A 144,179-nucleotide genomic window follows, 5' to 3' on the forward strand; every position below is an offset into this window, starting at 1 on the left:
CATAGCAGAGAACTGTAGATAGTTGAGATTTGTTCTCAAAATCAGAAGTTTCATCAAGTATTATAACTACAAATGAAATTGAGTTAATTTAATTTTTTTATTTCTTCTTTCTCTACATCAGTAATAGCTTTTATGGTATCATTTTGAATCAATTGAGAAGTTCCTGGAAACACTGTGGAAGAATTTAGATGGTTTTCTAAAAGTAAACCATGTTTTTTAACACATTCAAAAATTCTAAAAAATTTCCATTGTTCAAAGAACTATCTGATTCTTCATGGCCCCATAGAGGGAGCTCCTGGTTAGCTAGAAGACAAATAGCGTCAATGATTCGTATTAATACATCTCTATTTTTCTTTACCCCTTCGTTGTATTTATTGGTATCAGTTCTTCGTTGATCATCAAGTAAAGTATCAATTCACTTGAATAATTTCAAGGGAAAAATTGTTCCGGGGCCGGATATCGATCTCAGGACCCTTTGCTTGTTTTACACTATACATTTCCAAGTGCTATTATCATTAAATAAGTAATTTAAATTGTTCACCTGCACTGGCACACAGCTATGAACCCAAATACAATCTGAACACAGTAAATTCACTCACACAACCAGTAAATACACATGTCAAACACAATATTTTATAAGGCTACAATTGACAAGTTGAGCTGCCTGTATACAGGACAACCTGCTTGAGAGAAGCAAGTATCTCCACCACTCCACCATGCGTGCGCAGAGAATTATAGCAGTAACTCTCTTAACCGAGAATGTTCTTTTGTACGGGCTGGACAAAGACCAGACCTCATTCCACTTCGTCAGGCAGAGCATACATTATAAAACGAAAGCCGTTCTGGGGATGATGTGCACATTCAACCAGCCGGCATTTAAAATATTTAAATAGTAATAAATTGAAATTAGTCTTGAACTATATACATCAACTTCCAATGAGATTACCACGCATTTAAATTGTGATAAATTGAAATTATTGTTGCATTACATAAAACAACTTAAAATGAGATTACCAACTTTACAGGGTGTCCAGTGCACACCTTGAACACCCGCTATATACGCCCCTGACAAACACCTGTATTCTTTGTAAGAATCCAATAGTTTTATAAAACTTTCTCTATTTTCATTACCTTCTGACACCATTACTCTCTTCAATACAAATACAACAGATGGTATGTTCAACGTGAGCTTGCTAAATAAAGAATGAAGCTATTTTGTCATTTGGTTTGCCCAACCACACTACAGACTATACAATTAGTTGGGCGATGTAGTGGGGGAATCAGAGGTTGGATGGTTTTACCCAGGGGAGTGAAACTGATTGAGAAGTTTCCGATAGCAAGACATTGGAGGCCACTGTTTTGTTGCCCGATCACCAGAAACGCAAAACATTTCAGTGGAATTTTCTGATTGGATGCTAGTGGGAAACACCGTTGTATACGAGATATATGAGATATATCTCGTAGGCAACAGAAAGCCACACAGAACAATGAAATACCCGCCATATTTCTTTTGAGACGAGAGTCTGATAACTATTTAATGAGTCATTTGTATGTTTATGTTATTTCATTAAGAAAATAAGTGAAAATTTCATCAGAACAACTAATATTTTATTTATACTTGTTCTGTTGAAATTTTTACTTATTAGCTTAATTAAATAACGTAAACACACAAAAATAATAACATTCAGCTTTAACAATCTTTATAATTTGATCAACAAAACCAACAATATCGCGCTCAAATTTTCAAATGTTAAGCTTCACAGCCAAATCACCAGGAGTGCACCATTTCTTCTCTGCTTCTCTGTCGTAACATGCACCATGCATTTCTATTATTTTGTTGTTCTGTGGTTTTACCTGTCTGACCGTCGGTGTGGTCGCACAAGCCTACATATTGCACAATCTGTTGGATTGGTTGGGTAGTTGGCCTAACAAGTTGCAGAGTGTAGCCACCTTTATTCTGCATCCTGTTCCCTTATCTCCTTCAAGGAATCTATTGCTTTTGGAGGGGAAGGAGTCTTATTCTGCTTTCTGCGCCTATATCTCCTTCAAGGAATATACTACTATTGGAGGGGAAGGAGCCTTATTCTGCTTCCTATTCCCTTATCTCCTTCAGCTTTGAAAAGATACAGTTGAACTCTGAAACTTGAAATATACTGTTTTATAAATATTCTAAAAGGAGAACTCATTCACTCCACGAATACTGCTGCCAGGAACACGTTATTAGAAATAATTTTGGTTCATCTGATTTCTATGTACCTTTCTTCAATGGTTAATATTAAACATTCTATATTTTTCCAGTTCTCCATATTAAGTAAAATGCTTTATAGTAAATTCACATCATTTACTGTAATTGATCGACCTCAAGGATAATAAGTACGATTATAATCTCCTTTCTACATTGTCTCTCTATTCAATGGAGTTAAAATGATAGTAGAGGACTATAAGATGAATATTTTGAGTAGGGAATGTTTGAAGACTCTGCAAGATCCGTAAATTTCAGGTGAAACATATTGTAACCTGTGTGAGGGAGGTTCCTATAAGTTGTTGTTTTATCATTTAATAATGTGCCATTTTACAGCATACAAAGCAAGCAGTACATTGCCGCAAATTTTCCCAAACCTTTCAGTTCCCTGGTATCTGTTGCACGATGAGGCAGGCAGTTAGGATCCTAGTAACGAATTCATCCTCTATGTCGAGTGAAGTTTAGTGAACCAATGAATTGACATGTACCTACTCCGAGGGAAAAATTCGACAAAGCAATTATGGTAATCTGGTCATATTTAATGTGAATTAATTGAAAGAGACGAAAGAATGATGTCTTCTCATTGGGAATATCTTTTTTAAGTACTTCCACTGCTGTCACAGAATTAGCAATAGTATTTTCTGTTTTTAAATATTTGGACAAAAGGCTAATTTTTTATAACTTACCTTGTATCAGCCTAAAGAGTCCTTTGCTTTATATGGCACTGTACATATTGTGTAGTCTGAAACCATAATTTACAAATGGAAATAATATTTTGATTATTGAAATTGATAAAGTAAAAAAACAAGTATTATTCAAAAACTTAATGGTAGGCAATGTAGGCTATAATAGTTATTTATGGTACTTGTGAGGTAAGTGCATCTTTATTGCGTGAGTGGAAAGATCACGCTCACAAGTACCATACGTAATTTCATCTATGACCATAACGAAAAATTATGTTTTATAAAAGAAAATATATTGAAAATAAGTCCTCATATAATCACATATCATGGCATGGATTTTAGAATCGATACGTGTACTAGGTAGATTATGATGTATGAGGCCATGATTAGTGAAGGATGTGTCTAAGGCTAAATGGATAAATAACAAATTATAATTAATTATATAATTTTAATATATATTTTTTCATTTTAAACGTGTATTTTCGTCTTTTTGAAGTTTCAAGGATTATTTAGAAGTGTTCATGGGACTAATGTGATTAAAATAATTTCACATTTTACTTCTGTAAACTTAAGAGGAATATTAAAACGTAATTAATCATCGTGTCTGTTTAGCTCAGTTGACTACCGCGTGTTGTTATAAAATCCTATAAACGCAACTTCGTAGGTTCAAGTCTCCTCGCCTCCCAAAAGCTAAATTATTACAAATTAAAAAAAAAAATACATATTAGATATGAATGCAATGCACAAATTACGACGTAGTTGATAGAGAAAAGAGAAGGAGATTGAGTGTATGTATATTTAAGAAATGGTAATAAAGAAGTAGAGGTAGTGACATCTAGTAACTAATATATTAACTTCTTGAGTAATAGTTGAATGGAAAAGTATATGTGTGTGCCCGGGAACTAGGAAAATACTAATGAACTGTGAGATAAAGTTCAAACTGTGAGGTAAAGTCTTTATCTCACGAGTGGAATAAAGTAATGTTGAATAAAAGCATCCTTTACAAACGCAAAAGTATCTAGTAAAGACATGTTTTTCGTTATGGTCATGGATAAACAATTTTAAATAATATTACTGAAATTTTCCAACGAAAATAATGAAATTCTGTCATTACCAAATTATAGTTCAACACACAGAGTATAAAAATTGGATACTGGTACATTCCTTTCTTTGTAAAATTAATATTTAGCTGTGTAACAAAGAGTAACTGTCATTAGAAAATGATGACTAAGTCGATGCATTGTTGCTTGTTCGATTAGCTTATATTTAATTTTTTTAAATATGTATTTCCATGCCACTTTCGTAATCAGCTGCCATAATAGAAACTTTTCAACTCTGTACTTCTGAACACTTTTACATTAGTGAAAACAAACTATTGTTGCAAAATGCTCTTGCTGTTACCCAGAAGATGGTCACTGATGTTTTCAGTTATTACAATTACTGCAGGAACTTAATGTTTTCTGCATTAAATTCAGTCTGAAAAAGAAGTATAACCTGTCTGAAGAATCATTGCAGACGGCAGGTAGAGTAAGCTTGGACATAAACATGCACTCGATACTGCATTACGTCACCCTGTTTTGACGTACTATGCATAGCCCTGCCGTAAAGAAATGCCTCAGTTCAGTTCGTTCAGTCTGCTAGTCGGTATTGGAAGTGTGTATGTACACAAGAGTGAATGGAAACTCCGCTGAGACACTCGTCACGCGAAGTCTTACACTCGCAAAGCAGAAATATTATATACAATGTACTAAAATTTTGTAAAGAAGAGAAAAAGAAAGGTCTGATCATTCTATTAACGAACGCTGTGAAAAGAACAGCAATGGCGGTGGGGAAGATTGAAAGAACAATACATACTATAGCTAAGGAGGTGAGGAAGCAAAGCGCATTGGAGGACAATTTTCAACTCCTGATGAAAGCCGCCCACATCCAAAGAAAATTGTACTTGATGATTTTGAAAAAATGTGTCATCCGCAGAACATTTTTGGAGTTTTATGGGAAGAGAAAATAAATTCCGACCCTACGCAAACTTCTGAATGCTGTTAAGAAAAGATACAGTTTAATGATGGAAATGATACATTCTGGAGGCTGTCAGTTTTGAAACAAATTACCGCACAATCAATAAACGAAATCAGCAAAGAAGTCTCGATAAAATGCTGCCAATATGTTAAACTTATCGAGGACGAATATTGGCGTCGTGACGTGTTAATGGAAGAGGAAATAAAAAGGGTAGTAATAAACATAGGCATTGTGTGTAGTGACGAAGAGTGTGATGAAGATGAGATGGATTATGATAGGCCAGGTGGCAGCACAGATACAGCAGTTCAACTGATAGTGCAAATGAAATTGAGACCTCTGCGTCGGGGATACAGCTACTTCTGGAATAAAGTACGGATATATATCATGACAGAAAAAGTAAATTCAACTATGGTATTGGTAATTGTATTTGATTACATTCATAACAGCTGTTGATGTTTTTATTGTCAGACTGTACCAACATTTCTCCAGCTGACTCGCCACGCATCGAGACTGAGTGGATCGCATTCGCGACACACGAGCGCCCTCATCTGAAAACTGCAATGTTTCGTCAGACGGGTTATAATACTGGTAACACACAACAATAGCTTGTACTTTTGCTTTACACAAAACAGGTCATAATAACCAATAAATTATAAAAGGGGTAATGTAAATTATTCACCCTTAAATATTTATAGGAATCAGACTGGAATCTTAAGGAACATGATACAAGGTTAATATTCAAATAAACATTTCAGATAGGCCTATTAAATTAACTGTAATAAAATTTGGTATGTCTAAGTTGGATGTAATTGTGTTCACAAACAATAGTTGCAAGTGGAACAACAAATTAGTCAGAATTGTAATTATATTATCATACGTCATTAACATGCTTCAGTTAACAATTCCGAACATTGGTTAAAACTTCATTATTCAAATTCACCTTTTTCTGATATTATTATTTTTCTCAATTACATCTTTGTCTCAAAAATATCACAGATGTCCGCAAAAAAAATATGGCCCCTGTTATTGCAGATTCAAGAATTAAGAACAAACACGGACAATATTTATATAAAAAAACACACATCTACAACAGACTTACTTGATCACTGCAGGGTGCAAGCAAGTGAACAGTGATAGAATTGCCTTTACAGCGTGAGAAGAAAAAGATATATTATTGCACTCTGACTAAATCAAGGAAAAAAGTCTGTTTATATGGATCTATACAGTCTTGTCATTACAAAAATTTTCTGTATTTCTTCAATACAATGATCACATATCTCTTTTCTGCTCTATTCCAACATACTGTACTATGTATATGACTCTAAAAATATACAGGATCATCCATTTGGGAAGACATAAAATAAAAATGCTGAGAATTGTTGCTACTTATTTTTTCAGAAATTTGTAACTACACTTTATAAGGATGGCAGTTTTAATCACATTAGTCATCAACGTGCTCATCTTTACAGACACAAAATAATTCATAACTAATTCCTCCCTCCCATGTGTGATGTAACATGTCAGGGAATAATTATTTAAAAAATTGAGACAATATTTTCTTTGAAATCATCAATATCCATAGGTCGCTGTGCACAGACATTGTTCTTCACAAAATTCCAAAGAACTTAGATGGTGTCAGGTCTGGAATCCACATAATTGGCCCACCATGACTGCACCACTTGATGTAAATATTATTGAGAAAATCACGAACTTCTTTTGCCCAGCGAGGTTGTGCGCCATTCTGTCTGAATACCATGCCAAAGTTTTTCTGTTGCAGTTATGGTATGGGAAGTAAATTTGATTTGTTTCAGGAGATCCACATTGTGTAATGTCTGAACACATTGCATTCAGTAGGCATAGAGTTTCAGGTAATGTTCACAAGTTGTGTATGGCAGAGCCATTTCTGTGGACAGTCGTCTGAGATTCTTCTTGTGGCTTGCTGTCATAGTAGTGCTAACAGCAGCTTCAGTTTCGAGGACATGCCATCAATGTGACGCATATTAACAGATCACTTCCTTCAAACGTGTGATAACATTATCAACTTGTGATGTGGAGCTCTCCTAACTCCATACTCACGGCAAAAATGACTAAATAATGTTACACCTTTATATTTTGCAAACCACAACACACAATTTGACTTATTACTTGCAGTAAACGCCAGTTTATTCCATTGTTGCTGCAGTAAACGACGGTTTATTCAATTGTTGCTAAGTGACAATCTGATTTTATCTGCTCGTAAAAAAAATAAATTATACAGAACGCCTGTGTTGTAACTAAAATATCTTTTGTATCACTCCTGGTATAATTTTATAGCAATTTTATTTTATGTCTTCTCAAACAAATCAGATGTTATATTGAAACATAGATTTTCATGTAGTATTAGCGCCAAATAGAAGACGAATTTTTCTCAGTATATTAGATTCACAATCTTACTCCGTACAGAGTTAGTACAACGAATCAAATTAATGTAATTATGTGATCCATTAGATTTTACTCTATAATAAAACAGAAAATTATCTGTTGTTGGTATCCTTCCAACTTTGCACATCACAAGTTAGATGTCTAGATAACAGCAAAATGAGTACAGATTATCCAAAGATTTTGTCTGAATTAACCAGAAAATAATACAGCAGATGTAGTTAAGTATAAATTAATAGCATCACCAAGTGTAAAAACACTGAACACCAATAACGTTTATGTATGATTAAAATAACAAAGTCAATACTGTAATAATAATAATAATAATAATAATAATAATAATAATAATAATAATATCATCATTCTTATGGTAAGATCAGTTTCCCTTTTAAGGGGACTGGGTAGTCTGAACATATAGCTATTTTGTATAAGTGAAATAAGTGAAGAAATTTTGTTATTACTCTTAAGCTTTTGAATCTATCAATTTACAATTTTTACAGCACACATACAATATTTTCAGGTATACTTTCGTTCTTAGATTATCTTTCTAACTCATATACTTGATTTTATAAACAAAATTTAAACCTGAAAAATATTAATTAAATTTAAGTTAAAACATGGGTATTTTAGGAACATATTTCTCAGAAACTACTGGGGCTAGGGGGCTGAAATTTTGCATACTCCTATTTAATATGGTAGTGAAGATGCATGGCCATTTTTATACATTCGTTCATAGTGTTCTGCCCAAGGGCAGGTTTTTCACTGTAAACTTATCATTCTCTAGTCTTTCCTATTTTCTGCCTTCCTCTTTGTCTCTGCATATGATCCATATATCTTAATGTCATTTATCATCTGATATCTTCTTCTGCCCTGAATTCTCTCCCATTCACCATTCCTTCCAGTGTATCCTACAGTAGGCAGTTTCTTCTCAACCTATGACCCAGCCAATTCCTTTTTCTCTTCCTGATAAGTTTCAGCATCATTCTTTCTTCATCCACTCTTTCCAACACAGCTTCATTTCTTACTCTGTCTGTCCATTTCACCTGCTCCATCCTTCTCCATATCCACCTTTCAAATGCTTCTAGTCTCTTCACTTCGTTGTAATGTCCATGTTTCTGCCCCATACAATGCTACCCTCCACACAAAGTACTTCACTAGTGTCTGCCTTAGTTTTAGTTCTTTCTCCAGAGGTCCACAGAAGATGCTTCTTTTTCTATTAAAAATTTCCTTTACCATTGCTATTCTCCTTTTGACTTCTTGGCAGCAGCTCATGTTACTGCTTATAGTACATCCAAGTATTTGAAGCTATCCACATGCTCTACTGCCTGATTTAGAATTCGCAAGTTTACCTTCTTTACTTTTCTTCCTATGACCATGGTCTTCGTCTTGTTGGCATTTATCTTCATTCCATACTGCTCACAGCTGTCATCTCCTCTTCTGCTAACAACGCCATATCATCAACAAATCTTACACACTTTATTCTTCTTCCTCCTACTATCACACCTCCCATGTTCTGAAAACAGTTTTTCACTAAACTCTCTAAGTAAATATTGAACAGGATAGGTGATAAAGAGCATCCTTGTTGTACTCCTCTCCCTATTTCACTTCCTAACCTTTGATTCGTTTCATATAAAGGTTACTGAACAGCCTCCTCTGCAATCTACGCCAATTTTCTTTAGGATTCCCATCAGTTTACTCCAATCCACTCTGTGAAAGGCCCTTTCTAAATCCACAAATATTATATACACATCTTTATTCTTCTCTAGGTATCTTTCGCGGATTGTTTACAGCAGTCCAATTGCATCTCTCGTACCTTTTCCGTTCCTGAAGCCAAATTGCTCTTCTTCCAACTGTTCTTCCATCTTAGAATATAAACGTCGATTCAGTATTTGCAGAAGAATCTTCGCTGAGTGCGATATCAGGCTGATAGTCCTGAACTTGTTACATTTCTTTGCATTATTTTTCTTCGATATTGGAAGCAACACTGTCCTTGTGAAATCTCCAGGCCAGTCATCTTGCTCATATATATCGTTACATAATGACAGAATTTCCTTCTTGTCTTTACCCAAGCACTTCACTAATTCAATGGGGATTCTATCAACTCCTGTTGCTTTCCCATTCTTAATTTCCTTAAACGCTAGTTCAACTTCTTCCCTTAAAATAGAAATTCCTTTTTCGTCTTCTATAGCCAAGTCATCTGAATGATTCCGTCTCCTGTAACTCTTCTACATATTTCGTCCATCTGTTCAGTATTCCTGGTCTGTCTGTTATTTCATTTCCGATTTCGTCCTCTATCAACCACATGGACTTGATTTTCTTATCAAAATATATTATGAATTCTACAGCCAGAAAAGTATAAAAAAAAATATGAACATTTTTAAATATTCTTTTCAGCATCTCAAAACCAAAATATACCTGCAAATAATGTGTTGTTGTTTTCTAATTCCAAGCATTTGACAATAAAAGTCATTTGGCCTCTTGCACTCCAATATTTTTCAAAGATATGCAAATAATGTGTATATGCTGTAAAAAAATTGTAAATAGATATATTTAAAAGTTGAAGAGTAATAGCAAAATTTTTTCACTCATATACAACAGCCATACGCTCAGACTACCCAGTCCTCTTAAGTATACTTTTAGAAACACAGCTTCAGTAGTACTAAATCAATAGGCTACAATGAAGTACTAAAATTCAATCACATGCAGTGCGCAGGCCTTTTCAAAATTATTATTATTATCATTATCTGATTTAAAAATGCTACTATGTCTTTTTTAGTGATTCTATATGTTAACCTATTATTACCGGTTCCTGTTTCATTTTCTTAAATCTCTCATCAGTCATCAATAATTCAGCAGTGCTCAACTTACTGTATAACATAGACAATTTTATTTTCTACTGCATCTAAACATTCTTAACTTAACATGAAAAACTGAATGTAGTGAGATATGTGATCACTGATCATACTTCGTAATACTATTATCATAGGATCATCTTACTGTCAAAACATTAACACAGGCATAATTCTTTAGCAACTGTTCAGTTGAGTACAATGAAGCTGTTCATTTTCGTATAAAATATACACTGTTCCAGGGAATTAATTTAAAAGAGGTGATGTCGATATATGAAATGATAATTAAATTAAAATTAAAATCTAATTTTTGCATCAGACTTCAAATAAAATGATCATTATTATTCCCGATGTATTTTGAGTAAAATAAATGAAAATTCAGAAATTAACGTAAGTATGAAACAAATCAGAAAGAATATTTGTTTTCTATTACATCATATTATTTTTGATATTCTTAGAAATATTACAAATATCATAAGCAATCATAATTTAGAACTTATTTACACTGAACAAAAATAATATAACAGTAACATTTTATTCCACACTGTCATGTAATTATCACAATACTGTAGTTTCTCCAAGTACAAAGCAATCAGATAATCTTTCGGCCAGTGAAGCATGGGAGCTGATGCAGCGTGATTGCATCTGGCTCTCAGAATTTTTCCTTCCTAACACTCCGCTTCATTTTACGTATATTATGTAAAGCATGCAAAAAAAAATTATAATTCATTGCATAATGAGAACCTGTAAGAGACCATTACACTCACTTTTACCTATAATATGTAAAGCATGCAAACAATCATAATTTACTGTATAATGAGAACTAACCTGTGTTATAAGAGTTGCTAAAAGTGGTGGCCATCTTGATTCACACATATCTGGCATCTTGTGATGAAATTTGCATTAATACACAAAAGTTCTTGTTCAGTAATTCTGGTAATTTCTCTCCTTATATTGTCTTTCAGTTCATCGATGGTGTGTGGGTTACTTCTACAGACTCGGTTTTTCAGGTATCCCCACAAATAATAATCACAAGATAAAATCTGGAAACATGCGGCCCATAAACGTTTGGAAATAATTCTGTCATTAAAAACCTCCCTTATACCTTTCAAAGAATCCTCAGCAGTCTGAGCTGTGGTGAAATCTTGTTGAAAATACCTGTATTCTCTCTCATCATCTGACAACAATGGGAAGAAATTTGAGAGTATTTGTGTGTGATACTTCTCTGCATTTATTTTGTCTCAAAAAATATGAGCCCTAGTATTCTTCTGGCAGTGACAGCACACCATACACAGATTTTTGCATCATGTAAGGGAACTTCGTGAATTCTGTGGGAGGTTGCCCAAGCTCCAGTATCTGTTGTTTTGTGTACAGGCATAATGGTATAAATAAACCATGCCTCAGCAGAGAAAATAATTAACTCTGGATCAACCATACCGTCGCCAATATTCTGTAAAGCCCAATTACAGAAATTCACTCTACTTACGTTGTTACATAGCCGTAATTCCTGTATTACATTTTCACCTGGTACTGTTTCAGTTGAACAGTTTAGTTGCTGTGTGGGCTGATCCTTTTGAAATGCCTACTTCTTGAAACAGGCGACATAGAAATTTCATTGGAGAGCATTCTAAAGATGTCTCAATTTCATCAACTTTTTCTTCTGTTAAAGCTGTTCTTTTTCGCCTATGAATTCTAGCATTTAGTAAACCAGTTTCTCTTAATCTAAAAACCAGTTGTCTAACTGTATCTCTGTTTTAGAACTTGAACGCCAACAAGAAATTTCCTACAGACCTCTCAACACAATTCTGTTTTCACATAAGGGTGCTAATTTGAACTTTTCGCAAGCGCGCGCGCACGCACGCACGCACGCGCGCGCGCGCGCGCGCACACACACACACACACACACACACACACACACACACACACACACACACACACACACACACACACACACACCCCCGCAATTACACCAACAGTAATGTCTACACATTGAAATTACACTGAAAAAACATACAGAAACTATACAAACTAACAGTAACGGCTACACTCTGTGAAACAAACCATGCAACAGCAGCACTCGGTCTCAACTGATCGCACAAACAGCCATGTGAATCCATTAATGTGACCGAGTCACGTCAGCTCCCACACTCCACCAGTCTAAAGATAATCTGACCACTCTGTACAACTAGTTCACGTTTTCAATTTTACACTATAACAAACATTGACAAAATATTGTGATGCCACAATAATAACAGTAGTAGTAGTAGTAGTAGTAGTAGTAGTAGTAGTAGTAGTAGTAGTAATAATAATAACAATAATTATCATCATCACCACCACCATCTCAGAAATGCATATTTCAAGCATCCCTGATAACGAAAAAATATATTTCAGCATAGTATACTGATATTTCTCTGTATGTCAGTTCCTGCATCTGTGTAAAATTTTATGTGCTAAACAATTGGATGGATTTTGTTTTTACTTGTATTCAATATTTACGAAGTCATTCACTCAAAAAGTATGCATATGAAATAGAAGTGTTCTTGGCAAAATAAGATTTGATTTGAAAAATGAGCTCACTGATTTTTTTCCTTATGTGAGAAATAAAGCCAGATAAAACAAAGTAAGTTATACATTTCCAGAGAAATTATTTATTTGAAACAGAGAAGTGTTTGGCTACTTGTCAACGTAGGGCCTACTAAATACAGACTACTTCAATAAAACAGACTTGCTTTACGGACTTATCCATCGAACATCACACCTCTCATCTCATTTGACGGAGGAGGGAGACATGATTAAAAGAGACCAAGGAAAGGTACAGTACGAATTTTTATTGACTTACATGTATTTGTCATTCATTGTGATACGAGTATAATGAGCCTGTTGTTGAATAGTTCTGACAGTAAGCTGACTTTCAATCTACTCACTATAAAGTTATTGATCACTAGCACAGCAATCGCTTCTAATTCAAATATGCGAGGAAAATAAGACAAAACTTACAAATTGTAAGTTAAATATTTAAGCCTTAAAAAAACTTACAGTGACTAAAATCAACCAATATTTTAAGATTCCACAATTTATCTAAGTCTAAAAAATACTTTCCAACTTTGAGACAATGCACTTGACTATAAGATGTTAAAAAGCCAGTTTTGAAATTAAATTGTACAGATTCTTTGATAAAAACATGACACACCACCCCATGCCTTCATTTACAAAAATGCAATTTAAGGAAATACTCTAAACTTCATCAACACGTAACTATAATCCCTACTCTGAAATTATTGTCAGATATCAGTCTGATAAGTATAACAAAATATTGACGTTGGTTAATATTTACGCAATATTTAGTCTCTACCACAAATATTTCTCCATGTGCATAGCAATACTGTGTAAAAATATTTATAAATGAAGAACACTTAAAATACAGGGTTTTCTTATGAGATCTTACAAAAGGCATTTTACAATTAAATTCTAGAGAAAATGTAACTAAACAAAGTCATTTAATTTATTTTGGTTATTACATTACGGTTTTAGATTCCTAATCATTCTCTTCCTAAAATAATATTAACAAAGAATTACTTTTATTTTTATTCGACTACTTTCAATAATTCTACTCAAGTTTCTATAATTATTCTCATATTATCTTTGCATTGTTTTATTTCATTTACTAAATTAAACTATGTCACAGAATAATACTACAGAGCTTATTACATAGGTACTGTAATACTGGAACCAGAAACTGGTATACCACATAATACGTAATGATAAATACCATTCATTGCAGTACTGATACTCTGATGAAATAAATTTTGCTTATGCTGTAGTTTGATAAATTTGTCACTGCATTATGATGAATAAATTTTCTCAAATTTCCCTTAAAATACATTAAAGAAGATTTTAATTTGAAATTGCAATTCTCAATATGCCCCAATTCGTAAAATGTCAGTAAATTAAATTAAATTAAATTTAAAATACTATGAAATTAACACAACTACAATGCTCACTTTTTCCATAAGATTAACGGCACTGTGGTGCATTTATAAGTACACTGGACACTGAAATATCTTGGCCCTTGCAGTCAGAAAAAACATCTTAACACAAATAAATCCAGACCTCAGCTTTACTGATTTACACAATACAAGACTTGATTTACTTCAAGATAAGCTTCTCTGAAAAGTTACTCTAAAGAATTGACTTCCTCATGATGGGACTTGGTAATTATAGTCCCACAACTGGCACAATAGTAACAAATTTCAGAGGTGTATGGCAGCTGTTTAACACCTTTTGCCAATGCATTGCCGCAAGTTGGCACACACAGGCATAGTTATTGCACAAGATGACTAGTTCGCTGAAATTGCAAGGACACTTTGTGGTTCTCATACTTTCACCTTAACTTCGTTCACTAATTTCTTCTACATGGAATTAAAAGATATTCTTGCAGAATACCTTCTTAAAGGGGAGACGGATTAAAATATTTTACCACTCAGTCCTACTACAAATGTAAACATTATTTACGAACTTTAACCTTTTCTTCTAAATACCTACAGTCAGAACTGTACCACCAAATAATGATGCACTAACACTGTGGCACTGCCCAATAATGAACAATGAAAATGATTGTCACAGACGAGTTCCTTCCTGAGATGTTAAAATTCAGTGCTGCAATACGAGATTAAGCCCAGAAGGAAAAAAAAAACTAAAGTTAGGTTCAGTAATTACAGGATTCAGTGAAGCCAGTCTATGTTCATCTCTTATACTGGTACTTCTCCAAAATACAAGTTACATCATACAGGTATACTCTTTTAAAATTCTTAATACCGTATTTACCCGTGTAATAGATGCATTCCAATTTTTTGCGTTAAAATTTAAAAAAAATTCCCCGCATAATAGACACATAGAGGAATATGAATCTGTGACAAATGATAGCAGTGATGCTGAACCTGACAGTGAATGAGGTAAGGCTGATGTTAATAATAACAATAAAGTGTCTTGTCTTATTGTAGCTGCATTCATTGTTATAAGTTCAACTGTTTATACAACTGCTGCTAACTATCGATGGTCTTAAGTGTGACACAATCAATATATAAATTAGTCACGGTCCATATATTGTTAAGTATTCTATCAAATTATTTCAGCATTCAAGCTGGCTCACCTTTAACACGTGTTCTTTTCTCGCATAAAGAATGCACCCCAGTTTTTTGTTATAAAAATCGAAAAAAAAAGTGCGTGTATTATGCAGGTAAATACGGTAGTTATTTATAATACAAGTGTTAAAAAAAACATTTGATTTTGTGAGCAGGGACAATTGCAAAACCACACCACAGGCAAACAAAATAATATGATTTTTAACATGTGTTGTACACTATTTTTAGACAACCGTTCGTCCATGCTGATATAGAGACAATTCAGATTTCTCCACTGTTGTAGTCCACTTCGTAGTAACAGTAAAACTTAATCACGTTAAAAGAAGCTAATGTTGTAGCTCAGTGCTTGAGTATTCGACTGCAGAAGGAGAGATCCCTCGTCCAGACCTGGGTGTCTCCTACTTTTTTTTAATTACATTTAATTTTTAATTGTTTCATATAATTGTCAATAAAATAGCTATTGAAGCAATTTATTTAATTTGTGTATGTTTCTTAACCAAAAGGAGTCAATTTTAAAAATATGTCTGCCATTCTTTCAGCTATTTACTGATCAGTTTTGATTGATCCTGTATAATACCTGATGGGGAAACAACAGACAATCGGTGCAAATAATTGAAAGTCAGTGTTAAAAACACTTTTCGTACTAGTGTTAAAAGTACTTCCACGGTATGGCGCATCCTCAGGTTGTGGATAGAGGAGACGGCCTCCAGATATAGAGGGTAGCTACGAATATATTGAATAAGCAGTTGTGGACAGCCGATAAGGGGTGGTCCTTCAGCTTGGGGGTTGGGCGAAGGGCTAACAACCCATCACCGTAAAAACAAATTGTTGCGAAACCTCAATATAAGCCTCGGAATGGGACTGATTCTTTGACACAATCATAGCAAAGGAATAAGGTTATGAGATTTGGTACTTGGAATGTTACAAGTCTATATAAAACAGGAGGGGTAACATTAGTAGCAAAAGAACTAGCTAGATATAGAATAGACTTTGTGAGAGTGCAGAAGGTTAGGTTAGATGGGAATGCCAAATTGCCAATAGGAGATTACTTACTGTACTATGGAGGAGGAAACAATAATCACCAATTAGGAACAGGATTCTTTATTCATAAAAGAATAGAATCAGCAGTAAAAAACGTCGAATTTAACAGTGACACGTTATCACAGTTTAGTATATACAGTTGCGAAGCTCAATACTTACTAAATATGCATAGACAGTTGAAATATGCATCCATAGATAGTTGCTAGCCACCAGGATCGCTACTATCACCTCATCACAGACTCTTTCCTTAGCAGACGATAAAATGTATTGTACTTTTGATATCGTGTTCTTTTAAAAAATTAACACCTTCCTTCCACTATTGAAATACGAAATACATAAGGTTTATATATTATTTTCATAAAGTATATATTATATTTTATAAACTCACCTTCCTGGATCTTTTGGAAGGATAACTCTGACCTCTTTTTCTTAGAATTTATAGTGCAACAAACGTCTCCTTGTCCCATATTATTACTCAAATTATTGTATTTTAGCCATTTACAGTTATTACAACCGATAACGAACATTTCACAGTTTACACAACTTTTCACAACAATGCGAAATACGGCACAGTTAATGCCTTTTCGATCTAGACCAGGCCGTAATATATGTTCGGGTTTTCTATTTCAGTGTATGGAGCTCAGTGAATTATTATATTATAACTCTATTGCGTATCATAGCTATGTTTTATTTAGTGTAATGTGTCCATAAGTTCCCTTTACTTCTTGTTGCATAATATGTTGCAGAAATAATTACAAAACTGTGTTATTTTAATGTGAAGAGAATTTTACATGTTAAGATAATCTTTTCGCATCAACATTTTAAGTTTAGAATGGAAGCTATTTTGAGGTTTAATAAAAAACAATTTATATTGTGATTTTAATATAGCACATCAACCTTCCTTGATAAAGACAGAAAATTTATCATACCACTCTTATGAAATTAGTGTACGTACGATTGTTACTTCATCTCTTAGGTAGTAGATAAATACAATAATTCAGTACTCAATTGTAGTATTAAAATACAGACAAATTGAATGTGCGGAGTATCATACATAACATTATGCTTAATTATAATGTATAATTGCGAATTTAGGAATATAAGATATAGTAAATATAACCTATAATATTTTCATATGAATGGCAGGGCATTGGAGACCACTAAAAATTAGACAGAAAGGGGGTAACTGGGACAGTAAACATAACCTATAATATCAACATATCTAAATATTCGTGCGGTGCAACTGAAAATTATTGAATCGTGCATAAATGAATGTACAATAATTTCGCAATATTTAATCGAAATAAAGGGAGGTAGGTCTATTACACATATGAACAACGTAATTTTCACACCAAAAATAATATTACACCTTAACTCGCAAGGAATTATGTCTGAAATGTCTCCTAATCATTGTTTTAAATTTTATTAATGTAATTACACTACATTTTAGAGAAATATATGTTACTTTTTATGCATTCCAATTAATTTATATGGTTGAAACGCCGCCCTTCGTGATCGGGTTAAGCAAGTCACATGGTCTGCCTTAAGATATGTATTAGATCACGATGGCAGTGACATAGTCTATTGTTCCTAGTACACACAGCACTCCAAGCAGCTAGCAACTATCGCGAGAAATGCAAAAAATCACCCCAAGCTTCGCGACTGTATATACTAGACTGTGATGTTAACAAATTACTTAAGTGTAGACGGTGCGATATCATAGTTATAAATCCTCACATTACTACAGAAGAGAAAGACAATACAAAATAGCTTCTATGAGGAATTGGAACACACTTTTCCCAGGGGAAAACATTGGGTCAGCTCCACAGCCTAGCTGGAGATAGGGACAAATACAAGAAGTGAGTCCGAGGCAATCCCCTAACACTGCGATAGCGACACAATTAGAGAAGAAGGAAAAGGAACACACTTTTGATGAGTTACCTAGATATCACATAAAAATTTTATTTGGAGATTTCAATGCTAAAGTAGAACGGGAGGATATTTTTAAACCAACTATTGGAAAAGAGAGCCTACATGTGACTAGTAATGATAATGGCATTAGGTTAGTTAACTTTGCCACATCAAAAAATTTAATTGTAAAAAGCATAACATTCCCCCATAAGGATATACATGAATATACCTGGACCTCTCCAGATGGATTGACACGCAACCAAATAGATCACATCTTGATAGCTAAACGAAGACATACTAGTACAACAGATATTCGATCCTTCAGAGGGGCAGACTGTGATTCTGACCATAATTTGATAATTGGAGAATTAAGAGAAATACTATTAGTAGCCAAGCGAGTAGAGCAACAAGTTAATATTAGGAGATTCAATATTCCAAAATTAAAAGATGAGGAAATTAAGCAACATTATCAAATCGAAATTTCAAATAGGTTTGCACTTTAGAAAGTTCCGACGAAAATGAGGAGGAATTAGATATTAATAGCGTGTAGGAAAGTGTAAGAGATAACAAAATCGCAGCTGAGCAGAGCATAGGCTATTATGGAAGTAAGAAAAAGAAACGTGGTTTGATGATTGTTTGCATGGTAGTTGAAAGAAGGAAACAGGCAAAATTCAAATTCGTGCAGGATCCAGTCCAGGAGAATAGAAATAATTATTTCAATGAAAGATGGAAAGCAAGTCATATACTTAGGAAAAAAAAAAGAGAGATTCCTTGAAGGAAAAACTTTGTGAGGTAGAAACAAATAGTAATAATAAAAACATTAGAGATTTATATAAGGGTATAAAAGGATTTAAGAAAGGATATAAGGCAAGGATAAACGTGATCAAGGATGACAATGGTGACTTGCTTGCAGACTCTCATTCCATCCTGAATAGATGGAAAAACTATTTTGGACAACTACTAAATATGCACAGGCCAAATAGAAAAGATCTGGATGATATTCAAATACCAAATGCTGAGCTATTTATACCCAAACCCACACATTGTGAAGTCAAAATTGTGATGGAAAATCTGAAAAAGTATAAGTCTCCAGGTATCGATCAAATTCCAGCAGAACTAATACAAGAGGTTGGAAACGCATTATCTAGTGAAATTTTTAAGCTTATACATGTTATTTGAGAAAAAGAAATTGTACCCAACCAATTGTACTTATCTTTAAGAAGGGGGGGAAAGACTAACTGTAGTAACTTTCGATGAATATCACTTTTGTTGACGTCGTACAAAATTCTGTCCAATATTCTATTGAGAAGATTAACTCCATATGTAGATTAAATTATTTGGGATCATCAGTGCGGTTTTAGGCGTAATAGATCGACTACTGATCAGATTTTTTGTACTCAACAGGTATTGGAGAAAAAATCGGAGTGTAAGGGCACAGTATAATACTTATTCATAGAGTTCAAAAAGGCATATGATTCGGTTAAGAGAGAAGCTTTATATAATATTCTTATTGAATTTGGTATTCCTAAGAAACTAATTCGATTAATTAAAATGTGTCTCAGTGAAACATACAGCAGAGTCCGTATAGGCCAGTTTTTGTCTGATGCTTTTCCAATTCACTGCGAGCTAAAGCAAGGAGATGCACCATCACTTTTACTTTTTAACTTCGCTCTAGAATATGCCATTAGGAAAGTCCAGGAAAACAGGGAGGGTTTGGAATTGAATGGGTTACATCAGCTGCTTGTTTAAATGGATGACGTGAATATGTTAGGAGAAAACTCACAAACGATTAATGAAAACACGGGAATTTTACTTGAAACAAGTAAGGTTTGGAAGTAAACCCCGAAAAAAAAAAAAAGTATATGATTATATGTCTTGTGACCAGAACATAATACAAAATGCAAATATAAAAATTGGAAATTTATCCTTTGAAAAGTTGGAAAAATTCAAATACCTTGGAGCAACAGTAATAAAGATAAATGATATTCGAGAGGAAATTAAACGCAGAATAAACATGGGAAATGTCTGTTATTATTCAGTTGAGAAGCTTTTATCATCCAGTCTACTCTCGAAATAGCTGAAAGTTAGAATTTATAAAACAGTTATATTACCGGTTGTTCTGTACGGTTGTGAAACTTGGACTAGCACTTTAAGAGACGAATAGAGGTTAAGAGTGTTTGAGAATAAAATGCTTAGGAAAGTATTTGGGGATAAGAGGAATGAAGTTAAAGGAGAATGGAGAAAGTTACACAATGCAGAATTGCACACATTATATTCTTCACCTAACATAATGAGGACAATTAAATCCATATGTTTGAGATCAGCAAGGCATGTAGTACATATGAGTGAATCTAGAAATGTATATAAAGTGTTAGTTGGAAGACCTGAAGGGAAAAGCCCTTTGGGGAGGCCAAGACGTAGATGGGAGGATAATATTAAAATAGATTTGAGGGAGATTGGATATGATGATAAGGATTGGATTAATCTTGCTCAGGATAGGGAGTGATGGCGGGCTTATGTGAGGGCGGCAATGAACCTTCGGGTTCCTTAAAAGCCACTTGTAAATTAAAAGTACTTTTTGCACACTACTATAGTCAATTTTAACATACTTGCCTAATGCCAAAAAACCTACTTTCAGAAATAGTAGTCTAAAAAATGTATTTTCATACAACTTTGTAAACAAATTAAGGTTTATTCAACGATGCTTGCACACTTAAATGCCATTGACCTGGGCCGGGATCAAACCCGCAACCTCGAGCACAAAAGGCCAACACTATACCGACTATGCTACCCAGGCCGACCTCTGTAAACATAAACAGTAAGTAACTACTGGGAAATCAACTTAACTGATTATCGATTTCAAATTAGTAAATAGGTACATGAACAAATTATAATTCATTAATGTAATTGAGAACAATGTAGGTAACTTTCGTAAATAAACTGAACTAAAGTTCGATTTTTCAATACAGTAGTTCTTAGCCTTATTTGTTGCCCGCAACACTTAGATTTTCAAAATCTGTTCTCTCATCCACTTTGGGGGAGGGGGCGGGGGAGGGAACAAACAAATGTTATATTTTTATTTAAGCAAATACTTTCCTTACATTAGGTATACCTGGGATATTAAGAGATAATTTCCTTTTTATCCAATGGCTGGTAAGTGACCCATATGACACATTGAAGTTGTAGTTCTTTTACTGCCATAAACATTACCTTCAGTGTATCATAGAAGACAAATACATAACACAGCATCATGATGATTAATGGAACAATGGTCAAATGTTAATAGGGGAAAATGGGAGTACTGCGTGGAAACCTACCAAGAAGCACTGTCTTTATCTACCATAAATTCCACTTGAATGAGTCGGGATTTGAATCTGGGTTACCTACGTGGAAAGCTGACACACTAACTTTTCGGCTAATGGTGTACCCATAAAGGAGAAAATTCGCAAAACACAATATTAGCTAGCGCATATGACAGCCAAGGCTTCAAATTATGAGCAGCTTATAAAAGTGCATAGATATTAGGTCAAAAATTTGCTAGAATAAAAATACTAATACTAATAATAATAATGATAATGTTAATAATAATAATAATAATAATAATAATAATAATAATAATAATAATAAATAAATAAATAATTAAATTCATTACATTATAAAACACTTGTTCCCCTTCAATAAAAGAACAATATATTTTCAATACTCAATTGCTCTTGTTTTTAATTACTTTAATTATATGTGGCTCTATTTTGACATGAAACATCTATATCCAACCCATGAGAAGAGAAAAATTGTAATATTTTCACACAAAAGGTTTTCCTAACCTTGATATCGCACAGGTACCATAGAAGAGAACTGTAAGATTAGCTTCGTGCCTTGTGGTTTTCTACACAGCATATCTTGCTTCATTTTCTATTTAATATTCCTCAAGGTTTTCTACATGATTCGTCTTGTCCATTATCTAATCTCTGGATAGGCTGTACTCTTCCTGCCTGTGATAGTATTTATTTGATCCTTAAATCTATCCTTACCTAACCTAAAAATTACATACCAAGAATAAAGACATTTCACGTAATCCAAGGAATTTTACAAATCTGATGTCATTGTTTTTAAAGAGGTAGGCCTGTGTAAATCCCATTGACAATAAAGACTTCCAAATTTGTTCTCGCACGAAATCTAAATAAATATAAATCAATACTAGGCTTTTTTGAGGCTGTCACAAGTTAAAACGACGATTTCTAAATTTAAAAAGAAGTTTCATTGTGCACTATTATCTTATACGATTTAAAAATCTCTCTCCCTAGATAAAGTGCGAATATTCAAGGCTAAAAACTACTGTTTTAATAATGTATGCAAGGTGATAATGGAAGTTACGAATTTTAATAAAAACAGGATTTAATAGTAATACAAAAATAAGCTGTATAGTAACGAAAAATTACACCAAGCAACATCACAAAGTTGGCCACACACTGCAGTCATTTGGGTTGATTTCCATTTATGGAGTGCACGATGGGACATTTGTGCCTAAGTGATTCAGTAGCAGTCTACTTCTTTATATAGGAGGAGGAGGAGGAGGAGGAGGAGGAAGAGGAGGAGGAGGAGGAAAAAGAAGAAACGAAAACTATACAAAATGCGGGTGTAAAGGTCTAAATAAACAGAAGGAGACTAAGTTAAATTATGCAACTTCGGTAGCTACTAATAAGGTCACTGTAACAATACAAAAATCAATTTCATTGTAAATCTTAGTTTTAGCAGTAGTGGTACTGGAAGTACGGTAATACTTTACAACTGCTACTAAAATAATAATAATAATAATAATAATAATAATAATAATAATAATAATAAACTACATCCTTAGCAAAAGCTCCACATCACCTAACATCAAAGGTATGGTAACTAATAATATAATACTTTAATCCATCACTCTTTCTCAGGAATGTATGCACTTTCTGTTCAATGCAAGAAAATAGATGCATTACTAATAAATAATACAATAACAACTTACAAATATGGCTTAAAATGAACATAAATAATGTGTTACACAAGCACTTAAACTGATGAAAGCATCTGTCAAACTAATATGCTTATCTTGAACTCATCCCAGTCATCAAGACTACCATTTTCTTTTCTTTTTTTTTTTTTTTCATTTCAGGTTAGTTCTCACAAAGGAAACAATCCATAAATAAGATTATCATCCGCATGTATGTCTGTTAATTTCCAAATTATTTTCATATTATAATTTTATTATGTATAGATCTAATTCCAGTCAAAGGTTCGAACTCAGAAAATATATTTGAGGCCATTGTAGCAAACATGTTGCAAGAGGTTTTCAAGCCAACTGAGAACAAGTTTAGTTTATTCATTTATTTATTTTTAATTTAGAGTAATCAGATTAAAATTGACCAAGATTTAATGAGAAATAAGAAAAATTGAAATAAGTAATAGTGATTAAATTATTTCACATCATCGAAATGGATCGAAACTTTTGAAACATCTGTATTTTATTTCTACTAACATACTATAAAAAATGCAAGTACTCTTATTTTAATACATTATTATATACGTTCTTCGAATAGAAGAACTTCGACGAAGAGATTATGAAGATTCATTCCTAGCCTTTTTGAAATGAATGTAACATGCTACTGCCACATCTCCCGATACAAGGATATACACGTAATTTATCATGCCATGCCAACAATACCCAATTTGTCCTCTGCTACCTGTTGCCTTCAGTGTCTAAATAATCAATTGATGAGCAAAACATTGTGATACAAATGACACAATGACCTGTGGTTAAAGTTCTTAAGATAATGGATGTCAGCAGCAGATGTAATTAATATTTTATGGTGATAATATTTAACGAGGTTGATGAGTTTATCATCAAATAGATTCAACAAAATAATGTAATATTCTATTTGTTGGCTTCTTGAAAATTATTACTATTAATTTTCAAATTTTGAAGGAAGGACTAAATTAATGCTGGACATTTTAAGGATGTGACATAATGCAGACACACTGTGGACAAATTCGTAAATTCAAGGTAAGCAATTGTTGACAAGGTAACAACAAAAGAAAATGTCTTGTGCCATAACGTATAAATGAGAATCTCTACTTTACAATTTGCTTATAAAATTTAACATTACATTATTCCATTCTATAGCATTACAATAAACTGAAAAATAGTTTACTGTAACTTTTTTATTATTTTAAAAGTTGTTACTTCAGCAACGTTATTTTCGGAACATTTTTATATTTGGAGAATGTACATGTATTTAAAGATTGTGTCTCGTCTTAGTACAATGAATTATTGTAAAATCCCTAAGGATCAATACCTGCAGCAAAGGAAATTATGAAAATATATTTCGACAGTCAAGTATGTCACAAAATCGAACACAGTTTCAAAGTAAACACTCAAGCTATTAACTTCCATGAACAACAAACCAACATATTTTTCTAATCAAGTGAAGTATTGTTCTGCAATACATAGAAAAAGAATTTCCATAATACTCCGTTATTTGCTAGATTAATCTATCAAATCACAACAGCAGAAAAAAAAAGTTCTCAAAATAATGGGGCTTTAGGACCATAAAACGCGTTTTTATAACTCTGTAAGATCATCATATTCCAATTCCATCCACGATATTATTACACAAACAAGAATGCATTTGATTTCTGCTCATCTCTTAAAACCAGTATGCACAAAGAACCAATCTAACAAAACCTGTCGCAAAGACCAATTTCCCAGAAGGACTGCATTAATTCAATGTGAGAAATTACTTATTTTCCAAAGGTTACTTCACACAGAAAATGTAAAACAAGAAACTACGTATGAAAATTTTTGTTTCAGTAAACAACTAAAAACCATTTTCACAAGCACATTCTGGAAAAAAGAAGAGAAAAAAAGATGCTAAAGGCCAACTGGTAAAAGTGATTCCACGAAGTAACAAATTTCTATACCACACCCTGCACCCAGTTCACACTACTTGCTGCCTGAAGCAGCTTCTGTGGAGAGTTGTGAGGCGATACTTGGTGAATTTTGCTGTAACTGCTGAACCTCCAAATCGGGGAACAGTCTTGTCAGAACAAAGTATGCCACATCATAATTGGTCCAGTATGCCGTATGTGAAGTGAGTGCTGATAAGTAACTGCCTCCAAGGTTTGTCTCCCTTAGAACATAGTCCAGTCGTTGGTGTTGACCTACAAAAAGAGAGAGAAGTAGCACTATAATTTATTTCACCACTTTACACAGCAGACAACAAGAAAAGACCTCTGACAATTACCTGCAATGCTGCCAAATGAGAGCTAAGTACCTACTGTAAATCACTTCAATTAAGAAATAAGACTTTTGAGTGCAGCACTGTGTCCTGGAATTTAACATTTTCAAGATATCTGACTTGATGACGGAACCTATATGCAGTTCCGAAATGCTAGAAATGTTAAGTTTTAGGATATGGTGGTATACTCAAAAGTCTATTCCTGATAATATTCACCATGGAAGCTTAAAAAGACTCTATGGAGAGGAAACACACAGTATTATTAGACAATTTTGAACAGCTTCTTTTGAAAATAGAGAAGTTATTAAGCTCTCTAACTTTCCTTTTTAGATGCCGTCATACAAACACAATGCCAAAATTCTTACAATTACCAGTACATCATCATCATCATCATCATTTATAGACCAAGTATTAGACCCTAGTGGATCCATTACAGTTTCCTGCCAATGCTCATACAAATATAAAATTGTTTGCTGCACACACAATCTACAGACGTACTCCATGAAAGTTGGAAGCTCAGTTACATTTACACGAAAATGTAAGGCAAAATTGTGTGTATTATTTGCAATGCACCTATAAGTGTTGTCAAAAAAGAGTATCATACAATGCATGAAGAAATATTTTCTCACTTTGAGGGTAAATTAAGAGAAGAAATTCAAAAATAACTTGTAAAGGCAGCAATGTATGTTTATAAAAATGAACCAAGGTGGTGAGTTGGCAGTGAAAGCCAGGTATGAAATCAGCTGCTTACTGGCGAAACATTCCAAATCTTTCAACGTTTAAGGAATGCATGATAAAAGCAGCTGAAAATATGTCCCCAAAATGTGAAATTATTCCAAGATACTTCGTTGTCAAGAAATACAGTAGCAGAAAGAATAACTAAGATAGCTGAATAACTACAGGGTGTATCTTCAACATTTCAATGGTTTTCAATAGCATTTGACGAAAGTAACGATATTCAAGAAGTGGCACAACTGCTCTGTTTCTTCGAGCCTGAATTGACAGTTTGAAAGTAACTTAAGTTTTTTTTTTTTTAAATTGATTCCCATACATGAAAAAATTTGTGATGCTAGATAGGGAATTCTAAAAAAATACAAATGTCCTCTCCAGAGACTCGTGGCTGTGACTACTAATGGCACTCCAACAATGACAGGCAAAAGATTTGTAACAATATCAGAAAAAAAGCCAAAAGACGAGTACCCAGACAAACCAAAACTGGAAATTTTCCAATTCATCAGCAGCATCTTTATTCCAAATTTCTGAAAAAGGATGATGTGCTCAAGACAGTGTGCAAAATTGTGAACTTCATCCGATCCAGAGGGCTTAACCACTGCCATGCCAGTTTGTTTTCCTTCCTCAGGATTTGGCCAGTGAATGTGAAGGGCTACCATACTACATGACGGTCTGCTGGTTGTCTTGCTACAATGTACTGAAGAGATTTTATTTAAATAATTTCGAAGGAAAATTGTTCCAGGGCAGGTTTTATTTACTTTTGGAAGAAATAATATTGTACTTAGAAACGAAAGGTGAGGTTGTATCCCTTCTAAAGGATATGTGATGTGTACAAGATCTGGCCTTCTTAGTAAATAAAGGCCACTACTTAAACAATCTAAACATCAGACTACAAAGGAGAGACCAGTTAATAGTTCATAATATTCGATATACTTGCTAGTTTTCAAAAAAAGTTGATTGTGTGGGCAAAATAATTTGAAAGATCTGGCTTACTTTTCAACATGTAAACAATTAAAAAATCAGAATCAGGACTATAGATTTTCAAAATATTGTGAGAGAATATAAAAGATAAAAGGAGAATTTGACTTTACAGATCCCATTTCTTACAATGTTGTGTTCCCATTTCCATACAAATGGAACTAACTGATCTACAGAATGATTCAATTTTAAAAGAGAAATACCGAAAAGTTGGAATCCCAGAAATCTACTCATATTTAGGACAAAAATATCCAGAAATGAGAAAGTTTGCCGCACAAAACCTGTGTTACTTTGGGAGTACTATTTATGCAAATAGCTGTTTTCACATACGAAAAGTAACAAAACAGCCCACAGATCAAGGCTAACCGACACCAATCTTTCTTCCCTAATGAAGATTTTTACTCCAAATTTCACAAAGCTGGTTGCAAACAAGTGGAGGCAAGTGTCTGGCAAAAAATCTTAAAATATTACCTACTGTTCAGCAATGTTTCTCTTTAAAATACTGCATTTTTGTAAACTTTTTTTAGGTTTTGTCCTGTTGTATTTTGAAAAATTTTATCCAACTTGATGTTCCTAATTCATGGTGTTGTTTTATCAGACTTTTATTGCCATTACAGGAGAGAAATTTATGTTCTCTGTCCTCTAGGTTTAATCATATTTTTGGCAGTCCAACCATATTGTATTGCTGTTCTGTTTCTTAGAAGAGCCAAAAAAAAGCTATCCATCTTTGCAACTGGTTGATTATCGCACTTGTACGACCTCTGATCTGGCATCGTCCATTCCAAAATATCTAATGCATATAATTAGTGTTACCAAGAGCTCTAAACTCGCCCATAGTTGCCAAAGTTCAAACTGGCACTTGTCAAGCTATTTCTAAATATAGCCAACAGAAGAGGGAAATATTTTCCGAAACTTCTTCTGATGAACAAACAACTGAACCACAGAGCAAACGATCACGGCGGGATAATAAAGGAAATGTAGAAAAATGTTTCAGAAAAGTATATTTTGAAATTCTGGATAATTTGTCAATCAAATTGAACCTAGAGAAGTTAAAATTTCTTGAATTAATAAAACCGAATCATGACAAAGAGTTTCCAGAAATTGCTTTTTCATTACGAAATCAGTTTATGAAAAGCACTTCAATTTTCCTCGTTTAAGAAGCGAGTTGAGTGTGTGTTATTGCAAGGAAGACTTGAAAAATAAAAATGCGAGTGAACTTTTGTGTTACAATAAAAGCAATCAAGATTGACAGTGCACTATTTGAACTTACAAAATTATGTGAACTGATTGTTACAATTCCTGCAAGTCGTGCTTTGGTTGAACATTCTTTTTCAGCACTGAAAAGAATAAAAACCTATATCAGAAATTCTCAAGCTGAAGATAGACTATCCAGATTATCATTATTCTCTACAGAGAAGACATGATTGGAAACCATTCATAGTAATGAGGACTTCTATGTCCAGGATGATTTTGCTGCTAAAGACAGGAGAATTGCTTTGGTCTTCAAATATATTTATGTGAGTTCGCTGCTATCAGTTTTGTACTATACGTATAAAAATATTTATTATTGCTTCCCTCACATAAAATTGCACTGCACGCCACTGACCAAGTTCTCTTAGCACTTTAATGAAGTGGGTTTTCATGCCATTGAAGCCCACATTTCTCAAAGAACAGAAGAGCTTTTCTCACGAGTGGGAAATTCCTTCCTCATATAATATGGTTGAATATGCTGCCTTATCATGTTCTTCTAAAATGCACTGAGTGATGTCTTAGGGCTGGGTCGTGGTCTTTGCTTCCCTGGAGTATGTACCACTTTAGACTGTGTATTAAGATCAAATGGTCATTCTTATTTTGTCATGCTTTTAATGGTTGCTCTTCCCACCTTCAAAGCGTCACAAACTCTACCACTTTCGCAACAGAAAGAAGCCGTCCTCCACTGTCTTGTTTCTTCTCAAAAGATTCACATAACCTGTATATAAATTCTCGACTTTAGCTCTTAAAAGAGCCGATTTTTTTTTTCGATTCTTACGAACCACTCGCCATATTACTATAAAAACAATACGGCTTACAGACACCATAAATAGCTCAAACATAAAACAACAAACCAACTTCACCTGTACTGACACAAAGAACTGACCCACGTGCTTTGCATAAAACGGAAGTGGCAACATTGTGCTAGATGCAGCAGATACACATGGTGGTTGGTTATAGCAGACAAATTTCATTTCCGGTGCGTGCGTCTCTCCCAGTATTGCAAACTGCGACTGAATTCTTCTGTGCATATTAGAACTCAAGTCTTGCAGTAGCAAAACACGGTAATTAAAAACATTACATGAAACCGAACCAGAGAGTTTTAAAGTTAAAATTTAGCAGAGTAGTTTCATTCATAGTAGAATTTCGAGATTCTGTTCAAAACTTCAAAATGTCATAAGATGGCAATACTGGTTTCTCTCCTTCTCATTCTCATTCCCTTACAGAGCCGGAGACCAAACGGTTGTACTATAAAGTGAGGTAGTAGCAAATGACTTGACAAGAGTATGCTGCGTCTACATTGACTGAGACCCAAAATGCTTTAGATATGAAATGCTGAAATAAACATTCAGTGGCAAGAAAATTACTCCTTCTTTAAAATAAATCAAATTTAATTAAAGGAATACAGTATTCTATTTCTACTCGAAGAATTTATTTTTGGGCTATTTAGGCTTCAGGGAGAAAAGAGAGAAAACATAGCAATTAAAATTTCGCTGGTTCACGACCTTCCATTTTTAATAATATTAACTTGTGTAAATGTACAAAGTGCACAAAATTATGACATGGACTAACGATTTTGAAGTGAAATGCTCAGCATTGAAAACCAACCAGCCTCTCATTTGAAGTAAATCGCAACAATTTTTATATTTAATTTACATATTTCCCAGATGGTATCTAGGGATCTATAGTCGGTAGCAAAATCCGATTCCGTAAGCCACCTATAATGGCTGGAGAGATCACCATGCTAACCACCCTGTACTCGCTGGATGATCATTCACCTCTGCTGAGGCATGTGGATGTGAGGCCAGCAGTTGGCTGGTATGCGTTGGCCTTCTATGGGCTGTCACACACAGGATGATGATTATTATTATTATTACTATTGTTACTATTATTAGCGCACGCATACTCACATACACGCACCAATATGCATGCACACGCACGCACATACATACTATGCCATTATTTTCTCTTATTTACTAAGAAAACAAAAATGATAAAATAAAAACTTCCACTAGGTTTTACCTAGATCAACAATGTCCAGATTGATGTGCCAAGCCACTGAACTTGATATATGCAACCAATAAATCGAAGTGGAGAGGGCCTCGAGAAAGGGAGCATCCTCCAATGTCTTGTGCTCAGGGACGAACTATTAAGAAACCTTGGGATAGTAAATATAGGCTAGGTCTATATTAAGACAGGCAGATCAATGAGCAACTTACGTTAAACACATCTTCACCTTCATTGCATGACTTTTGTGCCCAGGCAATTTCCTTACTGTAAATTGTTCTACATGTAATTATTTATGATTATATTTCAAATATTCCAATTTGTTCATCGTTCTGTTTTTGAAAAGCAAATATATATATATATATATATACCATAGTACAGTAAGAATTTAATTACGATGGCAGAAGTAGTAGTAGTAGTAGTAGTAGTAGTAGTAGTAGTAGTAGTAGTAGTAGTAGTAGTAGTAGTACCGATAGTAGTGGTGGTGGTGGTGGTGGTGGTGGTGGTGGTGGTGGTGGTGGTGGTGGTGGTGGCGGCAGGGGCAGTGGCAGTGGCAGTGGCTATGGTGATGGTGATGGTGGTAGTGGTAGTGGTGATGGTAGTGGCAGTAGCAGTAGTGTTGGTAGTAGCAGTAGCAGCAGGAGCAGGAGTGGTGGTGGCAGCAGCAGCAGTAGTAGTAGTAGTAGTAGTAGTAGTAGTAGCAGCAGCAGCAGCAGTAGTAGTAGTAGTAGTAGTAGTAGTAGTAGTAGTAGTAGTAGTAGTAGTAGTAGTAGTAGTAGTAGTAGTGATTCAACATAAAACCTGTATTACTAGAAATTACAATTTTGGATTTTATACACGCTTTGAATGTTGAAAGTAAGTGAAGAGTTGGTATTTTTTTCCTTGGATGTTCACAAAATGTCTCTGTATATTAAACTTCGATAATTCCAGAAAGAATTTGGAATAAATCAGACACCATATACTATATTTCCCCCTTCTGAACAACAAAAGAACAGCTTCTCCCATCCCTCATGAAATACATTATTTTGTTTTTTATTTCATTTTATTTTGTTTACATTGCTTGCGCTTAGCCATGGTAATCACTCTGCTACTAGAGTATGAATAAAGTGTAGTAATGACACATGACCAGGAGATGGGTTCAATTACGTCATTGCTTACGTAACCCTCCCATCCATTCCATGAGTCACTACATCTCATTCGACACACTTCTGAAGATCACTAATCTACATTATTAGTGTATATGCTCAGTAATCTTAACAGATCCACAATTTTATTCTGACTTACCAGCTGGCAGAGAATCAAACTGTGGTGACTCTGCTCCATCTGACTCATCTTGTGGTTTCCAATTTCCTCTCATCAAGCCCCAAATACTCCAGCCTGTTGTCAAATGACATTACAAGTAAAAATCTGATTATATTTTAAATTCTACTATGTATAAATCTAATCAGTAATCAGAGTTACAGAATCCTACACTTCGAGTCTTTCAATGTTTCTTAAAATGATCTTTCAGTGCTCAGAGTGCAGCATTTGGTGAAGGTTCATAAAAAATGTTTGTGCAAGGAAACTAGTGAAGCCCATTTTTTGCCAAAGCATCTGAGTCTTAATTACCTTTTCACATCACTATGTCCAGAAACCAACATAAGCAGAATTTTATTACTCTTTGGTAATTAGCTCAGGATGTTCCTATACTTTTCCATCGAACTGGAATGACCCTAAACAAATAGGGCACTTAAATAAGACGTATATTAAATAGCAAATGTAGATATTCACATATCCATATAATATCCTCAAATGTTCCAAGTTCCAAGGACAAGATAAAATTGCGTAAATCATTATTTAAAAAATACTACTGTGATAAATGGAAGACATTAGAGATTTTAGTGGTGATATTCATCAACCTTGGTTAAAAATGTAGTACCGGTAACCAAAAGTTGTGAACTACAGTTAAAAAGTAACCAGTTAAAATGTGTGTCCAATGCCTACTCACTTCACTTGTGAGAAGTTCCACATATTGCGGATAGATGGCAGGATTGTGACTCATTTTCAACTTGCACACCATTTGGGAGGCCACACTATGCAAGATGTGTATCTGTGGAGATTTATGTCGTGTACTAGGATGAATATATATGTGTAAGTATTCGTGTAAGTGTAATGTCAGGAATGATGAGGATGATGAAGAAAGGGAAAAGGAGAAACCAGCACATAGCCTACTCCTGTCGAATAGCACCAAGGGGATCGCCAGGCTTAACATCTCCATCCAACAGCCGAATCACTAACAGTGACAGCACTACGGAGAGGTTTGGAATTTAACCCAAGCATATTGGTGCACAATCTAGTGATTAGAAGTTGTACACTGCCACCTCTCCTAGTCCCAAGGTACAAATTTTACATGAAAATTTGACCCCGCCAGGAATCGAACCCAAGTCAGCTAGTCTGAAGGCAGATGTGCTATCACAAAGCTCCCATACCTCTGCAAAGATGATAGTCAACATCTAAAAACGATTACGCTTACTCTGTTCTATATCGAAATGAATGTATCCTATATTTTCACGTTACATTTGTTTGTTTTTGGGGCTGTTATGTTTGTGTGTTGCATTTCATTGTTTTTCAGGGCTGTTAGATTAAAATCTTACAGAAAGGAAATTAAAAAGCGAAAATGTTTATTCATTCTTGGATATAGAACAGAGTAAGCGTAATCGTTTTTAGATGTTGACTATCATCTTTGCAGAGGTATGGGAGCTTTGTGGTAGCACACTTGTAACACTTGTATAATCACTGAACAAGTAAAAACTGCTTTACTGTGTTAATATTATGGTAAATTACCTGGCTGACTAGTTTCGACGTGGTGTGCATCATTCTCCGAAGTCTAGTAAGTTCCAGCACTATCTTCTGGTTTCCTGTTGTGTTTTCATGATTGTGTCGAAAAGGATGTGTGTTTTGAAATTCAGTTGAGTGTTCAAGATGTTTTGTGGGTGTGTTTTTGTGTGTTTGTAAACTTAATATTGTTCTAGAGTGTCAAGTTCCTGGTTTTTTGACTGGATGTGTAGTATTTTCATGTCAGTGTCTTTATTGCTGTAGTTATGATTGGGGTTTGTGATGTGTTCTGCGTCTGTTTGTGAAAATGTTTATATCCCAATGTGAGTCTGAAGTACTAATAGACAATTACAAGACTTAAATATGTTATATTAAAAAAAATGGAATACCAATAAATGAAAAGGATGAAGAAAATTAGTAGTAGTACAATCCTAGGCCCTAATAATACCAAGGGACTGTACAATGTCCTAAGATCCATCCATAATTTCTCTTCGTTCAGCCTGAGATATAGCAAAGAGATAGTCCATTATTCCCTCTTAAAATACTCAAAATATCAGTTGCACAGAAACTTAATGTAAGCAGTCTATTCATAGGAGAAACGGAACTGTTTTTGGGTTATTCCAAGTGATCTATTTGTTGCAGCAGAAATGACATGGTAGATTTTGATAAAAGAAATCCCTCCCAAAATTTTCTGTCACCTAATTCCTAGTAAGAATTCTTTCTTTCCACAAATGAACCTTCACGCTCACCATCATCAAGTAATCCAAGTATGTACAATAATAATCGTCTTCGAAATAATCAGCTGTGGATCCGGCCGCCATTTTTTCTACTAGGCCTACTAATCACTGGTCACCTCCTTTAACCCGTTGCTTACGAGATTATACAAGCCGGCGCATAGCGCTTGAAATACGGGTCTGAAGTGGTTCCCTCGTAATGCCAATTCCGCCGCTCGGTGCGCTGTTCTATACTAAATATTCATAGCAGAACACTTAAATGACATTGACATTTGGGACATTTAAAGGACTCACCACTGCTTATTAAATGCTTCGTACAATATTTTATGGACAATAGATGTAATTTCCAAACTTCTACGTCTTAATTATATTACAATAAAAGGCTGTCATTCTTGTTATTAAAAGATATTACATATTATAAACTAAGGTACTACCTTTCTGTTGTTCAATTCATACACCGTACCTTTTCGGAAATAATGAAAGAAACTTAATATATTTTACATGAACAGTGTAGTCTACACTTTTCACGTATTCATTTATTATTATTATTATTATTATTATTATTATTATTCCAACGAATTAAGGTACTGTATTATCTTTCATTTCCCTGACTTCATAATTTCATTATTTGTAAGTAGGTCTAACTTATCCCTTTCTTTTTTAAAAATATATTGATGTTGAAGTGTTATGATTTTTACTAAAGCAAACAGCAATCACAATACATGATTAGTACAAATGTGCGATTTTTCTTGCACAACTTGCAGTAGTGAAATAAATATCTAATAGGCCTGCTGATTAACCTGTTACTTACAAATGGCTTTTATGGGACCCGCAGGTTCATTACCGCCCTCACATAAGCCCGCCACCATCGGTCCCTATCCTGTGCAAGATTAATCCAGTAGTGGGTAGTAATAGCAAATGCTATGATATTTTAGTGTGTGTAAACAGCTTTTAAATTAGGAGTTAGAATTAAATTAATTAGGAAGTTAGACTGCAATATATGTGATTAAAAATGGTTTTCGAATTTGACCATTTCCCAAAACATAAACAAATATCTCAGGAATCTCAGGGACAATATTTTTTAAAATTTGCCGATCACAGGCACATGGGCATCTGCTCTCCCCGATCCTCATTTCATTTTTAGTAATGTCTGAATCTCGCTCCCCTGAGCTGTTTTCTGTCGTCACTCATGACATGTCAATTTAATGAAAACATAAAGTAAAATTTTCGATACACCATGCAGTGATAATTGTACTTTATCACAACGAATAATTGTAGTAATTATTATTTATTTATTTATTTATTTATTACTCGTAATGTCGTAATAATGTTTGATTTGGCTTGGAGGATGAGGGGAGTACGTTACACTAAACTCGGCATGCTCAACATTAAAATCGCATTGCTGAGTATGTTGTATCCTAAATAATGCAAATCGTATTATGTGTAAATATTTAGCAGTAATAATTAACCATTGTCACGGAATATTTCGCCACTATAAATGATGATGATAAATCATACTCTTTTCCTCGAATAACGCTACTGATTGCCTTAAGGCAAGACAAGCTAAGAACTATATTAATTTGATTTTGATGATGATGATAATAATGATAATGATAATAATAATAATAATAATAATAATAATAATAATAATAATAATGTCTGAAAGTAGCAGAAACCGGTAGTTCACTTTCAGCAATTATAACAAATTAGAGGGAACGAAATCTGAAGGAAAAACACGGAACTGAAAACAATCAACTTGCCAAAGTAAATGAACCATATGTACAATGTAGTTTGGAAGCAAAATTTTAATTCAACAAATTCAGACTTTCGGGAAACAAAATTGTAAATTCCATTAAATGACGCTGAAAATCTGCATATTGATATTTAACAAGTCATCAATAAATCTCAAATAAGACTGTAATAAGCTTGGCATATTTATAATTTTCGTACTCGATCAATAATGCACAATTAATCAAACTATTTTCACGATACACAATGCTTAGTAATGGAACTATTCATCATTTCTTAGTACAGCGAGGCGAACCTAGCAGCAGAAATTGTCATGACTCTCAGAGACCTACTCTCGATCGTGCTATGCGCCAGCTTGTATAATCTCGTAAGCAACGCTTTAACCACTTGAATATGGCCAGATGGAAATTACCAATGTTTAACATCCTGTTTAAATCCTAACCAAGGTCAATGCACAATAAAATGTTTAACCAGGGATTAGGTGACAATTTTAACACGTGGTTATACTAACCGATGCTAATGCATATGTTCATAAGTGTGAATTTAATTCACAAAAGACAGAGTCAGCTGTTCCTCCTACTTTGAAGTCTTTAGTAAATCATACGAGACTTCCTAAAGGAAATGGTAGAAGCCAGCAAGTCTATTATGAGCTCATCAAAATAATACTTTTGTCGAGTACTAAAGGCAAAATATCAGAGGTATGCAATCATAATCTTGTATTTAAGATATCTTCACAATTGATACCACTATCATATTTATGAGAATTACAAAAAAAAAAAAAAACAGATCATACAAGACCAATGGCTCAGACCCCTGATTTTGGTACACTGCACACATTCACTATCCACACTTCCATATTTTAAAAGAAGACGAAGATGGTGGTCGCCACTGTTATGATAGTTAAAGTCATCTTCATTGTCTTTGTATTTGTCACCACCACCATCAACGATCACTACTAACACAACCATAAGTTGCAGGCACTCAAAGATTCTTATTAAATAATTCAACAGAAACACAGAAACCAATAACCTGCTTAAACTAAGTAGAAAACAGCTTTCTTGTTTAACAGGGCACTGTATCTCATTAGGACGCTTCTGCAAGATGAAAAAGCATAAAAGCATCTAACCCTACTTGCGTCAGATGCCAATTGACTGCTGCTCACATACTATTGACTGTGATCTATTGCTCAACAAAGAGCTCATGCATTTGGAAAATACTTCCTAATGTTAGAAGAGCTCTCAAATGCTCCAATTGACAGCTTTGTTCAGTTCATCACGGACACTGGACTTGACTAACTGAATGGGGATTTCGGTTGGGAGTGTAATAGATCTCGGTCATAGCACATCAGGGTTATTAGAACTTCCCCTTTCACTTTAATGCCACCATTACTGTTACTGCAACTTTCACCAACACTGCAGTTACCACTACTATCATCATCACAACTACTATCATCACTGGAAATGAGCTCAACTTAATAAGTGTCACGTAAAATCTGTCAATTAAAGACCACCACAAAAAGTCTGAATTTAAAAATAGAAATCACTATTAAAAAATTGGTAATAAAACACTCATTCCACTACAGGCTTCCTCAGTATTAATAAATTCAGTTGCACCCTAGATCAGCGTTTTTCAATCTTTCTGAATATGTGGCAAATTAAAGGCGTAATTTTAAATCCCACAGCACACTCATATAATCTCAACCTATGGTTCCCAACAGGGGGAAATTTTGATGGTTCCAGAAGGGAATGAGGACAATAAAATACAAATAAATCAGATAAATGTATATTAATTAATATATAAAATAAAATATTTTCAATTTCAAATGCATTATTTTTGAGTCAATATAGGGGACAATCACAGTGTGATGAATGCTGAAAGAGTGCATTATGAAAAAAAGTTGAAAAGCACTGAAACAAAATACACATTACTTACAAAGAACTAACACATTTTTTTGTATTTCTATTTGAAGTTTATGACAGAAATGTAAAATTTGATGACAGAAAATTATTACAATGCAGTATTAGGCTTACTGTAATAATTATGTTATTATTCATGTTTTCTAATTTCCTGTTTAGGATATATGAAAAAAATACATTATAACATGTTTTGCCGAGATATTTATGTACGATAGTTTAAAGACAAGTGAAATACAATATTTTTTAAGGATGGTACAATTTTCTATCCTTACTGATCTGGCAATCTTAGCTGCACATCTGTCATTCTCTTCTCTCCCGTTCGCACACCTACACTGTGTTTAATTAATGTAGACTTGTTGGGTTAGCTAAAGTTAACTCTTGTGAACTCACTTGTTTATTTACTACTCTTTTGACATATTTTTTTCAATTTTTGCTACAACGACAAATACTATTTTCAATTTTTCTTGCAGCACACAGGCGGATCATTTGCAGCACAGTAGTGTGTCATGCCACATCGGTTGCAAATGGCTGCTCTAGATCATGGTGTGTCAGTGCCATAGACGGAGTTATGGGGGAGCATGGAGGGCTACTGCCCACCCCAAACTTGGCCAAACTCTTTTTTTTTTTCTTCTATTAACGTTAGAAAATATTGAATTCAAAAGATTATGATTAAGTTTCTGTGCTTCAGATCATGTGTCTGGACTATAATATTTATTATAAATTTCTGAATGTATAAGAATTTCTATACCTCATTTGAGGAATGGAAGCACTGTAATGTTTTTTGTAACAGCCTGTACTGATGTATTAGAACTCTGCAGGTGTTCAAGCAGCCACTTGGAGAAATGTGAATAATACTACTGGGTTCAAAAAGTTCCCGGAATTTTACTACCATTTTTCGTATTAATATATAACAAGGGATATTATACATTTGTTTTGTTGGTAACATTCATGATGTCATTTCCTTAAAGTTTGTTGATAATGGCAATTGTTGGTTTTGAGTTGTAGGCAATTGTTTATCATAGTGTTTTGTTTGTTCGTTGCATTTTGTAATTATGTCCACAGGGCAACGTACAAACATCAAGTTCTGTGGTTTGTTACACAAAACTCCTGCAGAGACATTAAGATTGTTGGAAGAAGCATATGGCGAAGCAGCAATGAAAAAAACTCAAGTGTATGCCTGGCATAAACGCTTTTCTGGTGGCCACGATAGCATCAAAGATTACGTACGCAGCGGCCGACCAACAACTGCAAATGAAGCAATCGCTCAGCGTGTGCGTAATGTTGTGAGGGACGACCGACGTAAAACCATAAAAAAGAGATAGCAGCAGAGGTCGGAATATCAGTCGGAAGTGTACACAATGTTCTTCACAAGCATCTCAACATGCATTATGTGTCTCAGAAGTTAGTTCCGAAAATGTTGTCGGCAGAACAGAAAGAAACAAGAATGACTCTTGCTGGGGACATGATCAGTATGGCTGATGAAGATGGTGATTTCTTAAACAAAATTATTGCTAGTGATGAAACTTGGTGCTACTTGTACGACCCAGTCCCTAAACGACAGTCATCTGAGTGGAAATCGAAAACATCTCCTCGGAAGCAAAAATTTCCTAGGGACACTTCCAAAGGCAAAGTTATGTTGGAAGTTTTCTTCGACTCTCAGGGTCTCATCCACCATGAGTTCATTCCAGAAGGTCGTACTGTAACGAAAGAATTGTATGTAGAAATCCTCCGTTGCCTCCGGGACGCAGTGAGAAGGAAACATCCAGAAAAGTGGGTACAAAACATCTGGTTCCTTATGCTCATCGCGCAATTATTGTAAAGAATTTTCTTGCCGGGCACAACATAACTGCTTTGGATCATCCACCATACTCTCCTGATCTCTCACCACCTGATTACTTTCTGTTTCCCAGTCTGAAAAGTCATCTGAAAGGACGGAGATTCAATGCTGAAGAGGTTATCACAAACGCGACAAGAGCACTAAGACGGGTTTCACAAAATGGCTTCCAGGCCTGCTTCCAGGAACTCTACACACGTTGGCAAAAGTGTGTTGTTGCGGAAGGCAACTATTTTGAAGGGAATGCTGTAGAATAGTGTTTAAGGTACGTTGTTTCTATGATACTAGCAAATTCCGGGAACTTTTTGAACCTAGTATGTATACTGCACAACAATGCAGAAAAAAGAAAAGTGATACTGGTATAATGTGTAAACTTAAAGGCGAGATTAAATAAAATAATTAGAATTTACATTTCATACGATATCTTGCTTTTTTAAATAAACAGATAACGTAAATGTAAAATTGGTCCACCGCTGTGGAGTAACGGTTAGTACGTCTGGCCATGAAACGAGTGGGCTCAGGTTCAAATCCTGGTTGGAACAAGTTACTTGTTGGGGTTTTTCCTCAACCAATTGAAGCAGATGTTGAGTAATTTTCTGTGTAGGACCTCGGACTCATTTTGCCATCATTAATTCATATATCACCCATACAATAACCCAAGTTAATTCACGGAGAGGCGTGCTGTACTTGTACAAGAGCACGGCTGTTCGGCTACTCAATCATTCACAGAATAGCAGTGGTAAGCACAATAAGCCCCAGGCTGCAGTGCAAGCCTTTGGGTCCCTCTTCCATACAAGAGAAAAAAAAAAAAAGTAAAATTGTCTGTATATTTTGTTACAATTTTACTTTATTTTACAATACCTTTATTAAATGATCACATTCCAATATATTGTACCAACGGTGGGAGGAGATAAATGATGTCCTCCATAATCTTGTTATATTGGGATTCTATGGTTTTGCTTAGCCCCCCCCCCCCCCCCGAGGAAATGGTTCTCTCTCCACTTATGGTCAGTGCGCATGACTATGGTCCTGATGACGTCAGATCCAGTCTACCATGTATCTGTTCTTGAACACGTGTGTTGTGATTTTTGTTTCTTTATTTCGGGTTTAGTGTGTATTACTCCTTAAAATAACTCTCTCTCTCTCTCTCTCTCTCTCGCTCCCTTTCTCTTTTTTTATCCCTACTTTCATTTTTATGACCTATCTTAGGACTTCACAATATTACAGTCACAAACAATTATTGTGAAGTTCAAAGAAGATTTATAGCAGTGACACAAACGAATCTTATTTCTGTGTCGATTTTACAACAAGCAAATTTTTCTTCATTAACTATCGACAGCAAGTGGGTGAAAGGTTTGCAGAAAGGCTGTAAACATCTCTACATCTCTATTATTATAAAGGCCTATTTTAGAGGTCTGTCTTGTAAAAGACCTGTATGTTTTTTACCAAACTAAATCACTGTGAAAGGTTTACTAGAATGCATTAGTAGGCTATACATTAATAAACCTGAATTGTTGATATTGTTGATTAGATCTTACTACTTAATACAGTGTAAGATAGTTGCCAGATACTGCTGGCGTGATGTCATGCACAAAGAAGGACGCATTTTGAGCAAGTATACGACACACCATTATACTCACATCACACTAGATGGAGAAAAGTGTCACGTGAATATAAAAAACATTCGGCCTATGTTCATTTGCATACTATGACAGGCCAAATTATTTCCTTAGCCTTCGTTACATACTCTTGCTGAAAATGTGGTAAATATCTTTTAGACATTTCTACTTATTGTGTTGGTGTGGTGTAATGAACCTAAGCATTGCACAATGCGACACATGGATTTTCATTTTTCACAGCTGAGCAGCTATGCTTTCCACATGATAAAACATGCCATTTTCGTACTTATTTTGAATATTTTATTGTCGAAAATAAGATAATGGAATTTCATTACCAATGAATATGCGTAAAAAAAATCGCGTTTAACGCAAAAAGAAAAAAGGAGCAAAATTCGAGACAAATTACGATCGTAAATTGTGTCTACAAAACAAGTCTCATTCATACCTACTCAAATTTGCATAAAGTTGTGAAAAAATCATTCCCAAAAATCGAGTGTCCCTAGTTATAAACAAATCTCTATTGCCTTGCTAGCACAAATATGAGTGTCCAGAAAGTAATGCAACGCATTTTTCTTCCTTGATTCAGGTTTGATGGATAAAGATGATATTTTTAGCATCTTTTGCAAGTATTCCCAATACAGGATATAGAGTAGTAATAAACGTCCAAAATGGAAGCTGTGTGTGAGTTGTTCGAAAAAGATAGCAGTAACTGTGTTTTTGGCAAAAAAAAATTGGCGGGAGGAGGGATCAATCACAAATACTCACAGGCACTTAACAAGCGTAAATGAAACAATGACAAATCATTCACCAGTTTGGATATTCAAACGTCTGTTTGATGGATCCTTTCAAGCCTAACCAAAGAGCATGAGGAAAAACATCTGCTTGGAACTGATTGCTCGTTACGAAATACAGAGTGACAGTTTCTTGTCCATTGTTAAGAACAATGAGACATAAATTCATGGATTCATCGCTGCAGGCCCAAGACGAAAAGACAATCCATGAAGTGGCATTACACGACCTCTCTTCAGAACAATAATTTAAACGAGTTCTTTCAGCCAGCATTGCATACCAAAGAGGCCATTACAAGACTAAACTGTATTGCCTCATACACCTTATTGGTACAGATCTGGCTTCTTCTGAATACCATTCTTTTCAGTTTCTTGAAAGTTGCAATCTATGGAAAGAATTTAAGGATCACGATAAAATCAAATCAATACCATAGCAAAGATATGGTTGAAACAGAAATATGTAGAATGGCACTGCAAAAGAATACAGACCCTCAAATTTTGGTGGTATAAAGCCAAAGATTTAGAAGGCAATTCCTGAAAAATAGGTTCAGGTAGGCAAAGTTTCATGTACCAATGTGACATATCTGAATATTAAAAAAAAAATGTATGTGTGTGTGTGTGTGTGTGCGTGTGTGTGTGTGTGTGTGTGTGTGTGTGTGTGTGTGTGTGTGTGTGTATGTATATATATATATATATATATATATATATATATTTCTGCCTATCCCTCATACATAGGACGGAAGTGAATATCAAATACAATTTTTCGGTCATCTTTCAATCACATCAAATTTGATCAACAATGCAAAATATATTGGAAGGTACCGTAATCAGTTCTTCATGCTACCACGGAAACAGAGACTAGGAAGGGTTTTCACGACTGTACCCAGATATAACTAACCTACCTTTGCTCGGAGTATTGCTAGGAGAGTCACTCTCTAGTTCATCTAGACCTTCTCGACGTTTTGTTGTGGCTGCTGTTGTATTAGTGGCACTGGAGGCTATTTCAGGCAGCAATGGTTCCAGAGGCATGTCACTGTAATCTACATGAGTAACAGCATTGTAAGCCTGTATCTGCAAAGGGGCAATGCGACTGTAGTCTCGTAGCAAGAGAGGTTCCATTCTGTAAGAAATAAATATACTTCAGCTTGCTTATCTTTTACTTCTTGCTACATGTGTCTGGTTATTATTACCTGATTATACAATATCCACAGAAAGATATGTACGGCCGTGAATCTCATAAAATATGGCATACTGAGACATTGCCAGGTAACTGTCATATCATTTCTACTCTTACACATCAGAGGACAATGATACATCAGCAGAGTAATCTTACATTGAAAGCAGACAATACAATGATCTGTTGTATTTTTTTTTGCAACATTAATCTGTTAAATAACGTAGAGTTCTGTTCTATGTCACAAACTAAATGTGACAATGACCACTAGTATTACTTCCTTTCCAGGGGAAACCATACTTTGGATTTTTCATCCAACAAATCCACCTCACACAGATTTGAACCTGCGATATGTGATTCAGGGACAAGCATGGAAACTACTCAACCATCAAGGACAATTTATTTCTGCTGATCAACATTTACAACAAGTAAATTATCTGTTTTGCACTTTCTTGTATCAAGAAAGAAATTATGTATAATGGAGTACAATGGAAGCAAATTATGAAGCATTTTTTACTAAATGAACCTTGACAGAGATGTCTCTCCAATGTTCTAGAAATCTTTATTGATTCTAATCAGGGACATATGCACCACTTTTACAGCCAGGGCTAGATTCTTAATAGCACTCACGGTGGTTGATTCATAAGTAATGACGCTACCATATGTGGAGGATTCCTTCCGCACTTTTGCAGTTAGTACTGCGTAATGATGTACTTACTGAATTCACAATTCATGTTCCAAATGACGTCCTTGTGATTTCTGGCAAGCTGCACATCTCCTGAAGACAGGTGCAGCAACTCGCTGCAGTTCGTTCTCCGAAATGCTCAAATTTCGTGCCAGATATTTTGTTTTAGATCAAGTGAATGTGGGTTATTCACGTAAACTTTACTTTTCAGTATGCCCCTTAAATAAAAATTGCAGGAATTTAATTAAATCTGGCGATTGAGCTGGCCACGATTTACCACCCTGTCCTCAAACACTTCCTGATGTAGTCCAGGTAAATAGAGATAATTACTTCAATGGAAGATGGAAAGCAAGCACTTAGGAACAAAAAGAGAGATTACTTGAAGGGAAACCTGAATGAGGTAGAAACAAATAGGAAGAATAAAAACATTACAGACTTATATAAGGGAGTCGGCTTGGGTGATGCAGTCGGTAAAGTTCCAGCCTGTACCCAAAATTGCAGGTTCAATCCCGGCCAAGGCTGATGGCATTTAAGTGTGTGACAGGCTATGTCAGTAGATTTACTGACATGTAAAAAAATTCTTGCAGGGCAAAATTCCAGCACACCAGCGACGCTGATATAACCTTGGGAGTTGCAAGCATTGTTAAATTAAACATAATTAAATAAATTTACATAAGGGCATAAACGAATTTAAGAAAGGATATCAGACAAGGATAAACATGATCAAGGATCAGAATGGTGACTTGCTTGCAGACTTTCATTCCATCCTGAACAGATGGAAAAACTATTTTGGGCAACTACTAAACATACATAGGCCAAATAGAAATGACTGGGACGAAAATCAAATACAAACTGCTAAGCCATTCACACCTGAACCCACACTTTCTGAAGTCGAAATGCTATAGAAAAGCTGAAAAAGTACAAGTCCCCAGGTATTGATCAAATTCCAGCAAAATTAATAAAAGAGAGTGGAAATGCATTATCTAGTGAAATTTATAAGCTTGGGAAAAGGAAATTGTACTAGAACAATGCAAGGAGTCCATAATTGTACCTATCTTTAAGGGGGAAAGATTCAATGTAGTAACTTTCGTGGAATATCACTGTTATTAATACTGTACAAAATTTTGTCCAATATCCTTTTGAGAAGATGAACTCCGTATGTTGATGAAATTATTGGGGATCATCAATGTGGTTTTAGGCGCAATAAATCGACTACTGATCAGTTTTGTATTTTACAGATATTGGAGAAAAAATGGGTGTATAAGGGCACAGTACATCACGTATTCATAGATTTCAAAAAGGCATATGACTCGATGAAGAGAGAAGTTTTATATAATATTCTCATTTAATTTGGTATTCCCAAGAAACTAATTCGATTAATTAAAATGTGTCTTAGTGAAACAGACGGCAGAGTCCATATAGTTAGTTACTATCTGACACAATACACGATGATTAATGGAGCAATGGCAGAATGCCAAAAAAAAAAAAAACCACACACACACACACACACACAGAGAGAGAGAGAGAGAGAGAGAGAGAGAGAGAGAGAGAGATACAAAAAAAAAAAAAAGACAATGCCTTCTTTAAAACAGATATCCAGTGCTATTGGACAATGGGGAAGATGCCTACAAATGGTTGTGCGGGAAACTGGCAGTCACATAGAGCATCACTTTTAATTTTGCTTCTTTGAAAGATCATTGCTGTTGTTGTTTCAATGCCTTGCATCTAGCAATGAAGCCATTAGCATTTGTGCTCTCCAATACTTTTGGGCGAGTGTCTTCTGCAGATAGTGCATTGCAGGTCTCCTAGTGGCTCTCGTTCATCTCCTCTTTTGAAAGATCATTAACCCTCAATTGGCATCTATGGGTCAATATAGACCCATATTGCTTGATATCGTAATGTACACTTAAAAAGTGATACCAGTTGAGGGTTAGTTATTAATTTTACCACATTGTCTTCAAACACTAGATTTTTCGCATCATTGTGTATTGACCTCTATAAGATTTTAATTGAGCTTCAAAAAAAAAAAAAAACATAATAAAAAGTTCTGCTCATCTTTAAAGTCTACTCTTTCCAACAGTATATTTATTATAAATTAATGTTATGTGTTTCCGAAAACAGAGTATTTCTAATTTTGTGCCTTTTTCTTGGCCCACTGTGTATACAAAACAATACATTCCAGCCCACTGCTGGATAGACAGCAATGACAAGGCTGATATCTTGGTAAAGAAAAAGAACAAAATCATACAAAAAAACTACACAAAAGTTTTTTGTTGTATCAATTAAAAGTGTTATAATTAGGAATGTCAGCATTAATATCCTATGAAAATAATAAACAGAAATGGAAATTCAAAACTGACTGTGATTATCAACAACTCTAACTTTATTCCTGATTTACTGCGCAAATCGTCTGCTACTATTTTTAGATTTGTTAATGGCCAAGAAGGGGGAAAGGAACTGGCCATCCTACCCCATTATCTTCTGGCCTAGTTGCCTCATAAGTAGTGCCTTGTTGGTATCACTTGTGAGGTTCAGACCTGTCTTTGGACAGTTGATTAAACAACAATGGCCGAGACTGTCTGGCCAGTTACCTTCAAGAAGTGGTTTACTACGATCACCATAGTGAATGTTATATTCTGAGGAGAAAAATTTAGACATGGAATACCTCAGATCTTGACAAACCTTGTAGATTCATCATCCAGATATTGTTATTAAATATAGGATGCATGGAGACTAATTATGACTCCTAAATTGTAAATATATACAGAGTGTGAGCGATATAAACTGCCAAAATGAAATAGACAGTACATATCGGTCTTCTGAACAAAATATCTAGTGATGAAAGAGTAATGGAACGGAGAAAAATTCTCTCCGGCGCCGGGATTTGTGAAATTGAAGTATTTCTTATATTTTTATTTTTAATTTGTAAAACATCATGTTTTTAAGACTGATACTAGCCTAACATTTATTTACATTTCAACTGAACGTGAGTGCTATTGCCAATGACCTTGCACCAACACATATCAATATACAATAGAGGCACAACAGGGTAACAAACAACTGCTTTAGCATGCGTATTGGGCAAAGTAAATAATGATTGTCTATTCTCACTTTCAAAAAAGTTACTCGCAAAACTCATTTTTTTCCGGGAAAACCTTGACAGTTACAGAAAAACATTATTCGACTTTTTTCTTCAGTTTTTATGCTGTACCATCAGCACTTTTTTTTTTTTGGCAGTTCATATCATTTACATCCTGTATATGATGAAATTTCTTAGATTCAATGGACATTAATATGTAGCAAAGGATGCTTTCATTATTATTAGAATATAATCATACATACAGCCATTTTACTACATATACAATGTTATATTAAGCAACAGTTGGCTCCAAAATGTTGAGCAGTTGTCAGACTGAACTGACATGTCATCCATATAGAGGTAGATTATTTTCGTAATATCTCTGGCTGCCATTATGGGCAAGCTGGATGAAAGTCTTGTGTCTGGCACACTGATTCTTCTGTTCCCCTTTCAAACCTTCATCCAGAATCATCAATCACTGCTCAAGCTACCAGTGACTCTGGACTTCACGTAACTGCCCACAGAGGACCCAGCACACTTTTTGAAATATTTCTAAATTAGTGATCTTATATACCTATCTACATGTTAATTCTTGCCCATTGTGCAACTCAAACCAAGAAATGGATTTGGAACACCTCAAAATCTGTGCTTCATCGGCTGGTCATGATAATATCTTTGAAAAATATTGGAGTGCAAGAGGTCAAATGACTTTATTGTCAAACGCCTGGCATTAGAAAACAACAACAACGTGTTAATTCTTTACATATTTTAATAGGTATAAACACGTTTAATCTCCTGAATATAGCAAATCATTATTAAAATAATTTTTTTATTGTCTTAATTAAGCATATAGAAACACCGCATGCAGCAGAAACATTCATACACTTTTTGAAAGGAACAGTGAAGCCGTTCTCCTCACGTTCCCTCTTCATAAATGTTATGACCAGACATCGGGTTTTAAGGCAAATGCCTATTTTGTTGCTTTAGGAGAAAGGAAAAATAATTATTAATATTTATGTTTCTTGAAAACTGAAAGCTATTCATAGAGTTTGATAGTGCCCTAAAATGATTGTTAGAGCCTAAATTGTTAATATTCGGCTTAAAATACCTAAATCAATGTAAAGTTTCGTTATTTCACTATTAACTCACATGCTCATACATGTAAGCAATATTAAAGGTCAGTTTTTCATGGATTAACACTATCAGGAAATGCAACAATGTATGGAACGTTGTATTTTCGTCAAATAGAATTTCAACAACAATGCTGTATAACAGTTAGTTTGAATGTCTATTAGCTGTTCCTCTTCCCCTTTCCTTATTTGTGTTGAGAAGTTTTAAGTGGTAGACGTTATCCTGTGCAGTTTAATTCCAAAAAATAAAAGTGCAAAATCTATATTGATCCAGCAATGGCTAACAGAATTTCCACAATTCACTTTCGATGGAAACATAATATTCTGCGAGATTTCTAGCAAACCAGCGTGAACAATAATTTAAATATATTTTAATGAGTAGGCATATTATAATATTTATACATTGATGGTGTGCATGGAATGCAATTGAAAATCCGGTTTTAAGAGTGTTATTACAAAAATACTGCAAACAAAATATCCCCTCTGAATTTAACCTAAGAAAAAATTATTTAGACAGAATGTATAATGAAACTCCAGCATCCATTCGGGAGAATATAGGTGATTCTTACATACATCTGTAGATGAAACCTCAGACTCTATGAACAGGTATACAGCAAGTATAATAGTAGGGAAACTTCACCCTGATGAACCTTCGATTCCACGCCTTGTATGAGTTGGAACTTTCGAAAGTGAATAGCCAAACAATTGCTTATTTTATAAACATAGGTCTACAGTCATTATACACTGGCAATACAGATGATTCTAAAGTTCTGTCCTTTTGTACTGATGCTGCTCCATACATGGTTACTGCAGCTCCACTTCTTAAAACTTTTTATCCCAACATAATTCATGTAACCTGTTTAGCTCATGCCCTTCACAGGGTATCTGGAACAATCAGGAACGAATTCCCTCCTGTCAATTCGTTCATTTCCAATATGAAAAAATGTTTTTGTAAAGTCACATCCAGGATTTCAATATTCAGAGAGAAATATGGTGAAGAATTGGTAGAATGGAGAAAAATTCTCTCCGGCACCAGGACTTGAACCCAGGTCTTCAGCTCTATGTGCTGATGCTTTATCCACTAAGCCACACCAGACTCTAGTTCCAATGTCGGATTCAATCCTCCTCAGTTTAGGTTCTACGTCTCTGTTCCCCTTTGGTGGCCTACCCTCATGTACTGTGTCACAGAATATGTGAAGTGGCACAATGTCCAACACTATACTATGTACAGAGGTGCACTCATTACGAGGGACTAAGTGGCAGTGGTCTGACAGAACAAGGTGCCGTCTTGAATCACAAAGAGATTCCTTACGCTTATCACATTACTATGATGTACAGATGATATTTCCATGCAGGAATTATGCATTACCATATGGTGAAGAATGGTAGAATGGAGAAAAATTCTCTCCAACCACTTAGTCACTCGTAATGAGTGCACCTCTGTACATAGTGTTGGACACTGTGCCACTGTCACATATTCTGTGACACAATACAGGAGACCACCAAAGGGGAACAGAGAGGTACAACTTAAATTGAGAAGGTTCAATTCAGCATCGGAACTAGAATCCGGTGTGGCTTAGTGGATAAAGCGTCAGCATGTAGAGCTGAAAACCTGGGTTCGAGTCACGGTGCTGGAGAGAATTTTTCTCCATTCTACCCATTTTTCACCATATGGTAATGCAGAATTCCTGCACAGATATATCATCTGTACTTCGGTACACCATAGTAATAATCAGAGAGAAATGCCCAGATATTCCACTCCCACCTCAGCCTGTTGTTACACGATGGGGAACATGGATTCAATCAGTGGTGTATTATTTTATGTATTTTAAAAAAGTGATCACAGATATTGAAGAATTACCTGAATCCAATACTGCAGCATGTGTGAAAGCAGTGAAAGTGTATCTGTATGACCTGTTGGTGAAAAAAGATATTGCCTACATAACATCGAACTTTTCATTCATGCCTGAACAATAAGAACGTAAAAAACAACCTCTTTGTAGTCAAACAGTAATAGTAAAAGATGCCCAGGTGAATATATATTATGCTTTAGGTGAAATTGGGAAAAAAAAGTTAAAAGTAAGTGGGACAATGTAGTAAATAAAATTGTTGAAAAAAGTATCAAGAGTGATACTGGGGGAAAATGTAAATGTTCCAGTAGGTATTGATGTTTTTACTATAGCTAATTAAAAATTTGCTCCTCTCACATCTGTTTCAGTAGAAAGAAGTTTTTCTGCTTTCAAAATGATTCTCATTGACAAAAGGCAAAGATTAACTGTGAAGAATTTAGAAAAAATTCTGATGATGTACTGGAAAAATTATGAAAAAGAGCATGGAACTGAATTTCAATAACTTAAAAAGTGTAATAATTATTTAATTTTTTTCAATATATTAAATTTATGCAGCTATGTTTATATAATATACAGTTGTCTGCCTCCATTTCTTAAGTATACTTTTTTGTGCCGTGTTTTGTATATTTTACTGTATAATTTCAGTGAAATAAATAGGTTTCAAGCTTTGATCATATGTGCCTAAAATGCCTAGTTTTACTAAAATAGAGTCTCATTTATTTAATTTTGAACTTATTTTAAGCACCTAAAACTGCAATTTTTAGTGCCTAAAACTCCGTTGTCTAGTTACGACATTGGCAATAACTTTTCTATAAATTTTCGATTGTGTAGGAGTTATGTTTCTTAAAAAAATACTCCATACTACCCTATTTATACTAATATACTAAGACTAACATAAAAATATATGTTTACTAAGATAATTTATGAAGATTCTTCACATATGGATGGATGCTGCAGTAAAAGAGTGGCTTGGAATGGATGCAGATAGACTTCTTTTCGTAATGTAAGCTGACGGACTGAATACTGAGCATCTTGGCCGGCACAACACACTTCCCTTTCTAGGATCGCTTGCTCACCTAACAAAACCCAAAGATGTTATGGAAATACGTAATCAACCTCTAATAGCCAATATTTCGCACCTGTAAGCAACAGGATCAGATGGGTGAAACACATTGTAGAAGTTGTTGCACAGGGAAGGTGGCAAGATGGTCTCCACATGGCCAGGTGCCTGAGGGTCTCGCAATCGAAGGGCCAGGAATACTGATAATGGAGAGCCCATACAGAATAAATTGTCAATCTGAAAAGTCAAAACATAATTTCAGCTCTGCAATGCACAATGAAAAGATTTTCAGTTCTTGTACATGCATATCCTATAACAAAAATTTCTGCTTTCCATCTGTAATAGAAAATGTTTGCCATTATCATTGCCGCTGCCACTGCCACTGCCACCACCACTACCGAATTTACCATTTTACAAAGTGTCCCTTCTTTGACGTAATCATTTGGCTTCATTTTACCTTCACTTAGCTTGGCTTTTCGAGGCCAGAACCATGCACTTACCTCTTCCTTTGTCTCATTGTGCACTCTATATGCTATGATTGTCCAAGTCTGACAGGTGGACTGAGTGACATTCGTGAATCTGATGCTGACAGATGGATCATCCTGCCTGTCTTGACAGAGCTAGGGCCCATCCTCAGACCATCTCAGATGAGTGGTGTGATAAGCTCCGGAGCATAGAGACGTAAGTTGTCCTTGTATCAGCATCAGAATCCATACTACCTTCAAGACTTCACCTCAGCCTATTTTTAACCACTGCAAATGATAGATGCAATGAAGGGTAGAAGGAGAGTGCTGGTGGAATGACATAGGGAAACGGAAATAAGATGATAAAAAACCCTCTGCAACATGTTTTGTCCACCACGACCTGGCCAGTGATGGAAGCCATGACACTTGAATGGAAGACCAGCGCACTATACAATTTCCGGGCTAAGAATATGTTGTACTGTAAACAAAGCTGCAAAAGGTATCCATCCGCGAGCTGCTGTGATTGGGCAGAATTGTGGCACTATTCTACCCGCCATGTGGCTGTCACTTTTACCTGTATATAACTGTCACTGCTCAATCGAGGTCACGTTCTTACGAGAAAATCGGAAAAATGACGACTAAAGTAAGTAAATATGAATGCAATCCAGATTCAATGTCATGAACAGGCCTGTTAAGAGCATCAGAGGCCTACTAATAAGTATAAAATACATGAAATAACTATTTTAACTGCCTAGACAAGGCGCGGACTCCTTCCAGGAAACTCCCCTCTTCCTCTTCACCACTGCTGCTGCTGCACTCAACTGGGTTGATAACAAACCGGTCAACAATGGTGTCGCACAGGCCATCCAATTTCTAGAATATCTTCTCCTCTCCTTCCACGTGGCATATGAACGACCGCCACATATCCGGTGTTACCAACTTTAAGCCTTCATTTAGTAAGGTCCTGACTTCATTAAGTTTAAAAGATTTATTATTTAGGGCAATATACCCTTTCACTTTGCTCCCAACGGCTTCTATAGGATTAAATACACAGTGACAAGGAGGGAGTCTTAACACTGTATGACATGCCTGTTCTGCCATAGAATCCACAACATATTTGTCGAACTTCTTGTTAATGTTAACTGTCTTTATCTGTTCTATCAGTTCGTCCTTCACCATGTCCATGCTGTATCCTATTCTTTTCGCATCCATCCACTCGATCATAACTTTTTTCAGCCATTGCTTAGTGAGAACGAGATCCAACTTTACACTATGGTAGGAGGCATTGTTCATAATAATTACACTGTTAGGTGCAAGCGGACAAAATTCCTTTAAACCAATTTATGAAGACGTCGCCAGTCAGCTTTTCATGATAGTCCACTGTTTCCTTTGATTCCATAATGAACTCCCCACCTTCCACAAAACCATCTTCACTTCCTATGTGAAGTAAAATGAGATGCCTACCTTTCCCAGTTGGATTTTTCAACCCGGTAGTCAGCCCTAACAAAAACGCCTGCTTTTTTGTTTTTATGGTAGAATCTACCCACACTTTAGAAACAGCATGACCTTTATTGACACATGTCTTGTCAAGAAAATATAACTTACGTCCCTCTCGCATATATTCTCGTATTTTCTTCAAATACTTTCTATGCCACAATAATATATCTTCACGGTCAACAATAATGTTCTTTGTGTTTCTCTGTACAAACTCAAACCCGATGTCCCACAGAATATTGTGAAGATTTGTCTTCTTGAAGTTCAGCAAGTCGGGATTACTATTTATAAAAGTCATTACTTTATTTATTGTAGGTGGCTCGTTCATTTCAAAAAGGTGATGCACTTTACGACTCACTGCACTTCTTACAAACTCGTCACACTGCACTTCTGTCACAGGCTTTTTGCGTTTACACGTTTTGCAAAGTTAATGCTTGGTGAAGAATGCAAAGTTAATGCTTGGTGAAGAAACACCAATGTCGTCAAATTTACTATATCCTGAATACTTAATGTTAGATACTTTTCACAGAATTCACTGAACACATTTAGAACAATTTGCTTTTTGCCACTTCTCAACTGTTTGCCTTTCCGATGCTTAACATATTCTATGTGAGCAGCCATCTTGCAAAACTGAAATTTAAATTTCCGCTCTTCTCCTTCCTTCCAAAGCATTTTCTGCGCATGCGCTACATACCATAATTGTAATATGTTAAAAAATTATGAATTTGTGACATGTTTTCATAATTATATAATTAAACAATGTTAAAAATTGTTTTAGAAAACGACTGTTATGATTGTATTGAAGTGATAAGTTGATTTTGCGAAATACACGGCGAACTACATTTTCACCCACGTCAAGTAGCACAAAAGTTGTAAGGTTTCATCAGTCAGTGGGATTTTATTCATACACGTGCTTTTGTTTACATGACAACATATTCTAAGCCCGGAATTAGAATAGCACTTGAGCCACAGATACAGACAGCAAAAGCCATTCAGTTAAAATATCTACTTTCCCCCCCACCACCACTAACTTGTCAGTGCCTCTTAGACCTTTTAGGTAATGGTATATTCTGTATATACCCATCCTAACAAGTGAAGTGAAAACAGAATGAAAAGTTTTGAAGAGGAAGTTTTAATTACCTTAGATTCTTTGAAAGACACTGTTTCCATCTTCCGTGCTATTGCAATAGACTACATCAAAGAATGGTGCCTTGAACAATTCAACATAAGTAGGAAAATGGAACAGATTCGGCGTACTTCTTTCTCATGGGAGAAAATCTCACAATGTGCTCAAGAAATTAAGGTTATGTTTTCAGGCTTGTGCATGCAGGAAAAAAATACTCTGAGATGAATAATATTATATTAAAACATATGCATCTGAAACCAAAGTAATGGAATGGAACAGTACTAATTGTAAAGTGGTGGACAGATAAAAGTTTTCACCCATTTTAAGAAGGAACATACACATTATAGTGATAAGGAGTTGCTTATAAGCTTCTTTCTTACTCTTCCTGGACCTAATACTTCAATAGATCTAAATTTATTGTTATTTATTAAAGGAAGGTGATGACAGGTGATTAAAAAAGGTAGTCTATCAGAATATAATGAACAGATTAACAAAAGTCTTTCGCATAGGAATGTGGCCATCCCATTGCCAGTAGTCTTAGCCACTGCAATCAGTCTCCCAACCCAAAAATGTCAAATGATCTGTGCCCAAGGAGTCCATAGTACATGGGAGATGTGTCGTAAATGGTGCTCTGGGATACATGGTGACCTTTCAGTGCAAGTAGCCTTACCTCAGTAAGCAAGGCTCTGCTTTCACGAACACTCACACATACACTCATCCTAGTAGTACACAACATAACTCTCCACACAGATACACATAATGCATAGAATGGCCTGTTGAAGTGGTGTGCAACTTGCAAATGGATCACAGTCCTGCCATCTATCCGCAATATGTGAAACCCGAATTACGAAAGTGAAGTGAGGGGGGTCTCCCCCTCCCCCTCCCCCTCTCCTACTCTCAAAAATGATATCACATAACAGATGAAGATCTTTGACCTGATGACAAGACAAAATTAATCTAGATACAGAACAAGTTAATAGCCTGCTATGACGTTACAGTCCAAATTGAGCCTTGGCCTCCTCTATAAGTCGCCTCCAATACAATCTCTAGCCTTTGCTTTCCATACCAGTATCCCCAGTAGTCTGAAGATATCCTGTCACACTTCATCCTTCGATCTCTTCTTGGGTTTTCCAACCTTCCTTTTACTATTTGTTGAGATAGGACTTTCTTCTGGATTCCTTCTTCCTCCATTCTTACATGTCCTGTCCATCTTTATATAAGTTGTATATCTCTGTATTATACCTTATCCTCCATTCCCTCTCATTCTGAACTGAGCCATAAATCCGTCTTAAGATCCTCCTCTTGACTAGTCCATGCAGTGCTCCAGGTTTATACAGAGATCTAACAATCCAAGTTCCAATATTCATATCTGTTTGTCTCAGCTGCAGTCATTACCAGTTTGTCCTTCCTATTATCCAAAAATTAGTTTGAGGTTTCGAGACAATGGCTTTTTTATGGTGTGAGGTTATCAACCTTCAAGCCCAACTCCCAACCTGGAGGACTAAGTCTCTACATTTATGCACGCTAGAGACAGGATGGTTTGGTAATACCACAGTCTAGTATATACAGTCACGAAGCTCAATATGTAGGGAATATCCATCCATACATAGCTGCTAACGACTAGGATCGCTACTATCGCTTCATCATAGACAACGCAAAATAGTACCGGCACAGTCTATTGTTCCTAGTACCCTCACAACTTAAGCTTCATGACTGTATATACTAGACTGTGGTAATACCTCCAGCCACTGGTATCCATTTTAGTCGCTTTTTACGGTATGCATGAGCTACAATGGGAATATTCTTCAACCTGGTCACTACACAGGGTAGGTTAATAGCCTAATCCATAATATTTATGGTGAAACTACAATCTAGATTATTAATACTTACTTGAAATCGAAGACAAGAATTCTCTGGTGACAAATACTCTTGTCGTGGTGTTTCTGGAAGTGATGAATCTTCACCACTGACAGTTGATCGTGAGGTGGTGCCAGCCTTCACAAAAGATAGCATTTACATGTGAAAGTACCAAACTTAAGCACTAACGTAATAGTTACTTACTTACTTACTTACAAATGGCTTTTAAGGAACCCGAAGGTTCATTGCCGCCCTCACATAAGCCCGCCAACGGTCCCTATCCTGTGCAAGATTAATCCAGTCTCTATCATCATACCCCACCTCCCTCAAATCCATTTTAATATTATCCTCCCATCTACGTCTCGGCCTCCCTAAAGGTCTTTTTCCCTCCGGCCTCCCAACTAACACTCTATATGCATTTCTGGATTCGCCCATACGTGCTACATGCCCTGCCCATCTCAAATGTCTGGATTTAATGTTCCTAATTATGTCAGGTGAAGAATACAGTGCGTGCAGTTCTGTGTTGTGTAACTTTCTCCATTCTCCTGTAACTTCATCCCGCTTAGCAACGTAATAGTTACAGCACAAAATTACTAAGAATTCAAATCACATAAACATTAATACAGAAATATTACAATAATATTATCATAACTCTGCTCTTATTTCATACCTGCCATGTTTCAGGCTTCCATCCAGTCACAATGTCGTACACAATAACACAGCCTAAGGAATGAGCTATCACAGACACCTTTCCGCCATTGGACGTGAAATACGGATTTCGCTGTGTGAACATGGTGTAAAGTCGATTTAATTCTTCTGACAGCCCACGCTGAACCTGCAGAAAGATAATAGTTTATTTTTAAGTACGCCGCCACTACCACCACAACTTTTATTATTACAGTATCATTATTTGATTTTTGTAATGTTTTATTGTTTGTAATTTATCAATTAAACTATATCATAGGTGTATATATTATCGAAAAAAAGACTTATTTATAGGGTTCACTATTATCTGCGGTTTTGCATATCCACAGTAGGTTTAGGAACATATCTCCAGTGATATGGGAGAATTAGCTACTAAATGTCAGTGACGAAACAAGTAAAATAGTGTACATTTATTTCAACTCAACAATAGGATTTTATTCTTCCAACAATAATTCCTTTCTACAATTCACCTTAAACGCTCTCGTCAACAATAGGATTTTCACTCAACACAGTATTCGTTATAGCACTCCACTGATGGCAATGACAATTTACTTGAACTATTACGAACAACAATGAACTGTTAATCTTAACTAATATTTACAAAGCACTATTTACAAATCAGAACTATCAGTTCTCAGTTCACAGTTCTTCTAGCTCAGTCACTCGAGTTCACAGTATCTCGAACCACAGACCTTCAGAGACAGTTCACTGTACTCGAACTCAGGTCCCTCCAACTGCGGTCCACTGCACTCGAACTCAGGCCTTCGGATGCTGACACAGTTGCGGACGCACACTCGACTCGAACTCCGGTATACAAGACTGGCTTGCTTGCTCTGGCTTACTCCCTGACTGAATAAACTGAAACTGCCTCGCGTTCACTTGCGCGCGTAATTTATACTCACACCACAGTTTCTGGAAAGTACGACTTCTCGAATTATCTGGCTATCTCCACTTCGGACGGACTTCTCTAGAAGATTCGGGAGGGTCCGTCCCCCTTTACTCCGTAAGTAGCAGCTGCGCGCGCACTCTCCCCTCGTCGCGTTGACGTAATACACCCCCCCCTCTCTTCTCTCCGCCGCGCGCCGTCCGTCAGTACTCCGCGCGATCTGCTCTCTTGCGGGACACTGGTCGTGAGTTCGAATCTCACGTCGCTGTCACAATAGAATAATTTAGTAAGAGAAAATTAAACACATGAGCAATTCCTACTTCTTCTCCCGAACTGCAGTTTGGGTATAATTCCCGTTCTGTAACTACATAAGAACTGCTCAGTCCTTCTCCGATGTTGTTGTTCTATATCTCTATGCCACAGAGATTATAGTGAAGAATCTTCAAAGGTATGCTATCGTCCTAAAAATAAGCTGTCTCCATTTTTCTTGATATTTATAGGCTTCATCTGATATCATTTCTTCTATATCCCATCAGTTCCTCAGTTCTTCACCTCGCATATGATCTCTCAGGGTGATGTCTGATATGAGTTGTATAAATCTCATTTGTGACGAATTTCTTTTTTTTTTTTATAATTTTTGCGCAATGTCCAACATTCACTCTCATATAGCCTACTAGAGCTGGTTTCGCTATTATTTTATGGAAACTCAGTTGGATTTCCTTTCCCAATTGTTTTCAAAATTTCTTTGTAATATCCCATTTACTCTGTTATATTTGATCAAGTTTTTCTGGAGATCCATTTGATAAATAATTAATAAAATATGGCTTCTTAAATAAACAAAGTCAGTAACTTGTCCTATCACTTTATTGTTGATGTATATTTTTGCTCTTACAAGATGTTTGCCACATAATGCCATTGATTTAGTTTTTTTTCTTCTGAGATCTTCATGTTATATGTCTGCAAAATATTCTGCAATTTAAAAATTGACTTTTGTATATCAATTTCACTTTCTGCCATAAGAAATATTTTTTGTTCTTGTACTAGAGGAATTTTTAGGATATAGGTAATATATTTGTAGAGTAAGTCACATTTTCGCAACACTTTTGAGACTTACAGTATATAAGTATTAGTTTATGTTTCAGAATGGCAAAAACAGCATCAAAATTCAAAGCAGAACAGAGGGAAAGACTTAAGGAATTAGGAGGTTATGCAGACTTTAAAGAGAAAACAAAATGAAAAGCAAAAATTGAGGCTAAAAAGAAAGAAAATTAATTTGACAATAGATTGACAGGATCTTCTATAAAAAAAAAGAAGAGAAATGAAATGAAGAGGTATAGAGAAATAAAGAAAATATTACCTAGTTTCAACTTCAGGCAATAGTTCTGAACTTCACTTTAAAAAATATTCACATCAAGAAGCGCTTGTGGCAAAGCATTTCTAAAGCCAAAAGAGGTTTTTCTCAAATTCTCAATAAGCAGAAACTAATAATAAAGAAACTAGCTAATGAATATTCATCAGAGATCAAAGCTGTCCTGCCAAAAAATCAGAAAGTAATAAAAAAAGGCAGAGGAAACAAATGAAAATGTTACGATGAAATTTTGAAAACAATCACGAAAATATATCCCTGACTTAAATATTACAAGACTGTTGTAATATATGCCTACTAATTAGACAGTAGTGCACAGCATTTTATGCAGAAGTATTCATTATGTTTGAGCATAATATTCATACAGTTTCAGTGGCACTTCTCAACAAGGCATGGAAAGGGGACCATCACCCTCAACAAGATATGAAATCATACTTAAGTTAAAAGGTAAGCATGAAAATCATTAGACCACCAAGAACATTACTGGTAGAGCATTCTCCCCTCTCAGAACATTTTTGTGTTTGTTGCAGAATGAATTCTATGTCAACAGTAATTCATCTTCATGGATGTATTAACCCACTGTATCTTGTTAATAATATCAAGACTGGAGACTTAATCCAGATATATGGGTGTTTAGGGTAAGATCTTGATCTCTATCTTTGACAATTATTTTTTTTATTTTAGTCATTAATATTCATGTTGATTTAAACAAATAACACGCACTAAATTCAGCAAATTCTCTTAAGAGGAAACTTTTCAAAATAACTATAACGTAATACAGTGAAACCTCTCATTTATGGACATTGAAGGGATGTAACAATCTGTCCGCATCTGGGAGGTGTCCTTTATTGGGAGGGGGGCTCCCCAATTTAACAGTAAATTTATAATATGCATTATGTATCCCTTCACGCTTTAAATGAAATGTATTACTGTAGTTTAATTCTACATACAGTCTACTGTACTACAGTAAATTCTTTGCAACTCTGAACTACAGTAAACAAGACCGAAAAAGAAAAATACAATACTGTGCTCTGCAATTTTATTCTAGGTCTACAGTTATGCAGTACTACAATTTACAGTTTTCAACTTAACCTTTATGTTCAGGTGCCATGTCTCTCGAAACAGAACAACCGATTGAAGTAAAGAGAATAATCCCACTAACCCAATCATGTGTCGAATACAATTTCACGATCGCGGAAACCTTAGACCCATCAGACAGGTTAAATTTTGTGACTGTTTATCCATCCGCTACCAGCTGGGTGGCTGGACTAGTGGTAGCCTACAAGACCCTTATTGTTTTATTTCATGTTAAGGAATTTCTGTACAGTTCTCAAGACTAAATTTTCCATTTTTGTAACACATTAGGTCTTGAAAACCAAGTTCTGTCCGCAGTCAGGAGGTAAAGCAAGCTTTTACGACCATGAAACAGCTGTCCGTGTCCGTGTCTGAGAGTGTCCGTAAACGAGAGTTAAATTTATCATTATTTCTGTATTATTTCAGTTGGGACATAAAAATCTGTCCGTATTTGAGGAGTGTTCGTATATTGGGAGTGTCCGTAAGGAAAGGTTTCACTGTAGATGTTAACAATCATAATTAATTGCCATTTCAGAAGATAAGGGTGTAACATTTTGAGCATGAAACCAACAACAAAGCATGGAGGAAAATAAAATTTTTCAATGAAAAAAAGTTACAAATATTTCTTCTGCAAGAAACGTACACTCATCTTGTTTTAACATATCAAAGAACCTTTACTGGGGCAATATCTGGAATATGGAAAGACTGTTAATAGTGATATATTCTGTTAATTATAATGACAAACTGAAACTCACTATTGTCATGTACGATCACATTCTACTTTCCAAACTTATTTCTAAGTAACTATCATGTTTATGATCCCCTTCAAAACTTCTGCAGCAAGGACAATGCATTGTTTCAGAAGCAATGAATTCAAATATGTCGCACACATTTAGCTTTATAAATAAACACATTTTTCTCAAATGTAATTATGAAGCATTTCAAACATTGAGAAAAGTATGTCGAAAAAGAGGATAACTATGTTGAAAAATAATTAGACTGTGTCAGTATAATTTATATTTTTGTAATAAAATTGCCTTTACTCTTTTATTTCTCTTATACAAAACAATCACTTAAGTTACCCAGACAGTACACAGAAAACAATCCCATCATAAAAATCTGCTAAACTAACACAACAAACCTCACACCCGTAGAGAGGACTGGTGTAGTACATGATGTCCATAGCACTGGAGTTCAGAAGATGACGCAATCCCCGCAGCTTGTGAGGTGTAATGGCCTCCACAATGTCTGCAACAAATGTAAGTCTTAAACAATTACAAATGATGTGTACTTTCAGCAAACTGATATCAGAGGATGAAACTAAACAATTTGCAAAATTTAAAATTCTATGAGTGCAGCTTTCTAATCCTCAGAGAATGTAACCCCAAAAGAAAAAATCAAGAGTTGTTAAATCTGGAGACTTGGCCAGCCATTCTACTGCTCTACATCGACCATTCCAATGTCCAGGGAACTGTTCGTGCAGTCTGCTGCAACATTTCTGTGGGTAACCTACCAGAATGAAGAATGATATCAATTCTTTCCTCTTTCGATAATGTCATCACGAAAATCAAGCAATTTGTTATAGGAAAGCTTCAAATAATCACAATAATGCATTGAAACTGTCACAGGTTAACCAAACAGTAAAGCAGGAAAAGTTAATTATCAAAATTCCATAAAAGCTCTTGGTAGGATGAAGAGAAAATTGAGAATGTGGAACATTTAAAGAACCATATCATTGAAGCCTGTGCTAAAGTCATCCAGGAAACATTACAAAATATGCCTCAACGTGCATAGCAAGCTGGCCGGTCAGCAGGCTAAGAGCCATGAAACCTGTTCTGCTCTATACTGTTGTTGTTTTCTAATGCCAGGTGTTTGACAATAAAGTCATTTGACCTCTTGCACTCCAATATTTTTCAAAGATATTATCATGGTCAGCCACTGAAGCACAGATATTGAGGTGTTCCGAATCCATTTCTTGGTTTGAGTTGCACAATGGGCAGTTAGGGGACTGATATATTACAATTCTACGCAGGTGTTTGGCCAAACAATCATGACCTGTTGCCAATCTAAATGCAGCTGCAGACGATTTTCGTGGTAAATCGGGAATTAACTGTGGATTATGATGCAGAGAGTTCCATTTTTTCCCTTGAGATTGTGTTATCAAATTTTGTTTGTTGAAATCTAAGTATGTAGATTTAATAAATCTTTTCACAGAGTAATACATAGATTTAGTAACAGGTCTGTAAGTAGCGGTGCTGCCCTTCCTTGCTAGTGCATCCGCATTCTCGTTTCCCAGGATTCCATAATGGGACACATTGGAATACAATTCTTTTATTGAGTGATATTAATTGAGAGGGAATTTTAGTTATTTCTGCTGTTTGAGATGAAGGTGTGTGTCTAGAGACTATTGATAGAATAGCTGCTTTGCAGTCTGACAATATAACTGCATTCTTAAATTTATTGATGTAGCATAGAAGATTCCTGAGACTTTCACTTATTACAATGATTTCTCCATCAAAACTTGTTGTTCCATATCCAAGAGATCTTTTTTTTTTTTTTATCCAATGCCACCAGGTTGTCTTTTCGACATTTCTGGTCTTCTCTCCTGGCCACGGCTTAGTTGTAACCCACTTCTGAGGTTGGGGTGCCTGGAAGGCAGAGTTACATTACCCCGATGATGTGATAGGATGATTATGATAATGTGGTGCCAGGAGAGGTCTTAAATCTAAACTTAACCTAAATTCCAGACCATGGACGAACACAGGAATAATCCCCTTTAAGGAAAAATTCCTGTGCTCTAACTGGGAATCGAACCCGAGACCTCATGAACTATAGCCAGAAGCTCTGACCACTAGACCATGAGGCTGGTCTATCCAAGAGATCTATAAAGTGAGAAGAGACAGCACGTAACACCTGCACCGGCATCTTGTTCTCTGGAGATCAAGGATCCGTCGGTGTATAAATGAAGCCAGTTTTGTGGATGGTACCTAATATTAATTGTCTCTAAAGACAATTGTTTCATTATTTCAGTGTTTACTTCTGATTTCAGTATTTCTTCTGTTAAATTTAGATTGTATTCTATATTTAATAGAGTTAAAGGGTTTGGTTTAATTTGTAAGTTTTCTTTTACATTCGGGATATCGATTTTCTGTTTTAATTCTTGAACCATGGATATGAAACTTTGAGTTTTCAATCTACAGAGAGGACTGTATGAATGCCAATTGTTTCCTGGTAATCTGATAAGTTTTTCATATTGAATCAGTGCTTTTTCTTCTATTGTAATTTTGATGCTGTTAATATTAGTGAGGAATCTCATAGAATCTATTGGAGTTGTTTTGATTCCACCAGTAATGAGCCTGAGAGCTTGGTTTTGAACATATTCTATTTCGTTTATGAAAGGTGAAGTAATTAAAATTTTTCCGCAGTATGTCAGCACTGGCTGTATAAACATTTTGTATGTAATGTTCAAAGTATTCCTAGAGCATCCCCATTTCTTTCCTGCTAGTCTTTTTAGACGGGAGAATCTTTTACGAGCTTTTTCAGAAATGAATTTCAAATGGTTGCTCCATGTTAACTTACTATCGAAAATAACTCCAAGATATTTGGATTCATAAGTCCTAGGAAGGTGTTGGCCATTGTATTGGATATTGAATTCTCTTTCTTTTTTACCAAGTGAAAATATTTGGTAGTTACTTTTGCTTAAATTAAGTGTCACCAAATTTGATGTATTCCATTCATGTAGTTGATTTAGAGCTTTAAGAGCAGAATTTTGAATTTTGTCTCTATGTCTGTAAGATCCGGAAGTCCACAAAACTATATCATCAACTATATCACCTATACTGTTCACCCAGTAGAACTTGTATGTTACCGTAAAATGGGGTAACTTTGCACCATCTATGAAAAACTTTTTATATAGGTCTAGGGGTGTTCACCTGGACCAAATTTATCTGTTCATCACTTCCACCAATAGACGGTATATGTGTACAGTATTTTTCCACTGTTTGTGGTCATAGAATTTGTTTATGGCACTTCTATACCTTAACAACAGAACGTGTGCATAATTTGATTGAAATATAGATCAAATTAATTACCTTTCTTCACAGATGGTGTGCACAATCTCAAGATAAGTTATATGTGTATCTGTTCCTTATTCATCCATTTAGACTTTCTAGTTTTGTTTGTGCAGCTGTTTTGTCGGCAAATGGTGTTACAGAATAATTTTCTAATCGAGATGAATTTGAGGCTAAATTGGAGTTACTTTGCACTATTTTAAATTTTAATTGCATTATTTTCATTTGAGGACCTTCCATGAAGTTTAAAAACGCTTACTATAATTCACACTTTGTATTATAGCTAAATTACTTGAATTTGTTTTTCTTTTTATTACATAGGCCTACAAGGAATTCCCTTGTTGCCAGTCTGAACCCGATGGAAAGTCATTATGAGCCAAAATTTATCACTTTGTCGGTCGTACCAAAGAATTAATACAATATATGTAGGATAATATTCAATTTTTACTGAAGGATTTTTTACCTCTTGACCGTTGTACATCCGCTTATATCATACCTAGTACTTTTTAATATGACTTGAGAAATTATATCTCACAAATTCAGAACATATTAATTATATTAATTCTTATTTTATATAATTACAGAATACAGATACAATATAAACTCGCAATAAGCCATTTTTTAACATAAAAGCTAATATTCTGCGGGAAGTATAGGCCTACAGGTATTTTAGAAATTAAGAGATTGTTCTTTCCACAACGGGTAACATACTACATTAGCAATGTGATTATGCAGCTAGAATTTCGCAATAACACATTTTAGGACATGAACAACAATATTTTGAGAGACATATTTTAGATTTAATATAGTGTTATTTTCAGTCGTATTATGTACTCGTACATTCACATAATCTACTACATTAGGAACATGACAAAATTATCATTGAATTGCTTTTTGATATGTGTAAAACTTTTTTTTTTTCCACTTCTATAAAATATAGTTGAGAATGTTTTTAGTTAATGTCTGCTACTTTGAGCAACTGTCCTTGAGCATCATTTTAATATGGTCATTACAAATGCTAGTCGCACTGAAATTTCAATTGCTTAAAATCGAAAGGAATGTTCGTGGGTATCATAGCAATATGTGGGATAAAAACATCTTGTCCTTTCCTTTTTCCCGTTAATATTGCCACTTTTACTATGTTTCGCACAAGTTTTTCACACCAATTCTTGTTTCATTGCATAATTTTGGTGGGTCAATATTTCGCAATAGTACTATTGGTGATTCAATATAAAGTACTAAAATAATTATGTGGTAGCAATCCTTGTAGTATCAAAGAATTCAAGATTTCAGTTGAATAAAACACAGCCTGCTCACTATCTACAACTGCATTGAGAAATTAATAATACGGTCCTGGACTGCGTAAAGATACTTATTGCATGAATTGTCTAGATTTTGGCCTTCATGATGTATCAACACTGTTATTTAATTTCGTGTTATAATTTCCATGGCCTCATGAAAGTCGATGTTGAATACAACAGACAATAACTATAGAAGATTGCATTTTAATATTACACATGAATGTTTGATCGTACTTATTTTTATTTTTTATTTTTTAATTAATTTAACGTCCATTTGCATAATTTTAATATAGCCTATGTTTTTCTCCTGGTTATGAAGGTTAAATGTGCAAACTTTGGCACATATCAGTCAAAGCATGTAGATTTGTATAGAGAACATACACACATACATAAATACATACATACCCACATTCACTTTTATATATTAAGACTAGCTGAAACTAACGCCGGGGTTGTCCTTTTTGCTTCTTCTTTTTTTTTAATTAAACTGGTTGTTAGACTTTTCGGAAATCTCAGAAACTCAATTAAAGACAACTAAAACGAATTGTCTTTTCTAAGATTTCCTCATCCATAAAGTTGAAATCTTTACATAGTATCATTTACATGAATAATTAATGAACTTCTTAGCCAAATGCCTGAAAGGATTAACTCAGTTTAAAACAACTGTAGGTCAGGAAGTGAAAGAAAACATTTCATCACGTGCCATACGTTCAAATGTTTTTAAATTTGTGTGTGTGTGATATATGTGTGTGTGTGTGTGTGTGTTTGTTTATTTATTTATTTATTTATTTTGGCGTAGTTAAGGCTGTCAGATCTTCTCTTTCACATCACCAGAAATACAAATAATATAATAGAAAAATTAAACTATAAACAAAATAAAACCAAATGAAAATATATACAGGCTACAGCCAGACAAACTTTAAATGAGTTAGCATTGCTTAGATTTTCATTCTCCATTCTCCAGGAAGTACTCTGGCCTCTCCTACAGCTCTCATCCAATCTTTCTTGTCCACAACACACCTCCAGCATTGCCTCGAAGTTCAGCAAAACAAAACCGCACCCCTCGGCCCACTTAACATTAACTCAGTGTTCTACAGATCTTATATTTTATCTCTGCCGGTCAATGACTGTTCAATTTCAAATGGCTTATCTTAATCGTGGGAGTCAGCGTGTTAAAATCATTACCTTTTTGCCATCTCCTTTCCTCCTCACCGCAAATGTGACGTTGCACAGAAGCAGAGATCTGTACATTGATCTATGCTGTGCTGACTTACATTTCACGTAACTTCATGTCTATGTATGCCAGGGGCGTATTTTGTGGGCTACCGGCGGTAGCCCAAGGAAATTACAAAAGAAAAAGTTTATAATATAACATAATGTAATAATTTTGTATTATTAGTTTTACCATAATAATTAAAATTAAAGTAATTGTTAGATATATTTTGTGTAATAATAGGGTCAGCGGTAGCCCAAACCCTTTAACCAGTATACGCCCCTGATGTATTCTTTCACTTAAATTTCAGAGACAGCTAACGATGAACAGGAAATTCCCCTGTTCCCAGTCTGAATGCATTGGGGTGTCATTGTGAGTCAAAATTTCTCTCTGTATCGGTCGTATCAAAGAATCAATATATACATATATAATTTAATTTATATTGTAAGATTTTTTTTACTCCTTGATCACTGTACGCCCACTTATATAATACCCAGTTTTTTTTAATTATGACTTGAGAAATTGTATCTCACAAATTCAGAACATATTATTAATTATATTATTTTATACACATAATACAGATACAATATAAACTCGCAATAAGTCATTTTTTAACATAAAGACTAATATTCTGAGAGACGTATGCCAGTACTTTAGAAATCAAGAGGTTGTTCTTTCCACAACGCATAACATACTACATTGGTAAGGTGGTTATACTGATAGAATTTCGCAGTAATAAATTTTCGGACATGAATAATAATATGTATATCCCTAGATCATATATAAAACAGATTGACCAAGCTTATATTAAATTTAGACGCAACTGGAAAATAACGGACGCTATGCGTCGCTAGTGTCGAGAAATGAGCTTGCAATAACAAACACTAGATGGCAGAGTACCTGAACAGTACATAGAGTAATACGACTGTGGGATGACTTTTTTACGTCATGCCACCTCCAAATTTCTTTCTCATTGTAATGTGAGGTTATGTTACAATAAGACTTTGATGTGTCGCTAAATTGTAGTATACAGAAGCTTGTTTTACCCAAATTCATCAACACACATAGATGACATTTTGGTACATGGCTGATATAATGTTGTTTGCGTTCAATATATAATCTGTCATCATTTGATGTACGAAATCTAATTGTTTTTAATTTTCAGTATACAATACCTCCCTAGCAACAATTATCACAAAATACTAAAAAGATCAGATTTGTCTGCGTTTGTTGAATGCACATCATGATGCTCACGAAAAGGCACTAATTTATTTTGTGTGAACAAGATTATAATTTTTGAATATGAAGGAAAAGCAGGTATCCCTCTTCTGAAATTTATCCGAAAGGGGAAGAATTACAACTCCCTCCTCCCAAACTTGTTTCCTCTTTTCTAGGCCTATATGTTTTCATTTTACAGGTGTATTATATGATGCGATATGGAAGCAGATAAATAATAACTGTACGTTTCTCGTCCACATTAAATTCAACGTGTTCATAACGTAGACCTGATATATTGCTTCATGTAGGCTACACAGCTGGCAATGTTCTTTTTACGAATAAGCGGTCGTACTAATCATTTTCTTTTCATCTGAACTATTGCTAGAATATGTGTTTGTGTTTTTATTTGCTCTGTATGTTGTTAAATAACTACTGAACATCGTCTTTGGTTAACAAATTGTTCTTGTATTCATTTTATATCAGTCTTACGGTATTGAATTATGTCCATAACGCGGGTGAGATATTATCAGGCTGGAAAATTCGCTCTGAATGCATTTTTTTTTACACAATTTTCTAATTTTCAGCAGATTTACAATACCCTGTGCGGTTTCTCTGCCAATGCAGAGTTAATTGCAATATACGGTAATTCTGTTATTTTCCTGACACTTTTATATCCGTTCTCAAACGTACTGATTTAGATTCTTTACCCTACTGTAGGTATTTTGCTCTCTACAAATCATCGTTAGTCAAATGAAATAGCCTATAATAGTTGTTTGCAACGAATTAGTAGACAACCTCAATCCCTCCTGACCGCCTCCCTTACGAATTTCTTTCTCACTTTAATCAAATTTACTTTATACTGGTCCTTAAATTACTGAAATTAGTGCTGAGGTAGTTAGGTGATTTCTGAAGTGAAAATCGTTCAATTTATAAGGGTGAAATCAAAAATAACTTTTGTAGCCTTTCCTTGTCCTTAATTGGAAATTTGAGTAACTTCATATGACAATATTTCTTCCTTCTTCTACAGTTAACATAATCGCAGATGGGCATTTCTAAATGAAGTTTGTTACACAGAAACCTTTGAGACAATATTGACACTTGAAGTTCTTTATATAGTTCATCTATAAGAGTTAAATTAGCGCTGAGGTAGTTTCCTTCATACTCAGCTTATTCACCTTACATACATGAGTCTGTAACAGGTTAGGTTTGGTCAGTGCTGTCATGGTAATTTTTTTCTTGGCCATACACCCCACCCCTTGTTTTCTCCCTTGAAATATATTTTACTCTCCTCTCTCTATTTCTCCAATTGTCATTTAATTATTTTTTTTAATATTAAAGAAGAAGTAAAGAAATTGTTTTGCTTTACAATTTAATTGTACAAGTTTGATTTAAAGAATACACCATGTAGCACCACCATAGATGCACACTTGTCTCGATGAATCTTGGAGTGTATATTTGCAGCACTTCTTGTTTTTCAACCATTATTTTATATAATTCTGGATTCCAGTGCTGAAGAGGTGGATAATTTTTGTTTATGAACATCAAAATAGGTACCGGTAGGTACAGTAGGAACAGGAAGAGATGATCTAAGATCTGTATAGATCTCCACGTACAAAACTTAGGCACCCATATGCCGTATGGCTCCTTACAGACAAAATTTTCATTTCCCCATACGATTAATTAAAAAAAATTGTAGGTTCCATACGATATATGGCCTCGTGTGGCCTCCATGACAGCACTGGGGTCAGTTAGTTTAGGCACTTTTACACCTTGCATATACAATCAAATGCATCTCCACAAAAAAATTCCTTATAAATTGAACGGTTTTCACTTCAGAAATCACAGGAACCGCTTCACCCAGGTAAGTAGTTAGCAGTTAATCATTTCAAAGCTCTTGTTATATTATGAAATTGCATCACACAATGCTACCAAAATAAATGTTCCCAGTGTTAAAATTACAGAGTGTAAATTTCGCTTAGGACAGTTTTTGCTCTGGAAAATTAAAAGAAACAAACAGTATATCAAACCAGCAGCTGAGACACAAAGCACCTGAAATTCGAAAGTGGTTAAAAATTTTTATATTTCGTTCTTTCTTATTTACCAGCAACAGAAGTACCGATATCAGATTTTTTGCAGAGCTAATATCAGAGGCCCCTCCTATTAGAGAATGTTTTGAATATTATTATATTCTGGAAAACTACATTGGCACATCAACCTCTCCTCCCCCCGCCTGAATTCTGGGCTGAAGCACGAAAATTTCGAAATGTACAAACTACAGATGCGGCAGAATATTACCACAATGGTCTTCAGCAAGAATTTTGTAAGACATTTCCAAATATCTTCATGGTCATTATATGTATTAAAATAAAACATATACTACATGTGAAGTACCTACTAAAAATGAGAGAAATAGAAATGGGAAGGACAATAAAAAAAAGTGGAATGGACAAACACTAAGAAACTATTCATCTTGAATCAGTATGAACAATAGGACACTTTTTTTTGGTGTTAGTGGTATAGAATATGAAATTAAGTTGCATCAATAAGTTTTTCGAGTTTAGCATTACTTTAACCTTCAGACTACCAAGCGGGGTCAGAAGAGACCCCGACGCAAAATTTTTAATTATTTTCATGTGAAAATGGTATCTGTGCACATTGATACTTCTTGTTATTGTCAGACTTGTTTATCGCGTCATGTCTGTTGTGTTGGTTACGTAAGTGTTCCATCCCTAAGAGAATAATATTTATTTTTATTCAGTGGGGTCTCTGTTGACCCCTCTTGGTAGTTTGTGTTGTACAAAACTTTTGTCACTAGTTTATTTTCTTTGCCCATTGTTGTTGTTGATAAGCCTTTCAGGTATCTCAAATTGTTTGTACATTGTTGTTGGGAATCTGTCTACACTTTTAGTTCAGTAGATTACTGGTTTAGATTGAGTTGTACACGATTACTCTTCTTGATACATAAAAATGTCAGGAAGGAAAATGTATAAATCCATGGCGCTACAGCCCTTTGCAGGGCCAAGACCGACCAGCCGGCTGCTGGCCTCACGTCCACATGCCGAAGCAGAGGTGGACGATCATCCACCAGAATGAAGGTATTGTGTGGTTAGCAAGATGATCCCCCTAGCGTTATAGCTGGTTTGCGAAACCGGATTTTCGCTACCCATCGTAGCTCCCGAAGTGCATAACATTGCTCTGTGGGCACCGGTCCCATACACTGGCCGAAATTTTATGAGATAATTTCTTCCCCATGAGGACTCGAACCAGCGCGCATTCCTTAACTTGAGTCGTAGGCAGGATGCCTTAGACCACGACGCCACGGCGTGGGAGAGGAAAATATATGACATACATAAGCAGGAACATGTTGGTGAAGTGACTCATATGATACAGAGCGAGAGTGAGAGTGAAAATGAAGAAGTAGTTGTACTTCTTCATTTTCACTCTGTCAGAATTAGAAGAGACAAATGGAAGAGGTTGAAGAAGTAGCAGATGAAATAGAAAATAGTGATACTGATGTTGATGTTGGTGCAGATGAAAATGATGATATGGAGATTGAGGAAAATTATACGAGTAAAAATGGTCTGTCTTGGTCTAAAACTCCACCAAAAATCACACGACGAACAGTTCAAAATATTGTTAGAGTGCCTTCGGTGCTTACATGTGCATCTCAGAGACTTCAGACAATGAATGATGTTTTCAAGATATAGTTTGGTGATAGTATTTGAAAAATTATTGTAGACTGTACTAATAAAAAGGCACAGGCTTTTCATGAAAAATGGAATACAAAAAAAATCCAGAAAAACAGAGACAATGGCTGCCAACAGATGTCGATGAAATGCATGCATTTTTGATAACCATGAGTGTTTTGACAGCTAACGTGGAGTCTTAGAGTTTTTATGAACTACAGAGCCCATGTACAAAAGAGACATATTTCTTGCTGCAATATCTCGAACTCTATTTCAGCATTTATTGACATTCATCAGATTTGATGACACTAGTACAGGAGATGAAAAGAGACGGAATGATAAACTGGCTGCTATCAGAGATGTCTTCAGTTTGTTTGTCGACCACTGTAAGTCCACCTACTGTAAGATGTGTATTAGAATTGTAGCTGAACAACTTGTTTCTTTCCGAGGATGCTGCCCTTTCATTGTTTATATGAAATCAAAAGCTGCTAAGTATGAAATGAAAATTTGGGTCCTGGTTGATGTAGAAACAAGTTACGCAATAAACTTACAGGTGTACACTGGAAAAGAAGGGGCTGCTCCTGAAAAAATCAATGTCAAAGAGTAGTGTTTGATCTAACCAGCTGCCTACAAGGAGGGTACGGCATTACGACAGATATTCTTTCTTACATCTATTCCACTTGCAAGTGAACTTTACGAGAAATATTTGACACTGTGTGGAACAATGAGAAAGAATAGGCATGGAATACCCAAGGTATTGTTGCCTAGCCCTAAAATGGGGTGTCGATACTATGGACAAAAAACATACATATATTCGTTGTCCTATGTCTCCATATGGGGAGCATAGGGCCACAACAGAAAAGCGCCATTCTGACCTATTTGCGGGCAAGGCCTTCACTTCTCTCCAGTTCTTCCCTAGATTTTGAGCTTCTTCTTGAACAGACCGCTGCCACGTTATCCTGGGCCTTCCTGTTTTCTTACTCCCCTGAGCATTCCATTCGAGTGGTTCTGTAGCAATGTTCCCTTCTGGGCGTCTCAGGGTGTGTCCAATCCAGCGCCATTTTCTTCTTTTTATCTCCAGATGAATGGACTTCTGTTGCATCTTCTTCCAAAGTAATGTATTGAAAGTGACGTTCGGCCACCATACCCCCAATATGTTTTGTAAACAACGATTCACAAATGTTTGCAGTTCATGAGTGAGGCATTTTGTCACTTTCCATGTCTCACTGCCAGAGAGAAGAACTGATTTTACATTGCTCTCAAACAAGCGCAGTCTATGGACAAAATGGTAAATGAATATTCTGTGAAAACCACAAGACGATGATCTTGTGTCTTATTCCTGAACATTGTCGACATTGGGTGTCTCAATGCTTATGTAATATGGAAGGCAAAGAATACACATCTTCAGTCAAGTTCTACACACAGAATAATGTACTTTCTGCTCCAATTTGGGAAGGAGCCGATCATTCCGAAAACGAAACGACGACTTCAGCAAAACACAGGATTTCACAAACCAGCAATAACTGCAATGAGATATCTTGTTCCTGAGCGAGAGCCTATGGGAAGAGAAGATAGTGAACCTCTAATCAAGCTATATGAAAAGCTGATGTCAGTTGTGCCCTAGAAAACTGTCAGGAATGCTAGTGAATCCTGTGAAATGTGTAAAAACAATGCATGTGCAAAAGCCATATCAAGAAAATAACCAAAACATTGTGTCTGTCATGCAGTGAAACTGTGAAGTGGACTTCAGATGTGAAGTTTGTTACATAAATTTCTTCTGTTCAGTTGTACACCCTATTTATTTTTCGTGAATATTTTTGCTCTTATTGTCAAAAATATACCTGCCCCAAATTAGTTTGAACTTTTAATTTGAACTCAAGATAGAAATTGTGAAAAACTTGAATGCATGAATTCGAAATATGAAAAAAATACTAGAGAAGAAAATTTCAGTTAGGTTAAGGTAAAATTGGACTTCTATTGTTTCCGAACTCATTGTTTAAATATGTTGTATTTTCAAAATGCACTATATTAATAATTTTCTTTTAAGTATTTTATTACAAATTGTTTTCATTGTTCTTTATAAAGCAATTTCTTCTCGGGGTCTTGGCTGACCCCGCTTGGTAGTTGGTGTTGGTCTTAGAGCTTGGTAGTCTGAAGGTTAAGTATTTATTGTCCCCCTGTTGGAAAGATGGAATTACTTTGTTTGAAACTTGATGAAATTTTATTGTACCTTAACTCAATTTATTAAGGTACAATAAAATTCAAAATAATAACTGCAGGCCATTTTAAAATAAATCTGTTGGGTGTAAATTATTTCTTAATTTATTAGGACCATAAAGGTATTGTTACAAGCGATAGATTGAATCATTTTTATCTTAATAATTTAATGTAGGATGATTATTTCGGGAATTGTTATGCTCTAAATTGTGAGGATATTTTAATACTTTTTTAAAATATAAATTTGGAATATGTTTCCAGTTAGTAAAGAGTAATTCAGAGAGACAGAGGTCTCAAGCATATTTATTGACACATGCCGGAATTATTAAATATGAAAAAAAGAATTCTTGCACTAACATACTGTTTATAAAGTAACCAAATCTTAAGAAATACAGTATATGTACTGGTATTCTATATAAAGGCATAGGAGTGAATATAAATCTGTTTTAAGGAATTCCTATTTAATATTCCTGCTATAGGAACATGACAAAATAAATACAACGCAGCATGGAAGCTAATTCAACTCTTTTTATCGAGTATTGTTGATGAGATGTGTTATGAAGGTAGACCGAATCATTCAATATAAATGTATAAATAGGACGAATAATAATAGATTAATTTCAGTGTATGTAGTATCAAAACTGAAAGCGGTAACTAGTCTATGAATGATGTCTTAACAAGTATAAATAAAATGGACTCTTGACAAGAGACACACATTTGGCTTCAGTAATAACTAGGACTTCAAGGAATTTATGGTAGCTCACCTATCAGGCAAAACTCTGAATAGTCAGCATTGTCGAACTATAGAAGCGCGATTAAAAAGTATTTTTTTCCCCACCCATTACATATGATTGCTTTTTTCAAGTCCCGGTAATAACATTATTAAATTAATTATCCCACATATTTGGGTGGTGCCTTTCTTTGTTTCTGACATAATTTATGAGAGTTTCTCTTTTACACTTCAATAGAGAAATACAACTTTCAGTGGACAATGAACGTGTAACTCTAATGGAACTCTAAGAACCACAGCATTAATGTTTTCTTCTTTTCTTTCATGCCCTTTAGTTTTTGTTGCAGATAATATCATGCTATTGGATAATTATACATGCACCTTTCTAATAAAATTGGCATATATTTCACTGGTCTCAGAAGTAAAATTAAATGTATAATAGCTTCTCGGTGCAAAATATTTACTGAAAATTATTGTAGGATTTGACTAGAAATGTCACTTCTCAGGCAAGGTTATTCGTGGATGACTGTATAATATACAGAAAAAATTAGTGATAAATCTTATATCACCGCCTTGCAAAACTAGCTTGACGTTATTGAAAACTGGACTACAACAAATAAAATTAAAATCAATGTGAGCAAAAGTAAATCAATATGTATCCTTCTGTAAAACACAAAATTAAATTCGTCTCATATACCAATTAAATGGATCACCAGTGTCACAAGTAAACACTTAGGTACTGTATATATTTTAGTAACAAACTGGTTGAAATAAGTCACTAATATTACAAGGATAGCCTGGAAAACACTACATTTCTTTATGCGTATTCTTAAGAAAGCTAACCGAAAGTCAAAAGAATTAATGTACATAACCCATGTTCGGTCCACTGCTGTGGAGTAATGGTAGGCACATCTGACCGTGAAATGAGTGGGCCCGGGTTCAAATCCTGATTGGGGCAAGTTACCTGGTTGAGGTTTTTCCGAGGTTATCCCCAATTGTAAGGCGAATGTCATGTAATCTATGGCGAATCCTCAACCTCATCTTGCCAAATATCATTTCACTATCATCAATTCCATCGAGGCTAAATAACCTAGTAGTTGATACAACATCGTTAAATAATCAATTTAAAAAAAGACGTCAGATAAGCAGAGGAAGTTACAAAAGCTTGTAGTGGCGAAGAATTTAAAGCGTCTGTGTTGTTAAAAAAAGGGAAGTAGTACAAATGGCAGAAAAAGTGGATAGCTTATATTGATGTATTTGTTACGTGACATTACACAGGAGATATCACCACATATAGTTGTAAACAACCGTGGATATTTTAAATCTGAAAGTGTACTTTAGTGTAATTTTTTTTATTGGGTTATTTTACGACGCTGTATCAACATCTAAATTATTTAGCGTCTGAATGATATGAAGGTGATAATGCCGGTGAAATGAGTCCGGGGTCCAGCACCGAAAGTTACCCAGCATTTGCTCGTATTGGGTTGAGGGAAAACCCCGGAAAAAACTTCAACCAGGTAACTTGCCCCGACCAGGATTCGAACCCGGGCCACCTGGTTTCGCAGTCAGACGCGCTGACCATTACTCCACAGGTGTGGACACTTTAGTGTAATCAAGTGTTGCTTTGTATAATAAGAACTGTAGACACAGTGTATACGGTAAATCTCTATATGCATTTGAAAAGATTAGTAATCAACTTGACAGAAATGTTCGTGTGTCACAATATAATTTGTAATATTTTATTTGTTAATGGCACTGTTATTTTTATTAAAGTATGCGATTTAGCAGTTACATGTACTTCACAAATGTCTTAATTGTTTCAAAAACAATTAAATGCATTTATGACATTTGGCACAATAATATGAACATTTTCCATTTTGGTAATAAATTAAGTGGCAAGAAAATGTTCATGTGTCACACCATATAATATTTAATATTTTTTACATTATTAATTATTCCTTTTCATTATGGTTTTCTGTTTATATTTCGGAATGCTTACGTTAAAAAACAGTGATGTGTCTTTCATGAACTCCTAAGTATTTGATTAAGTATCCTGTGAAGATCATAGTTACTTCGAAAATGTTACGTGTGTGACTATGGAATGACCCATCAGTATTGTTAGTATTGTTACAAATTACAAAACCTGAAACTGTTAGAATGGGATCAGGAGTAGTGACAAAAAATGTAATGTTGTAGGCCTACATCAACATGACTATTTTAATCCAGTTTCTAATAGTTTTTAAGGTTTGAAGGCCTTTTGAGGTAAACAGTATTGAACATGTGAGGGAAGGGCTATTTCTTGGTAATGGATTAGACCTGTATATTTTATAATATTATTAACTATATATTGTTAAAGTACCTAGTAAATATCGTAATATGTATATTATATAATACTGTAAACGAGACAATATCACAGGCTGCAAACTAGATTATTCTTGTTTTTGTATAATTATACGAACATGTCTGAAATAAACAAGACTACCATTGGTTAGGTTAGGATAGGATTACTTATATATTGTAATCAGGCTATATGCACAAATTTTCCAATATACTACTATCATAACTAAATAGGTAATGTTAACATTAATTTTCATAAGTTTTTGTGGTGCAAATTAAAATGATTCAAAGTAAAGTATAACAAAACTCCGACAACATTATAATTATGAACGTCAAATTCTCTTATTTTATTTATTTTTCAGTGTTTAGTCCCTTATTTCCCATTCTTCTTTGGATTTATCATTAGTGAAATATCAATTAACGGATAAATTATGTTATACACTCAGTTGATAATATAAATAATATTCACGACAAATATATAAAAACAGAAGAGATAACGAATCATAATTTAGCCCACCGATAACTTTATAACATGGTCTAAAAATTCTAGGTAGATTGGCTTTTCGCGAGACTCTGCATTGTATTCTATTCAATACAAAGGCGTACTTTATCTTATCTCTCCGCTTCGCCCACGTGACAACTATAATTAGAACTCCCTCGTTCCGAACTTGCCTAGGTCATATAGGCCAATAATATTTATCCATGGTCATCAATTGTCGACAGTACATACCGTTGCTTACGAGAATATCTCGTAAGCAAGAAATAATCGATTTAGACCGACCAGACCGGTTCAGAGTTCGTGTCTCGTGATGGTGTTGGTCATTGTGCCATCTGTTGACGATTATTGAACTACATCAAGCCGGCCTCGACTGCAAACCCTAAAGCCTATATAAAAGAGCTATCTGTTAGTATATATGATCTAGGGTATATCTTAGAATTAATATAACTTAGTGTTATTTTCAGTGGGCTTACGTACAGTCACATACTACATTAGAAACATGACAAAAGTATCATTGAAGTGCTTTTTGATATGTGTAAAATGTTTTTTTTTTTTCATTCCTTTCTATAAAATATAGTTGAGAATGTGAAAATCATGCAGTTTTTAAGTTAATGTCTGCAACTCTGAGCGACTGTCCTTGAGCTTCATTTTAATAAATGGCCATTACAAATGCTAGTCACATTGAAATTGCAGTTGCTTAAAATCGAAAGGCATTTTAGTGAGTATCATAGAAATACATGGGATAAAAACATCTTCTCCTTTCGTTTTGACAGCTAATGTTGTTACTTCTATTACATCTTTCATGAGTTTTTCTCACCAATTCTCGTTCCATCATAATTTTGGTGGGTCAATATTTTTCGCAGTAGTACTATTGGTGATTCAATATTAAGTATTCAATTATGTAATAGCAATACTTGTGCTTTCAAAAAATTCAGTTGGATAAACACACCCTGCTCACTATGTACAACTATCGAGAAATTCATAATATGGTCCTGGACTGCGTAAATATACTTACTGTATTAATTGTCTTCTAGATTTTAGCCTTCATGATGTATCAACAATGTAATTTAATTTCGTGTTACAATTTCCATGGCCTCGTGAAAGTCGATGTTGAATACAACAGACAATAATAAAGAACAATTAAGGGGCTTTGAACAAAAAGCAGGTAAGTGACGGAAACCTAGTTTTGAGGAAATTACAGTTAAAGTTCTATATGCAATGGAATATTATACACTAGTTTGGTGAAATGATGCCCATATAGCAGCACTGCACAGTGTGATCACTTACCTGATTTTATCCCAAAGAAACATCCTTTTTTAATAATGTCACTTACCTGCTTTTTGTTCTGAGCCCCTCAATTGACTGTAGAAGATTTTGCATTTTAATATTATACATGAATATTTGATCTATTTATTTTTATTTTTTATATTTTTAATTAATTTAACTTCCATTTGCACAATTTTAATGTAGCCTATGTTCTTCTCCTGGTTATGAAGATAAAATGTGCAAACTTTGGCACATATCGGTCAAGGCATGTAGATTTGTAGAGAGAACATACCCACATACATACATATATACCCATATTCAATTTTATATATTAAGATTAAAGTCATACATGGTCTCTCACTGCCAAACTTGGTAACAATCTCCAAATATGCCAAAGGAAAATGTTGAGAAGGATAATAGGCTTATCACTGAGGAACAAAGTTCCAAATGAAATGTTCCAAGAGATGTCAGCAATTGTTTCGGCTTGGACAGGTACCAGAGAATAAAAACAAACAGTATTGTCAACAAGGTAGTGACAAAATCATTCAAATCCTGCAAATGAACTGAAAGGGAGGATATTATGGAATATGAATGGGAGGATGTAATTGGGAGAGTAAATCCACCCAAGAAAGTATCAAGAAAGGGCTTGCTTATATTCCATTCTAGAACTTGACACAAAATAATACGTATAATTTTTTACAGTTATTCACGTGCTGTTATCTAGACTTGTCATTCGAAAGAACTGAAAATATTTTTGAAACATTTTAGAAGAATGTGATCACTTATATTGAAATTTTGTGTAGTTTTTTCAAATAGTTTTGTCCGTGTTACTATTTATAGCAGTTTTTGAAATTGTCTCTCCAGTTTTTCTGTTCCTGATAAATTATATTTTCATTGTTTAACACGTATATGGTGTAATGTAACATCAGCAATGGGAAACTTTGCACCACCCCTCTTAAAACTCTGGCAGTGCAAAGTAATCCCCAACTATGGGTAACTTTGCACCAATTTTTGGCAATTATAAATTTCAAAAGACATTTATTTTCGAAGATATGACTGGTTAAATACATTCCTGCATATTCCTAGAACATATAAAGCAAATGCCCGTCTCAAAATTAGACATTTAAAGACTACATACAAGCTGAAAACAAATTTTTAACTAGAAAATGGTGCAAAGTTACCCCATCTTATGGTATAAGATTTAATTTAATTTCAAAGAATTTTATTTCACAAAGAAGCATTGTTCTTAATAATGGCTACATACATTTTTTACCACGGATTCAAAAAACACTGTAACAGTGACATAAAATGCAGTATGCAATTTGTAACTTCTTACCTCCATCAAGTTTGAGTGATGATCGCCATTCAACTGGGAAGAATTCTGCACGATTTTCTGATGAAGAAAAGTATTTCTGTTTGAGCCATGCTACACAATCACGAAACCTGTCGGTATAAAAAAAATACACTGCATATTCAAGGAACTATTTTTTTTTCAATTTGAAATACTTTCCCCGAGTTTCATAACATGTATGGTATAATGAATGTGTCCAGATAAATTCACAACAATATTCTACTTGCTTCTAATAAAACAAATAAAGATATGATATATAATTTAGTAAAATTACTTTATATAATGTACGTTAAACAATGTGTTACATAAACGTAACGGTTGTATAATATTTTTTAAAAGTATCAGCATTTACGTACACTTATTTTATTGTTAATATATTTCATTTAATTGATATGGAGTTAACTGTGAACTTGAAAATTTAGACCAACTAGAATAAACACAGAAATTACATACGCAGAGGTATTGCGGATGATTCGACCTGTATCCATCTTCTGACCAATGCCATGGATCACGAACACAAGATGTGTGATGTCTACTGGACGATCAGTCTGGGTGGCATGCAATTTATACCCTCGACACAGACGGTATCCAGTAGCTGTTAACATTTGTATACAAATTATAAAAAAGTAATTTATATGTTGGCACATGCCAAAGAAAATAATCATTCAGATATTTCTGTAATCAACATTATTTATTTGTTATTTACTAATGACTTACCGAAAGTAGTAAAATATTCCAAATGTCTGATGTATGTTTATGATTTGAAACTATATAAAGTAATTACTAATAAAATTATGTTAATTTACTACAAGATGATCTACATAATATATACAAATGGAGTTTAGGCAATAAGTTATTTAATATTAATAAATATTTTATTCTTAGCTTTAAATAATAATCCGTGGCGCTACAGCCCATGAGGGGCCAAGTTAACATGTTAAAAACAATATTGGGAACACACTGCAAAATGAATGGGGAAATATTGACAAGAAAATACTCAGAAATTCAGGTGTTTATTTCACTTGTAACTTCATTTAAATTGCACATTAATGACAGTAAATTAATCTTGCAGGAATTTACAGTTTATATTTAGAAATTCTTAAAAGTTCAGAAATACGAATACAATGATTATCCTTTTCAATTATTTGGTAAGATCCAAATTGGAATTTGCTTCAGATGTTTGGTCACACGTGTATAAGTTTCATATAAATAATACTCAAAAGATTCAGAAGAAGTTTATGAGTATTTTTAAAAAATATGGAATAACGCCTTTAGCTAACAATGTAAGTTGTATGTCCATATTAAATGAGTTTAACTCAATATAATTGTAAGAAAATAGCACAATTAACTTCACGCATGCGCACGCGCGCATGCGCACGCGCACGCACACGCACACGCACACGCACACGCACACACACACACACACACACACACACACACACACACACACACACACACACACAAGATATATTACTTAAAAAGAAAAACTTTATGCCCTCAAAATTGCTGGATTCATGGAGAGAAAAATCCAAAAAGGATAGCTACCCTTGAAAATAGGGGTACCCAGTGGTAACAGCACTTAAATTAATTGTAGATCAACAATATTTTAATCTTTATTTATTTATTTCTTATATATATATATATATATATATATATATATATATATTTGGCAGCTATCCGTGACAGGAATAATTTATTTTATATATACAGTACTGTACAAATGATTATTTACAATTAACAAGGAATGTCTTAATACATTAATGGCTATATCTTGAAATTCCAAAAGATCAAAATGGAAACGATGAAAGAAATTTGTACAAAATCTGGAGATAAGTGCCCTTTGCACCAAAGAGCAAGTAAATTTATCACAACCATTGTCCACGGATGTGACAGTTAATCAATGGATGCGACTAAATGCTAATTTTAATAAATTTTAAATTTATTTGAAATTATGGAATATTATAGAGGTAGATTTATAAACAAACAAACAAACAAACAAACAGAGAGCTTAAATAATTATAACATCTGTATTCTAGTACCATCCAAATGAGCAAATCTCGTGTTTGGGAGCAGTTCAGCATTACCATTATTACAACCAATTATTTAGTGTTGCTCTTACTATTATTATTATTATTATTATTATTATTATTATTATTATTATTATTATTATTATAACTAAGGCTTAAAACATAAAATTTACATATATTAATGGTATAATAAAAACATATTATTTACAGCAAGAAATATTTTAAAAGAATCACACAAAATAAATGATACAATATATACCTAATTATTTTTTTTTAATTTGTCATTGACGAATTTTGTTAGTTCAGGTTTTTATAATAAAATAATTGATAACAATAGTTATTAGAGGCCATGTATTGTGGGTCCCTATCACCACGGCATGGCGCATCCTCAGGTTGCGGATAGAGGAGACAGCCTCCAGATATGGAGGGTAGCTGCGAATATATTGAATAAGCAGTCGTGGACAGCCGATAAGGGGTGGTCCTCCAGCTTGGAGGTTGGGCGAAGGGCTAACAACCCATCACCGTAAAAAACAGCTTGTTACGAATCCCTACAATAAGCCTCGGAATAGGACTGATTCTCTGGCACGACCACAGCAAAGGAATAAGGTTTTGAGATTTGGCACTTGGAACGTAACTAGTCTTTATAGAACAGGAGGGGTAACATTAGTAGCAAAAGAACTAGCTAGATATAGAATAGACTTCGTGGGAGTACAAGAGGTTAGGTTAGATGGGAATGGCATATCACAAATAGGAGATTACTTGTTGTATTATGGGGTAGGAAACAATAATCACCAATTAGGAACAGGATTCTTTGTTCATAAAAGAATAAAATCAGCAGTAAAAAAGGTCGAATTTATCAGTGACAGGTTATCATATTTAGTACTTAAGGGTAGATGGTGCGACATCATAGTTATAAATGCTCACGCCCCTACAGAAGAGAAAGACGACCATATAAAGGATAGCTTCTATGAGAAATTGGAAAATACTTTTGATCAGTTCCCTAGATATCACATGAAAATTTTATTGGGGGATTTCAACGCTAAAGTAGGACGAGAGGATATTTTTAGACCAACTATTGGAAAAGAGAGCCTACACGCAATTAGTAGTGACAATGGAGTTAGATTAGTCAACTTTGCCACATCGAAAAATTTAATTGTCAAAAGTACAACATTCCCCCATAAGGATATACATAAATATACTTGGACTTCTCCACATGGATTGACACACAACCAAATAGATCACATCTTCATAGATAAACGGAGACATAGTAGTATAGTAGATATTCGAACTTTCAGGGGTGCAGACTATAATTCTGACCATTATTTGGTGATTGGAGAATTAAGAGAAAAATTATCAGTAGCCAAGCGAGTAGAGTAACAAGTTAATATTACTAAATTCAATATTTTGAAATTAAAGGACGAGGAAGCTAAGCAAAATTATCAGGTCGAAATTTCGAATAGGTTTGCCACTTTAGAAAGTTCCGACGAAGTTGAGAAAGAATTAGATGTTAATAGCGTGTGGGAAAATATCAGAGGTAGTATCAAAATTGCAGCTGAGCAGAGCATAGGTTACTATGAAACTAAGAAAAAGAAACCGTGGTTTGATGAAGATTGTTGCATGGTAGTAGAAAGAAGGAAACAGGCAAAATTGAAATTCTTACAGGATCAAGTTGAGGAGAAGAGAGATAATTATTTCAATGAAAGACGGGAAGCAAGTCGTACACTTAGGAATAAAAAGAGAGGTTACTTGAAGGAAAAACTGAATGAGGTAGAAACAAATAGTAAGAATAAAAACATTCGAGATTTATATAAGGGTATAAAGGAATTCAAGAACGGATATCAGCCAAGGGTACACGTGATCAAGGATGAGAATGGTGACTTGCTTGCAGACTCTCCATCAATCCTAAACAGATGGAAAAACTATTTTGTGCAACTACTAAATGTACATAGGCCAAATAGAAATGATCGGGACGAAATTGAAATACAAACTGCTGAGCCATTTATACCTGCACCCACGCTTTCAGAAGTCGAAATTGCAATAGAAAATCTGAAAAAGTACAAATCTCCAGGTATCGATCAAATTCCAGCAGAATTAATACAAGAGGGTGGAAGGGCATTATATAGCGAAATTTATAAACTTATACTTGCTATTTGGGAAAAGGAAATTGTACCAGAACAATGGAAGGAGTCCATAATTGTACCTATTTTTAAAAAGGGGGACAAAACCAACTGCGGTAACTTTCGAGGAATATCACTTTTGTTGACGTCGTACACAATTTTGTTCAATATTCTTTTGAGAAGATTAACTCCATACGTAGATGAAATTATTGGGGATCATCAGTGCGGTTTTCGGCATAATAGATCGACTATTGATTAGATTTTTTGTATTCGACAGATAATGGAGAAAAAATGGGAGTATAAGGGTACAGTACATCAGTTATTCATAGATTTCAAAAAGGCATATGACTCGGTTAAGAGGGAAGTATTATATGACATTCTTATTGAATTTGGTATTCCCAAGAAACTAGTTCGATTAATTAAAATGTGTCTCAGTGAAACATACAGCAGAGTCCGTATAGGTCAGTTTCTATCTGATGCTTTTCCAATTCACTGCGGGCTAAAGCAGGGAGATGCACTATCACCTTTACTTTTTAACTTCGCTCTAGAATATGCCATTAGGAAAGTTCAGGATAACAGGCAGGGTTTGGAATTGAACGGGTTACATCAGCTTCTTGTCTATGCGGATAACGTGAATATGTTAGGAGAAAATACACAAACGATTAGGGAAAACACGGAAATTTTACTTGTAGCAAGTAAAGCGATCGGTTTGGAAGTAAATCCCGAAAAGACAAAATATATGATTATGTCTCGTGACCAGAATATTGTACGAAATGGAAATATAAAAATTGGAGAGTTATCCTTCGAAGAGGTGGAAAAATTCAAATATCTTGGAGCAACAGTAACAAATATATATGACACTCGGAAGGAAATTAAACGCAGAATAAATATGGGAAATGCGTGTTATTATTCGGTTGAGAAGCTCTTATCATCCAGTCTGCTGTCCAAAAATCTGAAAGTTAGAATTTATAAAACAGTTATATTACCGGTTGTTCTGTATGGTTGTGAAACTTGGACTCTCACTCTGAGAGAGGGACATAGGTTAAGGATGTTTGAGAATAAGGTTCTTAGGAAAATATTTGGGGCTAGGCGGGATGAAGTTACAGGAGAATGGAGAAAGTTACACAACACAGAACTGCAAGCATTGTATTCTTCACCTGACATAATTAGGAACATTAAATCCAGACGTTTGAGATGGGCAGGGCATGTAGCACGTATGGGCGAATCCAGAAATGCATATAGAGTGTTAGTTGGGAGACCGGAGGGAAAAAGACCTTTAGGGAGGCCGAGACGTAGATGGGAGGATAATATTAAAATGGATTTGAGGGAGGTGGGGTATGATGATAGAGACTGGATTAATCTTGCACAGGATAGGGACCGCTGGCGGGATTATGTGAGGGCGACAATGAACCTTCGGGTTCCTTAAAAGCCATTTGTAAGTAAGTAAGTTATTAGAGGAGAAAAATTTGCACCGGCACCAGAAAAATTCGTTTCAATCCCCAGCACCAGAGTGTATTTTTCTCCTCTAATAACTATTGTTACCATAACAGATAAATTCTGTAGGACCAAAAATTAATCTTTACATTGAAAATAATTGAATATCTAAGGACAAAATTTGAACTGTGTTTTAAACCAGCAGCTGAAAAGTGTTAGGTTCAATTAATGGATTTTTGTATGGTTTCTTCTTGCATAAATTTTTCTCTAATTCATAGATTAAAATATTTAGAAAATGAGAAAGACGGAAAAAAGAAGACAATGTACAGAATTGAGCACAGGAAGATCTACTGTCAAGTATATAGACACGCAAAATATTTAAAGTGTATTTGCGAAATATTTGAAGTGGATTTAATGTTAAATACCAAGATTTGATTTAGATCAGTGGTGTCACGAAATCAGCGTGGCAACTTATATTTTGTAGATATTTGTTATTTAGCGTGCTTTGTTGTAAAAGATGGTATACAACTATATAACTACTCAACACTCAAGCAGGGATGTAGAAAATGTTACACTAAGTGATTGCAGTTGTAGGGAAATAATAACCATACAAATAAGACAATTTATGTGATAAGTGCCTGAGATACATCATGTACATTCATAAAACATTATCATCTGCAGTAAATAAATTTTATGAATTTATGTAACAATTTCTACAAAAAATAAAGGAATAAAGAACGAACATTATTTGAAAACTGACACATTTATGATAAATAATTATAATTTTATGACTATATATTTATAAATTAACACTACCTCACGTTAAATAATACACGAGGCGCATCCAGAAAGTAAGTTTCCCTATTTAAAAAAAAAAAGAACACACACTTTCAGGAAAACATTTATTGGCAACAGGTACAGCAATGTTTCAGCTATTTTTCAACATAGCCACCATCAGAATTGAGGCACTTGTTGTATCGTGGGATCAACTTTTGTATCCCTCTGTCGTAGAACTCTGCCGCCTGTGAATGGAACCAGCATGTAACAGACGTCTTCAGCTCTTCGTCGTTACCAAAACGCTCACCGGAGGACAGGAATTTCTTGAGCCGCAAGAAAACGTGAAAATCGCTGGGAGCAAGATCAGGACTGTAGGGTGGATGATCAAACAATTCCCAGCCAAATTCCGTCAGAACAGCTGCTGTGCGCCAAGCCGTATGTGGACGAGCATTGTCATGGAGGAGCACAACACCTGCAGTAAGCATTCCACGCCTCTTGTTTTGAATGGCATGTCGCAATTTTCGCAGTGTTTCACAGTAATGGTCAGTGTTCACTGTTTCACCTCTTGAAAGGAAGTCAATGAGCAGAATGCCCTTCCTGTCCCAGAACACCGTGCACATCACTTTCTGTACCGACAGCGTCTGTTTGAATTTCGTCCTGACTGGAGATCCACTATGCCGCCAATGCATTGACTGCTGCTTGGTTTCCGGGGTGAAGTGCGAAATCCAAGTCTCATCGCCCGTGACGATCCTGTCGAGGAACTCGTCGCAGTCATAGTGATACCATTGCAGAAATGTCAGTGCTGCTCCTGAACGTTGCATTTTGTGTTCGGGTGTCAGGTTTTTCGGCACCCACCTGGCACACACTTTTTTGAACAGCAGGTGCTTAGTGACAATCTCATGCAACAAGGATCGCGATATCTACGGAAAATGGCTGCTCAGCTCCGTAATCGTGAAGCGACGGTTCTCCATGATGCACTGCCGCACCAGCTCAACACGATCATCATTGATGAGGGATGGTCGCCCACTGTGCTCTTCATCATGGACCTTCGGAAAACTGCCTACACCAGCGACGCACCATCTGCTTACACATGATGTTTGGCCCGTAGACCTGACAGAGCTGCCGATGAATTACAATTGGCGCAATGCTTTGTGCATTAAAGAACTTTATCACTGACCAAACCTCGCAGGCGGCGGGAGAAGGAATAAGAACTTCCATTTCGGACCACTGCTGCCATGCTACTGGCACCAGGCGGGACCTGTCCGGCTGGCATATGATTGATACGTCATAGATCTGTTACGCATGCACAATTGACATGGCTAATTACGTTTACTTTCAAGGGGAAAAAATCGGGAAACTTACTTTCTGGATGCACCTCGTATTATTCTAAGGGAAAACAGTATGTATTGGACTTGCATTATATTGTGTCATGCATCACTGGAAGAAAGAAACAAATACTGGCATGTAAATCATCATCATCTTCATCATCATCATCATCTTCCTAACAGGTGATAGTCCTAGAAGGACTGTTCTGGCCTACAAAAGTTTCCCCCATCTCTTCACAGGGCGACCCAGTGATCTTTTCCCTGTTGGTCTGTAGTAAATATGTAATACATATACAAACTGAAAAACTTTAAAGTTTCTAAGCTTTCATTTTATTGCTCACCTATTACAATGTGTATAATGTCAAAACACATTTTCTTAAATTGCAAAAGTTAATTTTTCTCACTTGAAGGGCCTGCTGCAGACATTTGACGTTAATTTTAGATATAACATTCCCTATATCAGGCAATATTACATTAGCAGTTGCAATCCTTAAAACTGGACATAAATGATTTCTATCAGTCGACTCCTTAGCACAGATTTTTTCAGTTTCATGAAAGAAAAAAAATTGTTTATACCTATATCGTCGGTTTCTTGGTAAAAGTGACCAAGTCACATTCCAAGGCTTCCAAGCATTATGAAAATATAAAACATAATTTAATACTAAAAACTAATAATATAGCACATTTACCTTTAAAATAACTTATTACTAACATCTAATGAAGTACAGTTATCTTTGAATGGATCATTAAACCTTTAAACGCCTTTTCTCAACAATTTTGCATTTTGGACTTGGTCACTTTTACCAAGAAACCGACGATATGTACTGCCAAGCATTGATATTATTTCTGAAACAAATTTTTATTTTATTATTTAAAACAAAAAGTAAACAATGATATAACTGAGAATATTGTGATAACTTTAATGCTCTTTATCTTTACTCTTTAGCATGAGGTCGAGTGTATTAAATTTGTACTCCCATATCACGTCTAGCATAAGACTGCAGGTCAAAAAGAGTTAGCAGGGGAGTTTAGGGTTTGAACAGGTGCTGCTGCTGCAACAAAATTGGTGCACAGCATATAATAGAATGGGATGACATCACTCACCTAGACGAATAATGTTTAATAAAGTTAGTAAAGACTAAGACAAAAATATACAAAAAGAAATAACTTTTATCCCAACTATAATTTTCGGAAAACATTACTTCCAAAATACACTTTTTCTGGAGAATGACCAAACCGAAATGATTAATTTTAAAGAAACATGACAGATCTTTTTGTCTTTCAAATCCTAAGAAAGTAATAAATGATGAAATCTTGGCAATCACCTAAAATTTACCAGTAATACTGAAAACAGATTTCACGTAATTTTCTTACTATCAGAATAGAAGTATCTGCACAAAATGCAAGAGCTGAATTATTCATATGATATGATATTTCTCAAAATCTTCTGTCCTGCTGGCCCTTCACATTTCTGTATTCGGGCCAGCATTCCCTTACTTGCACTATTTACAACTTTAAACAAGACGTATTTTGACACTTGAAGCCTGTTCTTGCTATGTCTTTCATTGTTCCTTCACTTTCACTTGACCATCCTTTTACTTTATCCACTACAATTCTACTTCCCTTCTCTTATTCTCAGTTCCCTTAAAAATCATTCCTACCTTCATAACTAACTTAATACTTTAAATAACAATACATATAACTTATTTAATATATAAGACCTAACCCTTGTTGACTATTTCGCTAAAAACTTGAACTATTATTATATTCACTGTCTAAACTCTTCTCACACAACACATTAGCATTTGTATCCTAGCAATATTGCTTTCACTTTATTTATAACACTATTTAACACTGAGAAAAAAAAAAAGTAAGTACAACAGTTCACTTCCATTTACCCATTACCTAGCTGAACCTACTAATATTTCAACCCACTGATGCACCATTTCCTCAGATTATAGACAGGCTTTTCTCCACTATTGCCCCCTCTTTTCGCACTCCTGGCACGCTTTACACACTCAATACTTCCCCTTCTATTCCCCACACTTATTTCGCTTCCTTATTCACCAGTCTCTTATTTCATTGGTTCAGCATTCCTCTCTCTCCCCTTCTGTCTTTCTCCAATTCTGTTGCCATCTGATACTATGCTTGTTCAGCTGGCTTCACCTTGGGGTGACGTCATTACTGGTCGTCTACTAGATGGTGCAGCCGCTGCCTTGGAGTTCACCGCCTGAGTGGAATTTGCTGACGATGGATTCTTTCGACATTCTTCCCTCGCAATCTCCTGAGTCACTGCCCTCATGTCTTCCGCAACTTTACCTTTTCTATTTCTTCCACTATTAATAACAATCTTTTTAACTCTCTCCTTTATCTCTAATCTTTTACTTTCGTCAATATTCTCTCCATTTTCCGATGCATTCAAGTTTTCCAAACAAAATTCAATATCAAATAACTCCCCGTTAATTTTCAATTTTTCCTTAATTAATTTTTCATAATGTCCATTATTCCTAGCTGATTTCATAAATGGCAATAACACCTTCCTTCTACACCTCACCTCGTAATCAAAATCTTCATCTATACTAATGCTCGAGTCTTTCAATGCTTTCTTACAACCCATGATTTTCTCTTTACTCATCTGGTTTGCTAGTCGGACCAATATGGGCCTATTTTCCCCATGCCCCATTCTATACACCTCTTTCACTTGACCATTCCCAATGTCAATGACTAACCATTCCCAACACACATTTACTATCACTTCATACGTGTCCATAGACTGTTCTTTCACCTGTTCTTCAATACCAAAGAAAATTAAGTTGTTCCTCCTTTTCTCTTCTTCTAAGTATTTCACCTTCTTTTTTAAAATATTGTTTTCCTTTTGTAGATCTTCCAATTTTTTGTTAATATTATCAATGGTTGCCTTTAGACTTGTGGTATCCATTCTCCACAGATCTTTCACCTCACTTATTACTCACTATGAAACGGCTTCCGTATACTACTGCACTTTGCTAAGTTAGCAAGCTCGCGGTCAATCACATCTTACTCGGTTGCTTGCTCATTGAGAGCTGGAATTATTCATATGTAAACTTTCAAAATATTGATCAGTAGACATATTCCTATTTGTGAGTTATTCACTGAATTACAAATACCGATAATTCTTTATCACAATATAATAATTAAGAACAAGCTACTTACATTTTTGGAAGCCAAGTCTCTGTGTAACAGAGCGGACGAGTTTGGATGGGGCTGCTTCACTATAAAGATACACCTCTGAGGGTGAGTACCAATCCACATGGAACTCTGGAAATGACTTTGTATGTAGTACTGCAATAAAAAAAAATTTACTGATGAAGCATCCAGATCTCATAGTATACGTAAGAGTTCACAACACTCTAATAATAACAATAATAACAATAACAATAATAATAACAATAATAATAATAATAATAATAATAATAATAATAATAATAATAATAACAATAACAACTGTTCAAAATTTAAACATCCGACTATTTTGTATTACATAAAAATAATCAAATTTTTTTCTGCAAATCAAGATTTCAGGTATAACTCCCTGTAAAGTTGATTTGAATAATTTCGAGGGAAAAATTGTTCCGGAGCCGGGTATCGAACCTGGGACCTTTGGTTTAACGTACCAACGCTCTACCACTGAGCTACTCGGGTGGTAGAGCGTTGGTACGTTAAACCAAAGGTCCCGGGTTCGATACCTGGCTCCGGAACAATTTTTCCCTCGAAATTATTCAAATCTTTTTCTTTTTAAATTTATATTACCTATCAAGTTCCCATCTTCCTTTGCCTACGGAAGGCAATATGTTTTCGTTGGAACAGAATGAAAGAGGAAAGGAGAATTAATTTGCCTGCTTTTCGTTCACTGTTGGGATATGAGTCTTTGCTTTATAAAAAGCATGGCTTATTACCTTTTAACTTAGCCAGGAAGCCATACTAAAGTAATGTGAGGAAAGGAGCAGCCCCATCATCAAAAAGATTAGAAACAATGATAAGGTAATCCACCTACAGAAAAGAAACCTTCCTTTACCCTCATCATATTGTTTCTTAATTCAGGCATTTTTATGTAAGTAAGCTTAAAACTTGCGATTTCATTACTCCACAAACTTTACTTTTATGGATATGAATGCAGTCACCAACAACAATCTGATGTGAATCTGTGGCATGAAAGCATAGAGCTACTAATATCTGATCAAGAGGAGAAAGTGGACAACTTTTATTTGTCACAGGACGCAAAATGTTGCCAAAACCCTTAACTAAATGCATGAGATCATCTTTGGGTAGCCTGAATCTGTTTGTACAGGATTTCCCGTATTTGAGGGTCTAAAAAAAATATCCCATATGAAAATGGAACAGGACAGCACAAATCTCGTATACCACCATTTTACTCAAAATACCACTTATTGTCAGTCCAACAAAATGTACACTTAATTTTATTGCCATATTCTTCTGTACGAAAAGAACTGGAAGTGTAAATTTCTGGTTTCCACTGTCGGTTACTTCCCTCCCTCTTTCCCCCTCTCTTAACAGACTGTGTGATGGAACTCACGTGCTGTGCCCAGCATTCTCTAGACCAGGAGTAGGAAAACTACAGCTTACACACCATATTGGCCACTTCCCTTTCTCCTTACCCCTCTCTTAACAAACCATATGATGCAACTCACGTGGCACCTCTAGCATTCTCTAGACCAGAGGTAGGCAAACTACAGCTTACGGGCCAAGACCAAATATGGTTCTACAAGTGTTCAATCTGGCCCATGGGATAATAGATTTTCAACAAATTTTCCTTTTTTTTTAATATAAATGTATGCGAATATTAAATTTTAAATATTAGGCAGAAGTTGGCAACAGCAAAGTTAACGGTAAATTAAGGACAAATTTCTCTCTTTATTGTTAGACAAAAATAACACAATGCAGGTGGTTAATCCTCGCTCAGGTAAAGACTTCATTCTCGCAGCTTAGTGGTTGAATTTCATTATGTTTTCATCCTCACATGCCTCTTCTTGAACTATAGTATCACAGTGCCAAACCACCTTCTTTGTTGGTACATGGTATCTAGTTCAGTCGTTTGCATGTAAGTATCGTCTTATGTTCATATTTTACTTGTATTATAGTATCTGACTTGCAAACAATGGCTACTGCTTCTAAGAAACAGAAAGTTTACGCAGAATGTAGACTGTTCAAAGATAAGTTGTTGTAGAAGTATTTTTCACATCCTACAATAATAAACTCATTTGTCTGGAAAGGGGACAAAAAGAATTGTGACTATATGGGCATCAGTTTACTCAACATGGGATACAAAATATACTTCAATATCAATAAAAATAAACTACCAACCTTTTATGAAGATAAACTTGGAGAAGAAACAAATGGCTTCAGGAGAAAAAGGTCCTGTTGTGATAATTACTTCACATTGGAAATATTAGTCGAAAAACACGAGATTTAATATTGAAATGCATATAATTTTGTTGAGTTTGTTAAAGCTTTTGATAAAGTTAACAGACATAAACTTCTTGAGATACTGGTTAATCATAATGTGTCTACTCAACTTATTAATGTAACATTTATAAAATTAACCAAATTGCCATAAAAACTGATGACAGACTTTCTGACTGGGTTCATATTAATTAAGGAGTGAGACAAGGCTGTGGTCTCTGTCCACATTTTTCATCATTTATATGAACCACATTATCCACCTATGAAGACAACACTATCATGTTGGAATTAAACTGCAACGAAATGTTTACCTTGATACATTATTATTCACAGACAACCAAATTATTATTGCAACAACAGAATCTGAACTCCAATGTGCTACATATAATTTAGAAAACACTGCCTCCAAATTTAATATGATATTTTCAACACAGAAAACAAAAATATTGGCATTTCTAGACACAAAGCGAATTCAGAGTAAAATCTGTATACTTTTTTATTTGTTTATTTAACGACGCTGTATCAACTACGAGGTTATTCAGCATCAATGAAATTGGTGATAGAGAGCTGGGGCCGAGAATTCGCCATAGATTACCTGATATTTGCCTTACGGTTCTGGAAAACCTCGGAAAACCCCAACCAGGTAAACAGTCCAAGCAGGAATCGAACCTGCGCCCGAGCGCAACTCCGGATCGGTAGACAAGTGCCTTATCCGACTGAGCTACACCAGTGGTCTTAAAATCTGCATAAATAACATATTAATAGCACGAGTCAAATCATTCAATTACCTCGGTTACACTTTAATTTGTTGAAGTTACGAAGCTTAAAATTTCTATATTCATTAAGATCCTAGGTGTAATCAATCAAGTTTTCAAACTTTCTCTAGTGCAAAGGCACATCAGACTTAAAATCTACAAAACTCTTGCACAACCAATTCTTGCACATGGAAACGAGGCATGGACTATCAGGAGAGTACATGAAGGAAGACTTACAGTGGCGGAAATGAGATTCCTGAGAAGAAATGGGGAACTATTCCCTGCTTGATCACAGAAGGAATGAGGACATACTCAAAAAATTAAAAATGAACTCAATTATTCAACATATAAATCAAAAGATTGAACTGGAAAGAACATGTTGCCAGAATGGTCTATACTCGTTTGCAAAATGAATCCTGGATCACTCCAAAAGTAATGCACAACATTTCTTTAAAAATTACATTTTTATCCTACAGCTTTGCTATTTTCACAGAATGTAGATACATTCTTCAGGAACAAAATGTCACTTTTTCACACCATCTCCGTCCCTTTCAACTGCCTTATGCCACCTTAAAACGAGAACCTGTATACCAGCATGGTAGAAGTTTGGACTAATATGTCTGAGCCACTCTTTAGCAGCATGCACAAGGGAGTCATCACCTTCAAACCTAGTTCCACGAAGGGATTTCTTCAGTTTACCAAAGAGATGGTAATCGCATAGTGCCAGGTTAGGACTGTAATGTGGATGTTTCAGTGTTGTTCATCCAAGTTTTCTGATCTGGTCTGTGGTCTTGTGACTGACATGTGGCCGTGTGTTGTTGTGCAATAGCAGAATATCCTGCTTCTCCCGATGTGGTCGAATGACTTAGTTGAGCTTGAAGTTTCTTGAGAGTTGCCACATATGCGTCAGAATTAATGGTGGTTCCGTGTGGCATGATGTTCACAAGCAAGAATCGAAAAACACAGTAGCCATAACTTTTCCTGCCGAAGGTGCAGTTTTGAATCTCTTTTTCTTTGGTGAATTTGCATGATGCCGATCCATTGTCTGCCTCTTTATCTCTGGTTCAAAATGATGGAGCCATCTTTCATCTCCTATCACAATTCTTGCAAGAAATTCGTCTCTACCATTCTCATACTGATCCAAAATTTTGCTGCACACTGTTTTTCGGGTTTCTTTGTGGGCTTCTGTCAATATCCTTGCAGGCTGATAATGCACCCATCCTCGGAACCCACATGGCAATCGACAGCTGCATCACCATACACATTTTTCAACCTCTTGTGAATGTTTCCCACAGTTAAATTGTATTTAGCCTATTTGTTTGTTTGGTAGAATATTTCTATAATGTATTTGTTTTGTATGCTGCGGTATACTGTATTTTAGTTTTTTTAATGGAGCTGCAATTTTATGTGTGTTGGTATTGTAATATGTTGTACGTACATCTCACTTGACGATATGTGTCAGAGGAAGAACAATTGTTTGTATCCATCTGAAGTCTGATTAGTGGAATATGTTCACAGCACATAAACACGATAACAGCACGTTGCTTCTGATGAATGTCAAGGTCTAGGTCGCAGCCTAGATCATCTATTGCACCCAGTTTAGGTATTCCTAAGTTTCTGTGACCTCTTGGAATGTACGAGGCTTAAAATAAGATGTGTAATTCATAAATTACTGATTGTTGTCAGCTTGCCGGTGACAATAACACATCAATATTACTCGTATTAAAACAATTAGACCATATCTTATAAAGGGGATAGAAGTTCTCCCTTGCGGGGCTGTTAATATGAATTTATGAGGGAAATAACTTTCCAACAGGAGGAAAATGCCCCTCATTCCCCCATTAATTCTCACCCTGCCACCAACAGCATACCCTTACCACAGATGACAGGAAACACCGAAACTGGAAGCAACAAGAGCTAATGTAGCAGTAGTTCACCAGATGCTGATGAAGACACAGAAACCATCCATTGTACAACGTAGGCTATATTACGTTTTTTGAACAATTGTAACACTTTCAAAGTGATAAGATTTTACAGTTTTATAGGCATGAATGTCATACAATAATTACGTAAATAACTAGGTGTTACAGCACACTATATAATCTATACGCTTCTCTATGATTACTTTCAGTGAATGTAGAGTATCTAAAGCCCACTGAACGAATATTTCACTTTTATCACTGCCAATGTTGCGCTATTATCGTATATGCAAGGTAGGCTACAACAAAAACCTAAACTAACCAAACCTAACCTGTCAAAGAAGCAACAAGTTATACTAAATATGTGTAAAATTGGCCTATGTCTCTATAGTGGGCGGGACATAAGTAACATTGACCTTACTTTCATGTGAATGTTTGACTGCAGAAATTCCATTATGTATATCTTTTGGGAACATAATAAAGGTTAGTGCAGCGGTCATCAGCACAATGCACCCTCTGGCTAGTATCTCTTACCTGCGGATAAGACATTGCACTAGCATGCTTCCATGACTGCTGGCGGGTATGCTGCCACTTTCTATCCCTTCTGCACGACAGAGCATATTTCGTTACACTTCTTACACTTTATCCATTTCAGCGAGTGCTGATGACCACTGGGCTAGTGCAACAACTTCTCATTTATTAATGCACAGATGACTGTAAATTATGGATAAAACGAAAAAAGTTGAAAAAAGAATACTCTAAGAAAACTCTCCCAATTTTCAACAGTATCCTGTAACTGTTATACATTAGGTTCTAATCACTTTTCGACTGTTCATGACATAGGTATTTCAAACAAATTATTCATAATAAATGGATAAAGACTAACTTTGAGGATTCAGTACAAAACAGTAACATGGTGTTTTAGGATGAAAAAATTCCTAAAAAGCATGATTTTTTACTTGTATGATGTTTAAAATGTGTGGATTTATAGACAATGAAGATATTTTCGTTTTACTTATTAGAATAAGTCGAAAAATAGGAAGAAGTGATGCTATAATATTATCTATAGGCCTATGTCACTTATAGACAATGAAGATATTTTCGTTTTACTTATTAGAATAAGTCGAAAAATAGGAAAAAGTGATGCTATAATATTATCTATAGGCCTATGTCACTTACCTATCCCCTCAACTCACTCATTCAAAATTTGCCACAATCCTTAGTCTTCTATCACTTAACTGTCCCCTATCTATAATAGAATTAAACATTCGATTTGTGACATTTCAAAGTGCTAAGGGATTCCACGTCGACATTCCTTCTCCTCTCTTTGTGGCCAATAAGGTGAAGAGAAGAGCAAGCAATAGCATCTTACTGGCCACAAAGAGATGGAAAATAATGTTGCCATGGAAACCGTTGACTCCAAATGTCAACAAGTCAGACGTTGCTTCAATTTTCCCACTATAATCCCCTCTAACCTTGTCACCATCCTCGGCATCCTATTAATTAAATATCGTTGCATTTGCCTGCGTCACTCATAATATTCCTATGCTGTTCATTCACGCATTCGGTATGGTATTTCTTTACAATTGCGCTACCACGCTAAGGTACAAATATGGGGTCTATATGACTATAGGATATCAGTAGTGTGTTTATGAGAATATATGTTGGCTTGATTGGAGAATGGGGTGATGTCATGTGGCCGACGTATGTGAGAAGGTTAGTGGGTTAGTTGAGGTGATATCTCAGTGACATGAGGTCAACTTATGTGAGAAGGTTAGTGGGTTATTTGAGGTGATATCTCAGTGCCATGAGGTCGACGTATGTGAGAAGGTTAGTGGGTTAGTTGAGGTGATATCTCAGCGAGTTTTATTTACTCGTGTTGGTTTACGTCGGCCATGTTTGACGTCAGAATCGTTTATCAAACTTGAAAAAAATTAAGTGATATCCTATAATAAAAGAATCCCCAAATATGTTTGTTCCTTCACCAGTTTTCGACAGTCTGCCATGTCATGAGAATGCGCACTAGGAATTTACGAGCAGAAAAGTCGATGTGCACAAGCTCATGACAGTTGCAAACGGTCAATTACTAGGTTTCTAGTAGAGTCATATGTACTGTAAATAAAAGAAACATTGAGTGCCAACACCAATTTCGCACCAAAATAAGGGTGGAAAGTTGCTGTGAAAGTGGGGAATGGTGGACAGGTGTGGGCAAGTGGAATCGCTCTGTCGAGGTAGAAAGGATAGGTGGCAGGGAGGATCAGCACATACATCTCATTTCCGTGTGTTCCATACTGATTACAGGGAAAAGGCGAGTTTTTGTAAGGTCGAATAAGTAACAGATTATATCAGGTTTAGTTTAGGTTTTGATATGCCTTGCATACAGTCACAATTGTCTAAGAATGTCACTACCACACCAAAACCCCCCTCTCCCTCATGCTATCCCATAGTCTTTGGTGGGAGGTCCTTGCTAACCGCCTTCCTTTGGTAACATTGCTGTAAAGACTTGCCTCCGCCTTTCTCTTAGATTCCGCATACGATTTATATATATTAATAATACCCCTATTAATATTGTCAAATGCAGTAAGTTACATCCAGAAGGCTATAGTGGCCAATTGAGTATTTAATTTATGCCCAGTTTTAATATAATTTAGATTAGATTATGATTGTTCAGAAGGATTATTAGTATTATTAATTACTTTCGCACGCAACATCCATGAGTTTCGTTTATTTTTTATTGTATTATTCTATAACATTACGTGCATTGTACATAATGTCTAGGAACATGTAACAATTTCGCCAAATAAAAAGAACATTTAGACTTATCTGTGACTCATTACCTGCTTTCGGAGTCTTGCTCGATGGATCGGGAATGTAATCAGACAACTTTTTACCATAAAAGAATTCTAAGTGGGCTTCTTCCAAAGTATTGCTACTATCGGAGTCTAAAGGTTGCCAAGAGCCATCATAAAACCATACACCACGCATTATAACACTCTCTTCTCCTGTGAAATAAAAGAACAAATTTTAATTTACACTTAAAAACGTACGTGACAGCAATAATGTCACAAAATAAGCTATGACATGCAGGCAAATATATACCTCTACCTGGCCAGTAGATCGAATCACATTTAAATGTGTTTAAATCCACCTCGTACATTCCTCCACGCACCACAATTCTATGCTGCTCAGAGTCAGATGATTGCCCTGCACTAGCTTCATTACATTCATAACCTGAACTGACATTGTCACTGTTTTCTGTGGGCAAGGCACTTTGACTAGACGGTAATGTCTCTTCAAGGTACGATTCTGTTGCATTTTCTTGATTACTGTACGTGGTGTTATAATAATGCCACTCATGAAACAGTTGTCTGTACTTGAATTCAATTCTAAGCGAATCATAACCACTAAATTCTACCCAACGTTTATCTGAATCAACTTTGTAAAACCACCGTACTTCTTCAGGTCCAAGCTCACTCACAACACTGTCTGTAAGTTTAAGATCTGACGACACAAATTCCCATGTTCCCGGCAAAGACGAGCAACTTGTATTTCCCCCAGAATTTAATGGTGTAGCACTTTGATCACTGTAACAGAAGTCTTCTGATATTTCTTGCTGTGTGACGTACAAAACCTCATCTCCATCATTATACTCAAACGTGGAGTCTGTATGAATAGAAATGTTTCCGAGTCGTTCGTTCAACTGATAGGCAGAATTTATACTGCCTTCATTAGATGAATTAAAATTCATTTGAATATCACGGATATATTAAAAAATAATCCAATCTAAGGCGTTAGTATTACCACATACGTGACTACACACAGTTAAGGTTCAGTCATAGTCTTGCGAAACATCATCTTGACAACAAATAATTTGATGAGAAAGATATCACACACACTAAAATAACACTTTCTAAAATCAATTTTATTTCTAAAATGCAATTACATTATATTTAATACAAAAACAGAATCAACCCTTCTATTCCTTAATCACTCATATAACAACTTGTTTTAATATTCTGGATTACTTTAAGATATTATATTGATTTACAAAAATGCTGTTTAGACTACCGGCACGATGCATATCTGTAACGTTCAAACGTATTTGAATTAGAAAATAAAACAAACACATCACCACATTGTTGCTCAAAGTCAAAATTTTTCTATCGCTCATAGTCACTGGAGTTATAACTGTACGTAATTTTTATCAATAATGAAAGCAGTACATTAAATTTATATGCCCTCGCAGATCACCAGTAGCTTACCTAAAAGAAAATACACTTATTGGCTATTACAGTAACGTTTTCGGAAAACAGCAAAAAAATTGCTCTGAAGGACATCTAGGAATTGATATTTGTAATTTTGGACAGTTCGAAATCCTTTCGCAGCGACAGTTTGACTTATAACCTCTCCTAACAAATGCTGGCGACCGTTGTTCCAGCGCGGGTGAAATGCTGCGTCCTCTTCCTTCCTCTCCAGATATCTGACGCCGTATTCGTGGAATAACCGGGAGAACATATTCAGCCGTCACAATCAAATGGAGATAGATAGTTACGGTCAAAGTAGTTTTCAGTCTGAAATTAAAACATATATATAACCACAAAATAAATTAAAATCGCACTACCGTTTTATGATTGCCATATTTCTTACGTGATCATGATGAGCACTATGAGCAGTATTGCAAGGTGTTCGTTCGAAGATCTGAATATAAGAATTGCTACCAAGGTCAGCGTGTCTGAAAGCAGGTGGTTATTTTCTCTTAAAGTACAAAAATATAACTCCAAACAAATTTTATTGCTGAGTCACTAGATCAGGTAGAAAGCTGCAAAGGGTTGTTTATCATCAAGCTATTCAAGACTCTCTCCTGTTCTATACCGGTAATGAAAATAAAACCATGCTCTCGAGTGCATTCGAATGCGCGATTGTAATGTTTGATTATATAGAGAGGTATGCCGTAGGTCTATAATTTATGAAGATTAGTGTACGCTTTAATGTTGAATTTAAATCTAGATTATAATACCCGCCATACAAGCACGTTAATTTTCGTTTCAAATACGATACGGTAGGGTATTACAAACTCATATTCTTGAATGCAGATCTTTGGCAAGATAGAAATATTTTGTGCCTTCTCTTACAATATAGGATTGGACATTGGTTTTTAAGATAAACATTAACTTACGTGTTTACATCAAAGATAACGTACGCTGCATCAAGCATCAGCGTTAGCTTAGTTCATGTTCATTGCTATTGAATAGTGGCCAGCGGGTCTATGAAAATATTGTGGGACCACAGTCTAGTTTATACAGCCGCTAAGCTCAATAAGTAGTAAATATGCAAACATTAGATAGTTGCTTACCACTAGGAACGCTAAATCGCCTCATTACAGTCAATGCAAAATAGTACCGTCACAGTCTATTGTTTCTAGCACCCTCAAAACTCAAGCTTCGTTACTGTATATAGTAAACTGTGGTGGGATCAAGTATAAACCCCAGTTGAAACAAATACCTGGTCGAATCCACTGCTGTGGAGTAACGGCCAGCGTGTCTGGCTCATGAAACGAGCGGTCCCGGGTTCAGACAAGTTACCTGGTTGGAGTTTTTTTCGGGTTTTTCCCTCAATCAATTGAAACAGAATTGCTGGGTAACTTTCAGCGTTGGGCCTCAGACAAATTTCGCCATCTTTAATTCACATATCATCATCATCATCATCATCATCATCATCATCATCATCATCATCATCATCATCATCATCATCACCATCATCATCCATACCAAAGCCTGGGTTCAGTTCACGATGCAGCGTGCTGTACTTGTACAAGAGCGTGGCCCTTTTGGCTACCCAATTAACCTCATAGAATAGGAGTGATAGACACAATAAGCCTCGGGCTGCAGTGCAAACCTTCGGGTCCCTCTTCCGTACAAGAGAAAAAAAATACCTGGTCGAGTTATCACCTCTCCAGAATTCTTAAGTAGAATTATAATTGTGTGCTTAATGGGAAGGAGATAGAGTATCCATAAAGGCATCTATACCATTAACTTTTCTTTCAACTTTACGCATTCAAGCAATGCATGCAAGATTGATATTTAACTTAATATTAATTAACATACACGTACATAATATACGTAGTGAAGATGACGTTCAAAACGGATCACCATACAGACAAAATCTTCAGGCATCTTCACTGAACGTGCGTTTTAAACTTGATCCTTACAATATTCTTCCCAGATTGCATGCATACACCCATGGAAAATTGAACTTTGTAGATACAGCTTAAGCGCTTCGGCTCAAAGAAACTTTTTTGCACCTGCGATGACATGAGTTGCATGCTGTCTCACAGTCTAGTATATACAGTCACGAAGCTCAATATGTAGTAAATATGCATCCATACATAGTTGCCAACCACTAGGATCACTAATGTCGCCTCATTACAGACAATCCGAAAAAGTAACGGCACAGTCTATTGTTCCTAGCACTCTCACAAGCTTCGTGACTTTATATACTAGACTGTGGCTGTCTGTTGCCCGACTAAGCCCGTTCCAAATATCTGACACATTACATTCCTCTGTAGCAGTGGTTCCCAAAGTGAGGATCGCATAAAGAGCTACAAGGGTTAATGAGATGATTTACAAAATAAAATAAAATGCCTTATTAACATACAGTACATTTATTTTGCATTTAGAAACACAAACAATGTTGAACATAAAAATAAAAAAAAAAAAAATCTTTTACTAATTATCCTGCTATACGATACACAGAGTGATATCACAGTCTAATACTTACAGTCGCGCAACTCATACGTATAAAATATGCCAACATTTGACAGCTGGCGCGACAGTAGCCCTCTAGCGGCAGGCAAGCTAAAAGTGTGCACACGACATATAACACATCAGAAAACGGGTTTTGCGTAATTTATTTTGTATTTTTATGCTATACAGTAAGTATATATGGTCCTTATTAATTTTAATTTAGAATCCTAAAAGAATTTCACAAGCAGTTAATCTACAAGTTTCATAAGCTAGGAATAAATGTAATTCTTTCTGCTTCTTACAACTGAATCATGGCCCTGATTACGTATCATGGTTTGAAATAATATAATTGTTCGTACGTGGACGGTTAATTCCATTCATTCCTAAATATATTTATAAATCATTGGAACTCTATATTATTTTCCTGTGAGAAGAGGCAAAATTAGTAGCTTCAAAATTGTAGGGCATATCTCGTAGGGTACATCGCGTTGTGAACTCCTCTCCCTATTTCCTGAGAAATTAACTATTTTCCATACCGAAAATTGGGGTAAACTCGGACGCTGAGGTAAACTTGAAAATAAAGAAAAGGGGAGGATTTAAACCTTAATATGATAGACATTGATTTATGAAGTTCATTATTTTTCCATTTTTTAAGAACCGGTATTTCCTTTATTATTTGAGTCACAAATAGTGCTGATGTTAGGCCTATGCTTAAAATTTTTATGGAAAGTTTACCGCATTTTACATTACATTTCCAGTTTTCACACATTATGCCTAATTTTAACTTTTCCTATCTATATAATACGTAATTTACATGCACTTACTGTTAATATGACGTAGGTGAGAACAAATAAATGAACATACAATTTTGTTAAAAAATTGTAACTTCAATTAACTCAGAAAATGTAGGCCAAATTTTATTTTCAGAGCAGAAGTGCTGTAAGTTAAAAATGGGTAATGTGGGTTAAAGTAAACATTCTGTAAAATACAGCGCAAAGTAGCAGTTAATATTGAATTTATTTAAACTATTAGTAGACAGTGAATAGCACGAAGGATATATTATTTGCTACTTTGTGCTGTATTTTACAGAATTTTTACTTTACACCTCATTACCTAATTTTGACTTACACTACTTCTGCTCTGAACGGCTCAAATAATCACTGGGAATGTAAAATCAACACCAATAACAGTCATGCAAATTATTATAGAAAATATTGTTTTTTATATTAAATTTAAAAAGGCTCTTTTATTTCTTGAGAACTTAATACGTCTGCCACATGAATCGACAACAACACATCAGAAATTTATCGACACAGTCTGGATTTATTCAAGAAGTGAATATTTTGTAAAAGGATTACAATACTCCATGAATTCTTGAAAAATTAACACCATTATCCCTATTTGAATGCAATATAACATTCAACTTTTGAAAAATATAAAGAAAAAAAACACGAATACAAAAATTATGGAATTACTGGCATTAAAAACTGTAGATACGTTATCCAAAATCGGAATGGTTACACATTTATACATATGATCTCTGCAAAAAAAAAAATAATATAATGTAACAGGTATTTACTTTGTTTTTTATTTAAACTCTCCTTCCTGACACATAGATACCTGATAACTATAAATGTTTTATAGAACACAATATGTAGGGTACCTACAACGTGGATTATTGGTTATGACTGAGTTATGCTTTTCTTTTGGTCTTTAAGGGAATCTGAAGAACGACAAATTCGGAGATTTAAACTTGTTCTTACTGCAATTTTCGTCATTGCACACATTGCCTTTATTCCGACACATGATTAAAACGTTATTATAACATCTCGCATCCCTTTAAAGCACGTGCTGGCTGAACGAGACTGTATCAACCACAGTCTAATACTTACAGTCGCGCAACTTCAACACTTTTTTTGCCAACATTCGCGACACTAGCGCCCAAGCGGCAGGCAAGGCACTGGTATAGGGTTGATACAATCACGTTGTAGGTAGCCTACGTATTGTGTTCTATGAAACATTTATTAGTTATCAGTTACGTATTTGTATGTCAAAGTAGATACCTGTTACATTATATTATTTTTTTGCAGAGATCATATGTGTAAATGTGTAACCATTCCGATTTTGGATAACGTATCTAGAGCTTTTAATGCAAGTAATTCCATAATTTTTGTATTCGTGTTTATTTCTTTATATTTTTCAGAAGTTGAATGTTATATTGCATTCAAGTAGGGATCATGGTGTTAATTTTTCAAGAATTCATGGAGTATTGTAATCCTTTTGCGAAATATTCATTTCTTGAATAAATCCGGACTGTGTCGATAAATTTCTGATGTGTTGTTGTCGATTCATGTGGCAGACGTATTAAGTTCTCAAGAAATAAAAGAGCCTTTTTAAATTTAATATAAAAAACAATATTTTCTATAATAATTTGCATGACTGTTATTGGTGTTGATTTTACATTCCCAGTGATTATTTGAGCCGTTCAGAGCAGAAGTGGTGTAAGTCAAAATTAGATAATGAGGGTTAAAGTAAAAATTCTGTAAAATACAGCGCAAAGTAGCAATTAATATATCCTTCGTGCTATTAACTAACTACTAATAGTTTAAATAAATTCAATATTAACTGCTACTTTGCGCTGTATTTTACAGAATGTTTACTTTAACCCTCATTACTCAATTTTTACTTACACCATTTCTGCTCTGAAAATAAAATTAGGCCTACATTTTCGGAGTTAATATTGAAGTTACAATTTTTTTAACAAAATTGTGTGTTCATTTATTTGTTCTCACCTACGTCATATTAACAGTAAGTGCATGTAAATTACGTATTATATAGATAGGATAAGTTAAAATTAAGCTTATGTGTGAAAACTGGAAATGTAATGTAAAATGCGGTAAACTTGCCATAAAAATTTACACCATAATATCAGCACTATTTGTGACTCAAAATAATAAAGGAAATACCGGTTCTTAAGAAATGGAAAAATAACGAACTTTATAAATCAATGTCATATTAAGGTTTAAATCCTCCCTTTTTTTATTTTCAAGTTTACCTCAGCGGCCGAGTTTACCCCAATTTGTGGTATGGAAAATAGTTAATTTCTCAGGAAATAGGGAGAGGAGTTCACCACGCGATGTATCCTACGAGATATGGCCTACAATTTTGAAGCTACTAATTTTGACTCTTCTCACAGTAAATATAGAGTTCCAATGATTCATAAATATATTTAGGAATGAATTGAATTAACCGTCCACGTACGAACAATTATATTATTTCAAAGCACGATACGTGATCAGGGCCACGATTCAGTTGTAAGGAGCAGAAAGAATTACGTTTATTCCCAGCTTCTGAAACTTGTAGATTACCTGCGTGTGAAATTCTTCTAGGATTCTAAAGTAAAATTAAGAAGAACATATACACTTACTGTATAGCATAAAAATATAAAATAAATTACGCAAACCCCGTTTTCTGATGTGTTATCATATGTCGTGTGCACACTGTTAACTTGCCTGCCGCTAGAGGGCTACTGTCGCGCCAGCTGTCAAATGTTGGCATACTTTATACGTATGAGTTGCGTGACTGTAAGTATTAGACTGTGGTATCAACCCTATGACCAGCGCCTTGCCTGCCGCTTGGGCGCTAGTGTCGCCAATGTTGCCAAAAAAAGTGTTGAAGTTGCGCGACTGCATCTCTTAGACTGTGGTGATATCATTTTCAAATTCGAGATTTATCGCTCGTTTTAATTGAAATCATAGAAGAGAAACTTAACTTGCATGAATAATAGCTTACAAATGTAGGGTAATAAAAAATATAAGAGCTTCTTTAGCAAACTCGAGGCATCGATATTCTTTTGATGCAAAACTGGCAAATATTCTGCAATCCATCAGTAAATACACGTACATATTTCAATTGGTTTTTCCTTAATATTTTTTGTATATATATTTGTTGAATGCAACGGACTCAGTATACATCTGTGACTATCGTAATTGTTTTGAGTTTATTTCGGAAAGTACCATACTCAAAATGCTGTTGATTAAAAATCGTACTTCAGGTGATATCCACTGTTTTTGTGTAAAATTATAATTGTGTACAATTTTATAGGGATTTGTGTTTTTGGAATGAAGTCAAATCCAGAATCGGTATAGTAGTGGGGGGGTCGCAAACATAAAATCTCATCCAAAAGTGGGTTGCTCCTTCAAAAAGTTTAGGAAGCACTGTTCCATAGCTTTCAAATCCGTATACCGTACACTTGATGGTGATCTGCCATGTGTGTATATTGTGGTACCCGTCTGGAACGTTCTGGTCGCGTCCGGAGGTTGCGCGCGCATCTAGCGAGAAGGAAGGCACGGGGAAACGGAAACTCAAGCTTCGGTAGGAGCTATAGCGCGGTAAGAAGCAAGTGGAGGAAAACTTCGGAGAGGGCGCGGAGCGGGGAGAGCAAACGAAGAGTCGAGACCGGATCTCTCTGGAAGGTTCAGAAAGCCACGCGAATCGAAGATTCCAGATCTTACGGTTTAATAAATAAAAGAGAGAAGCAGTCTTGAGTCAGTTAGTCTTCAGTCAGCCTTCAAGTCTTGTCTTGGACAGGCCGACGTATTCGGAGGATCTGAGTTCGACGTGCAGTGAGCTTGAGTGAGTCCATAACTGTGGCAGTGGCCAGGCGAGGGCGACGTATCCGGAGGATCTGAGTTCGACGTGCAGTGAACTTGAGTGAGTCCGTAACTGTGGCATTGGCCAGGCGAGGCCGACGTATCCGGAGTATGTGAATTCGACGTGTAGTGAACTTGAGTGAGTCCGTAACTGTGGCAGTGGCCAGGCGAGGGTGATGCATCCGAAGGATCTGACTTCGATGTGCAGTGAACTTGAATATTGAGCTAGAAGAACTAGCCAAGGCAAGCCAATTGTGAACTGAGAACTGACAATTTTGTTCTGCACTTAGTACTTTGTGAACATTAATTGAAATTAGGAATACATTGTTGTTCTTCTCAATAATACACGTATATTGTCATTGTCGTCGTGTGGAGTCCAATGACGACTATTGTGTTGCTGTGTTGAGTGGAATACCCATTGTTGTATGGTGAATTATTAAGAATAAAAGTCACATTGTTGTCGGGTAGAAACAAAACTTACATTGGTGTGTCAGAAGTGGGATATTGTCGACATAATGGAAATCCTACAGCAGATCCTACAAACCATCACGGAAATGAAAGCAGACATGGACAAGCACATTAGTGAAGTAAAAGACTATATAAGTGAAGTGACTACGCAAATTGGTAGCGTTTCGACGCACGTGGATGGAATTGTTACCATCGTGAAAAATGAACTCAAAGCCGATTTCGACGAACTAAACGAGAATTATGCAAGTGTAATTGAAACAGTGGCCGAATTAAAACAGGACGTAGACCATTTCGACGGCAAAATTCGCACTCTCAAGCGTCGTCAAGAGCAGAGGAGTGAGTTGCTGGATAAACATGCTCAGGAAAACAAGCACTTACTCGCGTTAATGGATCGCCAGGATAGAGAACATAAACAGATAATTACCGAAGAGGTTCGACGGGACGTGGAAAATTCTACCACAGAATTAAGGACCCCATATAGTGGCCATGTTGAATCAACGCCGCCATCCAGATTTTCGAACGTCAAGACACCAAAGTTCGAAGGTACGACGCCCTGAGCGATTTTCCGACTCCAGTTCGAGGCTACAGCGGTATATAATGGGTGGACGCCAGCGGAGGAAACTACCCAGCTGCTGACCACGATTCAGGGGCAGGCGTTGGAGATACTTCACAGCGTTCCAGAAGATGGAACAGCCACTGAGATAATGGAGACCTTGGAGGGACGTTATGGTGACCATCAACTTGCGGCAGCATTTAGGACCCAACTGAAAACGAGGGTCCAACAATCAGGCGAATCCCTACAGGAATTTGCAATGGCTGTAGAACAATCGGCCTATAAGGCCTCAGGAACCTACCTCCTAGCTTAGACGCTGGAGAGGCGGCCTACACCTTCGGCTGCGGAGTTCGCGACCCTGAGAGCAGACAACTACACTTGGCTGAGCACCGCACCATCAACGCCGCAGCTCTGGCGGCGGCTCTCAGGATGGAGGCGGCCAAGTTGACGGCGAACGTCTTGGCACCGCACCTGATTAGGAGCGTCGCGGCGGCCGACATCGAAGAACGTCAACCGAAATCATCCGAACGACGGAGACGAGGAGTGCCCACCAGCTGTTCCTGCGGCGAACCTGGACACTTAAGAAGGAAGTGTGACCGATCTGGTCACAGACAGGAAAACTAGAGAGGGGGCCGATGAGAGGAGGGGCACGTCGGCGCCGTCATCACCATCCCCTCGGCTGATCTTGAAGACGGTTAATAGAAGATTCGACGATGGAATGATTGCTGACGGATGGATAAGAGGCCGTCCATGCAGAGTACTGGTAGACATCGGGGCGTCGCTCAATACAGCCAGGCCAGAAGTTGTGCGTGGCCTATCTTGGAGGACGCCACTGCGCCGATATGAGCTACATATTGCTTCAGGCGAGAGCTTGCCCATCCATAAAGAGGTTTTCCTGGATCTGACCTTGGGAAAGAGGACACTGGAGATGTGGGTGTTCGTCGCCAACATCACTGAAGACGTCATGCTGGGACTCGACGCCATGCGGATCTTCAATGCGACAGTGGACATTCGGCGCCGTATTCTCCGTTTTGGTGAGGATGAAGTGTTCCTGAGGGACGCCGAAGACCAATCCATGGCCAGCAGACTCACTTTGGAGAATCAAGTGATAATTCCAGCAGGCTGCGAGATTGTAGTGATGGCACGATTGGATGGACAGCCTAAGAGGAACCTGCTCCTCGATTCGCAAATAACTCCGATAGATGGGGTCTATGTCGGCAGATCCCTACTCCCAAACCAGACGGTGGTACGATGAGGGTCCGGAATGTCACCAATCGGGCCAAGGAGGTGCAAAGTGGAACTGTACTGGGTGTCGTCGAGCCGTAGTGTCTGTGACGTCTCTCGGTGATAACGAGGAACATCACCGACCACGTCGAGAACTAGACCTATCACTGAAAGACCTGGCTCGAGATTTGGCGGAGAATTTGAGCAAAGTAGAAAGAAGACAAGTCCACGATCTATTGACAGTGTTAGGACGTGTTCAGTCTGTCTGAAGATGTTTACGGGAGAACGGAGAAAGTTCAACACCGCATCGACACCGGAAATGTTCGCCCAATCAGACAACTTTCTCGACGTGTTCTTGTAGACAAACAGAAGGAAGTTGACAACCAACTGGAGGGCATGAAGGCAAGAGAGGTCATGGGGGAATCCGACAGCCCTTGGTCACTACCTGTGGTGCTAGTGAACCTGGGACCTGCGTTTATGCGTGGACTACAGATGACTGAATGACGTCACCAAGAAGTGATGACACCTTGGACACCCTAGCAGGAGGAGGTGGTTCTCAACATTGGATCTCAAGTCAGAGTAAGCTTACTGGCAGATGGCGCTACATCCTGACAAGGAGAAAACGGCATTCTTTACAGGCCATAGACAATGGTAGTTTACCGTTATGCTGTTCGGTCTCTGCAACGCCCCGGCTACATTCCAGAGTCTGATGAAGTCTGTAATGAGAGGCCTAACATACGATACCTGTCTACTGTACCTTGATGACGTCATCGTGATGGGCAAGACCTTCGGCGAACAACTGTCGAACCTGAATAAAGTGTTCTAGAGACTGCTACAAGCCAGGCTGAAGTTGAATCCGAAGAAATATCATCTTTTCCAGAAGAAGGTCAATTACCTTGGGCACGTAGTATGGACGGAGTGGCCACGGGCCGGAGAAGTTGTAAGCCGTCAGAGGGACAAGCAGGACTTACGCCGCTTTCTCGGCCTCTGCACTTATTACAGAAGGTTCGTAGCTGGGTACGCCAAAATCGCCAACCCTTTAACCCAGGTGAAAGAGGAGAAACGACAATTTCAATGGACTGATGAGGCGGAGTCATCCTTCCAAACGCTGAGGGAGGCGCTCTGCACTGCACCTGTACTCAGCAACCCCATCATTGGAAGGAAGTTCACGCTCGACAAGGACGCTAGCAACGTAGGCATCGGCGGAGTACTCTCTTATGGTAAACGTTCAGTACATCGTATCGCACTCATCGGACGAATCGCACGGATCAGAAAAAGACTATCTTTTCTGTAATTGTTACGTAATCGCGTTCACTACATCGTATCGGACGCATCGCCTCTCGGCAAATCCGTCCACGTTTCTCGGATGGGAAACTTTTGCGATGCGTGCGATCATGGCCTTCTTTAATAAATCAATTTTAATTGGTCAACTGTTACTATTATGTTGTGCCATGTTCAATGCCAAAATGCCAAAATGGCAGACAGAAAACTTATTTCGCGTGTAGAAAATTGCGAAGAATTATATAATTTGAGGCGTTCCCATTACAGTAATCAAGTCGTTTTTTTGCAAATATATTATGTAACCAATATTTCTTTCGGTTCTTCCTCTTCAATTAAGATGCATGAAGCAATTACAACTTGTCATTCGCTAACAGACGTAATTAATATACCTAACCTCAACTCCTCTGCTTTCAGTACTGTCAATAACGTTCGACGACATGTTTTAAACAGCTGATAGGGGAATTCGATGAGGCGAAGCCATTACAGTGAACATATTGCACTTAAAATATCCGTTGCGTGCGATTCGTACGAGGAGTGCGATACGGTGTAGTAAACGCTTACCTTTAGGAACAGGATGGGCAGGAGAGGTTGATTGCCTATTTCAGCCGAACACTCTCCAAGGCTGAAAGAAACTACTGCGTGACCCGTAGAAAACTTCTTGCAATTGTAGAAGCCCTGAAGCATTTCCACAAATATTTGTATGGCCAGAAATTCCATCTGAGGACAGCCCATCTGCACTCACTTGGCTGTTGGGCTTCAAGAATCTGGAGGGGCAGACCGCCCATTGGGTCCAACGCTTGTAGGAATACAACTTCACTTCCGAACACCAGCAAGGAAAGAAACATTCCAACGCTAATGCCCTGTCACGACGACCATGCCCGGATGGCTGCAGACACTCTCTGAAACTATAAAAGCGCCCACGCTGTCCGAGGAATCGCCGCCTAGCCGAGCCCAGAATGGGATAGCGCTGCCATAAGGAGGGAGAAGTTGGAGGACCCAAACATTCGACAGCTACTGCGTGATGTGGAGACCGGTCAGAGACAAGTGTGGGCCGATATCGCCAACCGTAGCACCACTTACAAGACCTACTGGGCCCAATGGGAATCCTTGACGGTCAAGGATGGTATCCTCAAGAGAATTTTGGAGTCGGCCGATGGTAGGCCCCGAATAGAACAACTCGTCCTGCCCAAAAGCAAGGTGAAGGAAGTGATGTAGGAGACTCATACTGGTGTGACTGGAGGCCACCTAAGGGCCAACAAGACGCTGGACAAGGTAAGGCAGAGGTTTTACTGGCTGCATCAGAGAACCGACACAGAAGAGTGGTGCCGAAGGTGCGACACATGCGCAGTCAGTTGCGGACTAAAGACACGCAGCAGAGTAGCCATGCAGCAGTACAACGTGGGACGCATTGCTTCACAACTTCATCTGCTGATTCGGTGTGCCTCGGGAACTGCATTGTGATCAGGGGCGCAACTTCGAATCAAACGTTATGAGAGAATTTTTCGAGCGTCTGAGGGTGCATAAAACCAGGACCACTCCCCTGCACCCACAGTCCCACAGTATGGTGGAACGCTACATGAAAAGCGTGGAAGAGCACTTGCGGAAAGTTGTGTCCAACCATCAGCGAGACTGGGATGCCAGAGTCCCACTGTTCCTCTTGGCCTACAGAGCTTCGGACCACGATAGAACAGGGATGACATCGGCCAACATGGTTTTAGGAAGGGAGCTACGCTTGCCGTTATCTGCTGTTTGGGACGCCACCCAGCACCCACCAGCCCGCTACCGACTATGTGGTAGAACTGACCGAAAAGTTGGAGTCCATTAACTGGCTAGAGAGCAGCTCAAGATGGTAAACGACAGGATGAAAGTGCGCAACGACAGATTAGCCAACTCTGCGGGATTCCAGGAGGGCGACCTGGTGTGGCTGTATCGACTAACCAGGACCAAAGGAAAATCGCCGAAGCTGCAGTGTGCTTGAGATGGACCCTACGCGTGGTAACCTCGATCAACGACGTGGTGTACCGCATCCAGCGACAACCCAGAGGGAAGATGATGGTGGTGCATCTGGACCGTCTATCAGCTTACCAAGGACTGTCCGGGACGTACAGTCCTAAGGAGGGGGAAATGTGGCACCCGTCTGGCACATTCTGTTCGCGTCAAGGGTTTGCGCGCGCATCTAGCGAGAAGGAAGGCGCGGGGAAACGGAACTCAAGCTTCGGTAGGAACTATAGCGCGGTAAGAAGCAAGGGGAGGAAAACTTCGGTGACGGCGCTGAGCAGGGAGAGCAAAGGAAGCGTCGAGACGCGGATCTCTCTCGAAGGTTCAGAAAGCCACGCGAATCGAGATTCCAGATGTTACGGTTTAATAAATGAAAGCGAGAAGCAGTCTTGAGTCAGTCTTCAAGTCTTGTCTTGGACAGGGTGACGTATCCGGAGGATCTGAGTTCGACATGCAGTGAACTTGAGTGAGTCCGTAACTGTGGCAGTGGCCAGGCGAAGCCGACGTATCCGGAGGATCTGAGTTCGACATGCAGTGAACTTGAGTGAATCCGTAACTGTGCCAGTGGCCAGGCGAAGGCGACGCATTCGGAGGATCTGAGTTTGATGTGCAGTGAGCTTGAACAGTGAGCTAGAAGAACTAGCCAAGGCAAGCCAATTGTGAACTGAGGACTGACAGTTTTGTTCTGCACTTAATGCTTTGTGAACATTAAGTGAAATTAGGAGTACATTGTTGTTCTTCTCAATAATACACGTGTATTGTCATTGTCGTCGTTTGGAGTGCAATAACGACTGCTGTGTTGAGTGGATTACCAATTGTTGTAGGGTGAATTATTAAGAATAAAAGTCACATTGTTGTCGGGTGTGTGGTGGTTAAAGTAGAAATAAAAGTTACAATATATAAGGTCACAGGCGCGCGCACACACACACATTGATTAAGGAAGATTGTGCCATTATCTACATTTTTGTGAAGAAAAAAGTTCATATAAGCTTAAACATGTCATGTTTTTAAAATTGAGGGAGTTACAGCCTTCCGAATGTTAAACTTAAACGCGGAAATTATGAAATTTAAATTCTTTATGAGAATGGTTCTGGGTGTACTATCATAAATTCATTAAAGAACATTCATATTATTACTCATCAGAAAAACTGCATTAAAGCCAGTTTTCAAAAACCCCTACCTTCTGTAGCAATATATGAAGTTGCCCGAATGTGAACTGCTTGCACCACATTTCCTAACTTCCGTTGTTCGCCATGAATCTCCTTGTACATTGTACTAACTTCTCTCGAGTGTTCACTCTCACACTGTACACATATCTTTAAACCATCCTCACAAACAACATATATATATATATATATATATATATATATATATATATATATATATGAAGATAAATGCAAACAAGATGAAGACCATGGTTGTCGCAAGAAAATAAAGAAGGTAAACTTGCGAATTCTAAATGAGACAGAAGAGCAAGTGAACAGCTTCACAGCTTCAAATACTTGGGATGTACTATAAGCAGTAACATGAGCTGCTGCCAGAAGTCAAAAGGATAGCAATGGCTTGAGACCACAGATTTTCGCATTAGTGTTAAATCGACAAGTCATTGATTATTAAGAAAGTTGTTTTTCTTTATGAATACGCCTGTAACAATATCGAAAATGGCAATATTTTTATCGCGAATTTTCACGAGTGAAATAAATTATTTCGGCGAAAAAAGGCGATATTTATTATACATTTGAATTTTATTATTTTCTTTTTACATTTGATGCACCATTTAACCCGTAATGACCCAAGCCTGTTTACTGTAACATTGGTACCCTGGTGTAGTCAGACAAACCACGCAAGAACTTTGAACACGTATAAATCTGATTCTTTGAAAGTTAACTCTGAACTAAAATATCAGTGGAACTGACTCACAACAATGAATGTATAGGTTGATCTCACAGCTGTGTAGCTTAATTAGTTTCATGGGTTAATCACTTTTAACTTGTGAATATAACATCAAATCTTCTTACAAGCTGAAAGCTAGAACTGGAAAAACACACATTCCGAAGAAGATTAAGAGATTTCCCCTAGTGCCAAACCTGGTCATTGACACTTGACAAAGGGAAAAGAAGATAGCTTACTGTCCATCTGAAAGATGCTTTTTTTTTCTTCCTTGCTGGTGTTATATAAAATAGTAAGGCCAAAACCTTTTTCTAATATTCAGTTGTAAAGATGAGTCGAACGTCGACATTACAGTTCATTCCAGAGCTAAAGAATTGCTAGTGAGGGTCTTTATGTATCCAAGACTAACGTTTTAATGTGTAAATTTTGTAATGTGCGGATAGACTTGGAGAAACGAGACACAGTGTCTAAACATTGTTTAAAAAATAAAGAGCATGTGCGTCTTAAAGAAAAAAGTGTAGCTCCTAAAAGGCAAACATCAATTGAAGGTTTGTTGAATCACCAGAAGAAAGCCAAACAAGAAAAGCCGGAGTTTGTAATGTTTTTACTACGAAAATGTTTTTGAGCGCAAATATTCCTAGGATAAATTTCAGAACACAGATTCAACCTTTCCCCTCTACCCCCACCACACCTACCTTGCAGCAAGCTACTTTAATAGTACTATTTTTATTTTACATAATAATAATAATAATAATAATAATAATAATAATAATAATAATAATAATAATAATAATATTTATTTGTCAGAAACTAGTGTACAAGGTCTGGATATGACATCGTCAGGTTTGATAAGATACACACCCACACATGCACAAACAAATAAACTTTTCATACTTTCGTCATAAAGCAAATACCGGTAATCACGTTAAAATAACTGTTCCATCGCGCATACTAAACTATTCAGTGCACCTACCTATAAAATCATGTTAATTTGATATTTCAAGCTAATTTTCAGTATTTTTTTTTTAAATTAATATATATTAACTTAATGGAAATTATTTAAAATTTGCATAGGATCGGGAGACCTCCCCTCGGCTAATCAACTCAGACAGGAGTATGTTCTTCACTGTGGTGAAGAGATGGTTGAAAAAAATAAAGGAATCTTTAGATGGAAAGCAAGATTTAGCCATAATCTGTGATGAAACAGATTCAGCAGGTTGTTGCGTATTTGCTGTTCCAGTTAAGACCCAAAATGCTTCATTTCATCAAGAAATACATATTTTAGATTCTGGAAATAGTAGGACTTGTTCACAGATTATCCTAAAGACGTTAGAAATATTTTCAATTGACTATGAAAACGTGAAACATTTTGTAACATTCTGTTTCCTACATGATAAAATGTTTTGAATTGTTGAAAGGAATCATAAGGGATCATTTGTTGGGCTCACAAATTTAGTATTTTTGGTGATATTTTACAAAAGAATTTAAGTGACCTTAATTCAATAGTAGGCTACCCCAAAGCAAAAATTGTTTTCACTTGGCCAGGAAAATAAAACACTTGTACCGTTCATACCTAGATGAAAACTATGGTGAAGAATCAATAATCCTTTGTACCCAGAACCAGTTCTAACTAGATGGGGCACTTGGTTTAAATCTGTACAGTATTTATGCAAATATTTCGATGTTGTCAAAACATTTTTCGCTCAATCAACTTTCAAAAGTGCATCTGTAGCAAACTGGTTGAACAAGGTAGAATCTAAAAGATTTTGTAGCTCAGCAAAAGCATTGGCTGCTTTCGTACATGAAAATTGTGAATTTATTGCAAATGTAGTTTTAGATTAGAAGGCAGTGAATATCCCTACAGTCACGTTCTTGTAACTACAATAAATGACCTAAAGCACAGATTGAATATAGTAATTTCTGGTAATGTAGGGGAATCGGTAGCCAAATTAATTGACCATTCCAGTTTGGACTTAAAGACTGAAATACAAGAATTGTTTCAACATGTCAGTAAACTAGTGATTGAGAAAACTGAAAAATATGAATTACCGGTACATGATTCATATTCATTGTTTGTAAATTTGAATTATTCAATCCAGCAAATATTATAGCCTACAGATAAATGTTCACAATCTTAAAGCACTTACAGAAAGGGTCAAAACAATCAGTTACCGGTATTTCATGGATATAAAAAGTACTGATTGCAGTGTAGCATTTCTTACTTTGAAAGAAATAGTTTTGAAACAATCATCCAACACTTCCAATGTTAAAGTTGACGTGATTGGGGCATTATGAGCTCTCATGTTGAGTTATCCTGAATTTACGTCTGCTGTGTTGAAATGTGTCTTTGTTCCTTGTTCCAGAAAGGTTTTTCTCCAAGTATAATTTAATTGTTAGTGACCGTAGGAGCAGAATGAAAGAAAATAATATTGTGGTTTCTGCTATGCTTTCATTCCACAAATAAAAGCAGCAGATGTTACATAACATAAATAATGTTTTTTTCTGTGTTGTAAAGTTATCTTCAATTTTAATGTGTAGCCTACTGTAGAATAAATTTATGTAAACTTTTCTATTATTATTTTGAACCCTAATACATAATATAGTGTTATTTTTCACGTAAAAATACATTCTCAATTTATACGAAATTATTGCGATAACTTACAATTAATTATCGATAAAATGCGAAATATAATATATTTATCACGATTTCTTTTCGAAACTAATGCGAAATTCTGTGGTCTCTAGCAATGGCAAAGGAAGCTTTTAATAGAAAAAGGAGCATCATCTGCAGACCTCTGGAAAAAGAACTAAGCAAGAGACTAGTGAAGTGCTTTGTGTGAAGTGTGGCATTGTATAGTGCAGAAACATGGACATTATGACGAAATGAAGAGAAACAAATAGAAGCATTTGAAATGTGGATATGGAAAAGAATGGAGCGTGTAAAGTGGACAGACAGAATAAGAAATGAAATTGTGTTGGAAAGAGTGGGTGAAGAAAGAATGATGCTGAAACTGATCAGAAAGAGGAAAAAGAATTGGTTGGGTCATTAGCTGAGAAGAAACTGCATATTGAAGGATGCACTGGAAGAAATGGTGAACGGGAGAACAGTTTGGGGCAGAAGAAGATATCAGATGATAGCTGACATTAAGATAGGCTATATGGATCATATGCAGAGACTAAGAGGAAAGCAGAAAATAGGAAAGATTGGAAAATTCTGAGTTTGCAGTGAAAGACTTCCCATGGGCAGAACACTTATGTATTTATGTATGTATGTGTGTGTATAATCTCCATATTATTAGTCGCTTGTTAATGGCACTGTATCAACTACTATATCATTTAGCATTGATGGAATTGGTGATAGTGAGATGAGACGGTATTTGGTGATATGAGGCTGAGGATTCGCCATAGACTATCGGTACAGTACCTAACATTTGTCTTACAGTTAGGAAAACCTCAACCAGATAATCAGGTCAAGCTGGACTCCAACGCAGTCCCGCATTAGGAGGCAAATGCACTACAGTTTGAGCTCAACAAAACTGCAACATTTATGGGATCACAAAATAGCTGTTTACAATTGAAAATCAACAGAGTAACTTTACCGATATATATATATATATATATATAACTCCAACTATATATATTGTGAGTTCATGTATGTTTTATATATATATCAACAGAGTAACTTTACCGATATATATATATATATATATATATAGTTACTCTGTTGATATATATAAAACATACATGAACTCACAATTTGGCTGGAACATTTCCATTACATCACAAACCACAAGTAAGGCTATAAAAATGTAGTTTATAAAATAGTTAATATCTAGAAGAATTGTCAATCACTTTGTCATCATTAACCGTAAAAATTGCCAAAGACTGCAGCCATTTTATTTAATTTATTTTCTTGCTTTTATCACTTATACACACTTAGTTTGTAATATATAAACAATTAACATTTGGTACAACCGCAAACATAATTTCATTGACACACACTTATGTTATAACATTAATTTACATTGAAAATCGACATTAATACAAACACGTGCTTTTGTATCATAGGCCTCCACTTGACAGTTATTTACAGTGTTGCCGACCCAAGACTCCAGCTTTCTATGTAGATGGCTCTGTTTGAAGCATGTAGTTCAGTGACATGAAACTTGGTGTGTGGGGATAGCCGTATACTAAGAACTCAATAATTTATTTTATTTTATTGGGTTATTTTACGACGCTGTATCAACATCTAGGTTATTTAGCGTCTGAATGATATGAAGGTGATAATGCCAGTGAAATGAGTCCGGGGTCCAGCACCGAAAGTTACCCAGCATTTGCTCGTATTGGGTTGAGGGAAAACCCCGGAAAAAACCTCAACCAGATAACTTGCCCCGACTGGGAGTCGAACCCGGGCCACCTGGTTTCGCAGCCAGACGCTCTGACCGTTACTCCACAGGTGTGGACGAACTCAATAATAATAATAATAATAATAATAATAATAATAATAATAATAATAATAATAATCTTTATTGTCATTGAATGAAAAACTTCACTATAGACATTGTCAAATGTTGCAATCTTACTGCAATACATTTCATAGATATACAAAATAAAAATTACCGAATTTTTCTACTTCCAGTTAACCGGTTTAACCAGAAGTAACTCCAACTCTCTTATTTTAAATGAAATACCAGTACTCACATATTTTTATATTTTCGAATAATGCTCATTAAGAGCTTTTAAAAACGTACCGACACTAGATACTTCTGTACAAATTTATTTTGCTAAATCAGGAAAGCAGAAAAGTGTAGGTCTAACGAATAATACCAGTAAAAATGCTTCTTTTGTTTACTGTGATTTGACTATTCTTCATTTATAAACATGGAATCATATTTATTGATACAGAAACGTCTTATTTAAGGAATTTAATCTGATATCTGGCATGAATTCTATCTGATGTTAAACGAAAGAGAAAGATTTATAATTTTAATTATGATTGGCTATGGAGACATGCAACAATCTCATCGAGAGGAGGCGAATTTATTTAATGATATGCATCCGGATCACAATCCAATTCCACATACAACAGTGACAAGGATCACAAGGAAATTGCTGAAATTGGAAGCGTAAAGGACTTACCAAGATCAGGTCGCCAACCATTTATTAATATCAGAATGCTTTTCCTTTCACTTAACATCAAATAGAATTATTCAAAGCACTGGATGTCAGATTCAATCCCTTAAATAAGATGTTTCTGCATCAATAAACATGATTCCATGGATATAAACAAAGGACAATCACATCACAGTAAACAAAAGAAGTGTTTTACTCGTATTATTCGTTAGACCTACACTTTTCTGTTTTCTTGGTTTAGCAACAATAAATTTGTACAGAAGTATCTAGTGTGGGTACTTTTGAAAAGCTCTTAATGAGCATTATTCGAAAATATAAAAATATATTGCGTATTCCATTTAATATAAGAGAGTTGAAGTTACTTTCGGTTAAACCATAATTAGTATACGGCTATCTCCACACACTGAGTTTCATGTCACTGGATCACATGCTTCAAGTGTTACTTAAGTGGTGTGGGACTTTTAACTAACACTGTATATCATAGACAAATAAATATATATACAAGATGAGCCATAAGTAATGTCATTAATTTCAGGGTGTTTTTCTTTGATATATTTCAAAACAAAAAAGTAAAATACAATTTTTCTCATTTTTGCTTCCTTTTCGAGATAAAAATTGCTTTATATCAAACATTTCATAGCGTGTTTTGAGAAAACCATTGATTTAATTCCCAATGTGCTCAGTCAGTTTAAGAGAGCAGTGTATTATATATTATTGAAAGAATTTCAGGTTTCTCCTTTCAATCAATCAATCTTCTTGATGTATGCAGCTGTTTGCTGATAACATAAAGTCCACTATAGTTTATTCAGTTTTTGTTTTTCATGAGAAATGAGGAGTACTGTGATGTGTTCATTATATGTCTGTTGCTAGTAGCCAGAGTTGGGATGTAGTCAATATATAAGTACTGCAGAGCTGTGTCTTCTGCAACTGGCACTGATGATTTTAATTTACTTCTCTTGTGGTTTATGGATGGACAGTATAGAAGTATATGTTCCAGATCTTCATCATGATTATTACACCACAGACAAGCAGGATTATCAGAAAGGTGAAATCAGTGTAGGTGCAATTGTGTGACAATGTGACATATCTGGGCAAGTTTTTGTACATTTCCAGGTCATACACTGCTCTCGTAAACTGACTGAGCATATTGGGATCCCAATCAATGGCTTTCTCAAAACACGCTACGAAATATCTCATATAAAACAATTTTTATCTCGGAAAGGGAGCAAAAACGAGTAAAATTGCATTATAAACTTTTTTTGTTTGAAATATCTCAAAGAATAATCCTCTGAAATTAATTACATTACTTATACTCTGTGTATATACAGAGTGTATCTAAATTCCCATTGCAGACTTTGAGGGTTTGTAGTGGGAACTGAGAAGGTTACATTTTGCATAGGAACTTATATCCAGAAACATACAGTTTCCCAGCTATAAGCAAAACCACAACAAACATTGAACTCTCCCACTTCTGCTGCTTACTGTATGTTGTTTTTGCAGCTTTTACATCCACTTACTGTGTAGCTGCTATTCATACATAACAAGCCAGACAGTGCTGTGATCCAGTGAGTCTACATGCTATCTTTCAGGTACTTGTCATCATTTCCTCTTCCACTGCATGGAGTACAGCCTCTTCAAACTCGATGGTGTGGTGCCGCTGTGGAGCACAACAGTCGGACCTGTTGGTGGTGAATGTATCCATCTCAAGGAGCCACTCATAAATGTTAGCAAAGAGAGTGTGCGAAGATATCTGATGGTGTGGAAAATGCTCCTCCTACAACTGACGAGCAGTCCTCCCATTACACTGGGCTTTGCTGTACAATAACACCATATCGGCTTATTCCCTAAACATGTACCGGTAGTCAACCATATTCAACAGCACAACACTGCCAATGAATTACAGCTCGATGCCACAAGCACCATAGCAGGTGTGAGCGGCAAATAATTGGCACTTCTCCAGGCAGCTCACGAAGTAAATGGCATGCAAAAAGAACTGTAGTGGATACTTGACACCAGGTGATCATCAAATGACGTATGTACACCCTGGTCATTGGCGCCAAAAACACAGGAGAGTTGAATGTGTGTTGTGGTGGTGTTTTGCTTGTAACAGGAAAACGGTACATTTTGGGACATGAGTTCCTATGCAAAACATAATCTTCTTGGTCCCCACTACTACGCTACCAAGTTAAATCTGCATCCCGAAAGAATGTGAATCACTGTTCCCTCTCCCTCTCGCCTTTGCAACCTGTGAGTAAATACTAAGCTGAGAGATGTTTACTTTTTGTGCCAGTGAGTTGTATGAGATAGTGGTGAATACACGTGTATAGGAGCTGCTGGAAGTGTTGTACCCATACAAATACTGTGTTCTACATGTATAAAGTGTAGTAATTGTTAATTTTGATGGGCTATTTTATACAATTTCAGATCGTCTTCATGTACAGTGGATACTCAATACTGTATTGTCAATTACTGCAATAACATATGCCTCAACTAATATTAATACTATACACAGTATTTCGTATACACATTCTACAGGATGTTTAAAAAATAGTCATAATTTCCGGTATATATTCTCCATATGTAGACAATACAAAAAGTTCATTACAACATGTGTCCGGAAATACTTGGTTTCCGAGTTATGGCTTTCAAAACAGTGATATTAACTGGAACATTTTTCTTCCTGCAGGTAGGTTCCATGACAGACGATATTAACAGAGGACAGTCTGACAGTTAATTCCGAGGCGAATGGTATGTTGAGTGTTGTGTTTGGCCTTGTACTGTGTGACATGTACTCAAATCAGGAGCTGGCAGAAGAAGTGCACTTCATGTATGGTAAGGTAGACGGCAATGCTGCGCTGGCTCGTCATTTGTACCAGGAGAGGTACCCTGATCGATGGATAGGTAGAGGTGGCCCAATTGCTTGGCCTCTATGCTCACCTGATTTCAACCCTATCGATTTCTACTTGTGGGGCCATTTAAAACCATTGGTGTATTCATGTCCAGTGCCTGGCATGGAATCCCTTCAGAATCGAATTGTGGCAGGTTGCAAGGAAATACACATTTGGGATCATGTTCACAAGGCCATGACACATCGATGTGAGGTCTGTATTCAAGCAAGAGGTGGACATTCTGAACTAACTGCAGGAAGAAAAACGTTCCAGTGAATATCACTGTTTTGAAGACCATAACTCAGAAACCAGGCATTTCCGGACACATGTTATAATTACCTTTTTGTATTGCCTACATATGGGGAATACATACCTGAAATTATGCCCTCTATTTTTTAAACATCCTGTATACATTACCTCACTCATCGCATTCTCTCTTGTAACATGACTTCACTCACGGACGAAACTGAGGTTGTATCCTCACGAGCTACTACACTAGTCTCTTGCATTCACAGAATGCAAATTTAACATGGAGGTGCAGTACAAGCTCTCAAAGTCTGTAATGGGAATTTAGATACACTCTGTATATAAATTGTGTACTATAAAGGAGTGCAGTGTATTCTATACTAAAAATGAACATTTTTTTTCATATAAACTCTTGGTCGTGCCTGCTTCATTATGGAGATAATGATTGGAATGGTTAGAAAAAGACAAAAGCTACTTTTCTGAGTGTGTTGCTTAATGACGTGGTTATTTATATTGCAAGTTCACAGACGATGCTCGAAATGTCCACCATTCACAACACAATTTCTGCCCTCCTTCACCACAAATGTCTTGCTCTTTTAACAGTGCCCCAAACTGTAATTCCTGCAGCCACAATTGCATCAACAGATGTTCTCTCGTGGCGTGTCACTAAGAGTAAGCTAGTCCCTTCATGTGACCCTACAACCTGAAGTAACAGGGACTGAGTTTAGGCGATCGCATCTGCCATGCAACAGGCCCATTGCATCCACTCCATCTGCCTGGATACTTTACATTCAAATGATGTTTCATTGCATGACGGTAATGCACAGATACTTCATCTTGAAGTATCCAAGTGTTCAGCTGTGTTGACAGTGATACCATTTGTTGTGATAGTTCAGTCTGCATAAAGTGCAAATACATAGCATGGAATGTTGCATGCTGTTGACTGATTGTAGCGTTTCTCTCTCTTCAATAACAATAGTTGTACTTACTGTGTACTGTAGAGTGTCATATGAGCGATTGATGCATGAATAGCTTCGACATAACACCAACTCACGCATCCCACAGTGATGCCATATCTCCATAACAAAGCCATCATGACTATATGTTTATATGACAAAATCTGTTTATATTGGTATATAGAATACTCTACAATACTTTATAGTACACAATTATGACTCTCACTGTGTGTGTGTGTGTGTGTGTGTGTGTGTGCTCAGATTGTGATAACTGTTCCACAATTTGTTTAGTTATATCATGGTATGTTAGTAAAAGTTTCATTGTTTCTAAAGCAGTAATAGAGTCACTAAAGGACACAAAATTGTTGGAGGCAAGCATGGGAAGCTTCGAATTTTCATGAATTTCAAATCAGGTGACATTATTACTAGGAGGCGGATGTTGATGACCTTAAAATCTACTTAAAATGATTATTGAAATGCCCTTAAACTAATGGAAAAATGATATAAAATTAAAAGGAAATCACATTTAAATATTATTCATTGTAATCGCACCACAACTTCTTAAAAATTAGTCACCTTGTTTCAATGACTGCCCTGCAAATTTCTGAGAGAGGAGGCAACTTCCTGGAATTTGGCTAAGATAAAGAAAAAGAACATGCAACAAAATGAAGGTTTTAAGGAAAACTACACATTTTAATTAGGATTTACAATGTGTTTCAATCAGGGGTGGTCCATGTCAGTGCCTTCATTCTCTGTCTCCTCCTCCTTCTGCGCTCCACTTTTGTTACCAGATCTTCCAGATGAGGGAGTGTGAATGATAAAACAGCGTGGGCGCAGCGTGCATTCTTGCAATCTTTGTGTTAAAAATACTGTCTACTACAGTAGACATCCCTTCCGAACCATGTTGAGGACATAATGTCCTGTCCAGGACACGATGAAAGTTTTCCCCTTTCCAAACATAAATTCTAAAGACACCCTCATACTGACGAAAGAACAGTAGCGGTCAAAGCTCTCACTTAAACTAAGCTATTGTCAAGCATTTTATATTACTTCTGTTGTGTGAAGTGAAGTCTTCAGTGGAATGAGGGATGAACTTTAGAGTCTGTTCCAAACTATTAAACTCAAACTTCACTGTTATTCACTTATTCAGTAGGTAATTAGTACTGACCTATTTGCTTAGGAAAATAATTTAACAGACCTATAGGTAAAGAAGGGGCAGCCGGGTAGCTCAGTTGGTAGAGCAGCTGGCTACAGACTGGAAGGTCCGGGGTTCGATCCCAGGTGGTGACAGGATTTTTTCTCGTTGCCAAACTTTCAGAACGGCCCCGAGGTTCACTCAGCCTCCTATAAAATTGAGTACCAGGTCCTTCCCGGGGGTAAAAGGCGGTCAGAGCGTGGTGCCGACCACACCACCTCATTCTAGTGCCGAGGTCATGGAAAGCATGGGGCTCTACCTCCATGCCCCCCAAGTGCCTCCATGGCATGTTACGGGGATACCTTTTACCTTTATAGGTAAAGAAGAAAGTAAAATGCATTCCAAATGATCTAAAAGTCCTTCAAAGTATTAAAAAATGACCAAAAATGCCGAAAAAATATAAAAATGACATATTAGTTCAAAAACATCAGAAAATGCAACATAAAAAATTACCTTTTTACGTTCATATTAACATAGAAAGGATTTCTATATTAATAGGCATCATCCCAATGTGAAAAATAAAAAGATGACTTTTCATCAACATCCACCCCCTAATTATTACATTTTGATGTCAAACTTAATTTCGAACAAAATTGATTCAGAATATAAAAATGACGCTTTGTATCTCCTGGGGTTTAAAATATGATCGTATCAGCTCGTATAAGTGTAAAAAAACGCATAAACGAAAAATGTATAACCAAAATAAATTAATAAGGAAAGTATAGAAATTTTGTCAGGACTAAAAAAAAAAACCCCAACAACAACAGATAAGTATGAAAAACGCATAAGTGCGAAATGTATAAAGTTTCACTATATTAGAGCTTGATGTGATGAGAACCAATTTATCACATTTACTAAATGGACAATGTTGACAGAATACATGTGATGATGGCAGAATTTATTTTTTAGCTTTCCACAACACAGTTTCAAACAGAATAGTTGCCAGCATTGTTTACAAGAATAAATATCACTGGTTATCATTAAAGTATACTGGCGTTTTTCTTAGAGCTTTATAACAAAATAATGTCAATTTTGAATACTCTAGTGCAATGCAAATGTCAAAGATGTCAAAAATAAATTTTATAATCTATGTGTCCAATACAATAAAGAACGGTTTACAAAATTATTTCCTAACACTTGCAAAAATTCTTATAACATTATTAATTCCCTTCATTACAGTTCTTGAAGGACATTTTAACTTCATATTGTTCTCCATTTTAACTCACATTTTGATCCAGCACCTTTCACTTTTGCTTTACATTTTGTTCTACATTTTATAATTAAAGCAGCTGATATGTAAGCTGTCACTTGAATTTCATCATATGAAAACCTAATGCAAATGTAACCACAAAATAGTTTATAGAATCAACACAGACATCCAAAGCTGCAGCTAAACTGCAACTGCAAAGGTAGCATCTTGTGTGTAAAGGCTCACAATCTTCTGTCAACGTTTGCAGCTTTTGGACTACACAACATGAAAAGTAGCATGCTGCATGGTACTTTTGGCTTGTGTGTAAACACAACATGCAACTTTTGCAGCTGCAGAAGAAAAGCTGTGCAGCAAAATAGTGATGTGTGGTTGTACCTTCAGAGTAAATAAACATTAATGAATTTATGAAAAAATAGTGCAAGTGTAAACATCGATAACAGTGGAACCTCGATCCATCAGTTTTTAGGGGAATAGGGAACACAGATGATAAATACAGCATAACCATAAAAATTACTGCAGTTAAGCGTTTAATAGATGCAACAGAGTTATGGAAGTATCTATTTAAAAGAGAAAATAATATCCACATAATCTTAATTTTTAACAATTATCTTAAATAATGTAAAATCATAATGGACATGTCTCGCAATATTTTATTCTTATTTCTAAACTTGCATTGATTACACTGAATGAATCTTTATTACAATATTATTTCTTGTAGAAAAAGTCTGTGATTAGCTTTGTTTCGCGCACATTTTACACCTGAATTCTATAGTGAATTTTACATGATACTGCAGTAAACAGAGCAATGGAGTTTTACCACCTCCTACACCATGCGTGTGATGAGGATGACATATGCACTAGAAATTAGTTCCAGTTCCATATGAGATGTTGGTTGTTACTGATAATTTAGACAGAAATGAAATAGGTATGTGAAAATCATGAATCCAAATTAATGATACATTCAGAATGCAGATATTACCCCAAATCCATTCTCATAAAATTAATACCACTGTTTAAAGTATGCAGGCTTCTGTTAGCATGGAATGTTGCAGTCCATGAAACTAGAAATGGCATCACAAATTAGACATATAGCATATCACAAGAAAATAATGCCGAGACTTTTCTAGCTTTTAGTAACCCTACATCTAAAGCATATAAACACGTCCTGACATAAACAATGAACAGAAACACTTGCCACTGTGGAGATTGGAGTCTGTGTTGTAGCACAGCCAACTCTAAACAAGTCGCAGCATTAAGTAAGATGACTGCGTAATACATTCCATGATAATTAGACATCGGATTTATATGCACTAAAAATATCTAAAATATGTATGCATTTATGCTGTCAAAATCTTAAAAATATGCTCTATAATTTCGAAAATATGCACTAAACATGCACTAAAAAATTTAATTTTAGGCTTATACATCGTGGTACAATGTACATTCTTCCTTAGACATCATTATGGTCATTGTAATTTGATTTGCAATACATAACGATTATTTTTTCCAAATTCTCAAGGGTAAGTTTATGACGTAATCAACACACGTTTATATGCTCAGAAGGACCTTTCTACCTCTACAGATGTTATTGGGCAAAATTTTGAAACATTTACTAGCTCTGAGGAAATTTCTTCTGCAAGTACTAAACTTTCAACTTGAAGATATTTATCTACAGAACACAAAACTTTGATGTCAGGATTTCTCTTTAAAACACAGTACAATTTACCACTTAATTTTTCTGCATACTTTAAAGGAGCATTCTGAAGTTTGCTCTGAAGCTCCTTGAGGATTGATAAAGATTCATGTATAGACAAATCACATTTTTCGAGTTTTCTTGTGATTTATCTTTGAAATGTGCCTTGATTACAGGCAAATCCCTTTGCAAATAGTCACTATTAGAAATATTCTGTGAACGTTGAAATGTAGGCTTTCACGGCCGGCATTGATAGGATGCATATTTTCCGGGCTAGCGGGCCATGGTCTGTCGGTGTTACAACCAAACGTTTCGTCCACTACTCAGGTGGACATCTTCGGTGGCATGGTACACGTGTGCGGAGAGATCTGCTGTGTGTATCCGGAACTGGCATTGAGACTGGTAGCACATCGATATTTAAGGTGTGGGACTGTTGTTGTTTGTCGTCGCCGCGGTCCGCACCAGTGGCTTCAGTGTTCTGATTGTTTGTAATAGTGTCTAATTGTCGGAGAAAGGGTTTGATGTATGTGCTTCTGAGGGCCGGATACCAAGCTTTGTTGGCCTTGAGTCCTTCCTCCTTATGGTTAAAGTTGTTTTTGTGTTTATGAATTTCAATAGCTTCCCAATGTAACCTGGTATAGAAGTGTGGCATACTGCTTAGGATGTCGGTGTCCTGGAACCTGATGTTGTGATCCCCATCATTAAAAGTATGCTCAGCTACGGCTGACTTGTCCACGTGACCTAGACGGCAGTTCCTTCCTGTTCGGTGACTCGGGTCTTGAAGCTACGCTGTGTTGTACCTATGTACACTGACCCACAGGAACATGGGAATCTGTATACTCCAGCTGATGAAATTCGGTCACGTTTGTCCTTGACAGACCGTAAGCAGTTACGAGTCTGCCTAGTAGGAGTGAAAATTGTCTCCATGTTGTGTTGTTATCTCGCATACATCAGACACGACAAGAACTGGCTATTACACGACAAGAACTTATACACACTCCATCTACAACTCAGCAGCAGAATCAATGATAAAGATTGGATAGACATCGATAAGATGACATACGTTGTCATGCAGTCACGATTACTACAAATTTCCAACAGACACAAGAAGTAGTTTACGAACCTCACGGTAAACAAGAAGTCGTCACAGACCCTGGACTCCACACAGACAGTTGTGAATCTCTCGGATGGTCAACTTTCACCGGGCAAAATAGCATTTCTATCCAAGGGAGGAAATTACACTATTACTTCTAGACATCTACTGATTGAGGATATCATTGCCAACATCAAATCAGGGATAAGGGGACTAGCGGATGATGCAGCAGAAGAAATCCGACAGGAAACAGCTAGAGTCATACAACACACCGGGTCTCCAAAGAGTAATCTGACCAGCAACGAAAGAGTAGCATTAAAGAAAACTCAATGCCAACAAGAACATCGTTGTCCTAGCAGCAGACAAAGGCAATGCAACTGTGGTCACGAACACCAAGGACTATGACCAGAAGATCTTCTGGATCCAGGCACATACAGAGTACTCTCTCGGGATCCAACGGCGATTCTTGTTAAGAAAACCAACACTCATTAGGAAGTCGTCAATCCCAGCAGAATTACAATGCTCTATCAGAAACTCCGAGGCACTACCACCTAGATTATACGGCCTGCCGAAGATCTACAAACCGGAAGTACCACTCTGCCCTACTGTCAACAGTATTGGTTCCCCGACCTACGCATTAGCAAAATATCTCACTAACCTCTTGAAGCCATACATAGGAAAACCGAGCTCCCACATCAAAAACTCCACCCACTTCGAGAGACTCAAGATGCTGGTTGTCGAACCACAGGACATTCTAGTGAGCTTTGATGTGGTATCACCGTTCACTAGAGTACCAGTCAGCGACACCGTAGAACAACTTAGTGACATCTTTTCTGAAGAAATCGTGGCTCTCTTCTGACACGTTTTGACTACCACATATTTCCAATGGTCACAGATTTTCTATGAACAGACAGACGGAGTGGTCATGGGGTGTTCTCTCAGTCCTGTAGTGGCTAATTTCTACATGGAATCCTTTGAGGAGGCGACCTTGGAGTCTGCGGCACTTAGGCCTGCCTGTTGGTTCAGATACGTGGACGATACTTTCATCATCTGGAACCAAGGAAGACAAGCCCTCGAGGACTTCCTAATCCATCTGAACAGCCACCACACCCAGATTCAGTTCACCATGGAGACAGAGTAGGATGGTCAGTTACCCTTCCTTGATGTGATGGTCTACAGGAAGGAGAATGGTTCCCTCAGTCACAAAGTCTACAGGAAACCCACCCACACTGACATATCTACACAACGACTCAAACCACCCCCCCAGGCAGAAGCGGGCGATGATGAAAACTCTCGTCGACTGGGCCAAACGTGTCTCCAATCCACAACATCTAAAACAGGAAATTAGCCACCTCATGTCTACACTGGAGGCCAATGGCTACTGCACAGCAAAAATTAAAAGAGCCTTAAAACCAAGATGGCAAACACCACCTGATCCAAGACAAAGCCAAACCAAGAAAGGCACGGTTTTTCTCCCGTACTACAGACAAGTTACAGACCAGATCAGCAAGATACTACAACACAACGTGGAGACAATTTTCACTCCTACTAGGCAGACTCGTAACTGCTTACGGTCTGTTAAGGACAAACGTGACCGAATTTCATCAGCTGGAGTATACAGAAAAGCAATATCCCGAATTTACAAGAAAATTTACAAATTAAACCAAACCCTTTAACTCTATTAAATATAGAATATAATGTAAATTTAACAGAAGAAATACTGAAATCAGAAGTAAACACTGAAATAATAAAACAACTGTCTTCAGAGACAATTAATATTAGGTACCCTCCACAAAACTGCCTTCATTTATACATCGATGGATCCTTGATCTCCAGGGAACAAGGTGCAGGTGCAGATGTTATGTGCTGTCTCTTCTCACTTTATAGATATGGAACAAGTTTCGATGGAGATATCATTGCAATAAGTGAAAGTCTCAGAAATATTATATGCCACATTAATAAATTTAAGAATGCAGTTATATTGTCAGACTCCAAAGCAGCTATTCTATCAACAGTCTCTAGACACACACCCTCATCTCAAACAGCAGAAATAACTAAAATGCTCCCTCAATTAATAACACTCAATAAAAGAACTGTATTCCAATGGATACCATCCCATTGTGGAATCTTGGGAAACGAGAATGCAAATGCTTTAGCAAAGAAGGACAGCACTGCTACTTACAGACCTGTTACTAAATCTACATATTACTCTGTGAAAAGATTTATTAAATCTACATACTTAGACTTCAACAAACAAAATTTGATAACACAATCTCAAGGGAAAAAATGGAGTTGTCTGCATCATAATCCATATTTAATTCCCGATTTACCACGCAAATCATCTGTAGCTGCATTTAGATTGGCAACAGGCCATGACTGTTTGGCCAAACACCTGCATAGAATTGTAATATATCAGTCCCCTAACTGCCCATTGTGCAACTCAAACCAAGAAATGGATTCGGAACACTTCAAAATCTGTGCATCAGTGGTTGACCATGACAATATCTTTGAAAAATATTGGAGTGCAAGAGGACAAATGACTTTACTGTCAAACGCCTGGCATTAGAAAACAATATAATAATATTAAGTGTTTATTTATCTCTACATTGTTCTTGTGTGGAAAAATTGGACTAATCAGTAAGTTTCCATACAATTGCATTTCTTTCCAAAACTGAATGTGATCATAGCACAGATCACACATGCAACTAATTTCCATATTAACAGACTATACCAAACACATCTGAAAAGTTCGCACGCTGCACTAAACTGACGAATCAAGTTACTGTCCAGTTGAGTGGTTATGTCACATCTCGATTTCTCCCATTCGTTTCTGCTGGTCTCTTTGTAAAGGGATGTTAGGCTCTTTCCTGATTATATTCGTTAATTCGAAATTGGAAGCCTACATAATATTATAGAACTGTTTAAAATAAGTTAAACAAGAGTGCCTCATGAAGTAACTGTCACATGACTTCCTCTGTTTCATCGACCCTGCGACATAACCACTCGGTCAGACAGTAAGTACATGGCTGCATAATATTTTGCGTTTCTCCACTAAGTTTCACACAGTCTCGGGATAGCAATCTCCTGCATCTTCTTGCTTCAGAGATAATAATGGAGAATAAAAAGTTCACCCTCCCAGAGTAAAAGAAAATTACATTGGAACCATGATTTCTCAACGATCAATGCAATAAAATGACATTTCAAGGAAAATGAAACCAGGAAAAAATAGCGTTATTTATATGGGACTATTTCAGGATAAAAAGAAAGCAGATGAAAAAGACGGGAAAATGATAATGGGATCGATGCATGCAAGGTTCCACTGCATATGTTATGTATCATTCTTTTATAATTCAATCAAACTGTGATAAAAAAATTATATCTTTGAAACTGCACATTAAACCGTGAACTAATAAAATAAATATAACTCTTAATGAAATTCACAGAAACATGAAATAAAGAGTAATTATTTTTAAATTTAAAATGTTGCTCTTTTGTGCTGGTCAGTGTGTGTGTGTGTGTGTGAGGGAGAGAGGTAGGGAAGGAGGGAGGGAGAGAGGGAGAGGGAGTGAGAGAGATTGTATTCCATTATATGAAAAAGGAAATAGGAATTTTATTGGGGAATGTAATACAGTAAGAGGAAGAATAGGCTGTTTTGAAATACCACATATAAAACTTCATTCACATCAAGGCTGTTCAAAATCAAAATCAAATGATTCGCCAATTCTATCGTCAAGTCACATAAAAAGAACATTTTCTGATAAACTGAAAAATCAATCTAACTTAAAAATACTATTCCGTTTAATAATAAGACTTTAGAATTATTCACATTCACATTCTACTAAATCAATAAGGAGAATTTATGAAATTAACTAGATAATTCTTAAAAAATCTATAATAATAATAATAATAATAATAATAATAATAATAATAATAGATGCAGGGCTTCAGAACATGTAGTTAAGAAATCTAGAAAAAAAAATGTAACCTGCTACATTGCTATTTTTATTTGTGTTTAATGGGAAGGCACTATTCGTGCAGATAGTTACTTTTTCTTTGTAACTTAAGTTTCCAGTGATACTTTACAAACATTTGTACTTTATTTGTAATAAATAATTTTTCCATGATATAGCTATTCTGCTGTTTAACACATATTACCAAATGAACAAATTCATTTAGAAAACATGAGTAATTAACAATTTATTACGCTTCAGTAAGAATGTATCATAGTGGTAATTTTGGTACATCCTAAATTATGAAGACAATTTGTAACATCATTTCAGTTCAGTCCAGATATTGTTTTCATATGGACGAGAATTTATTTTTAAATGTGGTATCACAAAAGAAGCACAGTAACTGAAAACTCAAGCACAAAAAATGTGGAAGTTGTTTTAATATCACGACTTACTTTCACTGACACCAAACAAAAATATGAACATTGTAAACAATACAAGCTTATTAGTTGAAACTAAGAAAGAATTTTTAAATGAAACTTTTTTTTTTTCAAAATGCAAGACCTAGACACACATTCTAGCATGTCACAGTAAGACAAATATATTCTATGTGAATTATAAACAAAATAAAAATAATAAAACTGAAGTTAAATAATTTCATACTGTAATCTAGAGAGAGAATGGAACATTTCACTTCCATACATTTAAAAGAACTTGTACTTTCTATGCAGATATTTCACAATAATGCCATCAGTGTTCAAAACTGTAACACGGAAAAGTGGATCAATGTTCCAGCTTGAGCACGATGTGTGATGATGTCACTCAAAGTTTCTGCCCTGTGTCCGACACTACGCCAGGGCACACACATTGAAATGGGCGAGATGAGAGGCAGGAATTTTGATGCACTGACAGAATATCAGTACAGCAAAATAGCTGCCAAGAGTCTAGAACATGGAACGGTAAGGGCATATGGATAGCTTCTCTGCCATTCATTGTGAACGAGCTGCCTGGCGTCGCAGCAATACATATATCTTCTCTTTGATCCAGTCCTTGTTGTAAGGTGCATAGGAATTCGTGCTCTTCTGGTACCTACAATATCAAATATAGTAATTAGTAATTACAAATAACATTCCTCAATTAGTGCAAGTAACATTAAGAATCGAATTCCTATTCTAGAACTAGATACTTCCATGCAATTCTCATTCATTCAGCAAATTTCACATCTGAAACTAAACTCCACAAACAATCCTTCAAGGACAACAAAGTCAAATTACCAATTTAATAACTACAGACATTATATATCATTATACAATTATTCTAGCTGTAAATCTCACCTAGCAACAGTACTTGTCATCTGACTGCAGCTTCCATGGCTATAATTTAATTAAAAGTACGGAGATCATGTACACACTGATGGACCACTCAGTGATATAAATGATAAAGCAGAAGCTTCTATTATTATCAACTAAGTGAATAGTTTTCAATGTTACATACCAGCAGCCTCAAAATTTAGTGTCAACATTATAATAACATGAATTCGAAACTAGGTGGTTCCAAGTGGAACTTGTGGTGGGCAAAGACAGTGCTTGGAGGTAGGTTTTTGTGAGGTATTCCCATTTTCTCTACCAGCATTCCATCAATGCTTCACTGATCATAATCACCATCAATCATCAAGCAGTGCAATGTAATTCATTTCTCCTGGTGTACAGAAGGCAATGACTAGGCAGCAGCAAGAACTATAGCCGCATTATTGTTATTTTCGGCATGGCTCCTCTTCTTTGTTTACATGTTTACATCTTAGGCTGGCCATGTTGTTGCACATTCTACACCTTCTTGCCTCTGAATAGGACAATATATTAATTAATTTACTAAATGTGGTAACATTGGAAGTGCATAATGTCATCAACAGCCAATGACAAGATGTGCATGTTTAAATGTAGCTGACCTGCAATGTGATTGGTTGGAGGACATAAGAGCTATGCAACTATAGTGTTGATGTATCACTCAGAGATGGGGAGGTTGGGTGAATGACGCAATGTACTCGCCATTAGATTAAAAAAAATAACTACTGCACTTAATAAAGATGCAGTCCTCACATTCATTACCTCATAGAGAGACAGAGAGACTTTACCTATTACATAATATTATACTAAATTATAAAATACTGCATAATAGCCTATTGCTATTCAACCAACCATACACATCACGTGACTCAATGTACTGAAACGAAGATATTATTCAGTGGATTCCTAGCCATTACAATATAATCAGTAATCAAATAAACAGTACTGCCAAAGATGCCTCAAAATTGCAACGTGCACCAAAGTTAAGAACCGTGAAAATCTTTTAAAACCATGGATTTGCAAGTCAGCCGCTTACCAGTGTGACCTTCTCACAAAAGCTGGAATCTCCTTCTGTGAACTCATGTCATTTCACCAGCACTGCCATCTGAGCTGTCTCGAATTGTGGGCAGATCAGTTGAGAGTCATGCTTCATTCAGGGCAGTGCAGAGTGTCGTGTGTTGTGCAATGGTTAAATATTCACTGCATTATCATAATACATTTTGAAGACATAATTGTGTAATAGACCAAGACAAAAATTTAGACATAAATTTCCTAATAGTCCAAGCCCATCATAAAAAAAAAATATATTAGATTTAGAGAATAAGTTTGACGAAACAGGTTCTGTGAGTGACAGTAAAAGAAAAAAAAACACGTCATCTGCTGACAGAAAAAAACTTAAGATGGGGCATTAGTGCACAGGAACTGACGCATGTAAAGGACAGCAGATGTGGACTGTGCATCAAAGAAAATGAGCGATACTTTCAGTAACTTCTGTGAGAAGGATGAGTACCAAATTAATTAATAAATGTATTTATTTAATATGTAGTATCTATGTTTTAAAATGGTGAAGTGTTGTGGTGCCATGAGTTCATGGAAGGAGATGTCAGTGGTTGTGACGGAGAATGCTGGTAAGCAGTCCACTTGTAAACCAACAGTTTCAAAAGATTCTCACAGTACATTAACAAACAGCAAGATTAATACTGTGACTTTTAATTCAACAATAATGTTACTTTTATTCACAACAATAATGGCTTTCTATAACTGAATTTAAACACTCCCATCAACAATGGGTATTCCACTCCACACAGCAACACAGTATTCGTTATTGCACTCCACAGACGACAATGACAATTCACTTGGATTATTGAGAACAACAATGTACTCCTAATCTCAACTAATGTTCACAAAGCACTATTTACAAAACAAAACTGTCAGTTCTCAGTTCACAGTTCGTTTGCCTTGGTTAGTTCTTCTAGCTCATTCACTCAAGTTCACAGTATATCGAACCCAAGACTTCTAGAGACAGTCCACTGAACTTCGAACTCAAGATTTCCAGATGCGTTGCTTCCACCTGGACGCTGCCACAGTTACTCAAGTTCACTCGCGTGTCGAACCCAAGACTCCTGGACACGTTGCTTCCGCCTGGGCACTGCTGATTCACAAACTGAGCTCGCTGTCCAAACTAAACTGGCTTTGCGTCGAACCCCGGTTTCGAAGGCTGGCTTCCTTGCTCGCTCATGGCTGCTTCACAAAAACTGACTGAACTGGCTCTCTCAAAGGCTGCTCGCTTTTATTTGTTAAACCACACTTCGCGAATCTTCGATCCTCGAAGTTTCTACAAACGTCAGAGCATTGCGCTTCTGTAGACTTCTCCGGCTTTTTCTGCTCAGTCGCAGTTGCTTTCCTTCCCCCTCTCTGCCGCAGCCCAGCATCCCATCGTCTCCTCTCTCCTCTCTATGCCGCACCCAGTGCCCACTGCTTTGTCTCTCCTCTCCTTGCTCCTGCTTTCTCGCACGTCCTCCCTTCTGCTGGACGCGCGCCAGTTCTTTCAACATGGCGTCACAATATTTAGGCCTAGGCCTATCTCCAGAAATGCACTCAACCAGAACAGTATCGAGAAAGTCTTATACAATTCCAAATTTTCTCAACATTACTGTCTAAAAAAAATTACAAAAGCGAAGTTAGCTTTTATTCCAAGAGCAAGAATAGATCACACAATGACAGAATCACATTTTCACAACCTTCAAATCTCTGGAAATCCTACCTATATCCTGTAGAAAAGCTAATTATAACATGTATACAGTAGCGTGCAAATTAATCCGAACACGACATATTTTTACATTTTCTGTCATTGTTGGCCTCACAGCTGCTCATACCGCTTTAATTGACATCTGTAGTACGTGTAATTCCATTGTTGAAGGTCTGTCATTATTTTTTTTATAATATGTGACATTTTGCCTGTCGTTTTGTACTTATAAGCATTTCAGTTGTGTTGAAGACTTAATACTGCAATCCTGTGTACATTCTGTTGTCTTCACAAATGGATAAAACTCCACGAAAACGGTCTAAAATTATAACATTAGCAGAGTATTCTTCTATGACACAGAGGCAAATTGCTGCAGAATGTCACATTGGTTTGGCTGCTGTTAATTCGATCGTAAAACGATACAGGGAGACTGGATCCATCACACCCCAGAAAAAAAGAAACTGTGGCCGGAAAAGGAAGACTTCACCTGCAGATGATCGTTTAATTATCAGGAAAAATAAATTAAATCCTAAACTAACTGCTGTCGACTTAACCCGCAAGTTAATGGCTACCACTGGGGCGAATATTCACGTCACAACAGTGCGGCTTAGGCTTTTGGAAGCTGGACGAAGGGCTCGTAAGCCTATTAAGAAGAAACTGCTAATCCCTGTTATGTGCAAAAAACGCTTAATGTGGGCAAAATTACATAACACTGGACAGTGAATGACTGGAAGAATGTACTTTTTTCCGATGAGTCTCATTTTGAGGTCCACGGCCACCGTGTTTCTTATGTACGGAAAGGATCCGAAAAAGTAACAGCAGCTCATCTCCAACAAGCACCCAAATACCCCCCTAAAGTAATGTTTTGGGGTTGTTTTACACATGAAGGGCCTGGAGCATTAATACCTATCAAGGGAATGATGAATTCTGACAAATATATTCACTTATTGGAAACCAGAATCGTACCCCAGCTGCAAAAATCATTTCCGGATGGCAGAGGTGTGTTCCAACAAGACCTGGCACCATGCCATACGTCTCGAAAAACTACAGAATTCTTCAACAAGAAGAATATTCAGATACTCCCCTGGCCAGGCAACTCACCCGACATCAACCCCATTGAGAACTTGTGGTCAATTGCAAAAGAAGAATGCAAAAAATGGATTGTTCTACAAAGGAGAAGATGATTTCTGCCCTCATTGGTGTATGGTTTCGCAATGAAGAAATGAAGAATATTTGTGGGAAATTGGTGGAATCCATGCCAAATCGTCTCAGAGCTGTTACTAGGAACAAGGGAGGCCACATAGATTACCGAGGTTATGTCTTATATCCTTTTTTTATCCCGTTTGAGTGTTTTTGCATACGTAATTACATTGTTCGGATTAATTTGCACGCTACTATATCGTCTTAAACTGCTCAAATTTTAACCCACTAAGATTAGAACTAATATCCCATCAAGCAGGATTACACTGGCCAACACACATTTTGGTGGCTCCAAAGTTAAATCTGTTCGTGTGTATATTCGACTCGCTGATTCCAAAAATGGCACCAGTTTTCCCCTATCAGCTCCAGTTCTTGAGATACAGCATAAATGCCATATACCTCTATTCACTCTGGTCGGTTGTCAAAATTCAAAATATTTTATGGTACTGTTTTAATTAATCTCTTTGTAGCATGAAAGAAACACATTAAGAATTATAATAGACGTGAAATACACTAAATGTACCTATTTGAAACGAAAAGCACTAGTTTATGATACAAATATTCCAGTCATTCGACACAGAAGAGGCTCATTTTGTAGTAAGACTTCTGAGAGTGGGAAGTCTCCCGCATAATGTTCCAACAGTATTTTGCCATTATGTGTGCATCCCATCTTCCTTGGTATCTACCTTCTATTGTTTTATGTATTGATGAAATCGTTCACCTTGTTCTTCGCTAAGTCACCAAGGTACTCTGGAAAACAATCTAAGTGAATGTGCAGAAAATTGACCTTAATGCTCATTTTACATCCAAAGCTGTTGAAATGAAAGAGCATATCCTCTACTAATTTAGTTTAGTTGCCTGCCTTCTTGTTGCCAAGGAAGTTTTCACAAGAACAAATGACGATCAAGCACAAGATTAGATTTCATTAATTGATTCTATGAAATCTGGATCATTTGTCAGGTGCCTGATCGTGGACCATCGTAAATTTCTGCCTTCAGTTTTTCCGTGGTAAGTCCAGGCAGGCAATTTATGCGCTATGTATTCAAAACACGAACTATTTTTATTCAAAGCCTTTACTTCATTTATATTATATGTAAATGGTGACAGAATGATTCTGCATTGCGCTATCAAAGATGGATTTCTTACAATGTGTTCTCCAACCACCATATCTTCACTTGGAGGCCAATCATTTCTTATTCAATGCACATGTTTGGTCCTACTATCCAAAAGGCATAGAAAGTAAGGATATTCTGTGTAGCCACTTTGTTGACTAAGAAGAAAATGAACCATCTTCAAGTCTGCATAGATGCTCCTGGTAATTTATCTTTTCCAACACTAAAGAGAAGGTGTTGTACTCTTCTTTCATTGTGGTGGAGTGGCAGATTGGAATTGAGGCTTATTTGTTGCCATTGTTTAAAAGAACACATTTCAAACTACATTGTGAACTGTCGATTAAATGGATCCATTCACTTGGGGTATATTCTGATATATCCATTTTCTTCAGAAGGCCTCCAAAGTCGCTGTAGAATACTATGGGCCGATTGCAGAAACGATGACCGATTTTAAGTCTTAGACACTGTTTAACTAAACAACGTCTAAGTTACATACGAATTTCCGTTGCTTAAACAATGGTCAGCCGGTGTTTAGTAAGATACCGTTTTAGTTACGGTTTTAGCTGGGAAGGAGAAGTGTGGAGTATCTTGCATTTAGATTCTTTGCCAATCAGCAATGGCGGAGCCAATGGAAACGTTTCATTAATGCGGGCGCCAAATGGAAATCAGCTGATTCACAACACAACAGGCATAATGGCGAAATGTGTTTCGAACTTTTCTAAGGAAGAAAAGACCGTGTTGTCGGACATAATAAGAAATTATGATGTTGTAGAAAATAAATCCTACAACAGTGAAACTTTGGAGAAGAAGAAGGCGGCATGGAGGAAAATAACAGATGTTTTTAACAGCAGTTTTCCTCAGAACCCACCACGTGATACAAATACGTTAATGGGTAAGTTAAAAGTAATTTTGCTATTTTATTCACAAAAATAACAGTTACATCTTTCAATGTGAAATATTTAAACGTGAGAAATAAACTTTAAATGCGAAAAATTAACTGTTAAGTGAACAGGTGTGTGCTAAATTACGTCCGGTATATTCACAGGCCTATGGCGTCAATTAAAGCTGCAAGCCAAATGCAGCTTGGACAAAAAAAGAAACATCAACACAGGAACAGGAGGTGGACCTCCAGGAAGCCCGATTACAACTATAGAAGAAAACGTAATAGCGGTATTGGGTGATTCCGCCGAACCACTAGAAAACCCCTACGACGATGAGGGAGGATATGCTGAAGAGATACCGGTACGTGAAATGTGTACTATAAACAATCCTATATTCTTGGTGTCTTATAATAGTAAAAAACATATATGGCATGACATGCGTTTTATTTGTTCCCTGTGAAAACAGATTCCTATGGAAGAAACACTGACATTGGATGTTCCCGTGTTTTGTATACCCGAACTGAACGACACCGCAGGCGTGAATCCTTCACCTCAAACTCCACGGTAAGCAACAATCAGCAGTAGTGAATTGTGTTGTGTCTACTGGATGCATAGTACAGTATTTCATAACAGGAAAAATTAGTCGTTTTTTTTTCTCTGTACTTAATCCATGTTTTGTGAATTTCCAGAGTAAAATCCAATAAAAGGAGGAGCCAGGAAGTGGACGAGGCAGATGAAATGATGAGAGAAATTCACGCTAAACAGCTGCGGGTGTTAGAATTACAAGAAAGGAAGGCGCTATTGGAAATTTATTTAGTTGAAAAAGAAATTATAAAGAAAGGGTATGAACTACCTGAATGGCACACACAGAATTAGTCAACCACAAGTTAAAGTGTCTGCTAAATATGTACGAGTATGTTACTATAAATATTCAATAAAGTGCTGTGTTTTTTTTTTTAGTTGTGAGTAGCCATGTAATTCTATCTTGTGAAATGGTTATCGATTATCAGCTGACGCCATCTGTTCCCTGTCATGTCATCATCTGCTGGTGGATCAACTGGTACGTCATCATTTGGTATCTCTCCTTCAAGGTCAAGTTCACCGTGCTGCACAGCCAGGTTATGTAGCACAGCAGTCGCAATGATGATTTTCAGAGTTTTCTGTAGCTTTGTTCGCAAACCAAATGCAAGGCAGGGAAATCTCTTTTTCCATACACCAAAAGTTCTTTCCATTACGTTCCTGGCCAATACATGAGCTCGATTATAACGCCTGTCAGCTGCATTTCTTGGGTTCAGAATCGGCGTAAGTAAATATTTCTTGCATGCATAACCAGAATCCCCTAAAAGATGTCCTCTAATAGCTTCTCTTTCCAAGCGGTCATTGATAGTGGTATTCCGAAATATTCTACTATCATGCGTTGAGCCAGGCCAGCGAGCAACAATGCTCCTGATTTTCATCTTTGCGTCACATATCACCTGCAATCAAATGAAAATGCTTCTATATCATATTGTCATCTAACGTCTATGTACGGAAATTGATATTTTTTGGTAGCAATATTGTCACTAGAATGAGTGGTGAGGCAACAAATTACTTTTTAGGAACACTTGTCGTTACTTACTTGGCAGTTAATGGAATAGAATCCCTTCCGGTTTATGTACACAACAGCTCTCTCACAATTGGGACAGGTTATTCTAATATGAGTGCAGTCAATGGCACCTATTATTCCCGGGAAATTATCTCTAGAAAGAACGAAATAAATAATATAATCACGTTCTTAACGAATATAGGTTAGTAATGAAATGAGTTATAGTAATAAGTTACGGCTTACCTGGAAAGGGAGCGAAATCATTTTAATGAAAGGGAGTTCGTCATCGTCAGGGAAATTGATTACTCTTAACCTCAAACTGTTGATAGCAGTCAGAACACGATCTATTGTCCTGCACACGGTCGATGCACTGACATTCACAGTATCACCATTCACAGTATAAAATGCACCGGTTGCCAAGAACCGTAACGTCAAAAGAAGCTGCAGTGTTATAGGTAATGGACAACCTCTCGTGTCATGCTCAAGTAAATGTCCCATATCGCGCAGCAGGTCCCTTGCAGTTTCCTTTGAGAAGCGAAAGCTTGCTTCAAATTTTGCATCTCCATATGTCTCAAAAGGATCACTACGATCAAGCAAAAGATTGCGACGTAGAGGAGGCCGTCGAAGTAGAAATAAATATCTCCGGAACTGTCTCAACACACCAATATAATTAACGTGCTCCATTGAATTTACACTGATACATTCGTTCCTTGTGTGAGGTTGAGGTTAAACAGTGTTCTAGACGGTGTTTAAACATCGACTGCTAAACATCGGTTTTAGACATCGTCTACTATTAAACATTGTCTTCGCAACGTGGCAGCCATACTTAGGCCTTGTTTAACCTTAAACACTGTCTAAATATTGTTTCTGCAATCGACCCTATGTTTATATCTTCAGTAAAAAATATAGCAACAAACTCTTTCTCTCCTTCAATAAAATATAATTTTCATTCCAGGCTGAAATGTATTCTTTTCCTTTAGTCTGTAGGAGAGCAATTCAGAAAACTCCTTAGAAAGATTCAGTCCCTAGTCAGGTCACTCAACTCGTTCTGGTCAAAGCGTTCTATGTGAAGCTGTTTGAAAATCACTGTCACTGTCGCCTCTTTTTTTTACCTTGTGCTATAGGCCTATCAGAAATATAAGAGCCCTCCTCTGAGAGCTGTGGTAACTCAATGAAGGGTGGAATAGTAAAAGATACGAGTCTGGTACAGATCTCATAGCTAAAGGTACATCAGGATATGATTATTTTAACTGATGCCTGTGATACTAGCAATAAAAAATAGGCCTAAGCCATCAAAATAAATTTTTGGTTCCACGAAAACCATCTAGATGTTATTACAAGTAATTTTGTAACAAAACAGAATTATGATATATATTATTATATAAATTCAACAATATCTAAGAAACTAGAGCTGATGCAGCCTAGCCATGCCATTTTCTGAATCAGCGCATCAAATAACCCCAAGAACAGATCTAAAAACCAAGGCACCACGAAAAAAAATTTTTTTTTTGTTGGCCTGTGTTATCATTCAATCTAACAAAATAATCTGGTCTCTTACTAAAGAAATATGTAGAATCTATATGGTGAACATACTGAAACTGACGCCTTATGTGTAGGCAGTACTAGGTTCCAAGTAGTAAGAGGCATCAATGTGCATCAGTATCAGGGTGGCTGGAGACAAAAATATAAATCGACCCTTTGTACTGCAGTGGTGGCACGTTATTTTTAAATAATTTTTGATCGTGATAAACTAAAATATCCATGTGAAGATTAGCCTATGTGGTGAAATTTTAAAGACCTTATCAGTTTGTCTATTAATAAGGGTGCGACCATTATGTGATGACGACGATTAAGCGATGAAATACAGTATGTGGCCAGCGTTCATAGCTATATAGGGATCCTCCCGTACTGATTGTAAGACAGTATGAAAAAAGGAGGTTAAACAAAAAAAGAAAGAAAGAACAAGAGATGGACCTACCTGAAGATGAAGCATGGCTTAATTTTAACAGGCAACATATCTATGCCATAAAAATACAGCTAGTAAAATCTAAGCACACAGATAAAATAAACTTCATTCATCACGAATATCTAAGGATCTGTCTTCGCTAAAAAGTTGTGGAATTACTGTAGCTGAAAAATGGTGGTTATGATATCACAGGCAATTATTGGAGTGCAACATAGGCCCATGTAAAGCACTGTTTACAGGTAGTGTAAAGTAAGAGTAGCCATTAATCATTGAATGTAAAGTTATATAACAGGTTAACACTGATCAAGTTCTTATGGTCCAGAGTTATGGTAGAATGAGATGGAACTTACTAGCATTTACAAATTTGAGGAATAGATCCATTCTTTATACACTAATGTACATCACACTATCATGACGACAGTTAAGCTGTGATTACAAGATGTGAATGGTTCTCTCAATATAACATTATGCTTTCTTTCTCCATAGCAGTCATTAAAATGTCAATAATCAAGTATTCTTAATGC

The 144,179-nt window shown here is 36.2% G+C and overlaps 3 protein-coding genes and 1 long non-coding RNA gene across 5 annotated transcripts in view; 2 read left to right on the forward strand and 2 right to left on the reverse strand.

Annotated features, from left to right (window-relative positions):
- Positions 1 to 5,697: 5,697 nt before the first annotated feature.
- LOC138701615 (phospholipase DDHD1-like) lies at positions 5,698 to 100,579 on the reverse strand. Of its 2 annotated transcripts, none has more exons than XM_069828689.1 (13): positions 100,297 to 100,579; positions 98,749 to 100,220; positions 98,487 to 98,651; positions 90,708 to 90,836; positions 80,289 to 80,430; positions 79,821 to 79,927; positions 61,089 to 61,195; positions 56,587 to 56,751; positions 55,950 to 56,054; positions 51,055 to 51,212; positions 42,900 to 43,117; positions 31,828 to 31,920; positions 5,698 to 25,498 (listed from the first exon to the last, which is right to left on the reverse strand). In XM_069828689.1, exons 2-13 carry the CDS (start codon positions 99,395 to 99,397, stop codon positions 25,281 to 25,283), a joined length of 2,256 nt encoding a protein of 751 aa, XP_069684790.1. In that variant the 5' UTR covers positions 99,398 to 100,220; positions 100,297 to 100,579; the 3' UTR covers positions 5,698 to 25,280. The 2 variants fall into 2 exon arrangements, with proteins under 2 accessions (XP_069684790.1, XP_069684791.1); XM_069828690.1 differs by having other exon boundaries at positions 98,755 to 100,220; positions 100,297 to 100,578.
- On the forward strand, positions 36,399 to 45,387 carry LOC138701618 (uncharacterized). Its single transcript, XR_011332640.1, has 2 exons — positions 36,399 to 36,538; positions 38,227 to 45,387. It is a non-coding gene; the product is annotated as an uncharacterized lncRNA (long non-coding RNA).
- A 32,663-nt stretch (positions 100,580 to 133,242) lies between the features above and the next one.
- The window catches only part of e(r) (enhancer of rudimentary), a 15,244-nt gene continuing 4,307 nt past the window's right edge, over positions 133,243 to 144,179 (reverse strand). The window contains exon 4 of the mRNA XM_069828693.1: positions 133,243 to 133,911. Within this exon, the coding sequence (XP_069684794.1) occupies positions 133,812 to 133,911 (100 nt within the window). The 3' untranslated portion in view covers positions 133,243 to 133,811. The remainder of the gene's footprint in view (positions 133,912 to 144,179) is intronic.
- On the forward strand, positions 139,917 to 141,025 carry LOC138702142 (uncharacterized). The gene is made up of 4 exons (XM_069829750.1): positions 139,917 to 140,115; positions 140,269 to 140,465; positions 140,571 to 140,668; positions 140,794 to 141,025. The coding sequence occupies exons 1-4, from the start codon at positions 139,917 to 139,919 to the stop codon at positions 140,978 to 140,980; spliced, it is 681 nt and encodes a 226-aa protein (XP_069685851.1). The 3' UTR covers positions 140,981 to 141,025.

The sequence above is a fragment of the Periplaneta americana genome, chromosome 6 (genome assembly GCF_040183065.1).
Source record: "Periplaneta americana isolate PAMFEO1 chromosome 6, P.americana_PAMFEO1_priV1, whole genome shotgun sequence".
NCBI lineage: Eukaryota > Metazoa > Arthropoda > Insecta > Blattodea > Blattidae > Periplaneta > Periplaneta americana.

Coding starts and splice junctions, on each gene's coding strand:
- LOC138701615 (XM_069828689.1), bottom strand. CDS start 99,397: ATGAATTTTAATTCATCTAATGAAGGCAGTATAAATTCTGCCTATCAG. Junction 90,837..98,486: donor GAGCAAGACTCCGAAAGCAG/GTAATGAGTCAC, acceptor TTTTTATTGCAG/TACTACATACAAAGTCATTT. Junction 79,928..80,288: donor ATCATCCGCAATACCTCTGC/GTATGTAATTTC, acceptor TTATACCGACAG/GTTTCGTGATTGTGTAGCAT.
- LOC138702142 (XM_069829750.1), top strand. CDS start 139,917: ATGGCGAAATGTGTTTCGAACTTTTCTAAGGAAGAAAAGACCGTGTTG. Junction 140,116..140,268: donor TGATACAAATACGTTAATGG/GTAAGTTAAAAG, acceptor GTATATTCACAG/GCCTATGGCGTCAATTAAAG. Junction 140,669..140,793: donor CCTTCACCTCAAACTCCACG/GTAAGCAACAAT, acceptor GTGAATTTCCAG/AGTAAAATCCAATAAAAGGA.